At 39.1% G+C, this 144,179-nt stretch overlaps 1 protein-coding gene across 1 annotated transcript; it reads right to left on the reverse strand.

The window, feature by feature from the left end:
- Positions 1-8,037: 8,037 nt before the first annotated feature.
- Htr1e (5-hydroxytryptamine receptor 1E) lies at positions 8,038-95,079 on the reverse strand. The gene is made up of 3 exons (XM_090337715.1): positions 94,961-95,079; positions 12,243-13,562; positions 8,038-11,332 (listed from the first exon to the last, which is right to left on the reverse strand). The coding sequence occupies exon 2, from the start codon at positions 13,391-13,393 to the stop codon at positions 12,296-12,298; it is 1,098 nt and encodes a 365-aa protein (XP_090193841.1). The 5' UTR covers positions 13,394-13,562; positions 94,961-95,079; the 3' UTR covers positions 8,038-11,332; positions 12,243-12,295.
- Between the last annotated feature and the right edge of the window lie 49,100 nt (positions 95,080-144,179).

Genomic DNA, 144,179 nt, shown 5'->3' on the forward strand with positions numbered 1-144,179 from the left:
ACATATGTAACTGTAATGCCTCTGTACATTACCTTGACAATAAAATAAAATAATTAAAAAAAGAAACCTTGGGTGATTTTCTGCTGCCCACAGCATAAGATTCCATGCCTTTAGCATAACATTTGAGGCCCTCATGGAAATGACAGTCTGATCTGCCTTACATGTGTTTTAATAGTAATTTTGTTTGCATATATTACTTTCACAAAATAAGTGGTTTCACTGTTTTTTTCTCTCTATATATACATACAAAGCATTTGATCATATTTATATCCTCTATTATTCTTTGTTATCCTCTTCCTACTTCCTCCTTCCCCTGCTACTTCCCTAGTTACTCTCATGACTTTGTTTCTCTCCTTAGCTTTCACAATGAAGTGAGAACACATGATACTTATAATTGTGGGACTGGTTGTCTCACTTAACTTGGTGATTGCCAGTTCGATCCATTTTCCCAGAAAATGACATCATTTCATCTTTTTTTATGACTGAATAAAACTCCACTGTGTATATACAGAATATTTTCTTTATCCATTCATCCATCATTGGACGTCTAATCTGTTTTCACAGCTTTATTAGCCCAGCCATTATGGAACTCAGTAAGGTTATTCAAAACACTAAAAATAGAACTTGCATATGACCCAGCCATCTCACTTCTGGATAAATACCACAAAGACTCAAACTGAGCTTATTTTTGAGTTAGTTACCTGCAGGCTTGTATTTAACTGGCAAGTCTTGTTGTCCATGTTTCTCCTCCCTACCTTAGGCAATAGGTATTCAAAGTCACTTCTCATTCTCCAAATAGCATTTGTATTTTTGCCCTTGTGTCTTTGTTTATGCTGTTCATTTGAATAAGTTGTCATCCTGGGGACCTTAAATTTTATTTTTGTTAGTCCTGGGGCTTGAACTCAGGGCCTGAGCTTGTTTTTGATCATGGTTTGTGCGCTACCACAGTACCACTTCTGGCTTTTTCTGTTTTGGTGGTGCTGAGGAATTGAACCCAGGGCTTCATGCATGCTAGGCAAGCACTCTACCACTAAGCCACATTCTCAACCCTGCCTCGTGAACTTTTAAACCATGATTTAGTTCAAATATGATTATTTCAAGCTCCTATTACCCATCTCCCATAGAATGGTTTGTTTGTTTCTATGCTCACACAATATCTCACATATTTCTGTAGTGAAATGCATCATACTATTGGCACAATCACTTATTTATTTGGCTTCCTCTTCCAATAGACCATATTTTCCTTAAAAGGTTGGGACTTTGCCTTTTTCACAACATAATGTGTTGTCAAGCACAATGTGTGATGCACAGATGTTAAGGAACATTTGTTGATAGAATGAACTTTATCTTCAAATTATTCATTTGTAGACCAGATTCTGTGTGTGTGTGTGTGTGTGTGTGTGTGTGTGTGTGTGTGTGTGTGTGCACTCACGTGTGCATGCATACATGTGTGTCTCAGCCTTGAGACTCGAATTCAGGGGTTAGACATCATCCCTGAACATTCTTGCTCAAGGCTAGAGCTTTGAAACTTGACACCACTCTACTTCTACTTTTGTTGTTGTTTTGCTTTTGATTTTTGTTGGGTGTAGGGCTTGAACTCTGGTCCTGGGCACTGTCCCTGAGCTCTTCAGCTTAAGGATAGTGCTGTATCATGATAATCCACAGGGTCACTTTGGTTTTCTGATGGTTAATTGGAGATAAGGGTCTAACAGACTTCCTCAGATCTCAGCCTCCTGAGTAGCTGGGATTATAAGTGTGTGTCACTGGTGCCAGCCCATTTCTGTTTTTTTTGATAGTTTATTGGTGATAAGGGTCTCAGACTTTCCTGCCTGGCCTACCTTTGAATTGTGCTCCTTAGATCTCAGCCTTCTGAGTAATGAGGATTAGAGGCAGTAGCTGCGGGTGCCTGGCAAAATATGCCTATTTTTTGCTGAAGAATATTCAGACCCCAAACAAGATGATTGGGAGGGGGCAAAGGGAGGGAAAGTGGGAGAAAAGCATGGGAAGGGGTATCAATTTTCAAGAAGTAATGTGCCCATTACCTAATGAATGTAACTGTAATCATGCTATACATCACCCTGACAATAAAATAAAATAAAAGAATATAAAAGAATATTCAGATCCTGAAGAACACTTTCAAATTAAGGGAAGTGATCCTGCTCTAGAAGGGTTGTGACTGATCTAAGCCTGGATAAACACAGACCATGACTGTCACCAACTCTAAATGGGTCAGATGAAGTCTTGTCCACAAAGCCTTTACAGTATTCATCAATATCTTCAACTTCCTGTCTCTTTCCCATCTTGCTCTTCATTACTGATTCCCATTCCCAAGCCCAGTAAATACTAAAGGAAAAAGTGAAATAAGTTGCTTTTAGTTAACTTAGGAACCAGAATGAACAGCTACAAGAATGATAAATCCTGTGATGAATAGAAAAGAAATACATATAGTAAGAACTAAATAGTGAAATTTAGTTTCATGGAGAGAACCGAAAGATCTTAGGGACTAACAAAATCCATATACATTTCCACAATGGAGAGGCCAATGGCAATGAAAATGGAATCTGGCCAAATTACATTCATTGTCTACATTTTTTTTTTGCCAGACCCAGGGCTTGAACTCAGGGCCTGAGCACTGCCCTAGGGCTTTCTCAAGGCTAGGGCTCTACCACTTGAGTCACAGCACCAGGTCTGGCTTTTCTATGTATGTGGTACTGAGGAATCGAACTCAGGTCTTTGTGTATGCTAGGCAAGCACTCTACCACTAGGCCAAACTATCGGCCCACACCTATTGTCTACTTAGATCCCATGTGCTTCTAGGAGTGCATGGCTCAGAGACCTTGAAACAGAGTACCTTGGTTGGTAGCAAGAGAAGAATGCAGGTATCTGAAAGAGTCCAGGCTTTTCATAATGATAACTGTTGAGATAAGTGAGAAGAGAATCTCTAGACTGCATTTATAGGTAATCTCAAGGTCTTGGAGTATAGTTTGGCATTGGGAAGGACCTGGAAGAAACGTCTCTAGTGGACAAGTGAAATGGTTGGTTTCTTGGCAGCAGAACTTGAGCTTTATTCTTGTGCTTGGATGTGAGTCATCTGCTTTGCTTACCTTTTATTCATTTGATTCCAAGGACAATAGGATGTTGCTTTGTGCATTTTTAGTTCAAACTCTTGAGAGAGTAAGAATATTATCATGCAACTAATCACTTTGTGCTTGTGGAAATCTTCAGTGTAAGGTCACCTCAAAGATCCTTAGAGTTGGTGTCCTGTACCCACAATGAATCAGTTCCAGGCAGCGGGGCAGGGAGCCACATGCTGCTATCTGGTGTTTGCTACTTAAGGAACCATCTAGAATTCCTTTTGTCACCAGAAATGTGTCTGTTAACCCATTTCAAAGGAGTTTGTGGACAGAACAGGCATTCTTGGGCAAGGTAATACCTTTTCTTTTTATAATACCTTTTCAATACAGACATATTTTGGAAACTGATTATGATTTGCTTTTCATATTGCCATGGATGCTTATAACTTCATAATCTATTGCAATTTGTATAGAATCTAGCAATTATCTGAGAAATAACAAGCACATACATAGTACATTCAATGCTATCCTTATGATACTATATTTAGAATTGTACTCTCCTAACCATTCAGCCAAGAACACTTATTTATACCCAATTTATCTTTGCTTTCTTTGCTAGCGTTGAGATACTGGTGTGTGTGTTACATTAGATTTTCATTAGTGAACAAATGATAAATAAGAAGTAACTGGGGCTGAGGATATAGCTGAGTGGTAGAACACCTGTCCAGTAGATTCAAAGCCCTGGGTTTCTGGGTTTGCTACTTAAATACAAAGAAAAAATCAGGTAAAATTGTTAGGTAAAGCCTGCATGTTGCCTCAAGGTTTTATAGTGTTTGTCAACACCACTACACTTCAGTTGTCCTTATTTTTCTATCTAAAACTCTTCCCTTCCTTGCCATAGTATGGTAAATAAGAGTGGAAGAAGATGTAGCCTTCATTCTTAACTTTGTATATGGCTACTCTATACCTCTGAATACATACATACACATATACACAGATGTTTATATATACAAAATGGTGGTACTGGAGTTGAACTCAGGACATATTACCTGCTCTGGAGCTCTAACACTTGATCCATGCCTTCAGTCTTGCTTTTTTTTTTGCCAGTCCTGGGGCTTGATCTCAGGGCCTGGGGACTGTCTCTGAGCTTCTTATGCTCAAGGGTGGCACTCTACCACTGAGTCACAGCACCACTCCTGGCTTCTTCTATTTAGGGGTACTGAGGAAGTGAACCTAGGGATTCATGCATACTAGGCAAGCACTCTACCACCAAGCCGCATTCTCAGCCAAGACTTGCTTTTTGATAGTTAATTGCAGAGTCACTTGGACTTTCCTTATCAGCTAACTGTAAGTCTTTATCTTTCAATCTCACCTTCTGAGTTGTTAGGATTATAGGCATGAGCCTGCTCAGCTGAACCCATATATTATTGGCATCTTTATTGATAATTTACATAAATATTTATTATGTTACCATGTTATTTTACTTTGCTACCCAACTTCTAAGCCAGGCTTGATTGTTAAGCTGAGTAATTGATTTATTTGCCAATCTCTTGAGCTGCTTAACTATAAATAAGAAACACTTGGCATTATTGGCCTGCTTATCATCAGACTGTAAGTGTAAGTGTTTCCTCAGAGATACATTTCCAACATCCTTTCATAAAACGGCCTTCATAAATTAGATTTCTCAAATCATCACTTGATATGTGATTGTTGGATACTATACAAACTAGAAAAACTCATATGATCGCATTTCTCAGGTTTAGGTATAGAAGAATATGCATCTAGCTTATAAATTTCTTAGAAAAACTATCTTAGTTGGGTATGGTGGCTCATGTCTGTACTCCTAGCTACTCAGGAAGCTGGGATCTGAGGATCATGGCTCAAATCCAGCCTGGGTACTAAAGACTGTGAGACTCTTATTTCTAGTTAACCACAAGAAAAGAAGTGATATTGTGGCTCAAGTGGTAGGGTGGTAGCCTTGAGCTGAAGAGCTCAGGGACTACTCCCAGGCCCAGAGTTCAAGACCCACATCCAACAAAAAAAAAATCATGCAGGGCTGGGAGTTTGGCCTAGTGGTAGAGTGCTTGCCTAGCATGAGCAAAGACCTGGGTTCAATTCCTAGGTACCACATGTATAGAAAAAGCTGGAAGTGGTGCTATGACTCAAATGGTAGAGCTGTATGCTTACTGAGCACTGCAGCTCATACCTATAGTTCTTGGAGAATGAGACCTGAAGACTGCAGTTCAAAACTAGCCTGGACAGGCAAGTCTGTGAGACTCTTAGCTCCAGTTAACCACCCAAAACCTAGAAGTGGAGTTATGGCTCAAGTGGTAGAGTGCTAGCCTTGAGCATAAAAACTCAGAAACAGTACCCAGGCCCTAAGTTTAAGCTCTAGGACTGGCATACATGCACTTCCCCGAATTTATGAACAACTTAAAAACAGATGCTCACTATATAAGGTGTGTTGAAAACCTAAAAGTATGTTGAGAATCTTTTCCAACTTTTTCTCTTGCTTTCCTATCAGTTACATCACCCTGATGCCTCCTTTTCCTTTAAAAGCTTAGATATTTGATTCATCTGTTGCCCACATGAGAAGGTACCTTCTCATGTAGTCTGTTTGCAAATTTCTTGAACTCTGTAATCAGTGTGTCCATTTCAATTAAATTTAACCAACATACATATTCTTTGTAAGTATCAATACCACACTTCCAATTTTGTTTGCTCATAGACATTTTATTGTACATCCTTCTTAATTATATCAACATCATGGAACACTCATTGACATGATATTATATTTGCTAGCTTAATTTTTACTTTGATGCCACCCAAATTTAAATTTGCTTTAACCTTTGAGATGATCTAAGATGTGCAATTAAACTTCATAAGGAATACATTCACCATCTCTAGTCTTTAGGCTGTTGCATGACTCCTACCTAACATCTAAATTAAATTTAGATTTCCATTCATTCCATAATATTGCTGATAAAACTAGGTTTCTCAGCAGGATATTTTGGGTTTGTCAATTCTTTATTGAGTTGTGCTGGCTTACATATTGCAGAATTTAGTCTTTTGCATCCTACACAAAATGCCATTACTGTTCTCTGTGAAGATAGCTAAAATGCCCACATACACCCCTAAATACCTTTTCCACTATTGTGCTCAGTTTTCCATCTCATTAATCACTTTTCATTCTTCCTCACTGATTAAGCCAATATTTAGAAATAGTGTTTTTCACATTGTGCACGTGGTAGCTCCTGAAAACTGGAAAAAGATTGGATCCAATTTTCCCATGCCATGTTTATCATTTTCTATGCACCTTTAATTTAAAAAGTTTTGCCTTTATTTAATTTTCTGTTGCAGTCACACATTTCTCTTTTCAAATGCAGCATATAATGGAGAAGAATAATGTCTGAAGAAAACCTTATAGAGTAAGTAAACACAGCAAATGCCCATGGTGGATTAAAGGAGACATGATGGTTGGAATGAAAATGCCTATGTTGGTAGCCATTACAGTTAGTGGCTCTTGCTATTGAATTTACCTCATCTATAATGATCAGTGTTTGCAAACTGAAACACATGAGTTAATGATACTTATACTGTTATTCAAAGCAGTCAATTGTAGCAATGCAAATAGGGGTTCTTATTATTTCCAGTTTTAACTAAAGGAGCCGCTAGATCTTCAAAGATGGGCTTTTGCTCAAAGATTTATTTTTATTTTTATTTTTTGCCAGTCCTGGGCTTGAACTCAGGGCCTGAGCACTGTCCTTGGGCTTTCCTCAAGGCTAGAGTTCTACCACTTGAGCCTCAGCACCACTTCCAGCTTTTTTTTTTTCTATGTATATTGTGCTGAGGAATCGAACCCCGGTCTTTGTGCTTGCTAGGCAAGCACTCTACCACTAGGCCAAATCCCTGGCCATGCTCAAAGATTTTTTTTGCCAGTCATGTGGCTTGAACTCCAGGCCTGAGCACTGTCCTTGGACTTTTGTCAAGGTTAGAGCTCCACTTAAGCCATAACACCACTTCCAGCTTTTTTCTATGTATGGGATACCGAGGATTCAAACCCAGGCCTTTGTGCATGCTAGGCAAGCACTCTACCACTAGGCCAAACTCCTGGCCCTCAAAGATTTTTTTATTATTAAAGAATTTATTAACATTGATTTTTACATCATATTTCAAATGACATGTTTAACAAACAAGTGTTCAATAAGGGAATTTCATGCCTAGGCTGGCTTTGAACCACAATCCTCAGATCTCCGCTTGCTGAGTAGCTAAGATTATAGGCAGCAGACACTAGCACCTGGCTGAGATCTTATTTATTTATTGCCAATCCTAGGGCTTGAACTCAGGGACTGGACAATGTCCCTGATCTTCTTTTTGCTCAAGGCTAGCATTCTACCACTTGAGCCACAGCATCACTTCCAGCCTTTTCTGTGTATGTGGTATCGAGTAATTGAACCCAGGGCTTCATGCATGCTAGAAGAGTACTCTACCACTAGGCAACACTCTCAGCCTCAAGATCTTATTTTTAAAGAAAAGAAAAAGGAAAACCAAACTGCATATTTTAACTACTGGAGGCAGTTTATATACCACTCTGAGGTCTTACTTTAACATGCTAATTCTGCCCCTATTAGAACATACTGTAACTTCACTTAGGCTATAAAGTCTTTAATAGTCAAGAGGAGCTGGCACTAATGGTTAAATTAGCAAACCAAACAATAGATGCTTCTCAACAGGTTTGGTATATATTAGGAAATATAAGCAGCTGTTTGTTTGTTAAGGGCAGTGATAATTCTGTGAGACCTGCACTTAATTAATGAATTGAATATAACTTAGCAAAAAAGAGCAAGTGAAAAATTAGTTAGCCATCTGCTCTTTATTTAGGTTCTTAAAAATGGAAAACTCTAATAATTGCCAAAAACTTGAAAGAAGATATATGTAAGATGCTAGGAAAGCAATAGGTGTAGTTCATGTACTTTAAAAATATAATCCACATAGTAAATACTGTATGTTCAGAAAGACACAGAATCTCACTTAAGTCACCTATAATTGGAATCTCAGTGTGTTATATGTTTTGCCTATTAGCTGGACAGTCATATGACTTGTGCAGTACTGAGTTGTTATGCAGAACCAGTATCTCCTGTGGCAGAGTTTGCGCATTGTCTACTTGTTTCCACTCTCCCCTTCCTCCTTTTATTCGAAGCCCTTATTTATTTTGTTTCTTTGCACAGCTCATGACTGTGCAGGTAATTGCTCTCGCTGGCTGTCTTCTGACTTGTTGGGGTTATATGACCAATCGTCACCAAAGGAATCTAAGCAGAAGCTAAAGTGTACAATTTCTACATAATTTCCAGCAGAGGAAGCCGTGCTTACTCTATTTCTTTTTCTTCCTTCCTTCCTATGGTCAGGAACAATACTGGCCAAGCTGCAAAATGGAAGGAACTTGGGTCCCTAGTAATCCTATGGAGCCAAGTCCTGTAACCACTCAGTGTTGCCCTTTTCCTTCTTGACTAGGATGTGAGAGAAAAACCGAAGTTACGTTTTTTTTTTTAATTTTTTTTTTTTGGTCAGTCCTGGGGCTTGAACTCAGGACCCAGACAGAGCTTCTTTTTTAGAACTTTTTTTTTTTTGCCAGTCCTGGGCTTGAGCTCAGGGCCTGAGCACTGTCCTTGGACTTTCTCAAGGCTAGAGCTCTACCACTTGAGCCTCAGCACCACTTCCAGCTTTTTTCTATATGTGGTACCAAGGAATCGAACCCGGGTCTTCATGCATGCTAGGCAAGCACTTTAACCACTAGGCAAAACTCCCAGCCCCTGAAGTTACGTTTGAGGTAATTTTTCATGTCATTGCACTTGAGAGTCTCTTTCTGAGAGCAGCTCCATTGCAATCTTAGTTAAAAATTTGCTTATACTTGGTGAGAAATCCTCTCTCCTTTTTTCCATGTAGAAGACATTCCTCAGCCTTAAAAAAATAAATCTGGAACAATAGAGTTAAATTTGGGAAAAAAGGGGGTCAGCATTATGCCATGGGATTTGAGAAGTTTGATTTCCTCACTGAAAGAAGAGAGCACATGCATAATTTTTCTTCAAGGGAGTTAATTCTACTCAGATTAATAGACATTTATTGAGCACCTACTTTGCACAAATGCTGCAGGAGTCTTTAGGGCTACAGAGAGGGAGCACCCACAGTCCCTGCTCTCAAGGAACTCACAATCTACTGGGGGACACATATACAAACGAGCGCATGGGAAGGTAGGAAGCATCCGATAGTAAAGGTATGGAGGAGATTCTGTGGCCTATGGAGCAACGGAGGATTTCAAGAGGAAGCCAGAGCAGATGGGGATCTCAAGAAGACTTTACAGAAGAGATTGCATTTGAACTCTCTGTTGAAGGATTGTTGGGAGAAAGATGAGTGATAGGGCTCAGGTTCTGAAGTCATGGGGACAAATATGGTGGGATCTTAGAACAGATTCATATTCAGAATTATCTGAAGTGGAAGTGGTAACACAACTCTGGAAAGGCCACATAGTCAAGGGGCCCTGAAGACTCTACTGGGTATCTAAGTTTATCTTATACTGATGGGGAAAGAGTAGAGGATTTGGAGTATTGAAATATAAAAGCAACAATACATTCCTAGATAGTAAATCAAACTTAAGCACATACCCAAATCTCCTGGGAGGTTTGTTAAAATGGAGATCAGTGGGCTCCACTCAGGATTTCTGATTCAGTTGGTCTTGTGAAGTCATAGACTTCATGCTCTTAGTAAGTTCCCAGGTGGTGTGAATGACACTGGTCTGGAGATGCCACTTTGAGACCCCTCCTACAGAACCATGCTGTAGGAAAATGTTCTTGGCAGGTGTGAGGAGTCAAAAGCAGGTGGATCCAACAAGAAGGTGGTCAGAATATTGGAGAAGATGGCTTATAAGACACTTTTATCAAGACAAATGGACAAGACTTTAGGACTATGTGTGGCTATGGGAGACTCACATTTACCTAATGTGAATGAATAAGAAGCATCGTGATTCTATTATCTGAGTTGAGAGGGGTGAAGGAGAAGAAAATATGTGTGTGGGAACATGATCATGAGTAAGATTACAGTGGATGTGCTGGAGGTAGTGGTGGGTTATTCATAGAAAGGTACTTATAATTCAAAGAGAGGGTCTGAAGTTGGAGAAATTAATCTCACAAATGTGAGAGCTACAGACACTGAACTAGTTGTTAAATGGTAGTGATTGGGACAGAATATGAGATTAGAGCAAGTGACTGTCAAGGACATAGCTCCAGGATAAAGAATGAGGGGACAAAATAATGAGGAGGTTGGGCTGGGAGTTTGGCCTAGTGATAGCGTGCTTGCCTAGCATGCACGAAGACCCGGGTTCGATTCCTCGGTACCACATACATAGAAAAAAAGCCGAAAATTGTACTGAGGCTCAAGTGGTAGAGCTCTAGCCTTGAGAAAGTCCAAGGACAGGGCTCAGACCCTGAGCTTAAGCCCAGGACTGGCCAAAAAAAAATAACGAGGAGGTGAGACAGTAGTTGGTGAACCAGAGTAACATATCCTGGAAGGTGATGGTCAGCTGTTTTAGTTGATGAGAAAATGAAAAGCAAAAATAGAAGAAAGGCTGCTGTTTTTTTTTTTTTTATTGGTAAAGTCACTAATGACCTTTGGGAAATTAGTCTGGGGAGAAATGGTAATATAGTGAACTGCCATTGAAGAAACTCAGGTGAAGTCAGAGGAAAGTTGAAACAGGAGCTTGACATGGTAGGGTCAGAGAAAGTGGATATTAGTGTCTAAAACATTTAAGCAAAGCAATAGGTGAGAACAAAGAGTGAGAAGAAATGAAGTGGAGTAGAGGGAACCAGGAGGAAAGGAGCAAGATTACAGAAATGTTGGGACAGGATAGATTTTCAAAGGTGGAGATGGTGAGAAGGGAAACTGATGAATGTCTTCTTAGTAAATGGAATTGAAGAAAAGAGGGAGGAGGGGCTCCGGGTGAGAGGCGAACTGCAGAGGCTTGAAACAGTCACTTACTTAGGAGAACACAAGAATTTACACCTTTTCAGTCCTTCTTCCATCACTCTTGACTTTGTTATGGTGAGCTCATCCATTCAACTCCATGTCAGAGGAAGCTGTCTTGGGCCACACTTCGTGGCCTCAGGTCCCACCTGTAGCCTCCCGGTCCCAGGATGCAGTCTGGTGTGGAAGCCACAGGGATTCCGGGAGATAAAATTTCACACTCATTTCCGGATGGGTGGCCTTTGCTGTAAACATAGATTTTCAATGTTTTATTTCTTTTCAAGGGCACAGCTGGTAATTTTAATAAGTAACATTGTCCAGAAAAATTTTGCATTTGATCGCTGTACCCCATTAAGCTTCTTTAAAAAAATCTCCCCCAAACTTAGCATATATTCTTAACATGGATCCTGTTAGAAGAGAGAGTACATGGGCAGCTTTTTTTTTTTGGACTGGGAGAGGCCCAGTATATTGGTTAGCAGCATGCTGACTTTAGTAGAATTAGATGGCTCTTATTTGTTTGTAATCATAGTGAAAGTGCCAAAGGAAAGTGCCAGTCCATGCGTTGCAGGTTTGTGTTTTAGAGAACAAGGAAGCTGATTTAATCATGAGCTAGAAAAAAATGCCAGCTGTATGATTTGTGCCTGGAAAAAGTAGGCTATATAGTTACAGTACTACAGTAAGTGATTTTAGGTTGGGTCTGCAAAAAGAGTGACTGGATGCCACTTTCCTTTTATTTTTTTTATTTTTATGTGGTCATGCACTTCCCATGAGAATATGGGTGCACCTTGAGCCACAACTTCAGATTTAATCTGGCCATGTGAGGCCAAGTGATCAGGTGTTTGATGTATAAACAATAGGAAATTCTGCAAATAACGATTTTGCAAGGGCTTCTTCAGTTATAGGGTTTACTAAAATTGCTAGGGGAAAAACTATTAATAGTATTTATTATTTCACTTTATTATTTCTATATAATTGCTGCTTTTGGATGATTATGTTTATTTGAAATTTTGTACCACAGGTAAGACCAGAGGTAGAAAACAACACAAAGAACAAGACTCAAACAAAAAAGCATATAAACGCACACATGCAGGACCACACATACTTACAAACTCTCCTGAACCAAGTATGTTCAAGAATTAATAAGTCGCCCCTTACCCCGTCCACATACGAGGCTCTGGTAAAAGTCATGCCTTTCGGCTTTTGACAATCTATGTGTGCTCTCGGCACCGAATGAGTTTTTTAAAAGCCAGTTTAAAGTCTTCATTAAAACTTGTGTAGAGCAGAGGGTTGATCAGAGAATTCACATAACCCAGCCAGGTCAAAAAATCAGACACTTCAGAAGACACAGTATAGATGCTCAGACCTACAATCAGTTCTTTGATGAAAAATGGCAGCCAAGACAAGATGAATGCACCCAAAATCAGTCCCAGGATGCGAGCTGCCTTGCGTTCCCTGGTACTGGAGATCTGTTGTCGCTCTCCAGGGTGATCTAGGTCGTTGTCGAAGGGCGGGATCCTAATGGAGCTGTGGATCTTTTCAAACTCCGTGGTAGGGTCTGAGGTTGAGAAGTCAGACACACAGAAAGTCTGTGTTAGTTTGCAACTGGCAAAAGAATTCTGACTGTCTGTGCTTCTGTTGCTTAAATGCCGGCTTGATCCCCTCTTTTGGTAAAGGCTCTTGGCCGCGTGGTAAATGCGGTAATAGAGAATCAGGATCAAAGTCAAGGGGATGTAAAATGCCCCCAGTGTGGAATAGATGGTGTAGATCACGTGGTCATGCTGGATGGTGCACTGGCTGGGGGGTGGGCTGAGCTGGCGGTGGCTCCTCCAGAACAGAGGGGGCATGGAAATGAAGATGGAGATCGTCCAAACTGTGAGGATCATCAGTCCAGCTCTCTTGGCTGTCCTCTTCCTGGCATACTCAATAGCATTGGTGATGGCCCAGTACCTGTCCAGGGCAATCACACACAGATGGAGGATGGAGCAGGTGCAGCAGGTCATGTCCACACTCAGCCACACCTCACAGACGAAGTACCCAAGCTTCCAGCTCTCCATGACAATGTACATGATGCTTAGGGGCATGACCAGCACAGCCACCAGGAGGTCTGTCACAGCCAGGGAACAGATCAGGTAGTTTGCAGGCTGGTGGAGCTTCTTGGTGGTACTGATGGCCAAGATCACAGCTGTGTTCAGCAACATGGTGAGGATGGTAATGAGCACCAGAGTCATGCAAATGAGCATCTTCTCTGGGATAGTCTTAGGCCTCCCAGCAGAGCCGCCTTCTGCAGTACAGTTAGTGAGATTCATGTTTCTGCACTGCTGATGGACACCACGAGAAGCGATTGGGCCTTTCTCTTCAGCTGGAAATGATGGAGCCTCCAGTGTCTCTATACTTGTTTCAGCTTTACTGCCTCCTGGGCTCCCTTTTTGGATGGTAAAGAAGATGGCCACAGCATTTCTTCTGAATGGAGAGTCCCTGGAAAACATTAAGGCACTGATTTTTTTTTAAAGGCCTCATTTTCCTCTGGAAAATATAAGATTTTATATTCCTAAAACACCATGCAATTTACACATACTTTTCTTCTTGCTTTAGGTAATTTGAATTCATCTTTTGCAAAATCTCATGAAGAATCCTTGTTTTTGTTACTTAAATTTCCAAACTACTTTTGATGCATGACCAAATTCTAAGTCTATTGTACTACCTGAAGTAGTTTCTTATGTATATTATTTTTGATCTGTTTAATTTGGAAAGGCATAACTGAGAAGATATGTGCACATTTTTAAAGATTTTAAAGGAAATGGCACTGTGGCTCAAGAGGTAGAATACTAGCATTGAGCTGAAATGCTCAGAGACAACGTCCAGGCCCAGAGTTCAAGCTTCAGGACCAACAACAACAACTGAAAAAAGACTTTAAAAACTGTGAGACTGGGGGCTGGGAGTTTGGTCTAGTGATAGAGTGCTTGCCTAGCATGCACGAAGACCCAGGTTCCAATCCTCAGTACCACATTCATAGAAAAAAGTCGAAAGTGGTGCTGAGGCTCAAGTGGTAGAGCTCTAGCCTTGAGAAAACCCAAGAACAAAGCTCAGGCCCTGAGCCTATGTCCAGGACTGGCAAACAACAACAACAACAACAATAACAACAAAAAACTGTGAGACTGGGCCAGGAGCATGGCTTAGTGGTAGAGCGTTTGGCTAGTGTGCATGAAGCTCTGGGTTCGGTTCCTTGGTACCACATGCAAAGAAAAAAAAAGCTGGAAGTGGTGCCATAGCTCCAGTGGTAGAGTTCTAGTCTTGAGAAAGCCCAAGGACAGTGCCCAGGCTCTGAGTTCAAGCCTCAGGAGTGGCAAAAATAATTGTGACACTATGAGAAAAATAACAACAACTCTATTGTTGATTATGGGCACCAAATCAGTTCATAAAGTTTCACTGAAAAATTCTACTCCAAAGGTGTATTAGTATCATGATGGGATTTTGTATACTGACATGTTTAGTCTTAGTGCTTTTGGTAAATTATTCTTCAAGTACTGTAGTAAATCAACCATGAGAATAGTACTACCATCAAACTTAATTGTTGAGGATGAGAATGTAGGTAGCTAAGTGTAGAGCAATTGCCTTGCATGCACGAGATCCTAGATTCAATCCCTAATACTCACACAGGCACACAATCTAAAAATCTCTAGATTTTTTTGTGGAAGAGGAAGGTGGAAAAAGGTAGTCAAATATAATCAGTGTGTACTGTAGACATGTGTAGAAATATCACATGGAACCTCACTAATATGCACAGCAATATGCTAAAACAATTATAGTAAATAAAATATGCAGATGACTAAAAATTATAAAGTGTATTTAGTCTTGGCTAACATGTGTTCTGTGTATTATGAGTCTATGTCTCACACATGTGTCTATTTCTCTCAATAAAGTCCATGAGTGGGCTTTTTTTTAGCACAACAAATGCATAAATGCATTGTAGTTTATTATCATTATCAAGTAAGTCAGTGACATTTTAAAGAAAAAGTCAAATATGGATGCCTAGCTATGAGAGCTAAACAATCAAAATTTGAATATTCACAGTGAATGACTGCTGTATAGAAGTCGATTCAATTATCTGGTGCCAAGGGATTAGGTCCAGAAAGACAAATGAAAATATGAGAAAAGAAACTGGATATTTTGGCAGTTTTAGAAGTTAAATAAATTGGTGCATATCACATTAACAGACATAATCATTTTTAGCAGATGATGTGTTTTGGATACTCTTTAGCAGGGAATGAATGAGTAGAGTCCTTTAGGTAAATTTAGGCATAAAAATCTCTACCTTGCAGGAGATGTCTAGCCTTGGATTTAATTCTCCTGTTTATAGAGCAAAAACTACTACACTGTTGGGAGTATAAACTTGTTCAACCACTCTAGAAAGCAGTATGGTGGCTCCTCAAAAGACTAAATATAGAGCTCCCTTATGACCCAGCAAGTTCACTGCTGTTTCTGGACATTTACCCAAATGTCCAGAAACAAGGACATACTATAGCTACTGGCACTACCATGTTCATTGCAGCATTATTTACCATAGCTAAGATATGGACCCTACCCAGATGCTCCTCACTAGATCAAGAAAATGTGGACAATGGAATTCTATACTGTTGTTAGAATTACATCACCCCATTTGTAAGGAAATGGTCAGACTTGGAAAAATTCATACTAAGTAAAGTAAAATGGACCCAAAGAAACATAGGCTCTATTTGCAATAATTAGTATGTGTCTACAATTCTCGTAGCTGAGAACCACAATAGCTCAAAAGTTATATACATATGGCCGTAAAGGATGAGACTAAAAAATGAAACTCCAGGATAACAAGAGGTTAATCTTTGTGATTATTGTTCCTTTTTTTTTTGTCAGTCATGGGGCTTGAACTCTGGGCCTGGAAGGTATCCCCGAGCTCTTCATGTGAAGATTAGCACTCTTCCACTTGAGCCACAGTGCTACTTCCCATTTTCTGGTGATTAACTGGAGATAAGAGTCTCATGGACTTTTGTTCCCAGGCTGGCTTTGAACTGCTATCCTCAGATCTCAGCCTCTTGAGTAGCTAGGATTATAGGCATGAGCCACTGGCACCTGACTGTGATCATTGTTCTTAATGTACTATGTGAAGTTATTTCTTTTCTCTCTCTTCTTTTTTTCTCCTTATGATTCATCTCATGTTGTTATTATATCTGACTTTGGTACCTGGTATTTTGTATATAAGTTTATTTGAAATACGGAAGGTCAGGGGAAAAACAAGAAGATTGGGAGGGGTAGGGGAGGCAAATTGGGAAAAAAAATTTTGGAAGGGGTATCAATGTTCAAGAAGTAATGTACTCACTACCTGAGGAATGTAACTGTAACACTTCTATACATTGTCCTGACAATAAAATACAATTATTATTTTGAAAAATGAGGGAAATGACACTATTTATCTCCAGATGGAGAATCCAAAAGAAAATAACAGTGATTTTACCAAAGACCACATATAGGACCATTGTTTGGGTACAGTTTGTATCATTCTGCACTTAAAGTTTCTTCTTCCTTCTGTGTCTTCCACTGTCTTTGAAGGTATTTCTGGATTACTACTTCCAGATGTCTCTTGGGTTTCTCTAGTTCCACCATGAGGTTTGCTCTGCAATCCCCTTTGTTTTGTAGATGGATAGTTTTTGCCAAGCTAGTGTCTGTCTATCCTTTCATAAACATTTTTATGTCTCAGCCTATTTAATTGGTTTGGGGATCAGTCAGATCTAACTTTAAACTGTAGCTGAGCCATCTACTAGTTGTTTGGGTTATGCCGTCTACATTTTTCTCTGTGTGTCCTCTCAATAAAATGAAATAACTTGTTATTTTTTCATGTATTAATTTTTGGTTAGTGTGTGTGTGTGTGTGTGTGTGTGTGTGTGTGTGTGTTCTTGAGATTTGCAGGATAAAGCTGTGCTCAAGGTTTACTTTTTTGTTCTAATTGTAAGACTGAGACTATGGAAAGAAGCACAGAAAGGCACAGAAAAGGTTAGGGATTACAGTACAGGCAATTAAGACCAGAGCTGCTGCACACAGCAGAACTATCAATAGAACTTTATTGAGCTCCCTCACCACTTAATAGTCATTGCTTTGGGGTTGTAAGTTTCTTCCGTGTTTTGTAACGTGTGTGTGTGTGTGTGTGTGTGCGCGCGCGCGCGCGCGTGTGTGTGCAGGCTCACATGCTAGGACTTGGGGCTTTGCTGCTATTAGGCTGTTTTGCTCCAGACTTGTGCTCTACCACTTGAGCCACAGCTCCACTTCTGGATTCTTTGGTACTGGAGTTAAGTCTCATGGACTTTTCTGCGTGGCTGGCTTTGAACTGTGATCCTTAGATCTCAGCTTCCTGGGTGGCTAAGATTACAGGTGTGAGCCAGTGGTGCCTGGCTCATAACTATTTTTTACTGATCCATAAGCTACACAGTTCTGGTGGGTAGTAATTACTTCTAGTAAAGTTACATTTAAAACCACTACAGGGCTGGGAGTTTGGCCTAGTGGTAGAGTGCTTGCCTAGCATGCATGAAGACCCGGATTTGATTCCTTGGCACCACATACACAGACAAAAAAAGCCGGAAGTGGTGCTGAGGCTCAAGTGGTAGAGCTCTAGCCTTGAGAAAGTCCAAGGACAGTGCTCAGGCCCTGAGCTCGAGCCCAGGACTGGTCAAAACAAACCAAAACCCCCAAAAAACAAAAAACCATTACCAGTTCGTGTCTGGGGCAGGGGGTCCATTCTCAGTCCTTTAATGTGACTTTCTGGTTTATTTTGTTTCCAAGCCTATCTGAAAAGGGGGGTTACATTTTATATTCATGTGTTTTCATTGATTCTAAACTCTTCCATACATCCTCTTTCATCATATTTTTATTCAATAGTAGATTTTGATGTTTTTCTCCACAATAGCACAAATAACATATTCTTTTCGATAGACAAGTAGATTAGGCCTAAAAGACTTAGCTGGGAAGTGAATGTTGGAAAAGTTCTAAGATTTGGGTCCTAGAGCTCTTTACTAAAAAAATAAAAGAAGACTACTTAAAAATAAGTACCTGTGGAGCTTAGACAAAGGACAGAAAACTTTAGAAATTTCAGTTTATGGTAATGGCAGTTAAAAATGTAGTTGTTTGGAGAACCAGTCCTGGGGCTGCCAATCCTGGGGCTTGAATACTGGGCACTGTCCTTGGGCTTTCTCAAGGTTGGCATTCTACCACTTGAGCCACAGCACTACTTCTGGCTTTTTCTATGTATGTGGTACCAAGGAATTGAACTCAGGACTTTGTGCATGCTAGGTAAGCACTCTAGGCCAAACTCTACCACCCTTGATAGTTGTTTTTTTTTTTTTTTTTGGAGAAGTGATTGTCTTTCATAAGTTTATAATTGGCTTTTTACACTGTTATTTGTTATACCACTTAATAGCTTTGCGATTAGGACAGAAAACATTTTGGGGGCAAGTAAAATGTAACAGAACAATAAAAAAGCAATAAAAGTAAGCTGGTGAGAGTCAGTGGGGCCTGGGTACCAGGTAAGTAGAATTCATAAGCAATTTTAGTCCTTGGGAGGGAGACATTGAAGAGGTTGAAGATAATAGTCATGCCAAGGAAATGATACAACATCAATTGTCTTGGGTTCATTTTAACCTTTTAAGAAAATAGCACATGGTTTTATAATCACTAACAACTCTTAAGTAGACAGTATGATTTCTAATTAGAACAGTGCTGGCTAAATAGCTCCTGAAAATCTCATTCATCTCTTTAGCATTTCACATTGTGGTAGAGGATAGACCATAATAACACAGAGACCAAAATATGTTCTGTACCACTGATCCAAATGCTAATATAAGTACACTAAAGTTTTATTAGTTAAATAGAATAGGAAATTAACTGCAATAATCAAAGCAAAATAGATCCATCTAAATCGGGAGTTAATTCAGGGACTACTTGGAGATTTGTAAGCTTAATTATCACATAGAAAATAGCAATGCAGCACAAGATCACATTTGGATTTTTTTCATTAAAATTGCAAATAGGTAAGAATCATTGTAACCCAAATTGCTTAGTACATAAGGCTTCTTGTTTCTGTCTAGCAGTATTAGCTGTTAATATTTCCATGTATGTATATTACATATATTAGGGATGGAAATTGAGTGTTTATTATAAAAGAAAAAACACTCCTTAAGAATTTTAATAAAGGAATATTTTGCACTTGGAGAAAAGATACTAGGATACAAAAACATTACAAATGTTTTTAATCTTCAGTCCTGTCCCTGATTCCTGTTAAGAGTAGAGTGGAAGGGGAAAGTTAAAGAAGAGAATTCTGAAAAATTAGACTTAAGAATCTACACACTTGATTAAAATCTAAACTTGTTTTGCTTTAGAAAAATCTTTAATATACCAAAAGGCCTGTTTTAGTGGCATGCTAGTTGTAACAGAAAGCCCCCTTCCCACCCCTTGTCAGTTACAGTGTGCAGGATTACTAGTTAACACATTAATGATAAGTCCATGTGTGCCTTTTAAACCCATCACCGAGCTCTTGTGATGGATAACACTGTGAATATATCAACTCCTGAAGAAGGGTAGACAGGAACATTGTAGGTGCTAATGGAGGACTGAGAGGCCCACAGAACCAGCTTCTCCAGAACTACAGCCCTCAGCCCTACTGCAAAGGAGAGCCTCATTTTAAAACCCAACTATTTGCCTCCAATTTGGCACCCAGCAACCTGAGTAATTTTTCTCCTTCAGGAAAAAATCCCACACATGACTACCTATACCCATATATAGCATCTCTTTTTTACATTTAAATATAAAAATACTACTGTGCTTTGTGTTATCAATGGGGGACCATGCAATTGATGATCTCTTTCTAGATGGGGATGTCCTTCCACAGCTCGGATCTGAGCTTTGTGCTCAGGAGAGGGCTGTGGCCTACACCAGGGAAATTACCATAGCAACAGAGGAATGTGTTCTTCTCCCTCACCTCAGCCCCTCCCTTCTTGCCTAGCTCCCCTTTGTAATACAGTTGGTGATCCTTTGAGAAACAGCCTCTATCAAAAAGGGAAAACCTGTTATTTAACCTGAAGAAAAGTCCTTCCTTCTCTGTCCTCCTATGCCAACTACAGAAACACACCTGATGAGATTGATAGTGCCTACCCCTCATTCACTACAACATTAGAAAGCTGCAGTGACAAGAAAAATGGGGGAAGGAGAGGGGAGGGGACGGGTGTAAAGAGATTAAGAACTTGACCCCTCTACCCTGACCAAAAAAAGCAAGATTAATTGAGCATGAGGAAGAAAAAGACCTTGATCTTCTGTGCTTGAGTTACAGTAAACTAAGAGGAGGAGGAGTATTGGAGGAGGAGGAGGATGGAGAACTGGGAGTCTCTGTAGGTCCTGCTGGTTTGTGTGGAAGGGCTCGTCATTAGTTTTGTGGAGAAAACATATAGGACTATGGTTTCTGCCACTGTACAAGGATCACAATTGGTAGACAGTGACGCTCTTCCAAATATTCCAAGAACTAATCTGCTTGTGGTCAGAATTCTATTTTATAATATTTCATTAGGGATTTCTTTATCTATATTTTATGAAGGTTGCAGTGCTTCAAAGAATCAACTTTCGTTTTCCAACCTGTTCTTTTTTTAATATCATTGGCTTCTGCTCTTATATTTATCATTTCCTTCCTTATGTATGTACTTATTTATTTGTCATGGGGCTTGAACTCTAGGCCTGGGTGCTGTTTTTGAGCTTTTGAGCTCTTGAGCTCAAGGCTAATACTCTGCAATTTGTGCCACATCACCAATTCCAGTTTTTTGGTGGTAAATTGGAGATAAGAGTTTCACAGACATCTCTTTCCTGGGCTGGCTTTGAACTGTGATCCTCAGATCTCAACCTCCTGAGTAGCTAGTATTAAAGGTGGGACCCACTGGCCCCCAGCTTGATTTATTGTTTCTTTTCCTTGCAGTGCTAGAAACCGCATTTAGTTTTTTGAGGTAGGAGCTAAGATTTTTAGCTAGTCATTTTTTTAATGCAAACATGTTAAAATGTATCTTTTAGTACTACTTTAGCTGCATTCATAAATCCTTTATTTTAATTTTAATTTTGACAACATTTAAAGTTTTTCATAACTTTCTTTGGTCTATGGATTTTTCAGAACTATACTAATTGGTTGTTAAGGTTTGGCGGATTCTCCATTTATCTTTTGGCCATTGCCTTCTAATTAGGTTCCATTGTGATCAAAGTATACACCCAATCTGACTTTAGTTATTTTAAGTTTATTGAGGTCTGTTTCATGGTCCAGAGTAATGTCTATCATGGGCCCTCACATAATAGGATTAATCTGCTATTGCGTTTGGAACATTCTGTAAGTAGTCATTAATTTTTTTTTTTGCCAGTTCTGGGGCCTGAGCACTGCCCTTGGACTTTCTCAAGGCTAGAGCTCTACCACTTGAGCCAGTGTACCACTTCTGGATTTTTTTCTATGTATGTGGTACCAAGGAATTGAATCCAGGTCTTCATGCATGCTAGGCAAGCACTCTATCACTAGGCCAAACTCCTGGTCCTTAGTCATTAAATTTTGTTGTTGTAACTTCTGTAGATTTTTGACTATTTTGTTCTGTTCCATCTTGAGAGAGCTAAGTGAAGGCTTCAGTTGCAGTTATAGGTTTTTCTATTTCTCCTTTCACTTCTACTAAATGTTGCTCTACACATATGTGTATATATATTCATGCATGCTAGGTAAGCACTCTACCACTAGGCCAAACTTCCAGCCCATGGCTTGGAAATTTTTTTTTGTTTATTTAATAATTCTTTTATTGTGATTGATAGAAGGGTTACATTATATTCACCCGATAGAAGGTGCATAACTTCACAAACATTGATACCCTTTCTCATGACATGGTCCCCATTTCCCTCCCACCCTCCCCCCACTTATCTTGATTTCCCCCTTTCCTATCCAATTTCAACTAACCAATTAAACACATATAAAATATATCAGATAACAAGGTAAAATATTGTAACAATATGAGATAACCAAGGGATAGCAAAAGAGATGAGCAATAACATAGTACATTAAGGACAGCAGTCACTCATTATATGGCTTTTGTTTCCTTCTCCTGGAGGTCCTTATATTTAGTGTCATACTATTTGGCCTAATGTCTCTAGATTTTGTTTCATTGTAAATCTCTGCTAGGAGAGCTCAAGGTTTCTACTGATTATGACAAATGAGGGAGACTGTTGAGCCTATGTTCCTTTGAGTCTGGCTTACTTAATATGATTTTTTTCTGTCTTTTCATTTCCTTACAAATGGGGCAATGTTTTTCTTTCTGACAGCAGCATAGAAAAATTTTTAAGAAGTAATTTTATCTTGTCTAAATAGTATATTTGAGTTTGTTTCATTTTTTCTTTTCTTTTCTTTTCTTTTTTTTTTTTTTGCTGGCTTTGGCGCTTGAATTTAGGACTTAGGACTTTGACACTCTTCCCGATCCTTTCTGCTCAAGGCTAGCACTCTATCACTTGAGTCACAGCTTTACTTCCAGCTTTTTGGTAGCAAATTGGATATAACTCATGATGTTCTAGCTTTTTGGTAGTAAATTGGATATAACTCATGAGTAGCTAGGATTCCATGTGTGAGCCATCAGTGTCCAGTTGTTTCTTTGTAGGAATTTTTCAGTGGTTGGTCTAGATACTAAATTACATATTCATAAGTTTTCCCTGTCTATTGCTATTTTCGCGACCAAAAGAAAAACTATAGAAAACTTACACAAGTCCTAAGTATCGTTTTTCATCTGAGAATCACATTTGGCTATTATAATTTTGCTTTAACAATGCAACATATTACTAAAATATGAGGAGAGTATCTTTTTTTACTCATATTTCTTCCTATTGTCCTATCTTCTTTCCTAATAGTCCAAGATTTCTTCTTTTAACATTTATTTCTATTAACAGAGTTCTCTTGGCTAGTCTCCTAGAGTAATATTGGTGGTAATTTTCTTAGTTTTCTGTTTCCTAGAAATGTCTTGGTCAAGTTCTTGCAGGATGTTTTCCTTGCATCCTGTCTAATGGTGCTTTCCTTTCAACACATGCTGCTTCTTTGTGGTTTCTGATGAGAAATATACAAAATCTTCGAAAGGAAGTCTTTTTTCCTTATAAGCATGCTGTCGTTTCTTTCTCATTGCTGTGAGATGTTTTCATTTGCCCTTAATTTTCAGATTTTTGCTGTGTCTTGGTGTGGATTTCTTTGGGTTTATTATATCTGTTATTTGCCTAGTTCTTTGGATCTATTTTTATATCCTTTGCCCAAATCTTTTGTTATTATATCTCCAAATTTAATTTTTTTGAAAATTTTGTTTTCCTTCATCTCTTCTCTGGCAATCAATGACCTAAATGTTATGTTTTTTGTTGCATTCTCATAAATCACCAACCATTCATTTAAAAATTAACTGTAGGCTTTTATGTTAGGTTGCATAGTTTATGTTTTATGTTGTTAGCTAGTACAACTAGTAATCTATCTTTAAGTTCATAAATCGTTTCCAGAATCTGCTATTGAGTACATATCCTGATTTCTCTAATTTCAAATGTTGGATTTGCTATTTTTAAAAATGTGCTTGATTCTTCTGTATAGTCTCTGCTCATTTATCAAGTATTTGATTTGATTTGTGTGATCATTATTTTTTACTGAAGTACTTTCATATGGTTTTTTTTTTTTTGGCAAGTCCTGGACTTGAGCTCAGGGCCTCAGCCTGTCCCTGGACTTCTCTCAAGACTAGAGCTCTACCTCTTGAGCCACAGCACCACTTCCGGCTTTTTTCTATGTATGTGGTACCAAGGAATTGAACCCAGGTCTTCGTACATGCTAGGCAAGCACTCTACCACTAGGCCAAACTCCCCGCCCCACTTTCATATGGTTTTAACAAATTCCTTGTCATCAGTGAACTGCTTTTCTTATTGATATTGAAAGGTTGATATTTTCCCCTAAGTTTTAAATTGATGCATGATTGTTTTTATTTCCTTATGATGCCTGAGCATTTTAGATAGGATTATGTTGCAAGTCTCTGCACCTTATTTGAATCTAATGTTGTTGCAATCTTAAGCTGATATTGCTCTGGAACAAGGAGAGATGTTGAGTAATTACTAGTATTATTTGTCTTAAGTATTGTATCAGTGATCCCGGGTCAGTTTGGGAGCTTTGTTTCATGATTTGTAAAATGAAGATAATCATATCTATTTTATTTGTAGCTCAGAGAAAATTAGATGAGGCAGGCTTTGACAAAATGCTTCCACATATCCCAACCCCAGGAGATAGTTAATAATTTCTTTCAATGTATACTTATGTTGATGTATTAGTAAAGTTGTTATCTTGATACTGAACTAAAGAGTATTCACTTGGATTTTTATCTTTGAATTCATTCTTCAGCTGTAAAAGTGATGAAAAATGTAAACTTAATATATACTATGTAAATCTAATATATATTATGCACTTGTCTGGCTATTTCATGTAGTAACTTAGTAAACATTTAGAGTGAGGTTAGAACTTGAATTAAAGAAATGCGGTAAGCACTCATTCAATGAGTCAAGCAAACTGAATGGTTGAGGAAACAGATTTGTTTTGCATATATTTTATAGAAATGGGGACAAATACTTGTACAATGTGTTCTTGAAATTCTCATCTTTCCATGGAAGCACACAAATATGTTCAAGCAGGAACTGAAGCTTTTTGTGTTGAAAGCCAAGGATGGCCTAAGAGGGCAAAGAATTTAATATAGAGGACTTCACATCCTCTATATTACACCTACGTCCAGAGTTCAAGTCCCAGGCCTGTAATCCTACCTTACCCAGGAGGCTGAGATCTGAGGATCCTGGTTCAAAGCCAGCCCCATCAGGAAAATCCATAAGACTCTTATCGCCAATAAACTACTCAGAAAAAGCCAGAAGTGGTGCTGTAGCTCAAGTGGTAGAATGCTTGCCTTGAGCAAAAGAAGCTCAGGAACAGTGCCTAGACCCAGCTTTAAGCCCAATGACCCTCAAAAACAAAAATGAAGACAAACAAAAAATGAAGTAAAGTGATTCACTACTAGTGAATGATAGTTCAGTCACTAATTTCAGACCTTATTTTAATTTAATTCATTTTTTTCTATTCATGTTCACTGTCTGTTCAGATCTAGGATAACATGTGGTACTTAGCTATCACTTCCAGTTTCCTCCAGTCTGTGATGTTTTCTAATCTTTTGTTTTTATTTTATTTTTTATTGTCGGGGTAATGTATGGAGGGGTTACAGTTACATTCATCAAGTAGTAGGTGCATTACTTCTCATACACTGATACTCCTTTTCATGTTTCTGTCGTCATTTCCCCCCCCTTACCCCCTCCTAATCATCTTGTTTTCCTCCCCTTCCCTTTCCTTTTTCAAATAAACAATGTATATACATACGTAACAAAGTCAAGTATCTTAACATGAGATTAACCAAAAGGCAACAAAAGAGAAAAGAAATAACATAGTACAATAAGAACAACAATCACACAAGATAAAGCTCTTGTTTCCATATCCTAGAGTTCTTTTCATTTAATCTCATCCTATATGACCTTATGTACCTAGGTTTTGAGCTATTGTAATCCTCTTCTGGGAGAGTCCTAGATGTGTACTAATTATTACAAATGAGGGAAACCATTGAGTCTATGTTCCTTTGGATCTGATTAACTTAATTAATCTTTTCTTTTTAATGTATTTTCTTCTTACAAGCTTGACATATTGAGGATCCCTCTAGGATGAAGGTCACCTGATCTTATTTTCTTTCTTGTTTTTGGCCTATCTTGGGGCTTGAACTCTAGACGTGAGCGCTCTCCATGAGCTTCCCTTCCTCAAGGTGAACACTCTATCATTTGAGCCACAGCACCACTTCCTGCTTTTTTGAGTAGTTTATAAGTGTCTTACAGTTTCCTGATCTGTCTGGCTCTGAACCATGATCCTCAGATTTCAGCCTATTAAGTTTAGCTTGTGCTCTGGCACCTGGCTCTGATCTTAGTTTTGTTTGTTGCTTTTCCTATGATTACACTGAGGTTATGAATTCTTACAAATTTTTTTCTTGGTGGTGATCTGTCTTTTTTATTTAGTTAAAAGGAGCTTACCAGGATCTTCCACTATAAGATGATGTATTTTTCTCATCCTTGTGCTTTTTTCTTTTTCTGGCCAATACTCAGGCGTGGGTGCTATCCCTTGGCTTTTTTGTTCAAGGCTCTATCACTTCTAGTCATTTGAGCTCTACAACCATTTGGTGATTAATTTTGAGATCATAGTTTTTCTTATTTGCTCAGGCTGTCTTAGAACTGAGATTCACAGATATCCTCCTTGGTAGCTAGGGTTACAGGCATGAGCTGGGGGTACCTGACCCTGGCCCTATTATTCAGAAGTGAATTACGAAGTCTAGTTCACCTTCAAGAGTGAGGAATTAGTTATGTTTGTCGGAATTCTTCTACTACATGAATTCAATCATTTGTCTATACTTATGATTGTTATGTCTATATTTATGCTTTAGTATTAGATTCAGTAGTTGCTCATTTGGGGAAACATACTTTCCTAGATGTGTTGTTGGTGTCTATTTAAATTTATTTGTGTAAGTATGAACCCTTGGCTATTTATTTTATTTTGTAGGTTAGAACCCAAATCCCAGGCTATTATTTTATGGCTCAGAGTATTCCAGCTTTGGGCATTGACAACTCTTTGAATTAGTTCCCTGCTGCCAGCTTTTTTTTTTTTTTGCCAGTCCTGGGCTTGAGCTCAGGGCCTGAGCAATGTCCTTGGACTTTCTCAAGGCTAGAGCTCTACCACTTGAGCCTCAGCACCACTTCCGGCTTTTTTGTATGTATGTGGTACCAAGGAATTGAACCTGGGTCTTCATGCATGCTAGGCAAGCACTTTAACCACTAGGCCAAACTCCTGGCCCCTGCTGCCAGCTTTTTCATTAGTATTTTCCTTTGTCTTGTATCGACTGGTAACAGCATCTCTTTGAAAGCTAATGGGTAAGATGATCTGTCTTGAAAATATAAATACGGCTGCTTTTTGTCAATAAAGAATCTCTGTTGCAGGCAAATGAAGCCTTTTAATATGATGGACAACTTATAGGAATGTTATTTACTTTTCTGCTGAAAAATAACAAAAAATGAACTTCATGAAGTGCCTGTCACTTAAGCCAGCTGCTGCCTGAAGTTGTATTAACATACTTAAAAAAATGAAATGACCCTTTTTGGACCCAGATTAATACACTGCTGAAGTACTGAGTCCTCATAGAAGATCCAGGCTCCTTTCTGTGCTTTACAAACATTTCCCTTCAACTCTTTGTAGTGCAGCGTGCCTTTGTGATTGATTTGGGGATGAACAGCTAAGCTGCCTATGGAGCTAAGACTTCCTACAGGGTTTCTACCTGAGGCTTTTCTCCTCTTCCGACTTTCTCCAAGGCCAACGCCGTGTCCTACAATACTGGATGATCAGTTCATTTGACTTTCTGGTAACTGGAAAATTTTAAAGAGTTGTGTATAATTTAGAAAGCCTTAGTTTTTGACATAGAGTAATAACTTACAATGGGGAGGGATTGTCAAGAGAAAAGCCCCCAGAATGAACACCAAGCTGCATCTTAGGTGTCAGTAGGCACTTTCACTGTGGGGTTGAACTTTCTAAAGTTGTCTTTGGGATGGGCATGAGAATTTCTGTGAAGTGGTGGGTGTTATTTACTATGATATGGAGAGGGACCAAGGAGAATGTATTCTGTAGTTGTTTACTTTGCATTTGACTGGCAAATGTCCTTTGCTTTTTCTTTTCTATAGCCATATTTTTATTGTTTACAATATTTGTTTTGTCAATTTTTTCTATGTTTTTCTTTCTCAATGGTTTTTCAAGGGGCCAAGAGTACTTTATTTTGTTGCTTCTTATTTTTGGTGAACCTCTCAGCAGTTAAGCCAGGTCTCTTCTAGAATACAGTTAATTAGATTTCATTCTTTTTTTTTCCCCAGAAAATTGTTGAAATAGTCTATAGGGATTACAACACTAATCAGACTTAGAAAAGACACTTAAATCTCTGTAAATATTATAGGATTATGGCTATATTTTCTTCTTAAATGACTACAAGTAAAATATTTCAAGTTGAATTGGAATAGCACACAGCTGACCTCAAATAAACGCCAGCTCCTATCTATGATTGATGGAGTGCTGGGTTGAGTATTCAGAGATGGTGACACTGGAGGAGATTTATGGCTAATGGTCATAACTCACTAGATAGTAGCTAGGAATCAGTCACTCATAACCAGACCCAACTGGTATCTTAAATCTTTTTTTTCATTTTTCTAGAATTAAAGAAAAATCAATTTCAAATGGCAGCAACAATCTTGAGCACAATTATCTTTATTCACTCTAATTTCAATTTCACTGTGCCTAGAGAAAAGCAAATTCTTCCAGTTGCCATCCTTATGAATTCAAGCTATATGAAAAACATAGAATTGTGATGAGGTTTCTTTTTTTGTTCTTTCCTAAGCCAGCATAAATAGTAAATAATCTCCTTCAGGATAGCGGAAAGAATAAATGTATTTATTTTATAAATATGAAGAATGTATTAGATTTTTTTTCTTTCCATTCTTGGGGCTTGAACTCTTGGCCTGGGCTATCTCTTAGCCTTTATGCTCAAGTCTAGCATTCTGCCACTTGAATGGTAAGCTCTTCTACCAGCTTTTTGTTGTTAATTTGTCCTGCTTGGGCTGACATCAAATTGTGATCCTCAGATCTTAGTCTCCCGAATAACTAGGATTACAGGCATGGGCCACTGGTATCCATCTATCAATTTTATCATTTTTTTCCAGATGTTTAGAACTGATAGAATAGGTAATGGCAACTTGTGGAGGTGAAGATTATGCGTGGAAAAATCTCATCATCATACCAAGTATGAGGTAATTACATAAAAAGAAATGTATAGGCAAGAAAAGATTTGATGACATTTGTGAGAATTGTTTCAACTATTCTAATACTACATTGACAAGGACATTATGTGGCTTCTATCCTGACCCGACCTGACAAGTGGATTTTAAAGAAGGCTTAGGCTGGGAGTTTGGCCTAGTGGTAGAGTGCTTGCCTAGCATGCACGAAGACCCGGGTTCGATTCCTCGGTACCACATACATAGAAAAAAGCCAGAAATGGTGCTGAGGCTCAAGTGGTAGAGCTCTAGCCTTGAGAAAATCCAAGGACAGTGCTCAGGACCTGAGCTCAAGCCCAGGACTAGCAAAAAAAATTAAAATAAATGAATAAATAAAAAATAAATAAGGCTTAGACAGGTGTGGTGGCTTATGCCTGTATTTCTAGCTACACAGGAGGCTGAGATCTGAGGATCCCAGTTCAAAGCCAGTCCAGTTAATCACCAAAAAAGTGGCCCTGTGGCTCAAGGGGTGGGGTGGTCGCCTTGACCTGCAGAGCTCAGGGACAACACCCAGGCCAAGAATTCAAGTCTAACCACTGACAAAAAAAAAAAAGATAAGAGGGGCCGGGAGTTCGGCCTAGTGGTTAAAGTGCTTGCCTAGCATGCATGAAGACCCGGGTTCGATTCCTCGGTACCACATACATAGAAAAAAGCCGGAAGTGGTGCTGAGGCTCAAGTGGTAGAGCTCTAGCCTTGAGAAAGTCCAAGGACAGGGCTCAGGCCCTGAGCTCAAGCCCAGGACTAGCAAAAAAAAAAAAAAAAAAAGATAAGAAATGTTTAAAAGTTGTTGAGACAGAGATGTATAGAGTTTTAAAGAAGCTTAACATATTTATAAAAACAAGCACACGATTTTATTCATTTCTCCAACGCTGGGTAATTAGACACCACTGGGGCTAAAGGATGATCATGATCCCATCCTTGAGTGGCTCACAGTACAACAGGGAATATACCTCTGTGATTTAAAAAGAAAGAAAAAACTAGCTCCCAATCATGAGTTCCCAAACAGGATCATTATCTCAGCAAGAAATAAGCTTCTCCTGTGCCAAGACACTGACATTATTTAGGGTTTATTTGTTATGGTACTTAGGGTTATTTTAGACAATGAAGAATTGTAATCAAGAAAATTAGCATCTTCTTTTTCTGTTGTTGATAGAGCTCACTCCTGGACTTGTTAGGAAACAGTACTGCACTCAAGGCCTGGTGATTGCTTCTATGAAGGGCTGAGAGTTGCTCACTACCATGGTTGTGTTTCGGTTTTAAGGGAGATGGATTAATGTGAATGATAAGTTCAAATCCATTAACAGATCCTTTCTATTGTTTAAATTCTAATGGAAAGTAAAATTATATGACATTCCACCTTGGAAAATAATGTATTATTTTACATATTTTCTGAAACTACTTCCATTTTTCTTTCTTAAGGGTGAAGATGTAGCCTTTCAAAGTTAAATATGCATGCCCAGTCATAGTACTTTGGAAAATAAAGTCAATCGTGGTCAATTTTCAAAGAAAGATATCTGATTGTAAAGACTATTCCCTTGGAAGTTCTCTATATAAAAGAGGCAAATAGGACATCAGAAGTGATGGGGCAACAAGCAGAGGGAAGAGAGAACTGTAATAAATTGAGAATGTACTAGCACACAAAAGCTAAAGGGGGGGCAGAGAAAAGACCCTCTTCTAAAATTCAAGCAACCCCCAAAGGTGCAAATATTTAAATAATGGAATCTAGGCAATGTATCCCATGTCACTGAGGGATGCAGAAAATAATCTGCATTAGGGAGTAGACTGTTGCAACTTCTTGGAGGGCATGCCTGCTTACCACTAGTCTTTCAAAACTACCATGAATTTCATTTATGCTGTACTTCTTGTCTCTTGGGTCCTGAGGCTTGAACTCAGTGTCTCAGCTTCATTTTGCTCAAGGCTACCACTCTACCACTTGATCCACTTCTGCCTTCTTCGGTAGTTTATTGGAAGAAAGAGTCTCATGGACTTTCTTACCTGGTCTGACATCAAACTGCCATCCTCAGATATCAGCCTCCCAAGTAGTGTGAGCTATCAGTGCCCAGCTTTGAATTCATTCTTTAAGCCTTGGATGAGTGAGTATTTCTCACAAGTTAGGGAAAAGAGGCTTTATCTTAAAAGGAAAAGCCATTGAAGCAAAAATCATAGTAACTAACATCCAATTACTTTGCTGGAATAAGACCAAATGGAATTTCTCTCTGCTGATAAAAGCTCTTCTATGGTGCCTCTCAAAATAAATGTGAATAGAGGTTAATATAACTTAAAATTTAATCAGGAAGATTGATCAAAGAAAGTGTTAAATCATTAAGTCAAATAACTGTAGAACTATATTCATTTTAAAATAACTACCATTGTTATATTTTAAGATATGATCAATCACTTTTTTGTTTCATATATCGATTATTTTAAAAGCTAATTGCTTAGTGAGACAGATTTATTCAGTCAGAAATAGAGAAAAAATTGATTTGAAACTTTTTAAAGCAATTGAAATTCATTTCTTTGATGATTATGAAGATATTACTAAGACAATGGTTTCATTTTTATGGGCAGTGAAATTATTGTGAAGCTGTATAAATCCAATAATGGATTCAAGTACAAAATCAACTCAGCATAGTGGAAAACAAAGTTAAAGCAGGTGACCTGGGAAGATAATTTGACTCTTAAAAATGCCACTGAGGATGCATTTCATTCCCCACTACCAACATTTTTTTGTGGGTTGTTGGACTTCAACTCTGGTCCTGAGCACTGTCCCTGAGCTCTTCAGTTCAAGGCTAATGCTTTACCCCTTTGAGACACAGTGCCACTTCAAGTTTTCTGGTGGTTAATTGGAGATAAGAGTCTTACGGACTTTCTGCTGGTGCTGTCTTTGAACCACTATCCTCAGATCTCAGCCTCCTAAATAGCTAGGATGATAGGCCTGAGCCACCAGCATCCCACTCCACACTCTCACCTTATTTTAAGGTACAAAGCTGAGTGACAGCAGCTCACATTTGGAATTATATCTATCTGCAGAGACAGGTGTGGCTCAAGTCGTAGAGCACTGCCTGTGCAGGATAAAGTCCAGCAATAAGAGCATAAGGTCTGAGTACAAATTAGTACTGGCACTAAAAAAAAAAATAAGAGAAAAAAAATCTCCTCGCCAAATACAACCCAAGAAATATTTTAAGGGGTATCCATGAAATCTCTCTGTAAGTAGTAGAAGAAAAAGAGATAAACATCTTTATCTAAACTACTGGCTTATCCACATTTAAAATGATTAATTTTCTCGTAGTTTTATAAGACATATTACATGATTAAGAAGCATGACATAATTACAACAACAACAAACAAAAATAACAGTGTCCAGAATTGGTGGGCCTAGTGTATGTTCTTAATTTACAATGCACCAACACTTCAACTTCTACTGTAATCAAATATCCATCCTCTTCTTATAATTGTAATTGGTGATTTATTGCTAGGAAAATAGTCCAAGAGACCAGAGGCCATGGCCTACCTAATTCTTAATTCCTAGAGTGGAACTGTTTCATTTTTTTTTTTTTTGTCGGTCATGGGGCTTGGACTCTAGGCCTGGTCACTGCCCCTGAGCTCTTCAGCTCAAAGCTACCGCCCTACCCCTAAGCCTGGGTGCTGTCCTTGATAGTGGAAATTTTAAAATGAATCATTCAACTAATCATTCATGTCTTCTCCCCTCAGTGAATTTCAGGAAAGACCTCCCCAATTGCATTATATGCATTAGACTCTTTTGGTTCATACTGTACAGTTCAGTTTATTCATAATTTGCAGTTGTGCCTGTATGAACCATATCTAAATATTATACAAACCAGCACACACTAATTCTATGGATGTGTTTAATGTAAACTAACAAGCCTCTTTATATTGGGATATCTATTGAAGAAACACTAAAAATACAAATCAGAGAATAATGTAGCACCTGCTATATTAGACAGCTACGTCTAGCTGTCACCAAAGAAAAACATAAATGCTCTTGTTACAACTGGTGATATGGAACCAAGATTCTATCTACCTGTCATTCAAAATAATGACTAATCATAGAATAATAGGAATACATCAAAGTTAATCCAAATATTAAATATATTAATATGAGATTAGGTAAAATAATCTTCAAAATTTTTTTTCTCATTTCATCATTTAGCTTGATTTAGAAAAAAATATCTTAACTATTTTCAGAGCACGTGATAATAAATTATCAGCAAAAGGAAAATGGTCACTACATGGAACTATGTAAGAGCATGTAAGAATTTTGATTCCGAATGTGTGTCTTCAACTTTCACAGAATTTGTCTGAGTTGAAATTTTGCAGCATCCTATGGTGTGTACATTGTACACATTCTGCCATCGCAGCCCTGGGTCAAGGGCTGGCTTTGCTGCTTGTGACTTTGTGAAAACTAGTGAACCTGTCGGATCCTCAGATTCTTTCACTGGTTGTTAAAGCTGTTCCAGCAGAGTTTTCTTCCCTGTAGTTTCTCATACAGGCACAGAGACATCTGTTTTACTTCCTAAGAGACAACAGGAACATTTTTAGAACTATTTTTCACCCACTGCAAAGGCCTGTGAGAGATAGGTAAGCGTGGGGAATGCCTGAGACTCATTCTAGGCCAGGTGAGAGTGAAGTGTTAATGCCCTTTGGTATGGGGTACTACATCTTCACATGTGACACACTCAGGCCTCAATTCTCTCTGCTCTAGCTTCATTGCATGACCACTGGTGGAAAAGTCAGTGTAGTCATCCCTTGCTTGACTGGGAAAAATGTCCAATTTTTGCCTTAAGTGTAGTCGAGTTTAATTAAAGCAACTTTGGCAATGCAGATGCCCCAAGCCCTACTTGAAAATCTGTCACTTTTGTGAGGAATAAATGAGTTAACAGATGTAAAGCATGCAAATAGATCCTGGCATGTGAAAATGTGCTATTTAAGTGTTAGCTATGATGATGATTTTTATTTGTTATTGTTTTTCAGTTGGTTAGATTTTTTCCCCCCATTTCTGGGGCTTGAACTCAGAGCCTGGATGCTATCTCTGAGCTTTCTTTAAAAAATTTTTTTTGCCAGTCTTAGGGCTTGAACTCAGGGCCTGGGCACTGTCTTTAGGCTTTCTCTTGGCTAGCACTCTACCACTGAGTCACAGCACCCCTTCTGGGTTTTTCTATGTATGTGGTATGGAGGAATTGAACCCAGGGCTTTGTGCATGCTAGGCAAGCCCTCTACCACTAGGCCACACTCTGGCCTCTCTTTGAGTTTTTTTTTTGCCCAAGACTAGTGCCCTACCACTTGACCCACAGCTCTCTTCTGGGTTTTTGTTAGTTAACCGAAGAATCTTATAGAATCTCTTGCGTAGGCTGACTTTGACGTTTGATCCTTAAATCTCAGTCTCCTGATTAGTTAAGATTATGGACAGGAGCTAACAGCTCTCTGCTCTACTAATTCTCTTCTAAGACAAAATGAATGTCTATGGAAATTTCTTGTTATTTTTTATTGTTGTGATAATATATAGGGGGGTTACAGTTATAATCGTCAGGTAGTAGGTAAATTACTTCTCACATATTGATACCACTTCTTGTGTTTTTGTCCCCATTTCCCACCTTCACCCCTCCCAATCATCTTGTTTTCCCCCTCTTCCCTTTCCTATTTCAAACAAACAAATGAACATATATGCAATATACCATGTAACAAAGTCAGATACAGTAACAAATGAGATTAACCACAAGGGCAAAAAAAAAAAAGAAAGAGAAATAACATAGTACATTAAGAACAACAATCACACAAGATAAAGCATTTGTTCCCATATCCTAGAGTTCATTTCACTTAGTCCTACATGACTTTATGTACCTAGGTTTTGAGTTATTGTAATCCTCTTCTGGGAGAGTCCTAGATGTGTACTAATTATTACAAATGAGGGAAACCATTATGTTACTTTGGGTCTGGCTACTTCATTTAATATGATTTTTTCCAAGTCTTTCCGTTTCCTTACAAATTGGCAATGTCATTCTTTCTGATGGCAGCATAGAATTCCATTGTGTATAAGTACCATATCTTCTTAATCCAATCATCTACTGAGGGGCATCTGGGTTGGTTCCATATCTTCGCTATGGTAAATTATGCTGCAATGAACATTTGTTGTGCTAGTGGCTTTAGTATGTCCTTGGGAATTTTCTTGTTCTTATTCTTTTATTTTATTGAGACTCTTTTTTTTTTTGCCAGTCCTGGGCCTTGAGCTCAGGGCCTGAGAACTGTCCTTGGTCTTCTCAAGGCTAGAACTCTATCACTTGAGCCATAGCACCACTTCTGGCTTTTTTCTATATATGTGGTATTGAGGAATTGAACCTGGGCCTTTGTGCATGCTAGGCAAGCACTCTACTACTAGGCCAAACTCCCAGCCCCTTGTTCTTATTTTGTCCTCATTTGTTTATTCAACAGTATTCATTAGAAATTAGTATTGTGCTTTGTAATATTCCAGTTGTTGGGAATATGGTATAAATAAAACAGATGAGATAAACTTACCTTCTACAAAATTATATCATATTCACAGAGTAAGTTGTTCCATAGTGACCCCTTTAGGAACAGGATTTAAAGTGAATTTTGTGTACTTTCTCAGGCAGTATAAAAATGAGATATCTCAGATAATAAATGATACCTCTTACCTACTGCTTACCTCGGTGCTTAGTTGGATTGCCAGCTGTGGAAGAAAAGTCAATGAAACCTTATCTCCAATTAACTACCACACCAGCAGCTCAAGTGCTAGAGTGACTAGCCTGTAGTGAAAAATGGTTAGGGGCAACACACTCAGGCCCTGAGTTCAAGCCCCAGTACCACCAGCACACACACACACACACACACACACACACACACACACACACACACACACACACACACACACATTCTTTATTCTCTAGAAATACTCCCCTAAATTCAAGGTTGATTGAGTTATTATTTGATCAGATTAACTTTAAAGTATTACTTATGTGTTTATTATCATAACTGTATGAAGTATAAGTAATTGCTTTCCAAATAGATAATACAATTTAACACCTTTAATCCAGAACTTTTCATTTTCCTCAAAGTTTGACTGTCACGAAATCCTCCTTAGCCTAGAACTTGAGGTATTTTTCCTGAAAGAATCCTTCAAGTTTGGCCAGATGACTCTGGCAATAGAGATATGTATGTTTCTAATTTGTCAGCCCTTAAATAATTCTTAAAGAATGTACTATTTTTGTTTTAGTTTAAATTTTATTATCAGGGTGATGTATAGACGGTTTACAGTTACATTCATAAACTAGTGAGTATATTACTTCTTTTTTTTTGTCAGTCATTGGACTTGAATTCTGGGCCTGGGTGTTGTCCTTGAGCTCTTTAGGGCAAGGATACTGCCTTGCCCCTTGAGTCACAGGGCCACTTCTGGTTTTCTGGCGGTTAATGGAGATAAAATCTCATGCACTTTAGTGCCCAGGCTGCCTTTGAACCATAATCCTCAGATTTCAGCCTCCTGAGTAGCTAGGATTACAGGTGTGAGACATCGTGCCCTGCTACATTACTTCTTCAACATTGTCACCCCTTCCTGTCTTTTCCACCCCAACTTTCCTTCCTCCCACATCCTCCCAAGTTGCAAAGCTCATTTCCAACATATTGTCTTGTGGATATAGCTGTTACTCTGGTTCACCTTTTGGCAGTTGTCTCATCATTTTGTTTTTTCCCTTCCCTTCCCTGATTCAAATACACAAAGAAATGTGTATACAACAAGTACCAAAGTCAGATACAGTGGTATTAGAGGATAAACCTTAAAGGGGGGGGGGGGAGAAAAAATGTTCATGTAGTACATTAAAGATAATAACCACAAGAATAAATCTCATTTCCCCTTAGCCTCATCCTTTATGGCCATATATTCATAGCTTTTGAGCTATTGCACTCCTCTGCTAGGAAAATCCTAGATGCATGCTAATTATTACAAATGAGGGAAGCCTGGAGCCTATGTTATGTTGGGTCTGGCTTGCTTCACTTAATATGATTTTTTCCAAGTCTTTCCATTTTCTTGCAAATGGAGCAATGCAACTCTTTCTGATGGCAGCATAGAATTCCACTGTGTATATATAGAATATCTTCTTGTTCCATTCATCTACTGAGGGGCATCTGAGTTGGTTCCATATCTTCACCATGGTAAATAATGCTGCAGTGAATAACATTGTGCTGGTAGGTTTAGTATGTCCTTGTTTCTGGATATTTGGGTAAATACCCAGGAGTGAGATTGCTGGGTCATAGAGGAGCTCAATGTCCAGTCTTTTGAGGAATTGCCAGACTGCTTTCCAGAGTTCCTGAACAAGTTCCCACTCCTATCAACAGTGCACTAGTATTCCCTTTTGGCCACATCCCCACCAGCATCTTTTGATATTAGATTTCTTGATAATGGCTATTCTAAATGGGGTGAGATGGAATCTCAAGTTGTTTTGATTTGCATTTCTTTTCTGGTCAGCCATATTGAGCATTTCTTCGTGTCTATTGGCCATTCTTACTTCCTCCTCAGAGAACTCTCTCTTGAAGTCTTTAGCCCAATTTTTAATGAGATGGTTCTTTCATTGAGGATTTGTTTTTGAGAGATTCAATGTTTTGAGCTGTAGGTATATTTTAGATATGAGACCCTTCTCTGTTGTAGGGCTAGTGAAGAACTTCACCTACTCTGGAGTGCCAGCTGTATCCTTTGCCATGCAGAAGCTCTGCAGTTTAATGCAGTCCCATTTGTCCAACCTTTCTTTGATTAGTTGTATTTCTGACCCTTGACTGAGAAAGTTTTGACCTGTGCCAAGGAGCCCTAGTGAACCTTTAGTGAAGGTTTTCTTTTTGTGATTTATTAAATTCAGTTGACATAATTGAGTTAATCATTAAGTTAGGTTTCAAAAACAATTCTTGATGTTGTGAACTGTAAATGTTCAAGTAAAGAATGCTTCTACCCTTTTATTAATTACAATAAAATATATATATATATATATATATAAAAGAGTGCTTCTAGTAATAGTTTAAATCAGGCTTAATAAAACAATGAGTTTACATCATTTCTTTTACATCTTACTCATGTTTCTTGATTCATATGCATTCTGAATCCTTTAAATGCCACTTTTGCATGAGCTGCAAAACTCAGATCAGATGGATTTCATATTAGATGGGATGATTTAGGATGTAAAAATGTCTGGTAATGGAATGTAGTTAAATTATGTGGTATCCATAAGATACATTGGATATAAATTGCACATAGATTTGCCTGCCTTTCACTTAAATTACCCAGTTTCATTTTATTATGTCTAGAACTTTCTTATTTTATAATCTTTCTCTGTCCCATTTAGTTTCCGTAGAGGGCTAGGATTGTGAAATTCTGGATTGTCAGATTCCAGATTGTCTTTAGAAACTTAGAAATGTTTTATTTTTGTGGGTCATGGGACTTGAACTCAGCCTGGGCACTGTCCCTGAGCCCTTCAGCTCAAGGCTACTTCCCTACCCCTGGGCCTGGGCATTGTCCCTAAGCTCTTCAACTCAAGGCAACCACCCTACCCTTGAGCCAAGCCCCACTTCCCGTTTTCTAGAGTTTAATTGGAGATAAGCCTGGGCTGGCTTTGAACCTTGATCTTCAGATCTCAGCCTCCTGAGTAGGTAGAATCACAGGAATGAGCCGCTGCTCCTGGCCTAGAAATCTTTTGTGTGGAAGAGAAAACCAGTGATGAAGCTGAGGGCAGGTGAACTAAGGTCTGTAGCCTAAGCTGGTGTGATGCATACTGTGATACTGGCCCCCATAACCCTGTTCAGTGCTCACTTATCCCAGGCATATCCCATCTCCCTCAACTCCTTGCAGGTGTACCTCCTGAGAACACACCCCAACCAACCTTCTGCACAATTTTTTTTTTTTTTTGCTAGTCCTGGGGTTTTAACTCAAGGCCTGGGCACTATACTTGGACTTTTCTCAAGGCTATGCTCTTGAGCCACAGCACCATTTCTGGGTTTGCTGTGTATGTTCTACTGAGGAATCAAACTCAGGGCTTCTATCAGCACTCTACCACTAGGCCATGCTCCCGGTCCCTGCACACAATTCTTTATCACAGAGACAGTGCACTAAAGAAGTGCCTTCCATTTTTTTCTTCATTTCTCAAGCACTGGTAAAGATGTAGACTTTTCTAATGCACACTTATAAGGGGTATGGTCTGTAGAGAGAATTGAGGTAAATAGCTAGTTATTCAGATAGTTACATAATTAGGGTGAAAGAAGGTAGAATGTAGACTTGGGGAAATGTGATCAATAATTAGAAATAGACAATTTGAGATAAAAGTCTCATGGACTTGCCTGCCCCAGCTGGCTTTGAACCATGATCCCAAGATCTCTGCCTCCTAAATAGGATTACAGATGTTAACTACTGGCTCCTGGCAAGAGACAGAGCTTTTGATGCTTAGACAAAGCCTACACAAACTGAATGGATCTGTTACTTGCTTCTGTTATGGAGCTGGAGAATAATGATATTTGGGGCCAGGCTAAGTCCCTCTGATTCACATTCCCAAGGGTGTGTCATATCATATATATTAACAGGTTTATATATGTATATACATATATATAAAACACCTCACTCTTTCCCTTTTGTTATTTATGTTCATGCAAAACCACATGCAGAATTTCACCAGGATGCATATCTTCTTTTGTAAAAAAATCAATTTTATTGTTACTATTAAAAGTGTTGTACAGAGGGGTTACCTTTTCATAAGACATATAATGAGTTCTTTTTTTCATTTTCTTTTCTTTTTGGACAATGTTACCCTTTCCTTTTCTTTTTCTCTCTTTTCCCTAGGGAATGTGGCAGGGTTTGCTAGAGATGTGGAGACCCTTAAGAGTCCAGAGATGTTATTCAAAGAAAAAAATCAAAGTTAAGTGAAAAGCTTTATTTTCTAGGAAAGATAGGAATTCAACATTTGAGATCTAGTAGATATGTCTGACTGGAGTCACTGGAAATTCTGTGATAGCAAAGATGGAGACATGGACTTTAGTCTTTGGTTTAAATCTTAGTTCATGTTGTCTTTGGTTAAGATGCTTGACTTCTCTCAGACAAGCAAGTTGAAGATGATATCAATGGTTGTGAGGCCCAAATAATGTCTTCTATACATTATATACCATCTAGTAGGCACTAAACATATAAGGTAATTATTTGTATGATACAGGGATGTTACAAGATATCAGTGTGGTTGCTTCTGTGAAATACAGTAGCCTTAGCAGTGTCTGAATAGCTTTCCCCCATTCAAAAACTCTAAAGAAGATATTAAAGAAAGCTTCTTCAGTGGAACTGAATAGCAAAGTACAGATATACCTTAAGGTATATGTTATCCTCATTTCCCATCTTTGTGGAGTCATTACTCAGGAATGTAAATATTTACCTAGGAAATGGTAAGCTTAATTTATGCAATACTGGGAAATGTCAAGGTTCATGTGAGGTTATGATTGTTGGACTGACAAAAAGTAACCAAGGATTTGCTATGTTTTAATGTCATCTGCTGGCTTCTTTATCTAAAAATCAAATTTAAAATAGAGTATTCCATATTTGCTTTATCAGTTTTTAAAAGCCTCTTTTAAATGAAAGCCATGGGTAAACCGCCAATCATGACTCTCTGAAGGTATGCTAATCAGACAGTGGTCTAGAGAGCACATGTACTTTTAAGTTAAGAACTGGAAGTGACTCCAGCACCTGTTTTGTTTTAACCCTTATTCCATGAAGAACAGCTGGGAGTGGGAGAGAAAGGACTGGCTTCCAGACCAAAAATCTAGCACTGTACAAGACAACCAACACTTGCTGTACAAGACAACACTACAAGACAGTACAAGACAACCATTGCCATCTGTTCCTGAGAAGACACAGACAGGACTGACAAGTTGTGGCCAGAGCAAGGCCATGTACTGATGGTCTTCAACTAAACAGGGGCTGTTGGACAATGAGAACTAACTGGTCTCAGTCATTTAGGATAGGAGAGAGAATATGCAAACAATCAGTCTTCAGTGAGAAAAGGAGATGTTGGGGAAGTAATGATCCCTGCTGATATATTCAGTAGCACATAAATAGTACCTGAAGGGAACATATAGAGAGATTTAATTCTGCTAAAAATGTTTCTGATAAAACCAAACTATCAAATAAATCTTCATCAAGTTGTTCTAAGAATGGATATTCTTTGTCATTAAGAGAAGGAGACAGATTTGCTTTGGTTCTATTGTGTACAAAGTTTCTTTTTATTTTGGAAATTCAGGAAGCTTAAGACTAATTTGGAATTTCTTTTATTCTTTTTTGGTCTAAAATTGTTAAAAGGAAATGTCTTACTAAACTGTCACTGACAAGATCTGAGCACCAGACAAAGACTTCTTTTAGGATGGTTCCTGGAGACTTGAGTCAGACACACCGATGTCATGAGTCATGTGATGTATGGTTTCTTTATTAATGTAGGAAAATCCGACATGATACTGAATATCACAGGTATTCAATTTATACAAATTATTTTATTAGTTTTCTGGACTAAGGCTTTGACTAAATATTCTGACATTTTGAAGATATTGATACCTAAGTAGCTTCCCAAAGTAGCTCTCAAGACAGCAATTACTTAAACATGCAAGTAAGCTAATATTATTTCACTGCTGTTTATGATTTATTTTATGGGTCATGGGGCTTGAACTCAGGGCCTGAATTGTCCCTGAGATTTTCTTCTCAAGGCTAGTGTTCTATCACTTTGAGCCACAGCTTCACTTCCAGATTTCTGGTAGTTAACTGAATATAACAGTCTCCTGGACTTTTCTCCCGGGCTGGTTTTGAACTGCCATCCTCAGATCTCAGCCTCCTAAGTAGCTATGATTACAGATATGAGTCACTAGGTGCCCTATACACACTTTCTATCTATTGCTGTATCTCACACACGTACACACACACACAGAGCTACTACTATGGTTCTGATATTATTGCCTCCTCGTCCTCCTCTTCCTCTTCCTTCTATTTTCTCCCATTCTCCTTTTTTCGTTGTTTTTCTGAAACAGGCCCTCTAGGCTGAGATCATCCTGGCTTTGCCTTCCAAGTCCTAGGACTAGCTAACACACACACACACACACACACACACACACACACACACACACACACACACACACACACACACACACAGAGCTACTGCTGTGGTTCTGACATTCTTATCTCCTTCTCCTTCTTGTCTTTCCCCTCCTCCTACCCCCATCCTTCTCCCCCTCCCCTTCCTCTTCCTCTTCCTCCTCTTTCTGTTCCTCTTTCCCCTCCCTCCATTCTCCTTTTTGATGTTGTTTTATTGAGACAGGTCCTCAAAGTTGAGAGCCTCCTGGTCTTACTTTTCAGGTGCTAGGCCTAACTAAGGTATGTGTCACTATTCCCTGACTCTGAATTATTATTTTTTGTCCATATCATTTTTTTTACCAGTCCTGGGAACTGAACTCAGGGCCTGAGCACTGCCCTTGGGCTTTCCTCAAGGCTAGTGCTCTACCACTTGAGCCATACACCACTTCTGGCTTTTTCTGTGTATGTGGTACTGAGGAACTGAACCCAGGTCTTTGTGAATGCTAGGCAAGCACTCTACTACTAGGCCAAACTCCTAGCCTCTTGTTCATATAAGTTTAACAGTTTTTTTTTGCCCTCCCCCACCACATGCAACCTACTGAGAGCAGAGGATTTAAGAGGAGAAGCTGGAAATTGTAATGAAGGCTTTCTCCCTTAGGAAAATACATCCTTCTAACTTTGCCAGAGTAATTCTGTATCACAGACCAAGCTACAAAGTAGAACTGTGATAAAGAACTAGCTAATTAGAAATAGCAACTGTAAAACAAGCTCTTGACTTCAAGGCTGTTTTTAGAAACTGCCTTGTAGAAAAAGAGCTGTTTACCTAATCTAATCTACTTCCTCTGGGAACTAGGATCTAGCTTTAAATAAAACTCATGCTAATAAAGTTATACAGGTTTATTACAAAAATTCACAATGCAAAGCAAGAATTATCTAATACCCTACAACCTCAAAACTCACTAGCAAATTTTCTTCCTCGGTAACTCCTTTTATATGTAATTACATAAGTATCTGGGTGTAATGCTTTGGATTTTTTTTTTCATTTTGTCACAGGTCATCTTGCCTTTTTAAATTTAAGTTGTATTTTATTGCTTGGGTAACATATAGAGGGATTACAGTTACATTTATCAGGTAGTGGGTATATTACTTCTTGAACATTGATACCCCTTCTCATGCTTTTTGTCCCAATATCCCTCCCCCCAGGGTTTGTTTTTTTTTAACTGGAGAAGGGATGCTGGGAATTGAAAGCTAGTCCTTACATATGCAAGGTAAGCACTCTACCACTAAATTATTATTTTGTTTGATTATGAACAGTCTTCGGGAAATTAATTTTTTTAAACATGAATATATCAGTATATTTAGAAATTATATAACACATATATAGTACTGAAATGAAATACTATTAAAGTCTATTAAAAAAGATATAGAGGGCTGGGAATGTGACTTAGTGGTAGAGTGCTTGCCTAGCATGCATAAAGCCCTGGATTTTGAATCCTCAATACCACATAAACAGAATAAACTGGAAGTGGCACGATAGCTCAAGTGATAGAGTACTAGCCTTTGGCAAAAAAAGCTCAGGGATAGTGCCCAGGCCCTGAGTTGAAGCCCCAGGACTTGTACTTAAAAAAAAGATATAAAACTAGCTGGGTGCTGGTGGCTCATACCTGTAATCCTAGATACTCTGGAGGTTGAGATATGAAGATCACAGATTGAAGCCAGCTCAGGTAGGAAAGTCCATGATCTTTTTTTTTTTTTTTTTTTTTTTTGCCAGTCCTGGCCTTTAGCTCAGGGCCTGAGCATTGGCCTTGGACTTTCTCAAGGCTAGAGCTCTACCACTTGAGCCTCATCACCCCTTCTGGCTTTTTTTTTTATATATATGGTACCGAGGAATCGAATCTGGATCATCGTGCATGCTAGGCAAGCACTCTACCACTAGGCCAAACTCCCGGCCCTCCATGATCTTATCTCCAGTTAACTAACAAAAAACTGGAAATGGCACTGTGGTTCAAGTGTTAGAGCACTAGCCATGAGAAAAAAAAGGCAGGGACAGTACTCAGGCCTTGAATTCAAGCCCTAGGATTGGCAAGCGCGCGCGCGCGCACACACACACACACACACACACACACACACACACACACACACACACACACATCTACATATGCTTTATGACATATTTTTTTGCTATGGTATGTATCTATTTTAAAAAAAGGTAATTTCTCTGAGTCAAATAGGGATTATTATAATAATTGAAAAAGCATCCTTCCAGAAATAGTTTATCAATACTTACAATCACCAAGTACAGTGAAAAGGGGACCAAAACATTGTAAAAGTTAGTTATGTCAATTGGTTTAGGTAACTTAATTTTTCTACAAGTGATCACATTTTTAGATATGCTAAGTGGACTTTAAACTTCATATTACTACGAATACTGAGGCAAAAATGTATAAAGAATTTATTTTACATTTTGCTAACAGAATTTAAATAGCATTAACTTAAAAACAGAATGAGTAATGCTACTGCCATTATTTGCACCATCTTAAGATAGTAATTCAATTGGGTGCTGAAGGCTCACTCTTATAATCCTTGCTACTACTCAGAAGGTTAACACTTGGATGATAACAGTTTAAAGCCAGCCTGGGCACACAAATCCTTGAGACACCAGTTCCAATTAACTAGCAAAAAGTGGGACAGGAGGCATGGCTCAAGTAGAAGAGAGCCAGTGGTGAAGAAGCAGATTGAGAGAGTATAGGCCCTGAGTTCAAACCCTAGTAAAATGGCAATTGAAATATGAGAATATTTAAGCAAAATCTCAATGAAACAATAAAGAAACATTTTTCCACACTGTTGACATTTGTCACTCATGTACCTGTGGTGTGGCCTATCTTCTTTGTGAACTGCAAGAAGCACCTTTGCAAGTACTTTAAAATGCTTTCAGGTTCTGTGTCCAACCAACATATGTAAAGATATCTCACACTCATTATCATGTCACTGGAGACAAGATGCAACCAGGAAGGAAAATTTGCTGTCGAATCCATCATAGAATAAGGTCCCCAAACATATATTCATGACTCTTAGTTATCCATTATTTTGTATTCTTTATTTAGAAGAGACAATTGCAACTGAATAAAAACTTTTTAAAATTATAGCCATCAAAATGATGGCTATATCAATTTATGAAGCCTTTTCTTCTAGAATGTAGAGATTTCCATATAGTTATTGTGTGTTTAGTGGGATTTGAACTTAGGGAATGAGCACTGTCATTGAGCTGTTTTGCTCAAGGCTAATGTTCTACTACTTGAGCCTCATATCAGCTTTCAGCTTTTTGCTGGTTAACTGAGATGAGTATCTTGGACATTCCTGTCTGGGCTGGGTTTAAACTCCACTCCTCAGATCTCAGCCTCCTGAGTAATTAGGATAACGGGCATAAGCCACCTGTTCCAGGTCATATAGTTTTTAATAGTCCTAAAGAACCATGAAAAAGGATAAAACAATTAATTTGAGCAGAGCAAAGGCATTTAAAATGTGCATCTCTCCTTAGCGTTCTGTCAAATCTCCAGGTAAGTACCATCATTGTTGCCATTTTCTTGGTGTAGATTTCTCAGGCTATCCTAGATTTGAATCCAGAGGGATCCATGAAGGATGGGATAACAGTGTTTAAAAATGAATGTACTGGGGGCTGGGAATGTGGCTCCATGGGAGAGTGCTTGCCTAGCATGTAGGAAGCCCTGGGTTTGATTCCTCAGTACCACATACACACACACAGAAAAAAAATCTGCAAGTGGCACTATGGCTTAAGTGGGAGAGCACTAGCCTTGAAAAAAAAGAAGCTCAGGGACAGTGCCAGGTCCTGAGTTCAAGCCCTAGGACTGGCAAAAAAGCAAGCACAATGAATGTACTGCTGGGTGCCAATGGCTCACGCCTGCAATCCTAGCTACTCAGGAGGCTGAGATCTTAGGATTGCAGTTCAAAGCAAGCATGGGCACAAAAATCAGTGAGATTTTTGAGGCAGGGAGTTTGGCCTAGTGGTAGAGTGCTTGCCTAGCATGCATGAAGACTGGGGTTCGATTCCTTGGTACCACATACATAGAAAAAGGTAGAAGTGGTTCTGTGACTCAAGTAGTAGAGCTCTAGCCTTGAGAAAGCTGAAGAACCGTGCTCAGGCCCTGAGTTCAAGTCTTAGGACTGGCAAAAAATAAGATTAATATGTCCAATTAACCACCAGAAAACAGGTAGTAGTGCTAAGGCTCAAAGTGGAGGGCTCTAGCCTTGAGCTAAAGAGCTCAAGGACAGTGCCCATGACAGAGATGAAGCCCCACCACTGACAAAAATAAAAAAGTAAAAAAAATTGTACTTACTATCTTATGTTCATCACCTTCACATAAAGATATTGAATTTAAAAAAATATGAGGGAAACCATGGAGCTTATCTTTCATAGGTTCTCACTAACTCACCATGATTTTTCCAAGTCTTTCCATTTCCATATGAATGGGGGGCAATGTCATTCTGTCTGATAGAAGCATAGAATTCCATTGTATAAATATACAATATATATTTATATAAGAATATATTATTAATATATTCATCTACAGAGGGGCATCTGTGTTGATTCCATATGTCAGCTATAGTAAATAATGCTGCAGTAAGTAAATATACCATATATTCTTAATATATTCATCTACAGAGGGGCATCTGTGTTGATTTCATATGTCAACTATAGTAAATAATGCTGCAGTAAGTAAATATACCATATATTCTTAATATATTCATCTACAGAGGGGTATCTGCATTGATTTCATATGTGAGCTATGGTAAATAATACTGCAGTGAACATGGTTGTGCTGGTAGCTTCAGTCAGTATGGTCTTTGTAGTCATTTGGATAAATTCCCAGGAGTGCGATTTCTGGGACACCATAGTGGAGGTCTATGTTTAGTTATTTTAGTTTACTTTATTTTATTGTAAGGGTAATGTATAGAGGGGTTACAGTTACATTTGTCAGGTATTGGGCAAATTACTTCTAGAACACTGATACCCCTTTTCTTATATTTGTCCTTATTTCCATCCCCCACCCCCTCTCAATTGACTTTTCCCCTTCCCTCCCTTCTCCCTTCTTTCTTTTTTTTTATTGTAATTAGTAAAAGGGTTACATGATATTTGCCAGATAGAAGGTGCATTAATTCACATACATTGATACCCTTTCACATGTCTTGGTACCCATTTCCCTCCCCCCCACCCCCCCCACCTGTCTTGGTTTTCCCTCCTTCCCTATCAAATTTCAAATATCCAAATACAAATAAATTCAATATATCAGATAACAAAGTGAGATACTATACCAATATGAGATAACCAAGGGACAGCAAAGGAGATGAGAGACAACATAGTACATTAAGGACAACAATCAATATCCTGGAGGTCCTTTCGATTAGCTTCACATTATATGGCCTTATGTATCAAGATTTTGCTCTATTGCAAATCTCTGCTAGTAGAGCCCAAGGTTTCTACTGATTATGATGAATGAGGGAAACCATTGAGCCTAAGTTCCTTTGAGTCTGGCTTACTTCACTTAATATGATTTTTTCTAAGTCTTTCCATTTCCTAACAAATGGGGCGATGTCATTCTTTCTGATAGCAGCATAGAATTCCATTGTGTACAAATACCACAACTTGTTGATCCACTCATCAACTGAGGGACATCTAGGTTGGTTCCATATCTTTGCTATGGTGAATAGTGCTGCAATGAACATTGTTGTGCTAGTGGGTTTAGTATGTCCTTGTTTCTGGATGGTTGGGTAAATGCCAAGTAGTGGAATTGCTGGGTCATAGGGGAGTTCTATGTTTAGCCTTTTGAGGCACTGCCACACTGCTTTCCATAGTGGTTGAACAAGTGTGCACTCCCATCAACAGTGTAGTAGTGATCCCTCCTGGCCACATCCCCTCCAGCATCTGTTGTCATTTGTTTTCCTGATCCTGGCTATTCTAACTGGAGTGTCCCTCCCTTCTTTCAAATAAACAAATAAACATCTATACAATACACCAGGTAACAAAGTCAGAGTAACCACAAGGGATTAACAATAAGGGGAAAAAAAAGACAAAAGAAGTAACTTCACATAGTACATCAAGAACAACAATCACACAAGATAAACCTCTTGTTTCCATATCCTAGAGTTCATTTTGTGTAGTCTCATCCTGTATGGCCATATATACCATAGCTTTGGAGCTATTGTGATCCTCTGCTAGGAGAATCCTAGATGTGTATTAATTTTACAAATAAAGGGAAGTTCCTTTGGGTCTGGCTTAGTTCACTTAATATGATTGTTTTCCCAAATCTTTCCCTTTCTTTATAAATGGGGCAAGGTCATTCTTTCTGACTGCAGCGTAGAATTTCATCGTGTATAGTATCACATCTTGATCTATTCATCTACTGAGAGGCATCTGAGTTGGTTCTGTATCTTAGCTGTGGTAAATAATGCTGCAATGAACATTGTTGTGCTAGTAAGTTTAATATGGTCTTGTTTCTGGACCTTCCGGTAAATGCCGAGGAGTGGGACTGCTGGGTCATAGGGAAGCTCTATGTTTAGTCTTCTGAGGAACTGCCATACTGCTTTCCAGAGTGGTTGAACAAGTTTCCACTCCCACCAGCAGTGTAGTAGCATACTCTTCTGGCCTCATCCCCGCCAGCATCTGTTATTATTAGAGTTCTTGATAATGGCTATTCTAACCAGAGTGAGGTGAAGGGAGGTGACCTTCAGAAATATCCAGTAAGGCCAGGTGCCAGGGCTCATCCTTGCAATCCTAGCTACTCAAAGGCTGAGATTTGATTGCAGTTCAAAGACAGCCAGGGCAGAATAGTCCATGAGGCTTTTGCTCTCTAACTACATAAAAGCTGAAGTGGAAGTATGGCTCAAGGGGTACAGTACCAGCCTTGAGTGAAAAAACTAAGTGATGCACTCAGGCCCCGAGTTCAAGCCCACTACTGGCACACAAACACAAAAAATATCCTGAGGGCAGGTAGAGAGCTGCAATGTATTCAGAATATGCTCTCACAGCTCTGGAAGTTAGTAAGGCATGTTTGGATACAGACTTAAAGTGTATATTTGTCTTCTAATAATGATAAAGGTTTACTCCCTGGAACTTAAGCACATATTCCAGATTCCCTATATTGTACTAAAGACAATATGAGGAATTTGGGAAAGGGTATTTAACTGTTGTTTCCATGTATCCTGCTTTATGTTTCTCTGTTTTGCTATTGTGTGTGTTTTGCTTTAGGACCCTGGGTTTGTAAGGTTTGATATAGTCAGGTATGAAAGAGGCTAACTCAGCAAACATAATGTCCTCTTTTTTTTTTTTGCTTCCTATCTAATCTTGGGCTTTTTTGTTTGGTTTGTTTGCTTTTGTTTTTGGTGCTAATACTGGAACATAAACCCAAGGCTTAGGCATTGTCTCTTAGCTTTTCTCCTGAAGGCTGGTGCTCTACCAGTTGAACCACAGCTCCAGTTCTGGCTTAAAATTTTATTTTTTTTGCCAGTCCTGGGGCTTGAACCTAGGGCCTGAGCACTGTTCTTGGACCCTTTTTGCTCAAAGCTAGTGCTCTGCCACCTGAGCCACAGTGTCATTCCTGGCTTTTTCTGTATATGTGGAACCAATGGATCGAACTCATGCATGCTAGGTAAGCACTCTACCACTAGGCTATGCTCCAGGCCCCATTTCTGGTTTTTGAGGGGTTAATTGAGGATAAGAGTCTCACAGACTTTTCTGCCTGGGTGATGTCACATTGTGATTCTCATATCTTAGCCTCCTGATTAGCTAGGATAGCAGGCATGAGCCACTGGGTGTCTGGCATTCTTTTGGCACTTTTATTTTCTTTGAAAAGAAAAGTACAAAGCCAGGTGCTAGGGGATCATGCCTATAATCCCAGCTGGTCAGAAGGCTAAAAATCTGAAGAGCATGGTTTGAAATCAGCCTGTGCAGGAAAGTCTGTGAGACTCTTGTCTCCACTAAACGACTGCAAAAGCTTAAAAGGAGAGCCTTGGCACAAGTGGTAGAGTGCTAACTTTGACCAAAAGAAACTCAGAGACAGTGCTCAGACCCTGAGTTCAAGCCCCAGGACCAGTGTGCGAGTGCACACACACACACACACACACACACACACACACACACACACACACACACAACCAGAGAGATAAAGTCAATGGTCTCCAGATCTTGGCTAGGTAAGTTCTTCTAGTTCTTTAATCTTGCCTGAATGAGGTATTCAAGATTTGGGGATTTTATTAGGACCATAAAAGGATTGGTTCAGAAATATATAAACCCACAAGATGAAATGTACTTATGCATAGTTAATGTAAGCATAAATACATAGAGCAAATCACTTAAAAAGCACTAGCCTAAGATGGTTTTGGGTCAAGTCTGAAACACTTACTGCTCTGCTGAGCTATGGTCAAAGTTAGAGATGAAGTGAGCAGTCTGTCTTGGCCTTGCTCGCATGGCTCTTGTTCCACGTGTCTGCTCAAAGGTGGACAGATACTTTTATCTACATCATGTTTGTTTTCCAAGCTTGCTCTCTTTGGATCTTTAGCCCTCTTCCACTTACTAATGGAGTGGTTGTTTCTTTAAGGATTTATTTTTGGGGATTTTTGAGCTCTGAGTATATTTTAGATATGAGACCCTTGCCAGCTATATAGCTAGTGAAGATTTTCTCCCAATTTGGGGCCTTTCTATTTAACTTGATAGCTATGTCCTTTGCCATGCAGAAGCTCTGCAGTTTAATGGAATCCCATTTGTCCAGCTTTTATGTGATTTGTCGTGTTTCTGGATCTTTAGTTAGGAACTTTCAACATGTTCCAAGGCCCTATTCCTGCCTGTCATATTTTCAGATATCTGCTTTTACTGTCAGGTCTTTGATCCATTTGAAATTGATTCCGGGGAAGGATGGTAAATAAGGATCGAACTTCAATTTTCTGTATGTGTATAGCCAATTTTCTCAGTGATCTTTTACAAGTAGATGCCATGATTAAAGAGATGGTGGAGAATGGTGAAAGGGGTGACACTGATGCACTTTACTCATTGACTGACATGTTGAACTGAAATCTCTATGCAAGATAATAAAATAATAAAAATAAAATACCTTTGTAACTTATTTTTTCCTCTTATATTTTTATTGCATGCTGTTGTGTTCTTGTCCTGGAGCTCTGGAAGAAAACAGCAATAAGGTTCTGTTTCTGCCCTTAAGAAACTTAGTCTTGGGCCGGGAGGTTAGCGTAATGGTAGGGTGCTTGCCTGGGTTCTATTGCTCGATACCACATATATAGAAAAAAGCTAGAAGTGGTGCTGTAGCTCAAGTGGTAGAGCTCTAGCCTTGAGAAAGTCCAACGACAGTGCTCAGGCCTTGATTTCAAGGCCCAGGACTAGCAAAAAAAGAAACTTAATCTTGAGGAAGTTCTGAAGAAGTTTCAGCAGGGATTGAAAGAAAACTCAATTTAAAATCATTTGTGGAAACCAGGCATGCTGCCCACACTTGTAGTCCTTGCTACTCAGGAGACTGAGATCTGAGGATCTCTAGGATCTCAGTTCAAAGCCAGCCTGGGCATGAAAGACTGTGAGACTCTTATCTCCAATTAACCATTAGAAAACCGGAATAGCTTAAGGGGTAGGGTAGTATCCTTGATCTGAAGAGCTCAGGGACATTGCCCAGGCCCAGAGTTCAAGCCCCATGACCAACAAAAAAAATATCATTTGAGGAAAAATAGAGGAGGTATTAGCTTATATAATAAAATTCCTGATTTCCGTTATGGCCTGGGACTTCAGTTTTTCTTCGGTTTTTCCAGTTCTTGTCCCTACTTGGCTCGTGTTTGAATCTGTAGGTTCTTGAATTTTTACCAAAGTCTTTAGGCTCCCTAGCTCAGTGGTTCTTCTTGGCCATATCCCCTCCCCAGCCAATCAGTGGGACTTTTCCTAAGTTATATATGGGACTCTTGTGCTGGGGTGAAGTCAATGCTACCAAAAGCACAGGACTTAGCATAAGAGAAGGAGCAGATGTGTAGAGAGGAATTTAAGCAGTAGAAGCAGAGGATTAGAAGCTGGGTGTGAAGTGCAACGCCCAAAACAGATGTGAGAACATGAAGGGAGTAGATGAATGTCTTAAAGTATATGGTGCTGGGCCATCAGAGGAATATTTGATGCACTGTTTGACAGGTCAGGGTTGTAGAACTGAGGAAATTCTTTTTGAGCAGAAATCTGAAAATAATTGGATCCTTCCACTGGGATAGAGAGGAAGGAAGAGACAAGTCATGGACGTTGCCATGCAGCTTCTCCCTTTCCCTGACACATTAAAGAATTAGTTTGGAGGTCTCCTTTATGTTTTACTCCACGGCTTTTTCACTATTTGTATTGGTTATCTCAATTCTATTCCCTTATGTTACCTTTTCTGATTTCCCGGCTGCACAAAAATCAACATTGGAGCCTGGTGTGGTATCTGATGCTTATAATTCAAACGTGGTTTGAAACTAGATTAGGAAAAAAGTTAGTGAGAACTTTACTGGTATACGTTTATCATTCCAGCTATGTGGGAAGCATAAATAGTATGGTCAATTCACAGGCTAACCCAGGCAAAAATACAAGATGCTACGGGTAAAACAAAACAAAACAAAACAGGAAGCAAAAGGGGCTTTGGATGTAGTTGTGTTAAAGCATTGTCTAGCAAGTGCAAGGCAATGAATTCAAACAAACCAACAAATAAAGTGGTTGTGTTGAATTCCTAAATCTCTAAACTGAATAATAATAACTTCAACAAAGAACTATTTCCTACAGGAAATTTAAGATAGTTTTCCGTATTTGTGAGTTCTGCATATATGAATCCAACCAACTGCAAATGAAAAATATGAAGAAAAATATTGTATCTGCCCTGGATATATACAAATTGTTTTTCTTATTATTCTGTAAAATACAGCACAACAATTATTATGTTAGGTATCATAAGTAATCTAGAAATGATTTCATGTTTTCAGGAGGATGTGCATAGGTTATATGTAAACACTGTCAACTTTGAACCTGAGCATCTGCCGATTTTCTGTTTCTATCCTTTATACCCAATTTTTGAATACTGAGAGGACAAATGTATATGTAAGGTGAATTACTCATGATTAGATTTGGACCATAGAATAGTAAAAAAATGAGAACTGTACATGACACTAAATAAATTACCAAAAGATAAACAATTTACATAAAGTTTGTCACCATAGATGATGATTTGGGGGTTAACTTTCTAAGATGTGTGTTGGTGACTCACATCTGTAACCCTAGCTACTCATGAGGCTGAGATCTGAAGATTGCTGCTTGAAGCCAGCCTGGGCAGGAAAGTCCATGAGATTCTTAACTCCAACAACCTATCAAAAAATAGCCTGGGGGCTGGGAGTTTGGCCTAGTGGTAGAGTGCTTGCCTAGCATGCACGAAGACCCAGGTTCGATTCCTCAGGACCACATACATAGAAAAAAGCTGGAAGTGGTATTGAGGCTCAAGTGGTAGAGCCCTAGCCTTGAGAAAGCCCAAGGACAGTGCTTAGACCCTGAGCCCAAGCCCAGGACTGGCAAAAAAAAAATAGCCTGAAGTAGAGGTGTGGCTCAAGTAGTAGAGGGCTAGCCTTAAGCAAACCAAAGCTCAGAGACAATGCCCAGACCCTGAGTTCAACACCAAGGGCTGGCATATCCTCACATCCACAGATATATACACAGATACATGTGTTCACAAAGACGCACACAAATACAAATGATCTGATATTGAGAATCACCATCGTAACTATGAAACAAAGTAGAAGGCACAAAGAGAAGACTGATATGCTAATGTATTAAAACTAGATAATTCTGTAAAATAAAATAATATTAAACCCCAAATACAATGGTGTTCTTCCATAAGAAGATGAACACTGAAATTCAATTTATTTACTTCAGATTGATTTCATTAATATTAAAAAATTCTCCAAAACCAACCAGGAAAAAAAAGGAAAACCCACAAGAAAATATGATGCAGAAAAGAAATACTCATTTAAAATTATGACTGCTTATTTCAAAATATAAATGCTTATTTTAAACTATGAATAAGTGTCCAAGCAATCTCATAATTAGAAGGAATGGAAATGATATGCCCATAAGAGCCTATATTTTCACTTATCAGATTATCAAATACCCTAATTTTGTTTGTGTTTGTGTTAGTTCTGGTGCTGAACTCAGGGCCTGTGTGCCATTTGTGCTCAAGGTCAGGGCTCTACCACTTGAACAACCGCTTTACTTCTGGCTTTTTGGTGGCTAATTGGAGATTAGTGTTTGAGGAGCTGGCTTTGAACCATGATCCTGAGATCTCAGTCTCTTAGTTGCTAGAATTACAGATATGTGCCATTGGCATCTGGCCTCTGGCTTCAAATACCTCAAACTTGTGCAACACAGTGCTTTGTTAAATAATGTGGGGATATAGGCACTCATATATTTCCTGCTGGAAATTTCAATTAATAATTCTTTCTGGAGGGAACTTGGCCACAGCTATCAATATGAATTTGTCTATTGAATTAATATTCTTTGCAGAAAGAAATAAAAAATTAATCCTTTAAATATCGCTTAGAAAGGTGCTAGTTTAATAAATTATAATATACTTCTATGTGGCATACAATGCAACCATTAACATAATAAGTATAAAATAATATTCAAATAAGTAGAGATCAGAAAAGTGCATATCTTTCAGTGCTACATGCCTAAGCTGTGTGTGAATTTTCTTATTTGATACCTCTGGGATGACACAGACAGAGGTAGGAAGGGACAATGTTTTGTGCATCTATTGCCTATTCAAAAAAGTCTGGGAAGTCAGCTGCCTCACATGATATGCCAAGTTATCTAATGAGTAAGCTTATAAAGTCACTTATAAAATAAGCAATATGAAACACAAGTAAGAAATAACTTATCAGTACTAACCTAATATCCTGAATTAGGCTGATTTGACAAGTAAAAGAAAGGTTGGAGTAGGAAGATAAAGTTCCTTGATCCTAAGCAGACTGAAGCTTTCCTCCATCCTGAGGATGAATTTTTCTATGTCATATCTTTCCAAAGTTTAGTACAAAGCTTAGCTCATTGTGGGTGTTTAGTGAGTGTTAAATAATAATAATAGCTATTTATGGATCACTGCACTATTTGATAATTCTTTCTCTTCATTGAATCACACCTTTTAGCAAGCCATTTTTAAAATGCATTCCTAACTAAATTAAGGTGCAATAACTCCCAGCAAGAATTGATATTTATATATAAAAGAGAACTGGCACAAAACCCAATGTTTTAAACTACAACTTTCCAATTCCCGCTTGGTGGCATTAATAATGGTGCCCTTTGCAAATGTCTTTTCTTCCTTCAAATATGCTGTTATAATTGTGATGGGCTAGCTGGAAGGCGTAGTCTTCCCATTTGTGTTTTTTCTAATTCTCTTCTTTTTGCTTTTATATTTTGTGGTATGCTGTGGGAAGAAGGGGTTTAAAGGGAATAATAAGTTAATTTTAATCTTTAATTGCCCTTACTATTAGTTGGTACATGAGTGCATGGAGGTTGATTGCTGAGGTCTCTTAGAGGCTGATATTCATCTATGTGCCTTGCTACCTTTCTCCTTTTGGTGCCAGACCTGAGGCTTGAACTCAGGGCCCAAGTGCCCAAGTGTCCCAGTGTCCCCTAAGCTTTTTTTTTTTTTTGCTCAAGGCTAGTACTCTGCCATTTGAGCCACTTCTGACTTTTTGGAAGTTCATTGGAGATATGACTTTCATAGATTTTCCTGCCTAAGCTTGTTTGAACCATGATCCTCAAATCTCAGTCTCCTGAATAGCAAACCCCCACTGAATGTTTGCAGTTCCAATTCCCATATATACTTCGTACCCTTACCCAGAAAGCTCTTTTTCTGTGCCAGGTAAACCCCATGTCAGCATTCCAAGCTGACCTCCTGGCTGCGTCTTCCCGGAGCAAAGCAGAGTGGAAGATCTGCCTCCCCCATCCCGCAGAGCAGCAGGGATTGTCCTGCGCTCTGGACAGCTCTGCTTCTGGGAATGTATCTCCCATTAGAATCTGAGCTGTTTTTCAGCAAGCATGTTTAATATTGATCTTGAATCCCCAGTGATTGGACTATAGCAGGCGCTCAATAAGTATTTCCTGAAGCAATGTGTGAATAATCAGTTTTGAGTTTTCGTCTTAGCTCTGCTAATAGTAACTGTGAGTACAAGACATTGAATAACTTTTCCAGATTCCAGTTTTCTTAAGTAAAAAATGAATGGGTGTGTTAAAGCCCTCTCAGGTCTGCTTGATAAGTGTGTGTGTGTGTGTGTGTGTGTGTGTGTGTGTGTGTGTGTGTTCTGGGGCTAAAAAGGGCCAGGGTTCTCTCCCTGAGCTTTCTTTTTCTTTTTTCTTTTTTTTTTGCCAGTCCTGGTGCTTGAACTCAGGGCCTGAGCACTATCCTTGTGATTTCTCAAGGCTTGAGCTCTACCACTTGAGCCACAGCACCACTTCTGGCTGTTTTCCATGTATATGGTACAGAGGAATCGAACCTGGGTCTTTGTGCATGCTAAGTAAGCACTCTACCACTAGGCAAAACTCCCAGCTCTCCTTGAACTTTCTTGCTCAAAGCTAGTGCTGTAACACTTGAGTAAGCCCTCCACTTCTAGTCTTTTGGTTAATAATTGGAGATGAGGGTCTCATGTTCTTTCCTGACTGGGCCGGCTTTGAAATGAAATCTTTAGATCTCAGCTTCTACTATATTTCTAGATAGAATTACAGTAGAGAGAAACGGATAACAGTGGCCATTCTCTCTCAGCTCTCTCTCTCTCTCTCTCTCTCTCTCTCTCTCTCTCTCTCTCTCTCTCTCTCTCTCTCTCTCTCTCTCTCTCTCTCTCTCTCTCTCTCCCGCCTTTTGTGCTGGTTCTGAGGCTTGAACTCAGGGACAGGGCACTATTCCTGTACTTCCTTGGCTCAAGGCTAGTGCTTTACCTCTTGAGCTACAGCACTCAGCCTTTTCTGAGTAGTTTATTGGAGATAAGAGTCTCAGGGATTTTTTCTGCCTGGGCTGGCTTTGAACTGGGACCCTTAGATTTTGGCCTCCTAAGTAACTAGCAGTATAGGTGTGAGCTACCAGTGCTTAGCCGTTTTTGACCTCTTCTTCTTTTCAGCATTGGGTTGTGAGTGGTTCCATGCTTTCTAGGCAGATGCTCTACCAATTCAGTAACATCTACAGTTCTTGTTGCTTTAGTGATTTTTCAAGCAAGATCTTCTTTCTTGGGCTGGCTTTAAACTGTGCTTCCCCAGTTTCTTAATCCTCCTGAGTAGTTGGGGTGACAGGTACAGGCCACTATGTTCTCTCTTTTCCCCCTAGAAGATGGGGAGTCTCCCTAACATTTTTACTGCCTGGTCGACCTGAAATCATGTTCCTTCTGATCTCCATCACTTGGGTAGCTAGGGTTCTCGATGCGAATCACCGCCCCTAGCTTGATTTTCTTATTTATGTGGCTCAGATGAGGAGGATCCTGTTGGTATATTTTTAGATGATTGTCTTGTTATTAAATAAGAAAATTTCCTCACTGTGCAAACAAAAATGCCACCTGCATAATGCCCCTCTGTTTCTTTGGCCCATTCTCTGTGAACAAATAAAACGTACATAAAAATGCTTTCCGTAAGGCAATTTGTTCTTGCTTAGAAAACTAGCCTTGGGAATGAGACGGAAAACAGGGTATGGGTTGTTATTTATTCTTTCTGCATGAATGAATGCTGAATACTAGTGTTGGTGATAAGCCTCTTTCCCATGGATGTGTGACTTTACTATGGCTCTTGAATTTTTCTGGAAACCTGAAACACTGGTATAATCTTTATTCTTGGCAGTGAGAGCTTTCATGTTCATGAATACTGAGCCATTCTCCCACACAGTTTCCAGTATCAGCACACACACAGTAAATATAGTTCACAAAATGAAGTTTAGGGAAGGAGTAAGTGAACCTACCGAGAATGTCCCAGGAATATTCTCCATGCTTTAGTAGTTACATATACATTGTTTTGGACTTAATTGTCTGCACTCTTAATTACAACTTCCATCATCCACCATGCTTTAATTTTTTTTTTAAAGCAAATCGAACATTTCCCTGTACTCCAGTCAAGAACATGATCCTGGGCCATAGGTTCATGTGTTTGTTATTTATTGACTCTCCTGTGGATGTCAGGCTGTGCCTCTGCTGGGACAGGAGAGCCAGGTAAGTAATAAGTGCTAAAAGAATCAGGAATCACTGGAGGACATGGATTTAAGACAGGTTATCTAGGTGAAGTTCTGCAGTATTGCAGCTCTTCAAAGGAGTTGGACTTGGACTAGGTTAAAAATAGGGAAATTGTCTCTGATCTTTACTTCCTCTTCATATATATCCATATAACTATGCAGATGTCTTCCTTCCTTCCTTCCTTCCTTCCTTCCTTTCTTTCTTTCTTTCTTTCTTTCTTTCTTTCTTTCTTTCTTTCTTTCTTTCTTTCTTTCTCCCTCCCTCCCTCCCTCCCTCCCTCCTTCCCCCCCTCTCTCTCTTTCTTTCTTTCTTTCTTTCTTTCTTTCTTTCTTTCTTTCTTTCTTTCTTTCTTTCTTTCTTTCTTTCTTTCTTTCTCATGTCTTTCTTTCTTTCCTTCTTTGAATGGAACCCAGGGCCTCATGCTTACAAGGCTGTGTGGCCACACCTCCAGCTCCCTTTTACATTGTTATTTTCTAGGTAAGGTCTTCCTCTCACAAATTTATATTATAGCTAGCTTCCAACCAGGACCGTGATCTCTGCCTCCCAAGGACCTAGGATTGCAGGTTTAAACTACTGTGCCCAGCTCTGTGCTTTACTTTCTGCCTTTAAAATAATGATAGCAAGGACAGAGTTACATAGTACCATTATATTACAGGCACTATTTCAAGACCCTTCCTTCCTTCCTTCCTTCCTTCCTTCCTTCCTTCCTTCCTTCCTTCCTTCCTTCCTGCCTTTCTTTTCTTCTTTCTTTTTGTTACATTGTTTTGTCAGTCAAGAAGCTTGAACTCAGGGCCTGGGCTCTGTTCCTGAGCTTCTTTGCTCAAGACTTGTATACCACTTTGAACCACAGCTCCACTTCTGGATTTGAGTGGTTAATTAGAGATATGAATCTCTCGGGGACTATTCTGCCTTGTCTGCCTTGGCTGGCTGTGAGACATGTGATCCTCAAGGTCTTAGCCTCCTGAGTAGCTAGGATTACAGGAGTGAGCCACTTGAGTCCAGTGCAATGTTTCTATGTATGTGCACTACAAAACCAACAGAGTAGTGACAGTAGCGTCTCAGAGGCATGATACAAATCCTCTGCTGCTTAGCATAATGCCTGTTTCTTTGTCTAGAGACATAGCTTCTTAATAGCCATGGAGACACGTCAGGCTAACAATGCCAGACTGACGCACTTGGCAAGAGACAAGTGTGTAAGTGAATCATTAAGTCTACTGATAAGAAGAAGAAAATTAATTAGAATAACCAGATTCTCAAGAAAGGAGTAATAAAGCCTTCACCCCAAGTTTGGGCAAATTAAACTCATAGAATTGAATCTAGTCACATTATAGCTATATTCAAATGGAATGTGAAAGAATGAGAAAGAGTTCAAGTCTAGTCACAGAATAACTTTAGGAGAAAAAAAATGTTAACCTTTCATTTAATACATGAGCTCAGGTTCAGTAACTTAGCATTACAATTAAGTATGACTTTTAATTGTAAAGGCATGAAGAGACAATTTTAAAACAGAGGAGAGAAACTCATTTGACTTCCATAGCAACAAGAGGGTTTTCTGAATCAGCTGAGAAGTGAGAAAATTAACAAAAAAGAAAATCTGACTCTCCAAATATTGAAAGTTGATTTGAAATCAAAATGTGAATGCATTTAATAGTACTTAGAAACAGGACTTGCTCTTGTTATTTCCTAGTTCCCTTCCTATCACTGGCACAGGATTAGATGAACATATAGTGTCTGTGGAAAGCATTTCAGATCCTGTATTTTACTCATCATTAGGGAGGAAAGAAATCTAGACATGAGATTTCTTTTCCTTAAGTGATATTAATTGCAAACCCTGGCTGTAATTGATTTTTGAAGGCACATAAAGTATTCACTTATATTAACTAAGCATCAGGAGAGATGTGTGAGACCATTCTGGAAGCAGAGTGTCTGAGAGTAGAAATCTCATGAAATTACAAAGGTGGGCAGAATCAGAGAGGAAACTGAAGCTTGGAGTTATAGGACTTGCTCCCAACTGCCATGATACCTTTTTCAGTTGACTAGAATTTGAGATCTCTGAAACCTGTTTCAACTTTTCTTCCATCAAACCTCACTTCCCAAGTGACCCATGTCTCTTGCACCAGAACTTGACCAGAATGTATGAAGGCAGAACCTCTGTCTGATTGAAGACTCAGAATCAAATGGGCAGGGCCAATAATCCGAGGAGTGTTTGGGTGGGATAACCAGCCTTTTCCACTAATGATTAAATATGAATTTTGATTTCATTCTGATTTAGATGTTCTGAGTTCACCATTGACCTCAGTCTGGGATGAGTTCAGCTCCATATCCCTTTGGGCCTTGTCAGTCTCATTTAGTAAAGTAGAGACCATGGTTTCAGTCCTTTTACTGAATGTGGGTCCAAATTACAAGCTTTTCAAACTTACTGCTGTTCTAATTAGAATGTTTTAGGAGCTTCATCTTCAATGCAGCTGAGTTGGGACGAGGGTGGGCAAATGGAAAAGTCTGTATGAATAGATTAATGCTTCTACAAATTGGGCTTGTGGGAGTGGCTTTCCCCTCCTCTTCTACCATATGGAAATGTAGCAGGATGGCCCTCACTGCTCACCCTCTTCTTAGAGACTACTCAGTAGTGTGACAGCGGAAAGTGCTCATGTCTCAGATGGAAATGAAAAACTGGCACCTTGGTTTTGCACGTCCTAGGCTCCCTAAAAATAATAAATAAATTTATGTTCCTAATAAATTACCCAGCCTGTGGTATTCTGTTATAGTAGCACAAAACATATACCTGACTCGTGTATCCTGAGTCAGCTGGACAACTTTTTGAGTATGTCTCTGAAGTTTGTTCATTTAGATGGCTTGCATTTCAGTGTGTTTAGCTATAAATTGGGCAGAATTGGTGGCCTCCTTATTTGTACTCGGGACTAAATTGTCAGGAAGAGACAGTACTATTACTGGCAAACCTGGAGATTCAGAGCTATCCCATCTCTACCAATTGCTTTTCTTCTTTAGTACTGGGGTTTGAACTCAGGCCCTTGCACTTGCTAGACAAATACTCTTACCACTTGAGCCACAAGCTTTTTTCTACTGTAGTTATTTTTCTTTTTCTTTTTTTTTTGTGGGTCATGGGGCTTGAACTTGTCTTGGGCACTGTCCCTGAGCTCTTCAACTCAAGGCTATTGCCCTACCCTTGAGCCCAGCCCCACTTCCCATTTTCCAGAGGTTAATTGGAGTCTCAGGCCCTTTTGTGCCTGGGCTGGCTTTGATCCTCAGATCTCAGCCTCCTGAGTAGCTAGGATTTCAGGCATGAGCCACGGCACCCAGCCTGTAGTTATTTTTCTAATAGGGTTTTGCTTTTGTGCCTGGCCTGAGCTAGGTGTATAACATCTTTTAACTAACTGAGATGAAGTCTCACCAACTTTTTTCTCAGGCCTCTCATGTGACTAAATTACAGATGTGAGCTACCACACTTGGCTTTCCAGAAGCTTCATCTAGACTTGCTGTGATGGGACTTGAAAGGAAGGGCCCCATTGCTGAACTTGGCCCTATCTTCTGATTCTCTTTTCATCCTATCATTCTAGCAATTAGAATGAACAGATTTTTAAATTTGTTGAGGAGTTTCATAAAATTTGCTCTCCCTTTTCCAATAGACACTATTTCTGATCTTTTAACCACAGATCTTCCCCTTTAGCCATATGAGCTCCATTATCTGGTTATTCTGTGTGTCAGGTTGGCTCAGCCACGGGGCACAGATATTGGCCCCATACTAGATGTTACCTATTTTTTTGTTAGATGAGATGAACACATAAGTGAGAGTACATACTGGGTAAAGCACACCACCCTCTATCATATGGTGGGACTCATTCAAATCAGCTGAAAGCTTTAATAAGCAAAGATATATTGAAGTCTCCAAGGATGAGGGCATTCTACCTTCAGATTTAAGCTGCAATATCAGTGTTTCCTAGATTTCCAGCTTGCTGGCCTACTCTGCAGGTTTTAGATATACCAGCTCTATAATTGATGAACCAAATCCTTAAAATCTGTCTTGTACACACACACACACTTTTTTTTTTGGTCTAGAGACTCCTGATTAACCCAAAGTAATATTCTGGAGCTACGTTTACAGGTAGTCAACAGCTACTTTCTTTTCAAAATCTGTGTCTGCTAGAATCCTCCACTTGGTAAGTTTCTCTAATGCTCTTTGCAACAAAGAAAGCAAAGGTATTCAGGAAGTCAATGTTTGGATGAACGGCTATATTTTTTTTTCTAGCAGCCTTTGCTCCATTGAAGTGTATAGTTTAAAACAATTGCACAAAGGCATTTAGTTTTATTCATTCATATATTTATTGTGATCTTGATAATGAAGCTCTGCTTCATGCGGGGATTTCTTTTAGATAGTAGGGAATCAAAACTGAAAAAGATAATGCAATTTCTGCATCACAAGGCCTGTATTCCATTTGCATGAGTATCCAGTAAGCATTTAAACAAGTTAGCTGTGGATTATTGATAGTATTATGAGCAAATTATGAGAGATGGGGCAGATTGGAGGAAGAATGTATTTTAAACAGATAGGACAAGATCATGGTAAAGAGGCCTTATATAATTTTGGGCTTTCTTCATGACTTGCAAAGAAAAATGCCCCTATTTGTCAACAACTGCATGTTCCTGGCTGGCAGTGGTTCATATCTGTAATTCCAGCTTCTCAGGAGGTAGGAAAGTCTATGAATCTTTTTTTTTCTCCAATTAAGCACCAAAATGCTGAAAGCAAAGCTGTGGCTCAAGTGTTAGAGTGCCAGCTTTGAGCAATCAAATCTTACAGACAGCATCCAGGTCCTGAGTTCAAGCCCCAGGACTGGCAACCCCTCCTCCAAAAAAAAACCAAAAACAAACAAACAAACACAAAACAAGAAAGAAAATGATAAAACAGGTGCTTGTGGCTCCCACTGATAATCTTAGCTACTCAGGATTTTCATCTTGGATACTCAGGGTCTGAAGTCTCCCTGGGCAGAAAAGTTTGTGAAACTTTTATTTCTAGTTAGTAAACAAAAATGCAGAAGAAGAGGTATGATTCAAATGGCAAAGCACCAGCCTTGAGCGGGGAAAAGCCAAGTGAGAGTCAAAGTCCTAAAGTCTATGTCTAATGCTGGCACTAAGCATTAATGGGTTAATATAGCCTAAATGTAAAATATATTTTTAAATTTTTCAGTGTATGGAACAGTGTGTGTGTGTGCGTGTGTGTGTGTTAGCTTCCCTTCACATTCCACTCACTAAGGACCATTCCATGGACCTTTGGTGTTGGCATTCTCTGTACATCTTACCTCATGTATTTTCATATATATATATGGGGTCTTGCTTTGCCTTTCATTACCTGCTCTTTCTCCCCATTACCAATATGTCTAAAATCTTTCTATGCAAGTGCAGATGCATTTTTGTTTGATTTTCCACTAGGAAACAATTAAGTGAGAAATCAAAAGTAGCCAAACAAATGGAAGTAGGTATATTGACTCAGGGGAGGCGCTCCCCTGAGTTTTCTCTCTAGGCATAAATGACGAGATGGTGGCCTTGGGTGTCTGAGGAGAGCTCCTTAAATGCTAAGAGGAAGGGAACAAGTGACAATATCAGGGGAAAATCCTCCCACATTCTGAAATTTAATTCCAACAACATTTTACAAGCCCACAGATGATCTCGGTAAGCTTCTACAATAATGAGAAATCCCCAAATGTTCTAAGTAGAGGTTGCTCTAGGTAATCATTGAAAAGGAAACATTCTTCTTAGATTTTGATTATTTGAAAGATGTTGAGTGGTCACCTTTGAAGGCAGGAAATAATTAGACGAGACAATTTTGATTGTTTATTCTCTCAAAATGTCCGTTCATGCTAGCTCTCCTTCAGCAAAATTCCCCCTGAGCTGGTGGAATTCCTTAGGACATATGCTGCCAAGACTTTTTACATTTTGGAAGGTAGGTTTTACTAGGCTACCTTGGAGCTATATAGGTTTTGGGGTTTCTGGAACCTGACTGTTTCAAATTCCCACACTGTTTATACACAGAGCAACCAGGCTGGCATAAAATAGAATTCAACCAGTGAACTCAATAATATCCAATAAAAAGTAAACAAATGAGCAGAAATGAGCTTTATAGTCTAGTAGCATGGCCAAAATAATATGCGAAGAGTGTTCAAATACTTCATCATTCTAAGAATCAGAAGTTTGCTGTTTTTGATTTAAAAAAAAAGAAAAGAAAAAAGAAGCTTAGCCACTCAGGAGGCTGCAATCTGAGGGTTGTGGTTCACAGCCAGCCTGGGCATGAAAGCTTGAGAGAGTCTTATCTCCAATTAACCACCAGAAAACCAAAAGTGGTACTGTTGCTCGAGTGGTAGAGCACTTAGCCTTGAGCTGAAGAGCTCAGGGACAGCGCTCAGGCCCAAATTTCAAGCCCCATGATCAACCCCCCAAAACTAAAAAATAAAAATAAAATGAACCAAAACCAATTTCACCTTCACTACCACCACCACCCAGGCCCTGAGTTCAAGACCCAGAAGCAGCACCAAACAAACAAACAAGTAAGCAATACTAACAAAAATAAAAATGAGGGCTTGGAGTTTGGCCTAGGGGTAGAGTGCTTGCCTAGCATGCATGAAGACCGGGGTTTGATTCCTCTGTACCATATACATAGAAAAGGCTAGTGGTGCTGTGGCTCAGGTGGTCGAGCTCTACCCTTGAGAAAGCCCAAGGACAATGATCCGTTCGAACTCTAGCCCCAGGACTGGCCAAAAATAATAATTAAAAAAAGACGAGAGCCCATAATCAACGTCCAAGCATGCAGCATCCCAGTTTTTTCTGACTTAAAAAATATGCTTCAGAATGTATTTCAGTTTTCAGTAACTTTCATTTTTAACACATTCTGTCACATTCTTTCACTTGAGCCCACACACATTTATACATACTCAATCTTATTATTTAAAAGATTATTTTGGGTTCAAGATTAAACATTGCATTGATTGTCTATTGCTGTGTAGCAAATGCCCATAGATTCAGCAGCTAAAACAACAGACATTTGTTTTCTTTCTCTCTTTGCCAATCCTGGGGCTTGAACTCTGTGCCTGGGTACGTCCCTGGCTTTTCTTGCTCAAGGCAAGAGCTTGAACAACATGTTTATTTATTTATTTTTATTTGTCTGTTCATTTGAGTAGTTTATTGGAGATAAGAATCTTACGGACTTTCCTGCCAGGGCTGGCTTTGAACGTTGATTTTCAGATCTCAGCCTCCTGAGCATCTAGGATTGTAGGTATGAGTCACTAGCACCTGGCACACACATTTCTTATGTCCCAGACAGTGTTTAACAAGGTGGCAGCCTTGATATTCTCCATGTGGCCAATTACTTTTTGGGCTGAGATTTTGCAGGTATACCAGGATACTGGCCATTTATTGACCTGTGCCTTTCTATTTCTATCCTTGCTGAGTGTGTGTGAGAAAAAGGTCTGGTTTATCAGTGAGTGCTGGGCAGTCTACTATTCTCCAGGTGTTAGCATACGCAGATACAGTCTCACTTGGTCTTGATAACACACATGGAGTAGCAGTCAGATCAAGTATTCGAAGTCTGAATTTGGCAGGACATCAGTTCCCAAAGAGGCATACCAGTTTGGTCTGCAGATGGCAGAGTACAGAAAAGAATAATAAACATGAGACCCTCTCTCCCCCCCAACCCCATCATTCTTTTGAGAACAGTAGTGCCAGCAAAAATGCTTGTTTTTCATGATGAGGCTGGCAGGGACACTGAGTCTTCACTGGCTCTTCAGGAAGTGGGATAAAGTGTGATGAAATCATGAGACACAGTACCAGTGAAGACACAGAATGCTGAAAATGGACCCACAGAGCAGACAGTCTATTAGCGCTGATTTACACCCCATATTTTCCTAGAGCTAGCCTGTAAAGCCCTCTGGAGTACTTCATTAAGGCATGTCTGAAGATAAAGGTGGGGGGCAAATGAAAAACAAATCTGCTGCAGACCAAATTTGATTTTCACTAAACATCTGCTTGTGAAACTTCTCAAAGAACAAGCAGTGTTTATGGACTCAGAAGGAATAAAAGAAAATGGCAAGCTTGTTTCTAATTTTCCATAGTACTAATTTTACTTAGTAGTGAGTTGGGAGTAAACACATTTTATTTCATATAAAGAGTTTCCATGGCACATAGGCTTTGTTGCTACACATTTTTATAGAGTATCTTAGGTTCCTCTTCATTTATTTATTTATTTATTAATTAATTTGCCAGTCCTGAGCTTGAGCACAGGGCCTGAGTCCTGTCCTTGGACTCTCTCAAGGCTAGAGCTCTACCACTTGAGCCTCAGCACCATTTCCAGCTTTTTTTCTATGTATGTTGTACCGAGGAATCAAACCTGGGTCTTCGTGCATGCTAGGCAAGCACTCTACCACTAGGCCAAACTCCCGGCCCCTTCCTCTTCTTTTAGATTCTAGAAGTCTAGGAAACCTTTTTATTTCCCTACATAAGCCATGAGGATATTTATTAGCAGGCCACATAAAGTTATCAATATAGGCAGATATACATAGGTAGCCAATGAGAAGCACAGGAGAAATATCCATGTCTATCCTGTCATGCACTAAATGCCATTTTGGGCTTTTTGTGAGCTAGATGGTCTAGATACTTGTACTCTTTTCCACTGGGAGAGCTCCAGGAATCCAAACATAGTACAAATGGGGCAAACTGATGCTCTAAAGATGAAGCGAGAAGAGCCTTTGTTCTGGGAGTTTGGAATTAGTGCTGGTGGGCCACTTGAACTGAAGCCATGTGTATGGGGAATTGTGAGACAATCTTCTCTGGTGTTGTGCACAAGCACACCAAAGAAAATCATAGAACGCAGTTAGTTGTCTTAGTGAGAGAGGCAGAAGAGGCTGTATGAAAAGTGCACAGCCATATATTTGGCTCTGCCAGCATTCCAGTTTGCACATCCAGCTCCTTGTGTTTTCTGGTTATTACCATACCTTTGAATGATTCAAAAATATCCCTTACTGTCAGCTATGATAATGCCTGTGGGAATTGGCAGAACATGACATCAAGAGGAGGGAGGTTCCTTCTTCCTTGAATCAGGCTGACTTGTGAGTTATTATTTTTTATCAACAAAACATGGTAGGATGGAATTGTGTGAGTTTTAAGTCTAGATCTCAAGATTCAGACTTTCTTAGGAGAAATGTGAGCACCATACAAGGATGTCTAGTCTAGGATGCCTGGCCTAGCATCCTAGATCTGGGTGGTCTAGCATCCTTGCACTCTATGGTCAATTCCTTTCGCTATTGACTTCCTTGGTTTGTACTATCCAACAGTGGTAACTTAAGGAAGTGTAATTAATCCGGGATCAGTGGCTCACACCTGTAATCCTAGCTACTCAGGAGGCTGAGATTTGAGGATCATAGTCAAAGCTAGCCTGGCACTAAAGTCTGTGAGACTCTTTTTCTTTTCTCTCTCTGTCTCTCTCTGTCTCTCTCTCTCTGTCTCTCTCTCTCTGTCTCTCTCTCTCTCTCTCTCTCTCTTCTCTCTCTCTCTCTCTCTCTCTCTCTCTCTCTCTCTCTCTCTCTCTCTCTCCCTCCCTCCCTCCCTCCCTCCCTCTCTCTCTGTCTCTCTCTCTGTCTCTGTCTCTCTGTCTCTGTCTCTGTCTCTCTCTCTCTCTCTCTCTGTGGGTCATGGGGCTTGAACTCTGCCTAGGCGCTATCCCTGAGCTCTTCAGCTGAAGGCTACCAACCTACCCCATGGGCCTGGGCATTGTCCTTGAGTGCTTCAGCTCAAGGCTATCACCCTACCCTTGAGCCAAGCCCCACTTCCTGTTTTCTAGAGGTTAATTGGAGATAAGAGTCTCAGGTCCTTTTGTGCCAGGGCTGGCTTTGAACCTTGATCCTCAGATCTCAGCCTCCTGAGTAGCTAGGATTACAGGTTTGAGCCACCGTGTCCAGTGAGACTCTTATCCCCAATTATACGCTAAGAAACTGGAAGTGGTGCTATGGCTCCAGGGGTAGGGTAGTAGCCTTGAGCTGAAGAGCTCAGGGACAGCACCCAGGCCCATAGTTCAAGCCCCAGGACCAACACACACACACACACACACACACACACACACACACACACACACACACGTACACACTAGATGATCTGGCTTGTCACTGACAGCTTTGGGAGATGCATGAACAAGCTCAGTGAAGCCCAGATGAGTTGGATCAGGCAAGGACATCTATCCAGACAATCTTTAACATTGAGTCCCAGAATGGGCACTGTTTTGTGCCATTAAGTTTTAGATTTATCTGTTACAAAGTAAAAGCTAACTTATGTCTCTGTGCTCTCCCAATAAAATCTTCTCAATCCATCTTCTCTTGAAGCTAATTTGAAGCACGTGGTTCATGCTTTGAATGTGTTTACTTGTAATTAAAAGTAATTTGACTAGGAAAAAAATACGTCGAGAGAGAGAGAGAGAGAGAGAGAGAGAGAGAGAGAGAGAGAGAGAGAGAGAGAGAGAGAGAGAAAGAGAGAGAGCTAGCAACAATGACTTGAGCTAGGAGAAAATAGGGAATTGGTTCACTGAGTCAGGTGACATGCAAATAGGCTAACCTTATTTGAATAATGTTAGCATGAAGCAATGAATTAAGCAAATAATTCACCCCAATATCAATGGACACCTTAAAGCATGCTTATCCTTGCCCTGGAAATGCTTGCTCTGTGTGTGGGTATAATCTGTTTTCTGGTCTAGTAGTCAAGGTATAGTGTTGTAATACAGAATTTTGTTTCTTTCATCTTTGTTTGAACGATAGTGTTTGTGGTTTACTAGTTTTGCAGTCAATTTGTTGAAGCATATGAAAGGAAGGAAATGGTGGCTAATCTCCAGGAAAATTTGGAAACGTCTAGTAATCATTACATTTGAGAAGAGGGGTTCAATGATGACATTTTTTTGGATTCAATTGCTGGAAATGGCTGACTGAGTTATCTCCATTTAAGAAGAGGGTGAGAAAAATGTGGTTCAATGTAAGATGTTTAAATCATGCCTGGCAGGGAAGCATATGCATGTGTGCATGCATGTATGCATGCATGTACTCTATGGTACTGGAGTTTGAACTGAGGGCCTCATGCTTGCTAAGCAGGTACTTTACCATTGAACTATGTACCCAGCCTAATAGGTAAATATTTTAATAAATGAAAGGATAGTGTGTGTGTGTGTGTGTGTGTGTGTGTGTGTGTGTGTGTGTGTGTACCAAAAGGAAGAACTGAAATTAGGAGGAGTATTTATCTTTACAACACTATTTCTGCTTTTTCTTCATATTGTTCCTCTTGTGAGGAGGCGAGCATTCATTGACTTTGTAGTATATAACTCCCTCCTGGACTTTGTTGTTGGTCCTCAGGCAGATACTCTAACTGGGCTAACTGAAATTTAGAACTGAGAGTGAAAGATGCTTCTTGATTTTCCCTGTGAGTTGTTTAAATCTGGACACATGAACTAAGAAAATGTGGGACTCCTACATTTGACCATATGCACATGTGCATGGAGAAACACTGAAAACAATTCTTTATTCTGTGTCTATACTGAGGCTTGAACTCAGGCCTACCCCTTAATCTTTTGTTTTGTTTTGCTTTTTTTGTTCAAAGCTGGTGATCTAATTGGAGCCACAGCTCAAATTCCCAGAAAACCAGTCTTGAGACAGAAATAAAGAAGAAAAGAGCCAGTTCAGGTACAAAAGGACCTGAGACTCTTAGCCCCAATTAACCTCTAGAAAATGGGAAGTGGGGCTTAGCTCAAGGGTAGGGTGGTAGCCTAGAGCTGAAGAGCTCAGGGACAGCACCCAGGCCAAGTTCAAGCCCCATGACCCACAAAAAAAAATAAAAGTAGACCCTCCCTATGATCCAGCCATACTACTTCAGGGCATCTATTCTGAGCATCATAACCCAGGATATAATAAGGACACTTGCACAGCCATGTTCATCACTGCACTATTCACAATAGCCAAGCAATGCAAGCAACCCAGATGCCCCACTATAGATGAATGGAGTATATATATAAATATATATATATATATATATATATACACACAATGGAATTCTACATAGCCAACAGACAAGATAAAATAATGGCATTCTCTGGGAAGTGGATGAAACTAGAGCAAATCATGTTGAGTGAGCTAAGTTAAGACCAAAGGAACAAAAGATGTATGGTCTTCTTGATATATGGATATTAGATCCAAATGCTATAAGAGTGATGACTCAATATTTGGGCCCAAGGTCATTGACATGGTCTTGGAAATATAACCACATAGGCATAAAAATCTATGATGGAATATATACTCTATAGACATAATGTTATATAGATTGATATGCTTCAATGACATACTCTCAGTTTAATTTTAATTATTTTCTAAAATCTATGTGCCAGTGATTGTATATAGAGATTCCTTTCTTGAATACTTGTTTGCTAGACATGACATTTGAAATATGATGTAAAAATCAGTGTTAATAAAATCTTAAAAAAAACCCTGGCATCTTCTAATAAATAGATTCCTTTCATGACTAAGCTAATTTGAAGTTGGAATCTGTAGGTTGTAATCAAGAGACTTTTAACAACAACAACAACAACAGAAAAGCCCACATCAAATAAAGGAAGTAGCCACTAGAAGTTGTTTAAATCAATAATATTAAAGGATAATTTTCCATGTTAATTATATAATACCCAGTTTCTAATGTATTTCATTGTATTGATGGTAGGGTTCAATATTTCTGGGGACCAAAAATGTTGTGTGTCAATAAAAACTCAGGTGACATTCTTATTTGTATTATACAGCAAAAACATTTTCTAGTTTTTCAAGTGGTGTGTGTGTGTGTGTGTGTGTGTGTGTGTGTGTGTGCATGCACTTGTGTGCATATGCTCGTGGGTACTGGGGCTCATTGAGCTCAGGATCTGAACACAGTTCCTGAGCTTTTTTGCTCAAAACTAGTGCTTTACCACTTGAGACGCAGCTCCACTTTCAGTTTTTAGGTAGTCTAAAGGAGAAAATGTCCATGGACTTTCCTTCCCTGTCTGGCTTCAAATCTCACATTCCGAGTAGCTAGAATTACAGGCACAAGCCATAGGTGCTTGAATTCTCAGAGCATGCTTCAGTAGACATACTCATTGTACTTTTTTTCTTAACAGTGCATTGAACTTTGAACATTTTCTTCTTTAATTTATACTTTATTCTAAAAATGAATATAAATATCAGTTAATACAAATGTGTAACAATAAGAGCACTATTGTCAGCTTAAATATCTTAGAACGTCTGTTCTATCTTTTTCTCTATTGGTATTCCTCCTGAAATCTGTAGAGCCAAAATTATTCACATAAGAACTGGAAAAGCTATATTTTCAAGGAAAAAAATGATCAATTTAGATTTAATGGGGCTTTCAGAAGTCTAACTTAGAAACTAAATGCTACTTAGGTTATTACATTAGAATCTAGGCAAAACATTTTAGAATTTCTCATGAAAAGGAAAAAAAAACCAAATTCATGAAATTTCATGTTGGTTAAGTATATGGCTAATGGTTGAAAAGTTTTTTTGGTTCTCTTGATCAGCAGATGCAACTCCAAAATGCAGCCAAACAAATAATGCGTTTTTATACCTAACAACTTGGAAGTGATAATTTATAGCCAAGATCTCTTTTAAGTAAGGTAATTCCTGAGTTGTTTTTGTCTGTTATTCATATTATAAGCTCTTTGATTATGAAAAGATTCATAAGACAGTGAATGAATGACAAGAATATTAAAATTGTCATGGTAAGGAAGGTTCTACAAAGAAACATTGAATTTTCCTCCTTGAAAAAGTGAAAATCTGAGCCCTGGATGGACAAAAGGAAATGAACAAATGAACCTTGCTGAGGAGATGCTCACCTGAGACAATGGATTCCACTTTTTTCTTTTAAAAAATTGCTTGATGCTAGCATTCTGTAACAGTTCCACTTCTTTGCTGATTAATTGGAGATAAGAGTGTCACGAGCTATTCTGCCCAGGTTGGCTTCAACTTGGGACCCTCAGATTTCAGCCTTCTGAGTAGCTAGAATTACAGGTGTGAGACACTGGTGCCTGGCAGCTGCCATGCATTTTCAATGAATGAAAAGTAAGGTGGGAAAACCCAAGTTTGACTGTGTTGTAGAAGTTTTTAAAAAATCTATCTTACCCCTATAGGCATTGTCAGAGCATTTCAAACCTGAAAGACACTTCATATTGTTTACTTTTCTCAGTGAGAAGATAGCAAAATGTTTGATGATTTGCCTAGGGTACAAGTTAATGTGAAAAAAAATCTAAAACCCCTTAGAGCCAATAATCTAGCAGATCCTATTATTCAGGTGCTTACTGCATAGCTGGTGCAGAGAGCTAAGAAAGAACACTGTACACATCTTCTCATTGGATTCTGGCAGTTCTATAACATATGTATTGTCATCAGGCAATATTATTATTATTATTATTAGGCCAATGAATAAATAAAGGCAGGCAGTAGTTAAGAACCTTGCTCAGTGCTTCAAAGCTCAGAAGGGAGAAGACAATCCTTGCACCCTGATGTGATTGTTGCAAAGCCCAGGTCTGCACCTACTCCTTCTTGATCCAGACTTTGTAAGACCTTGCACATAAATAAGTTGTCTAGCCAATGAATAGTTGGTACTTTTGCAACAGACAGTATGGTTAGCTATCTGAAGATACTCTTCACCAATAAGGTCATGCCTGAACATAAACGGTATGGTATTAAAGACTAGGTAAGATTTTCTGGTAGAATATTATCATTCAAAATTAGGGCATGACTCTTAATAGTTAACAGTGGCCCTGCACTTGAATATTTGGAATATTCTTACTTTGAATGTTTTATTTAGTGTGCACTTAGGTATGGAGTCTAATTCTCAATGGAAAAATTCACCAGGCAGCTGTGTATTTGTTTACCATATGCCACACTTTCTTGCAGCCAGACATGATAAAATCTGATTTACATTAGGAGTGACCAGCTGCCTCCTCCAGCAAATTCATCCTCTCAGCACCAGTACATCTAGTGGGAACCTGATGACTGAGCGTATTCTGCAAAAAGCAACTGGTTTAGTAGGAAAGCATTTTTTTTAAAAAAAGCATTGTGAAAGTAACAAGGATTTATGTTCAGTTATTTGCCAAAATATAAATTATGATTGATTATATTTTAAGGTTAATTAACATATTAGTTAAAATAGGCGGAAAACCGCATTCTGTTTTTATCATGCAGTTCCCTAAATGTTATTATCTAACATTAGCTGCGACCATTTATGAAATTAAGACAGTCACATGAGGACACTGCAATGACACTGAAAACTTTCTCCAGATTTCACTAGTTTCTCCATAAATACCCTTTCTCCATTTGTAGATATAAGCAGGATTTCATACTGCATTGGTTTCCTCTCCTCTACTCTCTGACAGTTTCAGTCTATTTTTCTTGACGTTGATCATTTTGAGACCTTGTCAAGGATGTTCCTCAGTTTGGGTTTGTTTGATACTTCTGTCAAGATTCGATTGGAATTATGGGTTTGTAGAGGAAGGTCACAGACTATATGGAACAACAGCATAACCATTGATGCTAACCATAATCACTTGGTTAGGGTGGCGGCTACCATATACCAAGGCATTGTGTTTTCTTTCCATATTCTCTTCTGTGGAATCATTAAGTGTAGTACCCAGTGTCAGGGATGTTATACTCTACTTCCTGAGGAGGAAATATCTGTCTAAATTACTCAATTTGTTCTGCAAGGGAGATCTGTCAAATTTTCTCCATTTATTTAGCCATTCAAATGTTCATATTAATATGAACTCATGATTATTGCCTTATTCTGTTTAGGTGGCTTTAAAAGAATACGATAAGTTGGATTGATGATAAACAATAAAGATTTATTTCTCACGCACACACACACACAAAAATAGGTGGACATGGCGGGCACTGGTGGCTTGTGACTATAATCCTAGATACTTAGGAGGATGAGCTCTGAGGATCACGATTCAAAGCCAGCTTGGACACAAAAGTCTCTGACAATTTTATCTCCAATTAACCCTAGAAAACTGGAAGTGCCGCTGTAGCTCAAGGGGTAGAATGCTTAGCTTTGAGCTGAAGAGCTCAGGGACAGAGCTCAGGCTCAGGGTTCAAGTCCCACGATGGACAAAAAGGAAAAAAAATAGCTGGGCATGGTGGCACGTGCCTATAAAACCAGCTACACTGCAGGTGGAGATTGGGAGGACTGAAGTTCAAGGCAAGGCTGGGCAAAAAGTTATTGAGACCTACATTTCAACAAATAAGCCAGGTGTGGTGGCATCAGACTGTAAATACAGCTATACAGGAAGTAGAAGTCGGATGACTGAGATTGGACACTGGCCATGGGAAAAAAAATGTAAGACCCCACCTGAAAAATAAAGCATAAAGGATAGAGTGCATGATTCAAGAGGTAGAATCCCTGTGTTGTATTCATTAGTTCTTGTGCTCAAACCCCAGAAGTTCTCAAAAATTAGTTATAATAAATTTAACAGCATTTATCATAATAAAAATTATATATATTTGGTCACAAGTTATAATAACCTATAGTCCTAACAAGAAGATTATTGCTAGTCAAGTAAATCTATTTTGTGTACTCTGTATCTTTCTTTAAACCTTGTTAGAAATATTCAGCAGTGCTGGATGCTGATGGCTCACACTTGTAATCCTAGCTACTGAGGTGGCTGAGGTCTGAGGATCATGGTTTGAAGCCAGCCCAGGCAGGAAAGGTTGTGAAACTCTTATCTCTAATTAACCATTCAAGAATAAAAAAGTCTGGAAGTGGAGCTGTGGTTCAAATAGTAGAGCAATAGCCTTAAGGAAAAAAGCTTAGGAAAGGCATTCAAGCCCTGAGTTAGGCCCTGGATTGGCATTGCAAAAGAAAAGAAACAGAATAGAAACCTCTCAAAAGCTTAGTGCTTAAATTTCTCTCATAAAGATGGTGATAGGCAAAATACTGAGACACAATACTGGGAAGAAAGAACACCTGTCTGAATTTTAGCTTCGCAAAGAAAGTTTTTGCATGAGAGAAGCAGATCATTTCCATTCCTGTGTTTTATCTTTTCCTTTCCTCTCTTTCTCCTCCCTCACCCCCTCTCTCTCCCTCCTCCCCCCTCCCTCTCACTCTCTAGATCACCCTAGCCTGCCTGCCTGCCTGCCTCCCTGCCTTCCTTCCTTCCTTCCTTCCTTCCTTCCTTCCTTCCTTCCTTCCTTCCTTCCTTCCTTCCTTCCTTCCTTCCTTCTTTCCTTCCCCTTTTCCTTCTTTGAATGGAACTTAGAGCCTCATGCTTACAAGGCTCTTTGGACACCCCTCCAGCTCCCTTTTACATAGTTATTTTCTAGGTAAGGTCTCCCTTTATGTCTGGGTGGACCTGGGCTGAGAACTTCCACTTGTGCTTCTCTGTATCACTGGGGATGTCAGACTTATGCCCAGCTGTTGTGTTTCTCCCATAGCTGGTACACAGGTGTGTGTACCACTGTGCTCAAATATTGAATAAGAGTATCACAAATTTATATTATAGCTAGCTTCCAACCAGGACTGTGATCTCTGCCTTCCAAGTATCTAGGATTGCAGCCCTATTTCAAGACCTTTCATGGAATAATTTATTTAACTCTTCATCAAAAACCTTCTGTGCTAAGTATTAATAATAGTATCTTCATATAGGTAAGAAGTCTTGCTCAAATATTCATAACTTCCCCTCAGTGACACTGTGAGCACAGGATTCAGAGCCAGAATTTGCCTGAACAACAGATAATAAAGTTATAAAATATGTATTTATTCTGTATATATTTACCTACTACTCATTTTCATCAGTTGCGGGTATAGAATCTCTGAATCAGTAAGGACATTCTCAAAGACAAATGATAGAAATGTTCTTGAATTCACTTAAATAAGAAAGGGCCTTCTCTTAACTCTTCCATCTTCTTTGAAGGATTTTATTTATTTTCTTAGCAGGCTTCCTTTTATACTGGGCCTAGCAATACCAGCTACCTATTTCCAAGTCTCTAAAGTCCATATACTGTAAATGACAGAGCCTGTTAACTTCAGAATGGAGTCTCACTGATTGGCCTGTTTCTCAACCAATCACAGTGGTCAAGAGAATAAGATGTTCTGATTGGTTGGGTCATACATAACTCTTCACTGGCCTGAACTATACGAATAAAGCAATGAGATTCCTGAAAGAAAATCAGGGCACTATTTCTGGAGAAGAGGGATGGAAGTGGGGCAGTCAAAAAAAACAACAACCCCCAAACAAAAAACAACAGATGGCCACCCCAATTAGATTGTGAGTTCAGTGATTTCCAGCACTAAAATCCTATAAATTTTTGCCAGCAGAGGGTGGGAGGATGTGTTAGGGAGGGGGAAGAGAAGACTATGGGGTGTGTATAAATCCTGCCCATGCTTGAATTACCAAACCTCATTTCCTCCTAGGGACTTCAAGGATTCCTTTGCTAGAGAACTTTCACTGAGATCACTAGAACAATAAAGTACAATGCTTACATTAAAAAAGTTCTTTTCTGCCCAGAGCTGGTGGCTCACACCTGTAATCTTAGCTACTCAAGAAGTTGAGATCTGAGGATCATGGTTCAAAGCCAGTCAGGGCAGAAAAATCCAGGAGACTCTTGTCTCCAGTAAGCTACTCAGAAAAAGCTGGAAGAGGTGTTGTGGCTCAAGTAGTAGAACACTAGCCTTGAGCAAAAGAAGCTCCTAGGGCCCGCCCCTGGGTCCTGAGTTCAAGACCCAGGACCAGCACACAAGCACAAAGTTCTTTCCATACTATCACTTTACAGTCTTGCAAATACTAGTAACAACCTCAAAACTAATATTAGTGATTATTTAAATAAATTATGGTATATCTGTATAAATCAGTATATACAGTTAAAGTTTTCAAAGCATCTTTAACTGGAGAGGGTTAAGGATGTAATGCTAGTTGAAAAGCTAAGGTATGACAAAACACATTGTCCCCATGTTAGTGAAAAAAGAAATACATGTTTTCTGCATATATAGAGGAAACGCACTGGACAGAGAAACAAAAATTACTAATAGTAGATTTCCCTTTGTGATTGCAACATGAATAATGTCAACTCAACAACATGAGTAATGTTTATAGTGCTCTGCATTCACAAATTTTTTATAATGAATATGTGATATATCTGCAAGACAAGAAAATCCCTTAAGAAGGTAAATAAAGTTTGGACTTGACCTGCTTCATTTCTGCAAAGTTTGTGTCAATTTATAGTGGGAGAAGAAATGTAGATAGCATGAGAATCACACACAAAAAGCACTGTTTGAAATAACCAAGAGTTAGTTATAATTGCCTACTTCAAAGAACTGTTTTGTGAGCTTTTTCTTTTATATAGCTGTAAGATTTTATTATGTACTATAAGCATATTTATACAGGTGTGTCTAATTTAAGAACACTTGATATAATATGAGAGAATTCCAGCTAATAAAATAAAGATACTTATTTCTGTTAGGAAAAAACAATTACATTTCAATGGCACATTGTGCATATAAAATTCTATAGATTCATGGAAACAGTGTGAATGTTAGGTATGACTTGATTTCCAAATAAGGATATTTGCATTCTACTTTTAGGAAAGCCTATCTACTATGCCAGGCAAAATAAGATTAAACTATATAAAATTATTATAAAATTAGGAGTGTTCAGGTTGGGTACATACACTTAAACCATAATCAATAAATGGTGCCATCTGTTCAGTTCAATTGTCAACAATAGACCAAGGAGAAATAGCTGAAATAATTTATCATTGTCATTGTCATCATCTGACTTCTTAAGATTTTAGGATGAATAAATATATATAAGTTCTCACTTTATCCTTAATTTTATCTGTAATTGTCTCTTTGAGAAGAATAGGAATAAAATAAAGCAGTGTTTCTTTTCCCAGGGTTACGCACATAGCAAGGTGTAGACATAGGAAGATGCTCTTCTGATCTACCTACAATATAGGACTATATTCTCAACATTACTAAAAAGCAGTAACACTTCAATTTTATATAAAGCTTTACATTTCACAAATTCTTATAGACGATCTATTAATATGAAATTATAAGGCCACCACCTGGTACTGAATTGAGTCTATCAAACAGCTTGTCACATATATTATTGTGGTAGATAGACTCCAAGATGGCCACCTTGGTCTGTTCCCTTTTGGCATTTGTGTCCTTGTGTTACCCCAGCCCTTGTGTGCAGGCTGGAAATTGTGACTTGTCTGAAATGGTTAGAATACAGCAGACAAGACAGGGGCTCAATTATGAGGTTAGTTTATGGGGGCTTTGATTTTAGATTTGCTTTCAGCTCTTGCTCTAGGGAGAAAACCACATTATCTGCAGAAGCAAGCTGTGTTAGGAGTCCTGTAGATAAAGAAAGCCATGTGGCTATGAATAGATGTTTCAGCAATCAGGACCTAAAACATGGAAACAACCACGGCAGTCACCTTTAAAACTTATCTTTCTCCAGTTGACTCTTGAGATGTTTTCAGGCACTGACATTGTGAGATACCTGTGTCAGAGGACCTACTTTACCCAGGCTCAGATCTCCAATCTATAGAGTTCTTGATATAATGAAAACCCTTCTTTGAAGCTATTAGGTTTGGAGGTAATTTGTTGTGTGGCAGGAAGTAACTAATCTGCATGATGACTCCACAAGACAGCCCTATGAATTGGTACTGTCATGCCAGCCCTGTAACACATAAGACAACTGAGGTTTAGATAAACACAGAAGTGTGCTATGATCCAGGAATAGCATTCTTAGGCATGTATCCAAAAGATAAGTCAGGATTGAGCAAAAGCACTTGTTATAACCATTTCCACTGGGTCACTGTTTACCACAGCTATGTCAAGACAACAGCCCAGATGCCTTTCAAGGGATGAAAGCACCGAGGAATACTATATACATGAGCATACATGTACACACACACACACACACACACACACACACACATATAGTTCCCGTGTACACAAATGTATTAACTAAAATATGGCATATGCAGGTAAGAATTCTAATGGTGCAACTCCTTTGAAAAACGAATCAGATGAATAGCAGGAAGCTTGTACTTGAGTATCAGGAGGGGGTAGGGCCAAGGGGAGGATAAGAATAGATGAATGAAGACAGGAAAGGTGGGAGAATTGGAGCATAATATTCAATTCCCACATGTAAAAATGGAACTAGCGAAACTGAGGGGATAAATGGAGTTGGGATAGATGGGGTAAAATAATAAAAATGGGTGACACTGATCAACATTCATTATCCTTATAGACTGACATGTTGAACTGAAACCCATTTGTACAACTACTTAAAGACAACAAAATTATAATAAAAGTGATTAAAAAAGAGGAAAGAAAAATTGAGGTTTAGAGAGTGAAGTAACTTTTCCCAAAGCAAGCAATTAACAAGTGGCAGAGCTGGGGTATGTGCCAGGCTCACTGGCTGTGCTGTGTTACCCAGGAGAATAGGGCATTTGCTCTAAACAGGTAATAGTGAATTCCAACAGCTCAGCCGGATTTGAGGAGCTTCTCTATAAGGAGGCCAAGGTAGGCAACACAGACCACAGAGCTCACGGTGGGGCATTAATCCAGGACCTTTACTGTAAACGTGTATTCCATGACTCCTTCAGTTAAGTTTGGACTTATTTTGGAAAATAAGCAGAAATTAATTATATAGATGCCATATATTTAATATAACAATAATGCATAGCAATCATAATGGCAAAAATATATGATCATCAATTATTAATTAAATGCATAGTAATATATATGGTAATTCTATCTATCTATCTATCTATCTATCTATCTATCTATCTATCTACCTACCTACCTATCTATCTGCCTGAGAAAGAGATCCTTATTCCACTCAATGTAAGGGTAGGAGTTTATCCAAGCCAGTGAACACTTGTTTGGAATAAAGGTGTAATTTACCATGGATGGGCTGGAGAAAATTGCTCCATCAGCAAGACTGGGGCATTGTTTCTGCCACCAAGTTGAAAACTAATAAAGTCTTGTGAGCTTTGGGACTTGAGCTTCCTCTAAAATCATTTTATCCTCCCTTCCTTATAAGATACTTCATTTCTATGTAGGTCACCAAACATTGTGGGCAGTGCATTTTGATTGTTTAACATCTTGGGCATAAAGTTTTTGTGGTCTTAGGAGTAGGATTTTGTTGCAGAAAGGGGGATGAGCTGTCATTCACTTACCATTTATAATCTAGGAAATGAAATTTGCCAGCCAATATGAACGTATCTTGCAAATGAGTTATTTGCTAATGACAAATTAAATGGCATATTCAACACGTGATCTTTAAAAAGGTTTTTTGTGGAACTTGATCTCTGGGCCTGGGTGTTGGCCCTGAGCTCTTCAGCTCAAGGCTACTGACCTATGCCCATGAGCCACAGCGCCACTTCCGGTTTTCTGGTAATTAATTGGAGATAAGAGTCTCATGGGCTTTAGTGCCTGGACTGCCTTTGAACCATTGTCCTCAGATCTCAGTCTCATGAGTAGCTAAGATAACAGGCTTGAGCCACAGTGCCCAGTAATACTTGATTTCTTAAAAAGAGCATCTGTATAAGAAGCTGAATAAAGTTTAGAAGGAAAGAATGGGGGACAGGACAATCAGAACATGAAAAGTTTCAACAGAAGCATGGATGAAGAGGCGCGGCTTCATTCCTGGTGTTTGCTTAAATTATGCTGAACTCTGGTACATAATTTTTATGGATCACTCAACAACAAATTCTCATGCAAGGTAAAAATATTTCCTTGAGTAGGGCAGAGCTGAGTATTAGAACCTGTAAAATGTAATGAAGATTAAGATGGAAGCTACTTAAGTATATAAACATATAATTATTTTTCATCTATCATAATACAGGAAATAATTAATCACAATGATGCATGATGCTGTGAATCATGGAAGGATGAATATTAGCAACAAGTTTTGGGACATGGAATCCTTTTCTCAGGGTTTCTTTAGATATTATGAATGTTCACTAACTACTTTTCTTAGGCTCTGCCAGCATCTTTTTTCACCTCTTAGGTTATACTTTCTGCTTAATATTTTTGAGCTTAATATTAATCCTACAACTGTTTTGCAGCTAGCCAGACAAACTACTGAATTTTCAACATTTTGAAGCTAGCCATCTTAATAACTTCCCTTATTCTTTCTAATTCTGAGTGTCAAATGCTGGGACTCACACATATCAGGCAAATGATCTACCTCTGAGCTGGATCCTCAGTGCCTGCATGCTAAGATTTGTAAGGCATCACTACAGAGAAATCATGTGACTTTCTAGTATAATGGCACTCCTAGGGCCTGTTGTCTTCTCTCTCATAGCTTGCCTGCCTGCCTTCCTTCCTTCCTTCCTTCCTTCCTTCCTTCCTTCCTTCCTTCCTTCCTTCCTTCCATCCTTCCATCCTTCCCTTTCTTTCTTTTGTCCATGGTTTCTTTAATACTTTTCTTATCATCTTTAAGCAGTTGTACAAGGGAGATACCATATAACAAAGCAGTTTGTGAATACAATGCATCTTGATCGGTGCCACCTCCTTCAACATTCTTACCCTTCTTCAATCTATCCTTCCCTTACTTTTCTTAATTTTGTGGCATATACAATCAATTGTTGACTGCATTCTCCCTCCTTCCCCCCTTCATTCCCTCTCCTTTGGCCCTACCCCTTCTTGGATGTACCCATTTCCTGGTGTTTATTTTGTTAGGCTTGGACCTAGTCTTTCTAAAAGATTGTATTATTTGAGCCCTCCATAGGGTATATTTCTTTCTTGTATACAAAGAAAAGGTTTTTATTTGTTTGGTTTTTCAGTTGATTCAAAGTTGGCCATAGCATGTTGGATTAGTGTTTTATCTAGGACTTGAGGCTAGGATGAAGAATTAAAAGAGAACGAGTTTTATTTTTTTATTTTTGTTGATTTATTTTTTCTTTTGCCAGCCCTGGAGCTTGAACACAGGGCCTGAACACTGGTTTTGCGTTTTCCTCAAAGCTAGAACTCTACCACTTGAGCCACAGCACCACTTCTAGCTTTTTCTAGGTATGTGGGTATGTGATACCGTAGAATCAAACCTAGGTCTTCATGCATCCTAGGCAAGCACTTTAACATTAGGCAAAATTCCCGGCCTGAGAGAGGACAAGTTTCAAACAACAGAGTTAGAGGAAGTGGAACTCATTTCCATTTGTGTCCTGCAAAGTCAGCGCCACACACTTCACCTACATTTAGACCACTCATAGAAATAATGATGAAGATAATTGTAGTGATGCCTTCCGCTTCTCCACAGCCTGCTTACCGCATCCTTCCTTTACTCCCAACAGGGTCCTAAGGAAGGAATTGTTATTCCAATGTAGAGATGGTACAGCTGATGCACAGGGTGGTTAAAGAACATATTTCAGGATATAAGAACAAGCTTAGGAGACACATACAATTCCATCAAAAGAAACAAATTGGAGAATTATGGTAAGAATGTTAAAGAAGAGGATCACAACGGGAGTACATACCCAAGTTTACATTCTTAAAAGTGAATGGGAGAAGCTGGGCGTGGTGGCTCATGCCTGTAATCCTACTTTCTCAGGAGGCTGAGAACTGAGGATTGAAGTTCAAAGCAGGCCCAGGCAGGCACTAAAGTCCGTTAGACTTGTATCTCCAAGTAACCACCACAAAAGCAGAAGTCTCATTATGGCTCAAGGGTTGGGGTGGTAGCCTTGAGTTAAAGAGCTCAGGGACAATGCCCAGGCTGAGATCAAGCCCTGTGACTGACATTAAAAAACAAACAAACAAACAAAATACCTTTGTGAAGGGTCTTTTAGTAGAGATTCACTAAACATAATTGGTGGAAAGCCAAGAGCAGCAATGCCAAAGTTGAAAGCAAAGACAGAATGAATGGAGAGGTCAGAAATTTCATGTCCAGCCAATGGGATGCAGAGTTTGATGGAAGGAAGTGTCAGAAAGCAAAAGGCCAAGGTTCCACAGTCCTCTTTGAGAGCAGGCACCCAGTAACCTAAAGGTTTCCCACTAGGCCCCACCTCCTAAAGATTCCATCACATCCTAATAGCACCACCGCAGAGACTTTTTCCTCACATCAACAGGTATCATTCATTTCAAAAGTGCTCAGAGCATAAAATCTCTGTGCAGGGAAAAGCTAAAGCCATTCCCTCTAAAATCAAGGATGAGACAAGGATGCCTGCTCTCTCCACTCCTCTTTAACATAGTATTAGAATTCCTAGCCAGAGCCATAAGGCAAGAAGCAAGCACAAAGGGGATCCAAATAGGGAAAGGAAGTGAAACTTTCCTTCTTTGCAGATGTATGATTCTGTATTTAAAGAACCCTATAGACTCCACTCCCAAGCTCCTTGAGCTGATTCAAAACTTTGGCAAGGTAGCAGGATATAAAATTAACTCTCAAAAATCAATTGCCTTCCTATATGCCAACAATGAGAGGAACGAGGCAACAATCAGGAAAGCAACTCCTTTTGCATTAGCCTCAAAGAAAATAAAGTACCTAGGAATTAGCTTAACTAAGAATGTAAAGGACCTTTTTGATGAAAACTTTAAAACTCTGAAAAAGGAAATTAAAGCAGAACTGAGGAAATGGAAAAACCTCCCATACTCCTGGATTGGAAGAATTAACATCGTGAAAATGGCAATCTTGCCAAGGGCTATCTACAAATTCAATGCAATACCTATCAATATCCCAGTGTCATTCTTTAAAGAAATAGAAGAGGCAATCCAAAATTTCATATGGAATAATAAAAGACCCCGTATAGCAAAAACACTTCTTAGCAGAAAGAACAGTGCAGGAGGAATTTCAATACCAAACTTTAGACTCTATTACAGAGCTATAATGACCAAAACAGCTTGGTACTGGCACAAGAACAGGCCTGAAGACCAATGGAATAGAACTGAGGACCCAGATATTAACTCACAGACTTATGACCACCTAATCTTCGATAAGGGAGCTAAAAAAATAGAATGGAAGAAAGACAGCCTCTTCAACAAGTGGTGCTGGCAGAACTGGTTAAGCACCTGCAGAAAATTAAAGTTGGATCTTTCTTTGTCCCACTGCACCAGGATTAACTCCAAATGGATCAAAGACCTTGAGGTAAAAGCCAACACACTGAAAACTTTACAAGAAGGAATAGGAGATACACTAGGTCTCCTTGCCCCAGGTAGAAACTTTCCTAATAAGGACCCAGAAACACAACAAATCAGAGAAAATCTGGATGAGTGGGACTGCATTAGACTGCAGAGCTTCTGTATGGCAAAGAACATAGCTAGCAAATTAACCAGAAAGCTTACAGAGTGGGAGAAGATCTTCTCTAACCATACAACAGACAAAGGCCTCATATCCAAAATATATCAACAGGTAAAAAATTGAATCACTCCAAAACTAATCTCCAAAGAAACAACCATCCCATTAAAAGATGGGCTAAAGACTTAGAGTCTTCTTTGAAGAAGAAATAAGAATGGCCTATGGGCACATGAAGAAATGCAAATCAAAACAACTCTAAGATTCCACCTCACACCTCACTCCAGTTAGAATGGCCATGATTAAGAAATCTAACAACAGATGCTGGAGGGGATGTGGCCAGGAGGGATCACTACTACACTGTTGGTGGGAGTGCAAACTTGTTCAACCACTATGGAAAGCAGTATGGCAGTTCCTCAAAAGACTAAACATAGAACTCCCCTATGACCCAGCAATTCCACTACTTGGCATTTATGCAATCGTCCAGAAACGGACATACTAAATCCATTAGCCCAATGATGTTCTTTGCAGCACTATTTACCGTAGCAAAATATGGAACCAACTCAGATGCCCCTCAGTTGATGAGTGGATCAACAAGATGCGGTATTTATACATAGTGGAATTCTATGCTGCTGTCAGAAAGAACAACATTGCCCCACTTGTAAGGAAATGGAAAGACTTAGAAAAAGTCATATTAAGTGAAGTAAGCCAGATTCAGCAGAACATAGGCTCAATGGTTTCCCTTATTTGTCATAATCAGTAGAAACCTTGGGCTCTCCTATCAGAGATTTACAACAGAACAAAACCTCGATACATGAGGCCACATAGTATGGTGCTAAATGAAAGGACTTCCAGGATATAGAAACAAAAGCCATATAATGAGTGATTGTTGTCCTTAATGTACTATGTTATCTCTCATCTCTTTTGCTGTCCCTTGGTTATCTCATATTGTTACACTGGTTATCTGTTATATTGTATATATGCATATTTGGTTATTTGAAATTGGATAGGGAAGGGGGGAAAATAAGATGAGGGGTGGGGGTGGTAGGAGGGAAATGGGGACCAAGACATGAGAAAGGGTATCAATGTTTGTGAAGTAATGCACCCTCTATCTGGTGAATATAATGTAACCCTTCTATTAATTACAATAAAACTATATGAAAAAAAAATCTCTGTTCAGGACACTTTGTTGTAGAGATAGAGATAGTAAGGGAGGATTTTCATGACCAGCGTTTCTATGTCAATTGTTGCACAAGTCTAGGAAAAAAGATTAGTTACAGTAAAGCATCTTTCAAGGATTAGATAATAAGCATACAAGTACTCATGTGCCTGTGCACATGTGTGTGCATGGTCCTCAGTCATATAGTTAATATTTCTTCAATGATTTGCTAAAAGTTCTCGCTAAGAAAGTTGCATCCTTCCCTTCCTGTGGTATGGTTTCCAAAGCCATTGGCTCACAAACTTTCCCCCTTCACACATAAAGCCCATCTCACAAAGTCTGTTTGGGAGAAACCAGTCTGCCACATGCTCCAAAATATTCCTCCGCCATTACTTCTTAGGGATGCATAATGCACCCTTCATAGGCAGTTGAGTTGCATGTTCAGAAAATGTTAAGGAATTTTGCCATGTTAGAGGCAGACTTGGCACATTTTGTTCCCTAGTTCTAGCCACTGAACCACTGAGATTATGACTGGGCTCTTTTCATTCTACTTCTGTCTCCATTCACTTGCCCTGAATTCTGCTTGTCATCTAAAAGATAAAACAAAGTTTTAGCTGATTCATCACCATCTCCTGATTCTGCTAATTGTGCTTCTGAAAGTAGATATAATTGAAGAGAAAAGAAAATGATTCATGGGGCAACAACAGTTCAGCAATTATGGGATGGTTCTTTTGGAAGTACTGAGGTTTGAACTCAGGTCTTGACACTTGCTGGACGACAGGACCTCTATCACTTGAACTACACTCTAGTATTTTTTTCTTTTTTATGAGTCCTGGGGGCTTGAATTCTGGGCCTTGGCACTGCCCTTCGGCTTTCTCAAGGCTAGTGCTCTACCACATGAGCCACAGTACCACTTCTGGCCTTTTCTGTGTATGTGGTACTGAGGAATCGAACCCAGGTCTTCATGCATGCCAGGCAAACTGACTACTCCTAAGCCATGCTCCCAGTCCTGCTTTAGTCATTTTTGAGATAGGATTTCACATATATGTATAGGAAGCTTAGAACCTGCCTAGTTATGCTTACTATGTAGCTTGGATGATTGGTGTGTATCACTACTCCTGCTTTCATTGAGATGGGTCTTCAGAATGTTTTGCTTTGGCTAGCCTTGAACGACAGACCTGCTGGCATGTGCTACCCAAGAAGCTAGAATTATAGGTAATTTAGGCAATTCTGAGTCCTTTTCTTTTTTGGTTGGTTGTAGGGTTTGAACTCCTGAGCTCTCTTCAGCCACAGCACCACTTCCATCCTTTTTAGGTGACTACAAATTATCATTTGAGTTAGAGAGTACTCTATTATAGGAGGAAGGAGTAGAGTGGGAGCTGGGGAAGAAAAAAAAAACCAGTGTCCTCTTGAGAATTATCTTGGACAATTCTTTTAAACTTTCTGAGAGTCAATAAATACGTTCTTCGGCCCTCTCCTGTGTTCTCAGTTCTTGGTGAGAGGAAATCTCATGTGCTGGGGTTGGAAGCCTTGGAGACGTCCTGCATTCTGGGCTTTCTGACACTTGTCACATCCATTTAATCTCTACTCATTTCTATTTCCCTCTTCTCCTACTGCTTGAACTAGACTAGTTCCTGCTCCATATCTCCTGTTACAGCCTTGATCTCGGGTCTCCCCACCCCCATGCCTTTTACCCCCTTTAGAACGTCTTCTGGCCGGAGCCATTGAGCTCTTGAGAAAACAAACTAATGGTTGGCTGAAAAGATTGTAATGAAGCATCATGAACAATCAGAAAAACCTGGAAGCAACCCCACTGTCCATCAATATTAAAGTGGATAAGGTATTAAATTGTGGCATACTCATACAATGGAATGCTATACCCAAAACAACAAAATTAAACAAGTGAATCCCCTGAGTATCACAACTGAGCCGAATTTTAAAAAATCTATTATTATATGATACTTTACTAACATTTTTTTTGTCCATTGTATTTTATTGTGGAGGTGATAAATAGAGGGGCTGCAGTTACCTTTGTCAGAGATTTACTAATATTTTATGTTGGAAGGCAGAGAGTCAGATATTCAGGTAGGAGAGGGAAGTGTGGAAGAAAGTCCATCCGCACAGGAGGACTGGAGAGTTAGTTACATGGACACTTTGAGAAGTTACTGAGTTCAACACCTAGGATTGTTTTATGCATATCATTCTTCATAAGCATTCAAACATGTTCCGAATGGTTCTTTCAGGCTTATAGGTAGGAGAAAGACACAAGAGGGTAGGAACTGTTCCAGGGCTTGCATACATACTTCTTGCATCTTCTCTGTTGTTACTCCCCGATTCTGTGCTCATTTTACCCACTCTCAATTTCTTGCACTTCTCTGAAGAGGACATGAGGTGAGACGGTTTTATGATAAATGTAGTTTTATTTTTCTGCCTCGTCTCTCCCTCTCTCCTTCTTTCATTTCATCACTCTTTTATCCTTTTCCCTTCTCCTCTCCCCTCCCTCCCCCTCTCCTCTCCTCTCCTTCCCTGTTATTCCTCTGCCTTTCCCTCTCCCCCCTCTCTCCTTATTTCTCATTTCATGCCCCTCTTTCTTTCTTTCTTTCTTTCTTTCTTTCCTTCTTTCTTTCTTTCTTCCTTCCTTCCTTTCTTTCTTTCTTTCTTTCTTTCTTTCTTTCTTTCTTTCTTTCTTTCTTTCTTCCTCTCTCGCTCTCTGTTTGGTAAGCAAGATGCATTGTACCCATAAACTGCTCTGTCAAATGGCAAAAATAACCTAAAATTAAGTAAGAGGATGGAGTGTGTGAAATTAATGAAGATACACTGTATTCATAAACTTCTTTGGTAAATAGCAACCCCTTTGACAATTATTTAGAGATAATAAAGGGCTTAGTGGTAGAGTTCTTGCCTAGCATACATGAAGCCCTGGGATTGATTCTTCAGTACCACATAAACAGAAAAAGCCAGAAGTGGCACAGTGACTCAAGTGGTAGAGTGCTAGCCTTGAGCAAAAGAAGCTCAGGGACAGTGCCTAGGCCCTGAGTTAGCCCCAGAACTGGCCCAAAACACAAAAAAGATACTAGAAAATAAAATAAAATATTCTCCCAAACAAATTGCTTGCAAAAATATATTAAGAATCATTGTCACACTGAATTATCTCTTGTAAATATTGCTGTAGTTTTAAAAATCAGACTGAACAATGTCTGTTATAGTGTACCATTCAAATCAACATTACAGAATAAGTAATAGAGCGTGGATTAACAATAAAAAAGAACATGTGTTCAGCTTTTAGTCATTTCTGAAAAATAGCAGCCACTCACACATAATACCTTCCTTCTCTTTTTTTTTCTCTCTGCCAGTGTAGATGAATGCATTTAAAGCTTTGAGTATTATTAGATAGGATCACGCCATCACTTTGGTATTGTGCATCAACCTCCATCACTTTGGTATTGTGCATCAACCTCAGTGCCCCAGAGGTAGGATCTAAAGAGACATTGCATCTTGTCTTTGATTCTTAAAGATTGTCAATCTTGTTGAAAGTTCAACTTTCCTGGGTGAGTTGTGCTAGCAATACCCATGCTTTAAAGTTCCAAATGGGTATATCAGCATATACCCATTGTCTGATAAAGGAATGTAGAACAAATGCATCTAAGGAAGGCATTTCATAGGGTCTTTTTTTTTTTTGAAGTTTAGGTACTTAAAGTAGATAGGGTCATTAGAAGGATCTGAATTTTAGAAGTACAAGCTGTTGCTGCTGGCTGGTACTGTTATAAAAATTCTTCCTTCTTATGCTAGATTTCATAAAGACCTCCCATCTGGTCAGTAATGATATAATCATGAGATGCTTGTTCCTCTTTTACATTGTAGTTTAAAATGATCCAGATCAAGAAAGATTGGATTTTGCAGTCTCTTCCCAAGGACTTGGTCTTCTTAATCTGATCACAGCACATGTAGACAGTTAACTAAGCAGCAGGAGAAAGCTTAAACAATGAACCTATTAAAGATCCAATGGTTCTATATTGTGTGTGTGTGTGTGTGTGTGTGTGTGTGTGTGTGTGTGTGTGTGTGTGTCCAGGATCTTTAACTCAGGCCCTACTGTTTTTGATATATATATATATATATATATATATATATATTTTGCTCAAGGCTAGTGCACTTGAGCCACAGTGCCACATCTGAGAGTCTCAGATCTTACTCTCCCAAGACATAGGATTATGGGTGTGGGTCACCAGAACTGGGCTGGTCCTGTGAGTTTTTTATTGCCTGTATTTTAGAGAAATGTAATCATGAAATAAAGGCACTAAAATCTGACTAGAACCACAGTGAAGCAGATAATCCACAGTGAGAGAGACAAAAGAAGGCAACTAAAATTGAGGAATTCTATTGCAGCAACATTTCTTCATCCCAGGTTTGCCTTCCCTGAGTGCAGCTGTGGTAAACCATGATATAAAAAAGTATCAAAAGGATAATAGACTTGGTGCAGTGGTATGCGCTTGTTGCCTCAGCTTCAGAAGGAAGAGGAAATGTCTAGGGCAGTCTCTGCAAAATATGAGATTCTATCTTAAAAGTAATCAGAGCAGGAAGGGTTAGAAGTGTGGTTCAAGTGGTAGAATATCTCCATAACAAGTACAGAGCTCAGAGTTCAAACCCCATCACCACCAAAAAACCCTCCAAACGACAAAAAGAAAAGGAAAATTGGAAGAATTAATATGTTTTAAATTTTGCATTACACTAAATGGTGTGATGAAATTTTGTGGCTTCTGCTCTATTATGGAGTATGAATCCCATCATTTGTCTTAGTAATTGTCTTCATCATTGGTTCAACTGTTGTGGCACTGAAGTTTGTGCTTATCTATTATTTTAGTAATGGAGCCAAGTATAAGAATAGTGATGTACCTGTAATTAAGGGAAAGGGTGGGTTGGGAGGGTTGGGTGAGAATGTTGACAAGGATGCCATTGATCAAGATGCACACACCGTATTCATAAACTGCTTTGGTGAATGGCAACACCTTTGTACTATTACTTAAAGATAATAGAAATACCTTTTTAAAAAGACAATCAGGCTGGGGGCTGGTGGCTCATGCCTATAATCCTAGCTACTCAGGAGGCTGAGATCTGAGGATCCGAGTCCGTGAGAAACTTATTTCCTATTAACCACCAGAGAGCTGGAAGTGGCACTGTGGCTCAAGGTTGGCAGAGTGGTAGCCTAGTACAGAAGAGCTCAGGAACAATGCCCATGACTGGAGAGAGAGAGAGAGAGAGAGAGAGAGAGAGAGAGAGAGAGAGAGAGAGAGAGAGAGAGAGAGAGAGAGAGAGAGAGAGAGACAGAGACAGAGAGAGAGAGAGAGAGACAGAGAGAGGAGAGAGAGAGAGAGAGAGAGGAGAGAGAGAGAGAGAGAGAGAGAGAGGAGAGAGAGAGAGACAGAGACAGAGACAGAGACAGGGAGAGAAGAGAGAGAGAGGAGAGAGAGAGGAGAGAGGAGAGAGGAGAGAGGAGAAACCATGGAGGGACATGTTGGTTCTACATGGTGATATTGTAGAGCCTGTTGGAGGAAACACAGTCCACATATGGTGTGGTACTGTCTGCAGTTTTAAGCATCCACGCGGGGTCTTAGAACATGCAAAGGGAGACTAGAATCAAACTATCTCAGAAATCTTGAAGATTTTAGGCTTTATTTTCTTTTTCTTTTTTGGTGAGCCAGGGCTATGCCAGTTTTGTATCAGTTTCTTCATCCACAAATAAAGGAAGGAGAACCAAATTATGAAATGTAGAAAGGAGAGACCTGAAGTCCTGATAGACATTGGTAAGATGGCTGCCTTAGGTACCCAAGTTTTAGAGACTACAATGGTAATTCTAGAAGATGAATTAGGGAGGGGAAAAGAAAACAAACAAGGGAGAACCAGGTACTCTAATGGCTGCTTCATTCCAAACCAAAGGACCCCTTGTTCTCCCTTTCCTGTTCATGTATCTGCCTGACAGCAGGCTCTTAGTGCCTCCATGAAGTTCAGGTCCATATAATTCCACACATATGGAAAGTATGGTAAGCGGAGAAGGGAGGATTGTGAAGTTTAAGAGGCCATCTTTGTCTCTGCCCTGGAATGTCCTGAAGACCATATGGTCTAAACAATAAGTTTTTGTTTTGGTTGAAATTCTGTTTTTGAGCAGTCTCAAGCTTATTTTCTCATGACAACAAGCTTGCAGAAATGAAAGGAAGGCTTCCATATATTGAAAGGTTAGAGACACAATTCCAAAAAAGTGATAATATGAGAAAATGACCCATGGGGAAAGGCTAGGGGTAAGGGTTGAGAGAGATGTGACAGTCTAGAAGCTGACAGTCTGAGGCTTTTTGGCAAAAGAATTCACCTTCTACTTGACCCCTGTAATCTCAGCTACTTAGGAGGCTGAGATCTGAGGATTTCTAGCCTAGGCAGGAAAGTTCATGAGACTCTTATCTCCAATAAACTCTCACAAAAAGCTGGAAGTGGCACTATGGTTCAAGTGGTAGAGAGCTACCCTTGAGCATAAAGAGGCTCAGGGACAGCACCCAGGTCCTGAGTTCAAGGTCCCCCAACAATGGCAAAAAAAACCCCCAACAACTGTGAACTGTACAGCTTTGAATAACCATCCAAAGGGATATTTTATTATGCATATACCCAAGACCCAACCCTGACTACATTTCTTTTATCTTTCTTTGGTGCTGATCCTGGAGCTTAAACTCAGGGCCTGTGCACTGTCTCATACTTACTTTGCTCAAGTGCTCTACCATTTGAGCTCCAGCTCCACTTCTAGCTATGTGTTAGTTAATTGGAGATAAGAATCTCATGAGCTTTTCTGCCTAGGCAGGCCTTCAAATCATTATCCGGAGATCTCAGCCTTCTGAGTAGCTGGGATTGCAGGCGTGAACCATCTCAGGGCCAAGGTGCTTTTCTATAGTTTTTTTTTTTTAAATGGATCAGGGCTTGCTTTCTACCACTTGAATCACAGTTCCATTTCTGGCTTTTTGATGGGTAAGCTATAAAAGCTGTAGATTTTTCCTGCCTGAGCTAGCTTTGAACTCCAATCCTTAGATCGTAGCCCCCTGAACATCTAGGATTACAGGCATGAGTTATCACTGCCTGGCTATGGCTACAATTTTTTTATTGTTGCAAGTCCTGGGCTTTAACTTAGGGCCTGAGCACTATCCTTGGATTTTCTTGAGGCTAGAGCTTTACCATTTGAGCTTCAGCATCACTTCCAGTTTTTTTTTCTATAGTACCCAGGAATCGAACCCCGGTATTTGTACATGCTAGGCAAACACTCTACCACTAGGCCAAACTTCCGGCCCTATGGCTGCATTTTTAAAAGCTTTTTCCTAGTGCTGTCATTCCAAGTCCCAACTTATAAAGAGACCTTTAACAGTCCTTGGGGCTTCTACACCCAGATCAGGCGATGATGACATAATACTACAGTTCTATCCACAGTGATGAATCAAGATTTCAATGTCTTTAAAGTTCTCTCCACGATGAAATAAATCCTGTGCAGAAGTTGTCTCTCACTTCTATGCAGCAAAAGGGTTAGCTGCAAGGTGCTAAGCCATTTTAGAAATCAGCCACACACATTTTTTTTTTTTAATAGGCTACAGGAACTGCCTATTTTAGAGGTCTGCTTCATCATGGAGGCTGTAGGTTGGAGGCTCAAGTTCTGGAGTAGGGTTGGGGAGAATGGAAGTAGACAGGCTTACCCAGTGCATTTGCTAAGTGGGCCTCAAACACCTCTGTATTCATTCGTTAGAGACAGGGTCACTTATTTAATTCAATAGGAAAACAAGTCCCCCAGCAGGAGAAGACAGCCTAGCTCATAATCTCTTTGCATTTCAAATAGATGTTTCAAAAACATTCTAAATATCCTCTCCCCTGGAAGAAGCTGACCCACACCCAGACTCTAGATTTCCCTTCAAGCACAGGGTGATACCAGAGAAGCTTTTAATCTGTAAGTCCAGCCTGGGTGTTTTTAGGTGATGCACTTTGCATGTGACCATGGCAAATATATATTCTGAAGCAGTGCCAGGTTCAGACCAGGAGCATGCAACTGCTTGACAGTTTGAGGGAAGACACAGGCAGAATGGTAAAAAGAACCTTGAATTATTATGGGGGAGGGAGAAGGGGAGAGGGACATATCCTTCCCCCAAACCATTTGATCATCTATTCTTCCCTGAGACCTCCTCTCCCACGCCATCCCCCTCCTCCCCCCCAGAGATCTGGTGCAGGAGGGCAGGGAGGACAAGGAGGAAGGTAGGAAGCCACGTTCCTTCTAGCTTGTCCTCCTAATTCAAGGACAGATATGGGCATGAATTACCAGCTCCTTCTGGAAACGGGGCACAGACAGAAACATACCAATGTATATCTGCATACACAGTGCACAAAGCAGGTAGGATCTTAGGAGAGGAGCAGCAGCCACTTCTCAGGCGGCCCCTCACCTTTACAATATTGCTGCAAATAGCTCAAAACCAAACTTAATCATTCACTGGCACTTCAGCACCCATCTCGTCGGTATTTGATGTATCAGATCGAATACATCATCATCTTTTTTTTTCCCCCTGAGGACTGAAGCAAACCGTGCAATCCTTTTGAGTCTAGGGGTGTGTGTGTGTGTGTGTGTGTGTGTGTGTGTGTGTGTGTGTGTGTGTGTGTGTGTGTGTGTGTGTGTTCCCTCCTGGCAGCACTGGTTCTGAAATCACCTTGTCCTCTGTCCTCTCTGGATCCCCAGAACGACCATCTCCTTGTGGGGCCAGTCAAGTTTCCACCCTCCTGGCATCCCCTTCCAGACACCCTGTGCAAGGGAGTTGGGCAAAATTCTAAAGCCACACACTGTTGCAAACTCAAGTCTGGTTAGAATGAGAAATGCATTCCGTATACCAAGAAGTGCAGCGGTTCAGACAGTTCTCAGGGGACCCCCCCTTCCTGCCCCAGGTGCCCCAACTCCAGCCACCTTTACACCCCAGAAGAGGCAAATCCCCTAAACTCACAGGTTCGACCCTTGTCCCGGGAAGGGGAGGAGGTGTGGAATTGAGAGGGAAGTCCCCCAGAACGCGTGCGCCCCTCACCTGGTAGCCTGCGCGTGCAGCCACGTCGCTCGGGGCCAGCCGGGGCGTCCTGCCGGCTCCACAAGTCTCACTCGCAGCCCGCTCCGTCCTCTTTTTCTCTTGCTTCCTCCCGAGCTTTCTCAAAGCATTGCTTTTCCAGCGTCCCGCCCGGGGGTCTGCAGAGCCTCGGGCGCGCTCTCCTCCCGGCGTCCTTGCCCGCGCGGGTGTCTGGGGGCTGTGGCCACACGGAGTCCGAGAGCGCGGCGCGCGGCGGGCGCGCGGGGCAGGAGGCGGGCGCTGCGCTGCGCGGCCCCTGGGAGCCAGGGCTGAAGGGGGGCGGGGGGGGGGGTGAGAGCCGGGAAGGAGGGAGGAGGGGGGAGGAGGGGGAGGAGGACAGGGCGATCTGTGGAATGAGAGCGCAGGTGGCAGCCTCCGAGGATCCCCCACGCACCGAGAAGCGGGTGGGAAGGCTGGGGAGGGGGAGCCGCGGTCCCGGCGCCGCGAGGAGGAGCAGGAATTCCTGCTATGGGTTGAGCTCGGGCTTGCCAAGGCTGGGAAGAATTCGGGAGCCCAAGGCGCCCTCGGGGCTCCCGGTTACCAACGCTAGAGGGCAGCGCCGTCCACGCTATGCACTTGGCCTTTGTGGTGGGAGCTGGACAAGGGTAACACTCACCTCAGGTGCCATTTGCTGCCGAGAAGGGGTCAGTTGGTGCATCTTGGGGCAGGCCCCGCCCTTGGCTCTTCAGGAAAAGGGGATCAAAGAGGTTGGATAGCTGCCCCCTCTACCTCAGCCTCCACCAAGCCAGCCTTGGAATTTGCTTGAATTCAGGGAATTCAGGGGGAGATTACAGTAGACATTGACAGAAAGCATCCAGGAGAGGATTGAGATGAAGAAGAGAATGGAGGAACCAGAGGTGGGAGACAGTGGAAGGGGACAGAGAGTAGGGACAGCAGAGGAAAGGAGAGGGGGTGGCAGAAGCTGAAAGAGCTGCAAGCCACTTTTCTGGAGGGAACACCCTCAAGTCAGTCCATTTCAGATTGGGGGGCTCTCAGCACTGCTTGCAGTCCAGGAGCTTCGGGCTTCTGTAGTAAGGCCTGAGAAGCTAGCTTCAAAGGGGCTTACAGAATTCTGGAACACCGAAGAAGGCTTCTTTGGGGGGCAGGGTAGTTCTTTCTGTGGGGAACATGGGTTCCTGAAAAGCCTTGAAGCTGTACATAAACCGATGTCCTGGCATGCTGAACAAAAAGTCAGATTACTGTCACCAGAGCTCTGGCAGGTGAGAAATAATAAAGTACACTTGATCAAATTATGTAAAGGAACGCAGGTGCCTGTGGCTCATGACTATAATCCTGGCCACCGAGGAGGCTGAGAGTCTAGGATCACAGTTAAAAGCCGACCCAGGCAAGGAAGTGTGTGCGACTTTTATCTCCCATTAACCAAAAAAAGTTCAAAACAGTGACAAGAACTGTGGCCCAAATGGTAGAGCACCAGCTTTGGGTGAAAAAAAGCGGAGGGAGAAGACCCTGGCCCTGAGTTCAGGCCTCAGTATTGGCAGGCACGCGCGCATGCACACACACACACACACACACACACACACACTCTCTCTCTCTCTCTCTCTCTCTAAGCAGCCTGCTGTAACCTTAGGGCTGAAAGGTCCTGGAACCCAGTGAGATAGGACATGTAACTTCATGAAGCACCTGCCCTACAACTGCTTTCCTAATGTGGCCAGGAGAATATTTTAAATTTATTATTTATTTATTTATTTATTTATTTATTTATTTATTTATTTATGTTGCCATTAATGAGGTTAGAACTCAGAGCCTGAGCACTGTCCTTGGGCTTTCTCTAGCTCTACCACTTGAGCCACAGCACCACTTCCAGCTTTCTTTATGTATGTGGTATTGAGGAATTGAACCCGAATCTTCATGCTAGGCAAGAACTCTACCATTAGGCCAAACTCCTGGCCCCTGTTTTTGTTTTTAATTTAATATTTTGAAGGTTATATTATTATTTGCAGCTTGAAGTTTCCAAATGAAACCCTTCTTCAGTTCAGAAAAGTAAACCCACATGCCCTTCTTCCAGGTTTCTAAAGTACCTTAATTTCAGCAGGGGTTGAGTGGAGGGTGTGAGGGAATTTCATGGCTATAGCAAAAGACTGGCAAACTAGTCTGGAATTGTAAATTGTAATCCCACTAAAGCAACAAAACTGGTTATATACACTAAAACTCCACAGGAGAGTTAGGCAGAAAGATGTTTATCCATAAAAAAGGATGATACGTCTTGAAATTTATTTCATTAATAAAGGTACTATGTAAGAATAAACAGAATATGAACCATTCCTCATTAAAAAAATCTCAAAGGACTGAAGATTTTTAAATATTTTGGGAGTATGTATTACTGGATACATTACTGCATGCATGGCTTTGGAGTCCTTCCAAACGATGAAGGAAAGTTGAGTTCATTATGTTCTATTTTTAGGAAATTAGCTTACCTATTCTGTGGCTATTACAATGTAAGCAGCTATGGAAATGTGTGTTAGACATTTGGAAACTATCCTGAACTTGGCTCAGAATACCCATTTTAGGCAGATTTCACAGCTTCAGGAAGTTCAAGGTTATTCTTAAGCTGCTAATTAACTTCTGAAGTATATATTTTTTCATTTTCATAAAAGTTAACACCTACTTAATCAGGAGCTGACAGTTCAGTTTGTAGGTTACACATTTGATAAGTTGGACTCACATGAGTGCTTTCCAATTGTAGGTAAATCCCATTTGCATTTCACAGTGGAGAATTCCTTGTCAGTTATATACCTATGCTTAAGAATCAAGTGGATCCAGGGGCATTTGGCATAACAAATTCAATTAATTTATAAAATTAATTGATCAGAAATGTTGCTAGGTTCATGTTTAGGTATAGACCAGCTTCCAGGAATATAATGAAGAAGAGTTTCTGGTTGCCTAGGTCCTAAAGTTTAGTACAAAAATCTGTTTGAGAGCAATCCTTTGAATTAAGGAAGTATAATGGACATGGAGGAAAATCCAATCCCCTCATTTCCTTTTGGACCGCAGAGTAAATAGCTGGAGGGGAGATGTGAATGTGTTATAAGAAGAGAGACTGTTGGTAGTTATGAGAAGTGGAAAACAAAATGAGCCATAGGTCACTGCATCCTCAAGATGCATTCTAACCATATTTGTTCTCCTTCTACTTAGATGTGAAAGCCTGTTACCATGCAAGGAAGCCTGCATGCACATGCATGTGGTGAACTTTGGGAGGTGGGGATCCTGTATGACTTTTTCTTTGCACCTACATAGAGAGGAGTCAAGGCCCTAGTTGACATTGTCCAGTGTTTCCTGTCTCCATGTGGAAGAAGAAATAAACAAGGAAAGGAAGGAATTAAGGTGGGTGGGAGTACATTTTTTTGTGCCCACACTATCCTAGGTACTGTTCATACAGCCTCTCACCCAGCAATCCCAATAATCCTGTGACATAGCTCTCTCCTTTTACTGTTGAATTCAAAGATTCAGCTTCAACTTATGTTCCATGTGTGTAATATGACAAAGGCTAGCAGAAGAGTATGAGACCTATCTATATGAGACCTATGTACTAAGTAGGTTTCTGTATTCATCAGCTTTTGATAAGATACACTGTAGTAACAAAGTATACCCTTACATCTCAGTGGCTTCCTACAGCATTCAGATACATATTACCTGTACAACTTCAATCCGGAACCTAGATTATTCTCACAGTAGAAGGAAGAGTTATGGAAAAATCACAGTGGCTTTTCACTTTTATAATCAAGCTCCTGCTTGATTATAAAGTAATTCCATTTACTAAGTTAAATCATAGGCCTGGCCTTGATGTTAAATGAATAAAAAGCAGGCTTCCTTCAGCGAGGGGAACTCAAGGGAAGAGTTTGGGAGAATTGGGAATGACAAAATATTGTGAACAACTTGTTGTGTGCATGTGTGTATCAGTCCAGGAGCTTGAACTCAGGGCCTGGATGTTGTTCCTAAGCTCCTTTTGCTCAAGACTAGTGCTCTACCTCTTGAGCCACAGCTCTACTTCTGGCTCTTTTAGTAGTTCATTAGAGATAAGAGTCCTGGACCTTCCTACCCAGGCTGGCTTTGAACTATGATCCTTAGACCTTAGCCTCATGAATAGCTAGGATTACAAGTGTGAGCCACCGGTGTCCAGCATGAACCAGTTATTTAATTGACAATTGTTGCTAGCAATGCTTGTGAATGAAGGCTTTTCCTCTTTCTTTGTTTGACTCTATTCGCTGTGTTCACCAACTTCAGTGCATGAAGAGCAAAATAGTAATTCTAGCTTGATTAGCTTAATTGCTTAGACTACATCATCGAGGTCCAAATTGTACAGGCAACAACTGGCAAGTTGACCTTCCCACTGAAAAAAAAAATTCAGTTGCTGGTCAGGAATTGGTTCTTCTTGCAGGTTGGCATGTGTTAATCTTTGTTCCTCTGAGGAAAGAAGTAAGGCAGAGCAGACAGGATGAAACCTCCCATTCTGATGACATTTGACAGTAGCTCACGATCAACACTTGTTCTTCCATGGAAACTAAGAAGTGCACTTATTGATGAGTAGAAAATGCAGACATGTTTCCTATAAAGTCTTTGTCTCCAATTCAGAAGTTTGAATGAGATTCTAGGATCTGGAACAAACTCCTGCCCTCAAGAAACCCTATATTGAAGGTAAGTGAAGCATTGCCATGGATTACTACCTCAACTTGCTGAAGGAGCTGAGAAGCTAGATTTGAAGAGATGTGTAGACTCTAAGTAGGACTTCTTGTGCAGGTGTAAGCATTTTGTTTTCCTGCCATTGAGGCTAGCTTCTTTTTGCTAAGGCAGTACCAGTGGAAGGTGGGGATCCTGTATGACTTGTTTTTTGCACGTACATAGAGAAGAGTCAAGGCTCTAGTTGACCATTGCCCAGTGTTTCCTGTCTTCATGTAGAAGTAGAAATAAACCAGGAAAGGAAGGAGTCAAGGTGGGTGAGAGTACACGTTTATTGTGCCCACACTAGGTGCTGTTTGTACAGCCTCTCACCCCACAACCCCAACAATCCTGTGACATAGCTCTCTCCTTTTACTGTTGAATTCAAAGATTCATGTGTACAAACCAGCCTGATTTTTTTTAGATGAACAGCGCAGAAACCACATGCTAGGATGGTGTGTTCTATGTAGTGATGTTCCTTGTCCCTGCATATTAAACAGTGAATAAGAGGAATCTCTGTGGCTTCTGAATCCCTGTTTGGTGTTTAGATTGAGTCTTCAAAGCTGATAAGCAGGCTAGAGGTCTCCCTGTAAAAGGAATTTGCATATTTGTGTGTAGGTCATTGGGCTGTGAATCCTTATGATGGAGAATTCATTTCTGTTTACCACTCCTGAGTCCCCAAGATGGAACTGTTAGTCTTTGTGCTGTGTGCGGGAGGACTTTGGTGATTTGGGAGATGATTTAACCATGGTGCACATGTTTTTTCCTTCACCATCCTATCTGGCAACACTTAGGTGGATTGTCAAGCGTTCTCACTCAATTTCACCATTCCCATTCCAGTCCCATGGCTTATCACTTTTTATATTGAACTTGCTTCAGTTTGTGTCTGTCTAGAATGGAGATGGTAACATATTTATGAGACAGGTATGAATGTTTCTCCCATGAGTTGATGTGTGTGTGGTAATGTACTTATAAGATTGATATGAATATTTCTCCTATTAGCTATTATTATCATCTGCTTTCATTTCTTCACTAAGAGGGAGGTAAATTTATTACCTTAATTTAAGTGGCTGTACTCTTGGGATGGCTTCTTTCTTTCAGCCTACTAGAAGTTTCTTCCCTGGCCTAAATACTCCTTACAACTGACTCCTGTTTCTCTCCTTTCCCTTGAAAATCTATCTCTGTCTCTCTGATACTAGCTGTCTGTTTCTCTGAATTTCTGTCTCTCAGTCTGGCTGTTTTGCTGTCGGTCCCTGTCCCTCTTTCTCACACACGTATGTGTATGTGTTAACCTTTGTTTATTGTCACTGTTAGTATCATAGGAAGACAATCCATGCCCAGCATTTCTTATTCTCCATCTCCTGTTAATTTCTCCCTTAACTGGATCTAGCTTCTGACTTTGATTATTCTTCTAACATTTCCCCTTGGAAAGCCATCAAGGCTTTTTAATCAGTTACAAAGGGCTGCTTTGCCATGTTTATCTCCTTTGACAGTTTCAGCATTATTGACCACAGTCTTCCCTAAACCTTCTCTGCCCTTGGCCTTCAGAACACAGCTCTGTGCTATTTCTATTTTGAAATTGCCTTCCTTAACTTTCCTTTCTTTGAATGTCCTTTACATCCTTCTATTTAGACTTAAAACCTCTAATACCAAAACTTATGTAGGCTCAACTGATGCTATTCAAAGGTAAAAGCAATCTTGCATGATATAAATATAAATGTATTAATTTATGTATATGACTAAATACTAAAATATTCTTTTAAAAGTGAACATAATTAATGAATATGATTGATACTAGTGGGGTTTGCTTTCAGCGTTTGCTTGCTAGGCACACTTTTGTGTCTCAACTGAATAGCTTTTTTACCTTTAGTTATTTTTCAGGAAGAATCCTGTACTTTTGCCCAGACTGATCTTGGGCTACAGTTTCCATACCTCTGCTTCTCATATAAGTAGACTTAAAAGCATGTACCACCATGCTTGGTTTGCTTTTTTGAGACAGGGTCTTATTATTTGTTTTGGCTTGGGCTTGTCCCATACTGCACAATCCTCTGATGCTGCCCTTTGTGTGTTACAATTTAGAAGGATCGTATACCTGACATAGTCTCAGACTTCTTTTCATTTTATATTATTTTATTTAATGAGGAGATTTTTCACAGAGTAGTATAAAGAAAACTGAAAAACACTAATCTAACTGGAGAATATTTGGAGAAAAATGTGTATGGTAGATTTAGTGTACCAATTGTAAAGCTAAAATACCTTTTAATTATACTTATATATAATAGATAATGGTATATAATATATAATAACATGTGTGTACATAAATCTGACACAATGTAAACATATTCCCACATTGGCAAAGAAAAATAATTACTAGATTAAAAATATGGGGAACCTCAACCCATTAGTAGGACTGAAAAAATAAAATAATTCAAAATCATCACATCATATTGCAAGTCCAAATAATTTTCAAAGTGTTAAATGTAAATAATTCAAGGCACTAAAAGAGAAACAACTTGGTATATATTTTCTGATAATTAAAGCAGGAATTGTAAGCATTAAGTTTAGTGCTTAAGGGCATTTGAACTAATAATTATCTTCTGCGGTCACACTGAATCACACCATTTTAACCATATTCATCCTGATGTCAAACACAAACACACTTCCTCCAAAGCCCTGTGTAGTTGTACTGGCAGCTTTATCTCCTCAAAAAGCCAGGACAGGAAATGTTCTATTTATGTTCTTTCTATCCTTCTCCTCTCCCCCTTCCCCACCTCTGTCTCTTGCCAGTCCTGGGGCTTAAACTCAGGGCCTATGCACTGCCCTTGGGCTTTCTCAAGGCTAGAGCTCTACCACTTGAGCCACTGCACCTCTTCCAGGTTTTTCTATGTATGTGGTACCCAGGAATCAAACCTGGTTCTTCATGTATGCTAGGCAAGCCAAACTCCTGGTCCCACATCCTCTCTTTTCTGGATTTTCATCCTGGAGTTTCTTCTTCTTAGTCACTGCACTGTCAATATATGTACTGTTTTCCACCTATAAATTCTGAATCCATACATGTCAGCATACCCCATTAAGCTATATCCTTCACTACTCAGGAGACTGCTTGATATATAGCAGATGCTCAATAAATATATTTGAAAATCTATTCATTGTTATTGAAAGTAATGTACAGAGGAGTTACTATTACCTAAGTCAAATAAAGAGTACATTTCTTTATGTCACACCTTCCCTTTCTCTCCCAGTTTTCCTTCTTATCCCCACTCCCCCACAAGCTGTATACTCCATTTTCAACATAGTGTCTGGTATGACTGCTGCATTCCTTCACCTTTCTCCCACCATTTGTGTGTCCCTTTTACCCCCCCAAAGACAGATAAAGTTGTAAAGTTAATTTCCAACATATTATCTTGTGAAAATCGCTATTACACTGGTTCATCCTTTGTCCTTTGTTTCATCATCTTGTTCTTCCCCTTCCCTTCCCTGATTCAAACAAACAAATAAATGTGCATACAATATAACAGGTACCATAATCAGATACAGCAGCAACAGAGGATAAACCAAAAAGGAGAAAAAAAAGGAAAAAAGAGAAAGAAAAGAATAAATAAGTACACATGATACATTAAAAAACAATAACCACAAGCCATACCCAAAGGAATTTAGGCTCTGTGGTTTCCCTTATTTGTGACAATCAGTATGTGTCTAAGATTTTCCTAGCACAGGAGAGCAATAGCTCAAAAGCTATGTGCATATGGCCATACAGGATGAGGCTAAGCAAAATTAATCCCAGGATGAGGAAACAAGAGATTTATTCTTGTAGTTCCTTATTTTCTTCATGAAATATTGGAGAGATGAATTACAATAGTGGTAGTAGCCAGGTGGCTCATGCCTATAATCCTAGCTACTAGGAGGTTGAAATCTGAGCAATGAGATTTGAAGTCAGCTTAGTCAAGAAAGTTCATGAGACTCTTATCTCCAATTAACCAGGCAAAGACTGGAACTGGAAGTGGTAGAGCACCAGCCTTCGTGGAAAAGCTGAAGGGACAGTGCTCTGGCTCCTGAGTTCAAGTCCCAGTCCCTAGTACCTGTGAATGTGTTCTCATTCAGAAAGAAGATCTTTATAGATGTTATCCATTTAAGACAAAGTCATTAAACTGGTCAATAATCCATTAAGACTATTATTCTTATTAAAAAAGAAAAACAGTTCCCCACCCTCAAAAAGAAAGGAAGGAAGGAAGAAAGGAAGGAAGAGAAAAAGAAAAAGCACTCCTATGGAAAGCAGTATGGCGGTTCCTCAAAAGACTAAACATAGAGCTCCCCTATGACCCAGCAATTCCATTCCTTGGCATTTACCCAATCGTCCAGAAACAAGGACATACTAAACTCACTAGCACAACGATGTTCACTGTAGCACTATTTACCAGAACAAAGATATGAAACCAACCCAGATGCCCCTCAGTAAATGATTGGATCAACAAGATATGGTATTTATTTTTAATATGTTTTTATTGTAATTAATAGAAGGATTATATTATATTTGCCAGATAGAAGGTGGATTACTTCACAAACATTGCTACCATTTCTCATGTTTTTATCCCCATTTCCCTCCCCCATCCCTTCCCCTCATCTTGTTTCCTCCCTTCCCTATCCTATTTCAAATAAACATATATATAATATATATAATATATCAGATAATAAGGTAAGATACTGTAACAATATGAGATAATTAATTGACAACAAAAAAGAGGAGAAATAACATAGTACATTAACAACAATCACACATTATATCAATAGGGAAAAGCCTAAATACATGAGGCAAGCTGTGATATTTATACACAATGGAATTCTATGCTGCCATCACAAAGAATGTCATCGAGCCAGGCACTGTGGCTCATGCCTGTAATCCTAGCTACTTGGGAGGCTGAGATCTGAGGATCAAGGTTCAAAGGCAGCCAGGGCACAAAAGGACCTGAGACTCTTATCTCCAATTACCCTCTAGAAAATGAGAAGTGGCCCTTGGCTCAAGGGTAGGGCAGTAGCCTTAAGCTGAATAGCTCAGGAACAGCGTCCAGGCCCAATTCAAGTCCTATGACCCACAAAAAGAAAGAAAGAAAGAAAGAAAGAAAGAAAGAAAGAAAGAAAGAAAGAAAGAAAGAAAGAAGACATGGCTCCATTTGTAAGGAAATGGAAAGATTTGGAAAAAATCATATTAAGTGAAGTAAGCTAGACCCAAAGGGACATAGGCTCAATGGTTTCCCTCATTTGTAATAATTAGTACAAACCTTGGACTCTCATAGCAGAGGATCACAATAGCTCAAAACCTAGATATGTAAGGCCATATAGGATGAGGCTAAATGAAAGGACCTCCAGGATATGGGAACAAGAGTTGTTCTTAATGTACTATGTTATTTCTCATCTCTTTTGCTGTCCCTTTGTTATTCTTATATTGTTACAATATCTTACCTTGTTATCTGGTATATTGTATATATGATTATTTGTTTATTTGAAATAGGAAAGAGAAGGGGGAAAGACAACATGAGGGGAGGGGGTAGAGGGAAGGGAAGGAAATGGGGACCATGACATGAGAAAGGGTATCAATGTGTGTGAAGTAATGCACCTCCTATCTGGTGAATATAATGTAACCCTTCTATTAATTACATTTGAAAAAAAAAAGAAAAAGAAAAAGCTGGGTATAGTGGCTCATGCCTGGAACCCAACCTACTTGAGAGGCTAAACCCAAAAGGAATATAGTTTGAGGCCAGCCCAGGCAAACACTGTAGATTCTTTCTCAGCCTCCAGGTGGACACAGTGGTATTCATCAATCATCCCAGGTCAGATCCACAGAATTGTGAGCCAGAAAACTACATGAGACTATCTCAGTGGACAAATCCAAACCTGGTGCCATGTGCCTATCTATCATTCCAGTTATCTTAGGAAATGTAAAATAAGAGGACTGTAGTCCAGGTTAAGGTCCAGGAAAAAAAAGTCAGTCTCTCTTTCAAAAGAACTAGTGCAATAAAGAGTTGGAAATAAGTCTTAGAGATAGAGGACTTGCTTAGCAAGTGTGAGACTCAAGTTCAAGTACGAAAGGTATCAAAAGAAGGGAAGGCAAGCAAGCAGGCAGGCAGGCAGGCAGGAAAGGAGGAAGGGAGGAAGGGAGGAAGGGAGAAAGGGAGGAAGGGAAGGGAGGGGGAGGCAGGGATGGAGGCAGGAGTAAGGAAGGAAGGGGGGAGAGAAATAAAGAAAGAAAAAGGAAGAAAGGAAGGAAGGAAGGATAGCTAAGACATTGCATGTTTTACAAATAAATAAAGTATGTAGAATTTTTAAGTCAAAAGAAGTAGTCCACTATTCCACACTGTTAGGATTACATGACAAACAATGCACAGTTTGATTCATAATATCTGGCAAACCAGTGAGAGCTCTTAGGGTTCCATATCACAAAACCGTCTTTGTGTCTGCTTTCATGCAGTGCTATTCAACTGAGGAAATTGTTCCGTGATTTAGACAATATTGTTAACAGGATCCTAAACTAAAAACAAATATCTAAGAAATGGAGATGTGGCTCAAGTAGTGGAGCACTAGACTTGAGCAAAAAAGCTAAGGGGCAGCACCCAGGTCCTGAGTTCAAGCCCCAGTATGGAGAGAGAGAGAGGGGGGTGCCCAAACCCCAAACCAAACACAAAACAAAACAAAAATAGTTTTTGCTTGATGACCATGAATTCCTTTTTGGAACAGAAAGTATTAACATAATCTCTTCTTTTCCATGATTCTATTTTTGGATGTTTTAGTTCCATGTACTGAACCATGTTCTGAAAAACTTAAATGGTCAGTGCAAAAACATAAGTTTTAAATTATGCACCTTTACGAGTATTGTGACACAATCCAAAGCTGTCAAGTTTTCATCCCTCTTGGGAGTTTGGTCATGTGCAAAGTATCTGTGTGTGTGTGTTTTTTATGTGGGTGCTGATATTGGGGCTTGAACGCAGGGCCTGGGTGCTGTCCCTTAGCTTTTTCCCTCCAGGCTTGTGCTTTACCATTTGGGCCACACCTCCACTTATGTCTTTTTTGTTGCTTCTTTGGAGATAGGACTTTCATGAACTTTCCTTCCAGGGCTAGCTTTGAATTTCAATCTTTACATATCTGCCTATGAGTAGTTACGATTATAAGGGCTCACTGGCACCTGACTATCATGACCATTTTGGCTATTGCAGTATTTCTACAGTTTTTTATTATCTACAGTTTTAGGAATCCATTCAAGTCCTGAACATAATCTCTGCATATAAGCAGGGACTACTGTATTTTAAGGAAAAAGAAAATCAGAATTCACATCATCTTTATAAACAAGAGTCCATATTGCTTAATTGCCTGAATTCAGAAGGCCTTTTCTATATTTATGGGAATCCAAATGCTGGGAAGATACTTTAAAAATTTTGTTCTCAGTATAAACTTGGATATCAATCTTGATGGCATCACTGAAAGTTGATTTCTTCTTTGCTTTAAAGAAGTCACTGTGGTGTGCAAGGGTTCCAACAGAACAAATGAGATACTGTCCATCTTCAAATGACATTCACCCTTGTTTGTTCGTCCAGAGGTAGAAGTGTTCCAACACAAATTGTTTTTGCTCTTGGCAAGACATAATTTAAAAGGATGTGCTTCACCAAAAAGAAGTAAAAGATACAGAGAATGAAAGGGAAAGGAAGATAAACCTAAAAGATAGCAACATTCCAGTTTCATTCATGGCAGAATTAATTCTGTAGCTGAGAAATGGATAATACTTGCTTGATTTCATTACTTTTTTGGTGCCAGTCCTGGGGTTTGAACTCGGCCCTATGCTCTGTCCATGATCTTTTTTGCTCAAGGCTGGTGATCTACCAGTTGATTCACAGATCCACTTCCAGCCTTTTGGTGACTAGTTGGAGAGGAGAGTATCACAGACTTTCCTGTCTGGTCTGGCTTTGAACTCTGATCCTCAGATTTCAACCTCTTTAGTAGCTAGAATTACAGGTGTGAGCCATTGATGTGCAGCAATCTCACTACTTTTTAATACTCTTCTATACTTAATTCTATTTTTTGTTTGGAAACCCTAGTCACAGAAAAGTTCTGACAATTACTCTTTGACATAGCACCATGAACTAGAAGATCAAATTTATATTCTGAAGTTGATGGTTGAAGACTGAGATTGTTGTACTGATAGGGATACAATGGTTGCTGAGTCACCTGGGATTATAGAACATTTCAGGGTCACACTGGCCTAAATTTAGAGAGAAGTCTTTGTACATTCCCAGGATGATACCACAGTCTGTTATAAATTAGATGAGCAACAATGTTTTATGTCCTGTCTCTGTTAAGGCTTACAGAGAATAGACAAACTGATACAAAATATGTAGTGTTACTTTATAAGCTTAGAAAAGCTCATGCCTTTGTATTGTTTGGGTATTTCTAGCACATTCATAGTTACGTAACTATGAACATAAACACATTTCAATCTAGATTGATGAGAAAAGGGCAAGATTTAAAAACTTTCAAGTGGTAAGGATAATATATCATGTATTATCTATGCCCTCAAATTGGTGTTAGACTAGTTTTGTAGAGATATAGATGGAAGAGTTTCCCTCTGTAAACAGAGTTGACCCTGTTGTAACCTTGCTATTACTGGTCACTGGGTGTTTACTGAACAGGCTTGGTAGAGTAACTTCAATTTAGTCCATTTTGCTGTTCTTAGTACTCTTTTCTTAGTTTTTTTTCCTTTTCTTTTTCTTTCCTTTTTTCCTTTTAAAAATTTTTTTGCCAGTCCTGCAGCTTGAACTCAGGGCCTGGGCACTGTCCTTGGACACATTTTGCTCAAGGCTAGAGCTCTGCCACTTGAGCCACCATGCCACTTTCAGCCATTTTTGTGTATATGGTACCAAGGAATTGGATCTACAGCTTCATGCATGCTAGGTGAGCATTCTACCAACAGGCTATGCTCCAGGCCACCTTAGTGCTCTTTTCTTTTGGTCCCTTGTTGACTCCAGGGGTAAATTTTGGCCATTGTATAGAGCTCTTACTACAGCCTTTTTTTTTTTTTTTGCAAACACCATCTGTTGTTTTCCAAGAGTTTAAATTCTGTATAGGACACAGTCTAAATGCGTTAGCTGTATACTCAAGGCCCTTCCCATGCGTTCCTTCATCCGTACCTGAAGCTGCTGCCAGCCAGTCTATGGTTACCTTTCCCTTCCCTCCTACTCCCACTCCCATCAACCCTTGGTGTATGTTTATTCTGAAATTTGAAATTTTACCTATCCTTCGAGGTTACTCTCTTTCATGTGGTCTGCAAGGGTTTGGCTTTGTGATGTTCTATTTATTTGAAAAAAAAAGGTGAAGAAGATTTTAGGATTGGAATAGATATCATCTTTTTCAGATTTCTTTCTGCTCTTGAAAGGAGTTAAAGACTAGCATACTAATCTTTTTTTCCCACAAAAATATCAGAGATGGTGGGACCCCACCGTACTGGTCAGCAGGCTCTGATGGACAAATGTTCTGATTGAAGGAACTTGCTACAACTTCCTTCCAGCAAATAGTAGATAGATCTCAGAGGAAGAAGCCAATTATAGATCTCCATCCCCGAAGCACTTCTAATTGAACTTCTTTAATGTAAACATTTTAACCTTAGTGAGAAGCTTGTTTTCCCTCTGTAAGACAAGATCAGAGTCCTGAGGTGTTACAGCAATATTCTATACATTTCAGTAAAGATGACACTGTTTTGGCTTTCCTAAAGCCTGAGTCTCATTTTTTAATTTTAATTTTATTTTGAATTATTTTAAGTGTGATGTACAGAGGGGTTATAGTTATAAGTCTCATTTTTTTTCAAGTTTTGGCTTTAGCATTCTCTTCAACATTTTCTTTTATATTTAAGGCTAACATTCTGAGATAATCTAAAACGATGATTCCACTGGGGGGATAAATTACACTGTCAGTTGTAATTGCCAGCCAGTTCACCTTTCCTCTTAAATCTTGAACCTGCAGGGTTACAGGCAGCCACTTCTTGCTACTACTTCGGTTACAATTGTAAAGGCAGTGGTTGTTCTTGTAGTTTGGGGGAGTCTGAGTGGGTTTCTCATTCAACTTCTATTGCTGATCTTGGGCAGAGAACATTATCACAGTGGTGTTCCTTTTCATCTCAGTTGCAAACTTGACAGCTCTGGTTTCAGTTTATGTTGTCCCTGTAGGTTTCTCTGAAAGTGACAAGGGACCCTCTTAGAAATAATCGTAAATATTTCAACCATTTTCCTAGCACTGAAACCTCAGTTTGCACATGGACATTCATCCAGAGCACAGAGGCAACTATCTGCCCAGTGTGTTGCTACCATGTGGTAAAGCCAGCAGCCTTCCAGCTTGCCTGCATCTGATGAGCCACAATGCATGGTAGCACTCTACTTTATGCTACCAGTTTCTGTATCAGCTGAGAATTGATTTGACTATTAATAAGAAAAGTTGAAATTACAATGTGTTTCCCTTCCATGTAAGGGTAGTCTACAGGTAGGCAATTTTACGTCAAAACTTGGTTTCCTACTTATTTCCTATGCTAATTTTTTCTATTTCATTTATAATAGACACCTAAAAGCTGCTTTTGCTGGACAACTTGAACTTTTTATAGGGACCCAGGAATTAACGAATAGCAAGGCAAAAGCTAGACATCCCAGTCTCCATTTTATGCCTGTGTTCTCTGGTGTGAGTGGTTCCCTTCTGTAGTCACTTGGCAGTAATTTTGGAATTGTGAAGGGACCAGATGGGAAATCAAGACTATTAGCTAGGTGTCACTGGCTCTTCTTGTAAGAAGGCTTCACCTGACCAAAGCTGAAGCAATGAATTGCCAGGCCACCTGTGGCTCTCACCACTACTTACGCCCATTAGAACATACCCAGGAATGGCTCTAGCTTAATAATTTTGCATACCTCTTACTCTGCCCCCAAATTTTCCTCCTATTTAAACCTAAAGTAGATGTCTGTTTGAGGAAGCTGCTTTATTGGGTGACTTCCTGTAACAAGATTCCAGCTCTTAGAATGACTCATGGTTCAAAATGGCAGCTGGAGTTCCAGATATTTTGTCCAGATTTTTTTTTATAGAAAACATGTACAAGTATGTCTTTTTTTAATGATAAAAGATTGCAGAATTCAGAGGAGAAAGGATGTTTGCCTTACACAAACTACCTTCTTAATGTTTTGCAGAGAATATGGTTTCCAGCTGCTATTCTGAAACATAATGAAATCAGGATTCTGTTCGCAGGTCCAAAAGAAACTGGATATTAGAAAACTATCACACTCTTGTAAGCATTTCTCTAATGTTCATGTAGCTTTATTTCAAATATTAAAACATTTTTCTGGGCACTGGTGGCTCATATTTATAATCTAGCTACTCAATAGGCTTGAGATCTGAGGATTGTGGTTTGAAGCCAGCCAGGACAAGGAAGTTGTGAGACAATATCTACATTAAGAAGGACCATGATTAAATCCCTTTGTATAGTTAATATACCCTAATTTAAAAAATTAAAGCTCTTGGATTTCCCAGGTTTAGCTTTGAAAGTTTTACGCGTCCATCCCAGATAAACCACCTAACTGGCATCCTTATGTTCCTGAAAGGACATAGACTTCCTTGGTAAAGAAGAAGAGTGGTGTGTGTGTGTGTGTGCCCCAGTCCTGGGGCTTGAACTCAGAGCCTGGGCACTGTTCCTGAGCTTCTATGTCCAAAGCTAGTATTCTACCACTTGAGTCACAGCTCTACTTCTGGTTTTCTGCTATTCAGTATTTTTTTGGTAGCTATCAATTCACATAATAGCTACAGAAATTACATTCCCACCTCCTGCATAATCACCAGCATTTGTTGTCATTTGTTTTCTTGATGATGCCCATTCTGAATACCTGAGAAAAAAAATTCAGTATCATTTCGAGTTTGTATTTCCTTTATGGCCATCAATGTTAAACATTTCTTCATATTGTATTATTATTATTATAATTATTTTGATACAAATACTGGGCTTTTTTCTTTTCTTTCTTTTTTTTTTTGCTCACTTTGCCACTTGAGCCACACCTTCTTACTGTACTTCTTTTGGAAATTTTCTGTCTTATCAGCTGGATTGTTGGTTATTTTGGAATTTAGTTTTTGAACTTCTTATATTTTCTGGTTATAAATCCTTGGTCAGATGAATAGCTGACCAAAACATTCTCTCATTCTTTATACCATCTGTTCATTTTACTGTTTCCTTCACTGTTCTGAAGGTTTTTTTAAAAATTGATTTAGTCTTATTGCCAAATTCATGCCCTTATTTGCTGCATTATTGGAGTTCTATTCAGGAAGTTGCCTGTACTTCAAGTGCTCCACTATATTTTCCTGTGATATTTTAAAAGTGTTATATTAATCTCTTACACTAAGATCTTTAATGGGCTTTTAATTGATTTTTATTGTAAGGTCTAGGAAAGTATCTAGATTCGGTCTTACTCATGTGACTCTCTAGTTTCCCAGCACCATTTGTTGAAAAGACTATCTTTTCTCTAATATATATTTTAGGTACCTCTGTAAGCAATCATATTACTCTAACTGTAGACTTATTTTATCCCAGCTAAATATCTGCTATTAAATCAAAATAACGCTAAGATTCCACCTCACTCCAGTTAGAATGGCCAGGAACAGGAAAACTAATAACAACAGATGCTGGAGGGGATGTGGCCAGGAGGGATCACTACTACACTGTTGATGGGAGTGCAAATTCGTTCAACCACTATGGAAAGCAGTATGGCAGTGCCTCAAAAGGCTAAACATAGAGCTCCCCTATGACCCAGCAGTTCCACTACTTGGCATTTACCCAACCATCCAGAAACTAGGGCATACTAAATCCACTAGCACAACAATGTACATTGCAGCATTATTCACCATAGCAAAGATATGGAACCAACCTAGATGTCCCTCAGTTGATGAGTGGATAAACAAGATGTGGTATTAGTACACAATGGAATTCTACGCTGCTGTCAGAAAAAAATGACATCGACCCATTTGTTAGGAAATGGAAAGACTTAGAAAAAATCATATTAAGTGAAGTAAGCCAGACTCAAAGGAACTTAGGCTCAATGGTTTCCCTCATTTGTCATAATCAGTAGAAACCTTGGGCTCTCCTATCAGAGATTTGCAATAGAGCAACCTTGATACATAAGGCCATATAGTATGAAGCTAATTGAAAGGACCTCCAGGATATTGAAACAAAAGCCATATAATGAGTGATTGTTGTTCTTAATGTACTATGTTATCTCTCATCTCTTTTGCTGTCCCTTGGTTATATCATATTGTTACAGTATCTCACTTTGTTATCTGATATATTGGGTATATTTGTATTTGGTTATTTGAAATTGGATAGGGAAGGGGGGAAAACAAGATGAGAGGTGGGGGTGGGGGGTAGGGTAATGGGTACCAAGATATGTGAAAGGGTATCAATGTATGTGAATTAATGCACCTTCTATCTGGCAAATATCATGTAACCCTTTTATTAATTACAATACAAATATAAAAAATCTGCTATTTATTTATCTCAGAATGCTTTTTATTATGTACTTTTTTGTAGTACTGGAGATTGAACTCAGGACCTTGCATTTGTCAGGAAAGAATTCTAGCACTTGAGCCATACCACAAGTGTCTTTTGTCATGGGTTATTTTTGAGGCAGGGTGTTGCTTTATGCATGGGATGGTAGGGAATGTAATCCACTTCCATGTGCTTTCCACATCACCGGGGACAGGAGGGGCATGCCAGTGCATCAAGTCAGTGTTTGAGATGAAGTATTTTTGCCCACGTTGGCCTTGGGTTTTGATTCCTTGATATCTACTTCCCAAGTTGCTAGGATTATAGGCATGCCACATCTAGACCTTTTAATTTTTAATAATACCTTTAACTATTATATTAGCAAATATTAATTGCAAGGGGAAGCAATTCATTCATGCATTGTGATAATTCCTTGCATGCACAGTCTCCCTGACTCAGCTTTATCCGGTCCTTCATCTTCTATTCTTAAAATGATTTCAACTGCTTTCATTCTTCCATATATCCTCATAAGGTACTTTAACCCAGGTACTCACAGACTCACAGAACACCCCCCCACACACACAAATACATCATGAGAGTAATTGTCGGACTGATTGTGGATGAGAGATGGGGAGAGAATGAAGGATGGTGAGTACTATTGAAATTCATTTTGTTTTTGTGTATGAAGATGTCACAAGAAATTTCATTGAAAGCTATTGAAAAATAGAGGGGAAATGGAGGACATGAAAAGACAGAAAAGTAGAAGGGTTAATCTGATTACAGTACTGAATTTGCATGGAAATAGCATGACTAAATCTCTATTTTAATACATGCTAAAGAAAATAAATAGTAAGAAAATATAATAGGTTCTCTTCGGAGATAGTCCTTACTGGAAGAGAGAGGATAAATAGAAAGGCTGAATATGTGTTTTTGTGTCATTACCATCACACTGCATTTTTAATTATCATCTGTAAGTAGTTGTACAAAAGGATTTCAATCAATATGTTTATGAGTATAAATGCGTCTTGATCAATGCAAAAATGGAGAGTATGACTTTTTTATTTAAATGTCATTGGAAAGGTGATATATAGAGAGGTTACAGTCATATAAGTAAGATAATGAGTACATTTTCTTTTTGAACAATGTATAGAGTCCTTCACATGTTTGGTTTATTTCTAGATATTTTATTTGTTTTGAGGCTATTATAAAAGGAGTTGATTTCTTGATTTCAGTCTTGCTATTCTCATTGTTCGTATATAGAAAAGCTACTGATTATGTGGGTTAATTTTATACCCTGCTACTTTGCCAAAGTTTGGGGTCAGCTCAATTAACTTGGGATAGGAACCTGCGGAGTTCTATAAATAAGATCATGTCATCTGCAAAGAGGGAGAGTCTTACTTCTTTCCCTATTTGGGTCCTCTTTATGTTTGACTATTGTCTTATTGCTCTAGCTAGGAATTTCAATAGTATATTGACGAGGAGTGGAGAAAGTGGACATGCTTGTTTTATTCCTGATTTTAGAAGAAATGGTTTAAGTTTTCACCATTAAGTACAGCTGGCTGTGGGTTTGTTATATACAGCTTTTTTTTTTTTTTGGTCTAGACCAGACTAGAACTCTGGGCCTAGGTATTGTCTCTGAGCTCTTCAGCTCAAGGCTACTGCCCTACCACTTAAGCCACAGTGCCACTTCCGATTTTCTGGTGGTTAATTGGAAATAAGAGCCTCATGGGCTTTCATGCCCAGGCTGGGTTTGAACTGTGATCCTCAGATCTCAGCCTCCCGAGTAGCTAGGATTACAGGCATGAGCCACTATTGCCTGGATTACAGCTTTTATTATACTGAGGAATGTTCCTCGGATTTTTAGCTTCTCCAGATCTTGCATGATAAAGGGGTGTTGGATCTTGTCAAATGTGTTTTCTGCATCTATTAAGGTGGTCATATGGTTCTTGTTCTTGCTCCTATTGATGTGTTGAACTATATTAATTGACTTGTGAATATTGAACCAACTTTGCATCCCTGGAATGAATCCCTTTTGGCCATAGTGTATGAGATTTTAAAATTAATGTTGAAGTCAGTTTTCCAGAACTTTATTGAGAAGTTTTGCATTGATGTTCATTAAAGAAATAGGTTTATAGTTCTCTTTCTTTGGTAGGTTCCTACCTGCTTTTGGCATGAGGGTTATTCTGGCCTCATAAAACAAGTTTAGTAGTAATCTTTTGCTTTCATTTCATTGGAAAGTTTGGGGACTGTCAGAGTGAGTTCTCCTTTGAGGACCATATACAAACTGGCTGTGAGTCCATCTGGTCCTGGGCTTTTATTGCCATTTCTATTTCAATACTTGATATGGGTCTATTTAGTTGGTTTAAATCTTCTTGGCATTTGCTAGAAATTTTTCCATTTCTTTCAGATTCTTAGTTTTGGTTTACTTTATATGAATGTTTGCGAGAAAAGTTTCCATTTCTTCCCGATTCTCAGATTTGTTAGCGTGAAGTTTTGGCTTACCTTGTAACCATATTTTTAGCTTCTGCTCCCCATTTAGAGGGGAGCTGGGGCTGGACTTGTGGATTTTGCTTGCTTTTCTGCTGTCTTTGTCTTCACTGTGCTTTTTTTCTTTCTTTTTTTTTTTGCGGTCCTGTTCTTTCATGATTCTCAAAAGTCTGCTTTCCCTTCCTCCTAGATGCTGTCTCTTCTGAGCTACATGACTTTTCCCAATCATGAAGTAAAAATGGTTGATGCTACTCATCTGGCATTGTGGCCCGCACTGTCAGATCAGATTTTTTAAGAAACACAAAATGAAGGGCCGGGAGTTTGGCCTAGTGGTAGAGTGCTTGCCTAGCATGCACGAAAACCTGGGTTCTATTCCTCGGTACAGCATACATAGAAAAAAAACCCAGAAGTAGTGCTGTGGTTCAAGTAGTAGAGCTCTAGCCTTGAGAAAGTCCAAGGACAATACTCAGACCCTGAGGTCAAGCCGAAACTCACACATAAAAAAAACCCAAAATAAAACAAAAAAAAATCACAAAATGAAATCTCCTAATTATGAGGGAAAAGAATAATATTTTTATTACCATTTATATCTTTTCTGAAAGAAATTCAAAGGGCCTAGCATTCTGGGATAGCGTTCTAAAATTCTGTTAGTACACATTGGGAAATCTTTTCTGCAGTCCTTGTTTTCCACAATGGCTGTACTGATTTACATTCTCACCAACAGTGTGAAACTGTTGACTTTCCTCCACCTCCTCCTGTACTACAATCTTTTGTCTTTTTTAATCTTAGCCATCTAGCAGGCACAAAGTGATAACTCTTGAGAATGTTGATTTGCATTTCCCTGATGATATACTGATATTTAACATCTTTTCTATAGCTGCTGGCTATTGTATGTTTTCTTTTGAGATGTCTTTTTCAGGTCTTTTAAACAATTTTTAATAGCACTCAGTTTTGCTATTGAGTTGGTGGAGTTCATTATAATCTGGGTTTACACAATGCTAATTCAATCAAGTAAGTTTGGTCAAAAAGGAAGAAAGTTAGTTATATAGTATGGTTTAAAATATTACCAACTCTGTTTTGTGTATGTTTCGTTTTATTTCTTTTTGTTTTTTTCTTATATTTATTTACATTGATTTGTATTGTATTGTTTTTAGGATAATGTATAGAGGGTTTACAGTTACATTTAATGGGTACATTACTTCTTGGACCTTGATACCCCTTCTCATGTTTTTGTCCCCCTTTCTCTCCCCTCACTCCTCCCAATCATCTTGTTTCCCCCCTTACCTTCCCTGTTTCAAACAAACAAATAAACGTATATACAATATACCAGGTAACAAAGTAAGATACAATAACCATATGAGATTAACCATAATTGAAATAAAAGAGGAAAACAGGATCACAACAGCAAAAGCTTTGTATACAGGGTCATACAGGATGAGACTAAATGAAATAAACTCTAGATTATGGAAACAAAAGCTTTATCTTTGTGATTATTGTTCTTAATGTACTATGTTTCATTTTATATATTGTTATCTATTATCTTACAGATTGTATATGTGTATATGTCATAGACTATTTTACAGTTTTTCATTCTCAAAACTATATCCTGGGGCTAGGAGTTTAGCCTAGTGGTAGAGTGCTTGCCTAGCATGCACGAAGACCCGGGTTTGATTCTTTGGTACCAAAAGCTGGAAGTGGTGCTGAGGCTCAAGTGGTAGAGCTCTAGCCTTGAGAAAGTTCAAGGACAGTGCTGTGGCCCTGAGCTCAAGCCCAGACTCGCAAAAACAAAACAAAAACCACCCTATATCCTGCATAATACAGGTAACCTTTACCTAAAATGACTTTCATTTATGCTTTAGAACCTGTAACTTTGCTGTAGTAGAATTCAGGTCTATTTCTAATTTAAAGGAATAGTCAAATGGCCCTTCATATGTAATTCTCATCCTAAGGTTGTAAATATCTTCAGAAAGAAATTGTTTGCATCTGTTTACCTCCTTGATTTAGATAACCTTGACTGTAACTGTCAATTCAGATTCATCCATTCGATATTACACTAATACTGTAGGAATAAAATAAAGCCAATATTCAACGTACTTATTTGAAAATGAGAACAGGTAGAGGGGATGGATGAGGTTGTGAGAGATGGAGGAGAATGATGGAAGGGCTCACATTGGTCAAGCTCCATTATAGTCATTATATTCAATATTCATTGAATTCATGTTGAATTCAAGCCTCTTTGTATGACTACTTAAATACAATAAAAAATGTAGTCAGAGAAAATAATACTAGTGGAGGAAAGGGATGTCTGAGAAATCTATCACATGACAGAGAAATAACATGAAGCGTAGGCAATTCCGTGCATCAACCCTGTATCATCATTGGACAAATTGGTTATGCATGTGATTAAGGATCAGTACTGATTCTTGGATGCACTTTGAACGCCTAATCATTACCTTTCCAGGATTACAAGTCCCTTTGTTTTGGTATTGAGACTTGAACTGAAAACCTTGAGGTTGTTATGCAGGTGCTTTACCAGTTCAGCCACTCCACCTCTTTTATTGTGGCGCTTATCTTTGAGGTGGGTTTTGTTTTATGCCTAGTCTGGGCTGTGAATCTTCTACCTGTGCTTTCCTGAACACCAAGGATTAGAGGTGCGTGGTGCATTACTGCACCAGCCACTGAGTTTCTCCCACAGCTGGAATAACAGGCACATGCCATTGGACCCAGCCATTGGCTGAAATGGGAACTTCCTAACTTATAACTGGGTTAATTTAATAATTAATAATTTAATGATTCCCCCCATCTCTGCCTCCAAAGCAGATACTATTACAGACAAGTCAATGTGCTCAGTTTACAACCTATTTTTTTGGAATTTGTTTAGTAATATATTTTCAAGGATCATGTCTCAGAAAAATGGCAAATATTCATACATTGTATATTAAATAAGTCTCCTATTGTACTTTAATTAAAAACAACACTTAATTTGAATATTTCCTGAAGAGTATAGTGAGAAGAATCAGAGAAATGATTGTTTTCTAGAAATTTGGAAACAAAGTAGATGTGGGCAAAAGCTGAAGAAAGTGTCTTCCTCTCTTGAAGTACACTCAGTGGCATGGTGCCTAGGAGTCATAGTAAACTGTTTTTGTTTTGTTTGTTTTTTGTCAGTTGTGGGGATTGAACTCTGGGCCTGGGAACTGTCCCTGAGCTCTTCAGCTAAGCCACAGCACCACTTCTGGTTTTCTGGTGGTTAATTGGAGATAAGAGTCTCACGGACTTTTGTTCCCAGGCTGGCTTTGAACCATGATCCTCAGATCTCAGTCTCTTGAGTAGCTAGGATTACAGGCATGAGTCACCAGCACCTGACTAATAAACTGCTCATATTATAATTTACTTTCTTTTTGTTTTGGTGCCACTCCTAGGGCTAGAATGCAGGGCCTAGGCACTATCCTTAACCTATTTTTCTCAAGGCTAGTACATTCCCATGAGCCACAGCTCCACTTCTGGGTTTTCACTCTTTAATTGCATATAAGAGTTCATAGATTTCCCTTCTTGGGCTGGGATCCTTAGCAATCAGCCTCTTGAGTAGCTAGGATTGTAGGTTTGATCCACTGGAGCAATACAGAAGTTTTATATGACATTCTTTTTGTCTTTACTTTTTATTTCGGAATCTGCAGTTAATATTGTTAGCTTTTTTTCTTTCTGAGCTGATGGTTACAAGTGGTGATCAATGACTGTAGCCAAGGAGATGACAGCAAGAGTTCTGAAAGAATATTTAAAGGGAATTCTCTTCCTCCTCCATTATTTTAAAGTAGTTGAGGTTTTAATTCAATATGTAAATTTATGAGTACAATGTATCTTGATCAATGTCACCCTTTTATCACTCTTCTCCAATCTTTCCCATCTCCACTTTTCCCCACAAGGTACAGGATTCAATCTCGAACATGTGCATTGAATACTTTTAGTGCAACAATTTTATTCATATTTATATTTTGCTATTATGAAAGTTATGTACAGAGGAGTTATAGTTACATGTCAAGTACTTGATGCATTAATACATTTCTTCTTTTTCTTTTTAGTTGGTTGTGTTGGTTAAACCTTGGGCCTGGTCACTGTTCTTGAGCCCTTCAGCTCAAGGCTACCCCGCCCTACCCTTGAGCCACAGTGCCATTTCTGGGTTTCTAGTGGTTAATTGGAGATAAGAGTCTCATGGACTTTAGTGCCTAGGTTGGCTTTGAACCATGATCCTCAGATCTCAGCCTCCTGAGTAGCTAGGATAACAGGCGTGAGCTACTGTACCAGCTTCATTTTGGATAATGTCACTCTTTCCCTCACTCTCTCCCAGTTTTTCCCTCCTGTCCCCACCCACAACTTATATAGTTCACTTTCAACATAGTGTCTAGAGTGAGTACCACAGCTAAATTTGTTCATTCTTTGTCCCTCCATTTATGTGCCTCCTTGCTCTTCCAAAAGCAGATAAATGGAAAAAAAATAAGACAAAAAACCCCAGAAAACAAAAACAAAGAAAAAAGCCATTGGTTCTATTTCCTGAAGTTCATTCTGATAATTATTACATGATCAGAGGCACATAGGCATTCTGCCTTTGTGTTTCTTCCTTAGTATATCCTCGTTTGGTTTCACTGTGTGTGAATGCCTAGAGTCCTGTATCATTTATCAAATCTCTGCATTTGAGACCTAGCCTCCACACAGGAGAGAAAACACACACTGTTTGTCTCTCTGATCTTGGCTTACCTTCCTTAACATGATTTGTTTCCACATCCTTGCTGATTACATGTTATTCTTTCTAATGGCTGTATAAGACTCCATTGTGTCTAGGCAACAGATTGTTTTCGATCCATTCATCTATTTCAGGGCATCTGAACCCTAAATTCACAATAAGCAAGTTTCTATAACTTGGTTATTGTGAATAGTGCAGCAATGAACATGAATGTGCAAGTGTCTTTATGGTGTCCTGGCTTGTGATGTTCTGGGAGTATATGGCTGAGTTGGAGAGATGATCTATGTCAAAAAAACTGCTGTCCAGTTTACATTTCCACCAACAGTGCAATAGGGTTCCTTTCCCTCCATATCCTCTTCAACTTTTTCTTGCTTGAATTTATGATGTTGGTTAGTCTAACTGAGGTGAAATAGAATCTCAAAGACATAATGATTTGCATTTTCTTGATTTCCAGGAATGTGGAGCATTTCATCATCTGTTTCACATAACTCTTTTCTTATGTCCTTTGCCCATTTAGTGATTGGTTTAATAGTTTGGGGAAGGGTTCTTGAGCTCCCTGTATAGCTTGGATATTAGGCCTTTGTTGGGCCTTTGCTGGTAAAGATCTTCTCCCAGTCTGCTGGTTGTAACTATGTCCTTTGTTGTACAGAAACTCTATTTTTATACAATCCTATTTGTCAAGTTTCTTTCCTATCTGTGCTTCTGTGACTCTTTTCAAAAACTTTCTGCTTATGCCTATGAGTTCTAGCATTTCTCCTGGTCCCTCTTGCAGCAATTTCCAAGTTTCAAGTCTGATCTTGAGGTCTTTGATACTAGTTGATAGTAGTGTGTGGTGACAAACACGGATCCTGCGAGCACCCTAGGGATGCTCAGCTTTCCCAACACCAATTATTGAAGAAGCTATCTTTTCCTACTGGATGTCTTCGTTCCCTTCTTAAGTATCACAAAGCAACATATCAAGTTTTATTTCTGGGTCTTTTAAACTGTTCCATTTATGTTGAGGTCTACTTTTGTGACAATACCAAGTTATTTTTGTTATTATGGCTCTATAGTAGAGTTTGAGGGCTGGATTTGGGTTCCACCAACATTGTTGTTTTTTTTTTAATTTTTATTGTAAAAGTGATGTACAGAGAGGTTACAATTACATAAGTCAGGTAATGAATAGAATTCTTTGTGAACAGTGTCTTCTCTTCCCTCATTTTCTCCCAGTTTTCCCCTCCTGGCTCCCACAAGTATAATTCATTTTCAATGTAGTGTGGAATAAATATCACTGCTGTGTTTGTTCACCATTTGTCTTACCATTTCTGTGTTCCACCTTACTCTCCCCCAAACAGATAAGCTTACATATAAGACAAAAGGTAGGTTGGGAGCATAGAGGTACAGTGCTCGTCTAGCATGCAGGAAGCCCTGGGCTCGATTCCTCAGTACCACATATTCAGAAAAAACTGGAAAGGGTGCTATGGTTCAAGTGGCAGGGCACTAGCCTTGAGCAAAAAGTGTTCAAATGAGTTCAATCCCCGGGCCTGCCCCAAAAAAGAAGAAAAAAAAGCCCAAAACTCAGGGATAGTGCCCAGGCCCTGAGGTCAAGCCTCAGGATCACCAGCACCAATTAAAAAAGAAAAGAAAAGAAAAGATACAATAAACAAAAACACCCACAAAGGAAAAAAAAACAAAATGTTCCATTTCTTGGAGTTCGTTTTGATATACATTTTATATGATTATATGCACATAACTTTTGAGCCTTTATGACCTTACTTAAGAATATCCTCCTTTGGTGTCACTGTGTGAATGTCTAGAGTCCTGTATTCCTGCTCTTTTTTTGATCCCATGAATTTTTTGGTAAAATTCTATATGGGTAAAGAGTTCATTAAGGTTTTGGAGGGGGATTACATTAAATCTGTAGATCTTTTTTTTGTCACATTGGCCATTTTTATATTAATTCTATCTGTCTATGAACATGGAAAGCCTTTCCATTTCCTAATGTCTTCTTTGCTTTCTTTCTTACAGTTTTTGCTATAAAAGTCTTTTGCTTCCTTGACAGAGTTTATCTCCGGATATTTTTTTATAAGGCTATGGAAATGGATGTGTTTTCTTGTTTTCCTCTCTGCTTGCACATTGCTAGTGTACAGAGAGGCTACTGATTTTTGTAGGTTAATTTTGTATCCTGCTACATTGCCAAAATAATTGGTCAACTGTAGGAGCATAAGGATAGAGTCTTTTGGATCCTTCAGAAATAATATCATGTCATCTGCAAATAGGGATAATTTGACTTCTTCGTTGCCTATATGGATCAATTTTACGTCTTTTTCTTGCTTTATTGCTCTGGTTAGGAATTCCAGAACTATATTAAAAAGAGTGGACATCTTGTTTTTGATTCTGTGGTTTATTTATTGATTTATATATGTTATACTACTCTTGCATCTCTAGGCTAAAAACCACTCGATTATAATGTATTTTTTTAAATCAGTTGCTGAATTTTATCAAAGAGCTTTGTGTCTGTGTTGATCAATGAGATTGATCTATAGTTGTACATTGAATATTATGTCTGTATCTCACACTCTTCCTCTCTCCATTTGTCTGTCTCCTCTGAAAGGGATTCTCCAGATAATAACTGACCCTCATGCACCAGATAGTCTTACCACAGCAGAGTCTCTCCCTTGTGAGGCTTTCAGTAGCTGAAATGATTTTTAAAGGAAAGTCATTTCAGAAATAAGGATATGAATGGTCTCAGTTTACTGAGACCAATAGAGATTTTTATCTTTATTTCTAGTATAGCTATAGTACTTGAATCCTTGCAAATAACATTTTAGTCTTCCATTGTTATACAACAGTCTTGTATGCTCTTTGAAAATACTCTTTCAAGCCAGACACTAGTGGTTCATACCTATAATGCTAGCTATTCAGAAGGATGAGATCTGAGGATCACTGTTCAAAGGCAGCCTGAGAAGAAAAGTCTGTAAGGCTCTTATCTCTGATTAACCAGCACAAGGCCAAAAGTGGGAACTTTGCCTCAAGAGGCAGAGTATTAGCCCTAGCAAAAAAGCTCAGGAAAAGTGCCACGGTCCTTAGTATAAGCCCAAAGACACACACACACACACACACACACACACACACACACACACACACCTCTTTTGTAAAATTAGATTCAAGCAAGTAGTCAAAGGTACCTTTTGATTAGAGGCACAGCTTGGCTCCAGTTACTCTGTCCTAATCATTCCTTCTTCCCTGCCATAGACTATTTCATAATAAGGGGTTTGTACCCAAAAGCTAATGCAGGGAACATTATAGGAACTCATTGCTGCTTTATGTAGATGGAATTTCAAAGTCCTTATGAATAATAGTGAATTCATAGTACAAAGAGTGTGTATAAAAGGCAGCATTAAAATAATATCCTATTATTTTAAATATTTAAATTTAAAACTATAGTTTCAAGAAAATATGTGAAACACTTCAAAAGGCATAGAGAGCTAAAGATTTCTTTTCTGTTCTTTGTCTCATTTCTTTCTTTCTTTCTTTCTCTTCCCTTCCCTCCCTCCCTCCCACCCTCTCTCCCTCCCTCCCTTTCTTCCTTCCTTGCTTCCTTCCTTCCTTCCATTTTCCTTTCCCTCCCTTCTTCCTTCCTTCTTTCTCTTCCTTTCCTTCCCTCCCTCCCTTCTCTTTCTTTCCCTCTTTCCTCACAACTTCCTTCCTTCTCTTCCTTTCCCTCCCTTCTTCCCTCCCTCCCTCTCTTCCTTTACCTCCCTCCCTCCATCCCTTTTTCCTTCTCTTTCTTTCCATCCCTCCCTCCCTCCCTCCTCCCTCCCTCCCTTCCTTTCTTTCTTCTCTTCCTTTCCATCCATCCCTCCCTCCTCCCTTCATTCCTCCCTTTCTTCTCTCCTTCCTTCCTTGCTTCTTTCATCTTTCCTTCATTCCCTTCTTTGCCAGTCCAAGGGCATGAGGTCAGATTCCTGACCTTAAAGCTAGTGCTCTATCACTTGAGCTAAGGCTCCATTTCTGGCTTTTGGGTAGCTAATTGGAAATAAGAGACTCGTGGCCTTTTCTGCCCATTACAGATATGAGCCAGTAGTGCCTGACTTTCAAGGACATATCTAATATCTAATGTAAGCTCCAACACAAATATCTGTATTAGTAGTCCTCTTCAAGTCCCTGTGCTATATAAACATCTACCTTTCTTTCAAGTACAAGAACATGTTATGTGTACTGCACATAGTGATCTTTATTGTCTACTTCTTCATAAGATTGCTTATGTAGCCATAGTTGTTTGAATTGAGATCCATATTTTAGTAATCCCTGTTCTGTCCTTGTTCTGATATATTTTGCAAAAGACAAGGCCCACAGATTTTCTGTGAAGGGCAAAGAATAGAAAATCTTAGGCTTATAGACCATGTAGTCTCTGTCTCAACCCTTCAGCTTTTCCTTTTGAATGTGAAAAAAATCCCTAGAAAATATGTTAATGATACATTTGATTAAATTCCAATAAAAACAGTGGACATGTTGGGTTTCACTGAGGGGTGATTTACTGACCCTTGATGAAGAACATCTAATCACTGAATCTTCAGAGAGGAACTGTATCAATAATTTTAGAAAGTACTGTAAATCCAATTTTTCCTTTCTCTTTACTTATTATGGACCACTTCTCCTTGTTTCTATTTCACAATCCCCTCCCACTGCACACAAATTTCTCAGGTGCTCCTGAACAGTTGGTTGAATCATGCATCTCAAGCAAGGGCAGTGTAGCAGATTGGAAGCTGTGTATGCAAGTAGAGGTCATGCTTGTAGAGACATTTCATCAGGAAATATGGCATGGAGTCTTTAATGTTGTCTCCTGGGTTGAACAGATTTCTCAGAGAAGGATTTTCTAAACTCTTTAATGAAAGAGTAAGCATAGCTGTCAGAGTTCTGAGAAGTTGGAGGGAATAGGACAGGCTATCCCAGCATCTGTTCACTTACTTGTTCTCTTTTAGTCCTCTTAGATCCTAAGCCTGCACCTGGAGTTCTACCAGGTCATGGCAACTTCTGTCAGGAACTCAACAAGGTCTTCTCATGGGTTAGACTAGACTAGCCTATTTTTTAAATTTCTCCTTCAAGCTAGTTAGTCTTGAATATACTTTAGACCGTTAGATTCAAAGCCCAGATACCTTCTCTCTCTTTTACCACAGTACTGTTTCTTTCTAAAGATAATACCTATTACTGACTGAGAGAAGTGGTGTAATTAAGCACAAAGAGGAAGCTTTTGGCAAGTCTCAGACTATGTGGACTACTTATTTATTTGCTTTATCATGACACTGTGCCCCTTTCCTGGTTATGACACCATTGCATAGCAAGGCACTCAGCACAGAGCAATTAACCAGCGTTTGCTGAATAACTGGAGAGAATGAAGCTGGGAGACTTGTGGCTATAAAGACTAGGAGTTCAGTAAGTTCTGAGGCTGAAGAAGCAGACCTTTATGTAGAATTCCCATCTTAAGAATTTAAGTATACAAAATGTTGCTTGTATCTACTTACCTGTTTGACCCAGAAAACATTCATTGCAATCATTACTCCAGTGATTTGCTTCTGGTCATATGAATTCATTGTTTCTTTGATGCCTGGGCATTAAAAATGTATACATTGACTTTCTAATGCTATCATTTTATACTTCTTTCTTAGACTGAAAATGAATCTGTAGTTCCTTATATGTTTATCTTCTTGTACAGAGTGCCAGAAAAAGATACCAAGTCTATGAAAATGAATAGAAAAATATTATTATTTTGTGAAATTCTGCTTTATATTTATTCTTCCATATTTTTTCTAGTACTGATCTTGTCTAGAATATCTTATCACTTGGAATTAATTTACGTTTTATTTATTCAGATTCCTATTATTAAAGATTAGTTAATCCAGTTACATTTTAAGTAGTAAATCCAATGATAACCTAGCAACCTAATTTAGCATTTAGTAGACATAGACAATAATATTGCCCATGGAGACTGTATCTCCAAATTTCTTGAAATAATAATTGTGTCATTTCTTACCTGCACCAATCAAACAGCCGTTACCACATTTGTTGAAAGCTTTTGCAGCTCTCATTATTTCGAGAACGAAACCCCAAATTTCTTAGCAGGAACTGTGAGGCTACATCTGGCCTGTCTTCTTGTCGCCTTTTCTAGTTAATATCTCCCACACTTTCTGAAGCAGTAGGATCAGACCACTTGTGACTTCCTGAAACTACCTTGCTGCTCTGAGCCCTGCACACATTTGTCTGCAGACATTAGTCTGAAAATCCCCTATACCTCCTATGCAACTCCTGGTTGGACCAGTTATTTTGGGTAAGGATAAGGTACAGGTCAGCATCTTTCTTTCTCCTTTGCTGAATTCTGTACATCCTTCATCCTTAAAATGGCAATTAATATGCTACCTTATAGCAATTTTCAGCATGATAGCAATATTGAAAATATCTGTGATTATTTGTGTGCTGATGCTGATTTCTTTGCAATGTGATGACTGAGTGGTTCTAGGAAAATGGTGTAGGAAGCAATTAGAACTTTTTGTGTTATTTTAATAAAAGCATGATGTCTTAGATGGTAGACATATGGCATTCTATATCCATACATCCAGATTAGAAAACACAAAAATCACAATATGGTCTATAAATGAGGAATTATTTTAGCTCTTAGAGGCAGCGTTACTTGGTGATAATCATGCTAATCTAAGCAAACTATTATGGTGGCTTAAAATGTAACTATATGTTTTTATGTGAGAAAACTGATAGATATTAAAATAAGAATAATTTCATAACAGACAATTTGTGCTGAGATATGTGGAAATCAAAAAACTTGATCATCAATTTGTGTAGAAAATGTTGAATTGGTAGAGTACCAGCCTTGGGTAAAAGAACCAAGCAAGAGCTCAAGGTCTTGAGTTCAAGCTCCAGTTCTTTTTTTGTTTTTGAAAGATTTTATTCACGCTGATTTTTACATCATTTTTCAAATGTCATGTTTAACAAACAAGTATTCAAGAAAGGAATCTCCATGTGCAATCACTGGCACAAAGATTTTGGAACATAATTAAATTTAAGCTGAGGATTCAAGTTCCAGTTCTTATACAAAGTACAAAAAAAAGGAAAATGTTATACTACTTTAGTCTTGGAATTACATTTATATGACATTTAATGGAAATGATAGATATGATTTTGTTGAATAGAGTTGCCACAAATATATTTAACATGATATTTTGTGCAGATTAATGTTCAATTAAATTGGCTAGAGATAAAATAATAATTTTGGAAGGTTAGTGAATGCAAAAGAGCAGTCAAAATTATCATTAGATAGTTTTATTTCTAGGCTTATAAAACAAGAAGTAGAATACTTAATTTCAAATGAATTACGTAATTTTTTTGCCAGTCCTAGAGCTTGAATTCAGGGCCTGAGCACTGTCCTTGGGCTTTCTCAAGGCTAGAGCTCCAGCACTTGAGCCACAGCACCATTTCTGGCTTTTTCTATGTATGTGGTACCAAGGAATAGAACCCAGGTCTTGGTGCATGCTAGGCAAGCAGTTTTACCACTAGGTCAAACTCACCGCTCCATTCTTTTCTTTTCATATATTTTTATTGTAATTATTAGAAGGGTTACATTATATTCAGCAGACAGAACTTCACAAACATTGATACCTTTTCTCATGTCTTGGTCCCCATTTCCCTTCCCCACCTTCACTCCTCATCTTGTTTCCCTGCCCCTTTCCTATCCTATTTCAAATAACCAAATAAGCATATATACAATATGTCAGATAATAAGGTAAAATACTGTAACAATATGAGATAACCAAGGGACAGCAAAAGAGATGAGAGATAACATAGTACATTAAGGACAACAATCACTCATTATATGGCTTTTGTTTCTATATCCTGGAGGTCCTTTCATTTAGTGTCATTCTATATGGCCTTATGTATCTAGGTTTTGCTCTATTGTAAATCTCTGCTAGGAGAGCCCAAGGTTTCTACTGACTATGACAAATGAGGGAAACCATTGAGCCTATGTTCCTTTGAGTCTGGCTTACTTCACTTAACATGATTTTTTCTAAGTCTTTCCATTTCCTCACAAATGGGCCAGTGTCATTCTTTCTGACAGCAGCATAGGATTCCATTTTATATAAATACCACATCTTGCTGATCCACTCATCAACTGAGGGGCATCTGGGTTGGTTCCATATCTTTGTTATGGTAAATAGTGCTGCAATGAACATCGTTGTGCTAGTACCACTCCAATTCTTTAAGATGCGAAATAACTTATACCTACTAAAAGTATATTAAAATTTCCAATAAAGTAACAATAGACTGTTCTTGAAATTTTAAGCTATTTATTTCAATTGTATATATGTGTGGAAATTCTTCATTATTTATACTTACAAATAGTAACACACATATATATATATATATATACTGGTAATTTTCAAATGCTGTCATTTCTCTTACACTTATTGTAAGAAATTCAGAAATTACACAACACATCTTTGGCGTGCAGGGTTCAGATGAAAGACTTTCCTTATCAACCACTTGGAGAATCCAAGAATGTGTGCAAGATTATGCTTTTCATTTAATATCACTGTGTAAAGATATCCTGGCTGGGTGCCAGTAGCTTACACCTCAATCCTTACTACTCAAGAAGTTGAAAGCTGAGGATCACAGTTTGAAGCCTGCCCAGGAAGCAAAGTCCATGAAACTCATCTTTAATTAACCATCAAAATCCCTACAAAATAAAACAAAACAAAAACTGTTAGAGGAGGCTGTAGCCCAAGTGGTAGAGCACCAGCCTAGTACTAAACAGCCCAGAGTCAGTGCCTAGGCCCTAAGTTCAAGCCACACACACGCACACACACACACACACACACACACACACACACACACACACACGATATTTTGGATGACATCAGCATTGTTGAAGCCTGATTTCTGTGCTATTTTGTTCCTCAGGCAAGACAATACTGTAGGCCAAACAATGTTGAATTCAAAATTCTTTGGGTCTCAGACAGTGTCCCAGGTATCCACCCATATCAGTAACATTGTCTAGTAAGTGCTGTGAAGTTGAATCACTGAACTCATTCAACCAGTATTCAAAGCTACAATAAGTCTATGCAAATTGTACTATTTATATCAAGTATTTGAGCCACTTGTTGAAGCAAGACTGACTCTAGCTGGACACTCAGAGTTTTGAAAAGACTTTAATGTTCTACCTGTTACTTTGAAAATTGCTGTGGAATTCTCATCACAGTGCATAAATGGCATTTGGGAGAAAGTCTTGAATTTATCAGTGAATACATTCAAAAGGCTTTAACAAGCATGCTGTAGCTGATTAAATTCTAGATAGCAAGATACTGGTGTCTGGGAGAAGAGCTAGAATTGGTCAGTGATGAAAAAAGCTATTCATAAGGTTGTTGACTTAGTGAGGAGCCCTCCAATGAAGACAGAAGAAAGGAAATTGGTTGAGGCAGAGGCAGAAATTATAATTGAGATGCCAAAGAAGTTGATGGCAAATAAACTGGCAAAGGCTTTTCACCTAGGTGCAGTGGCCTCTAATGTTAGGAGCAATGGATGTCAATGATGACAGACTTACAGAGCTGGCAGGATACAGATATAGGATGTTATTACTTGTTAGAGAAACATAATAAAAAGAAAATGAACGGTAAGAATTTGTTCTCTTTCTGGAGAATATGCATCCATCATCCATCAACGAGGCTGATGTCTCAAGTGTCCTAGGATAGCTATTTTTCAGTATCAACTAATGACCCTGTCACCACAGCATCCTTATTATCCGGCAGTCAATTTTAGTTCAGTGTTTCAAACGTTCTAGAAGCCTGGTACGCCTCCAGCCCTGTGTATCAATGGTGACTACCCATTTAACTATTCTGTTTTTCACTTTCAGATTACTATTCAATAAATTACTTGGCATTTTTAAAACTTCATTTATAAAATAGGTTTTAGGTTAAGTAATTTTTGTCCAACTGCAGATTAATGTAACTGTTCTGAGTATGTTTAAAGTAGGATAGGCGAGGCTGTGATGTTTGGTAGAGTAGATGTAGTAAATTCATTTTTAACATATAATCTTTTTCAATTTCCAGTAAGGTTATATATATATGTACTCATTCTACAAATCAGGAATCTCTCTGTCTCTGTCTCTCTCTGCTCTCTCCCCTCCAATGCTTAATTTTATTCAGGTAACCAACTCAGGAAAAAAGCTTTATGTCCACCTTGTCCTGTTTGTGTTTATTAGAATTAGGACTCAAAAATAAAAGTTTTGCTATGAAGCACATACTCTCATTATTGCTTGGATTGAAAAAGTAATGCCAGGCTTTTTATGGTGCATAAAACGTCTGATTTGAGTAACTGTTTGGCTTTGAAATCTGGCTTTTACAGTGAGATTTGTGTAGAAGATAGGTATCATAAATTATAAGTCTAAATGTATTTTAAAATCACATCTTTGTAACTATGACATTTGAAGTAAGAATTTAGATGTCAGGTTAAAAATGAGGCATCTTTTTTTCAAAATTATGGTGTCCCTTAAATTGAAATTTTTTATGTATGCTATAAAGTAAAGCTTTGAAATCAATGTCTGATAATAATTTTAAAGTAACAAAATTACGCTTTAAATGTTAGGGCTTTGAACACTTGAAAGGATCAGAGATAACTCTTCATCTTAATGATGAGAAAACTGGGAGTCAGTGCCCAGCCTCTGCTCTAAGAACTGGCTCCACCTATATTGCCTAATTTGTTAGAACACTGTTTCTTCTAGTTCTAAAAAGCCCATGAAATTGTCATTGACATTCTGCAATCTTTGACTGCACAAAGGGGCATGGTATATAGTACCTGAAGTACACGTGCATAAATTTGACTTAATGACAAAACAATACATACAATAAACATCTGATACTTCATTAATAACAGTTTTTGTTAGCATTTTAGAAGGGTTTATGGCAGTTTTATGATATAGGTCTTTTAAAATGTCATCCGGGGAACTATGAATTGATTTTCCTTCTCCTCTTAATAATTTTCCCTTCAAGAAATAAAAGCTGTCTCAAAAATGGCTTACTGATTAGCCATCACAACACCTTGTGAAAGTACATGTGCCCCAGGGAAAACGAGGCCTGTTCTTTAGTTCCAGATGCCCTCCTCATTTCTCGTGTGACCTTGGTCCTGTGTGTGTGTGTGTGTGTGTGTGTGTGTGTGTGTGTGTGTGTGTGTGTGTAATTGTAAGGGTGTTAAATTAGTTTCACTCTGATAAGCAATTGTAATTAGTAAGAGTTTCCTGGGAGGTTGCTAATATTAAGAATGATTCTAATGCTGCCTTGGGCATTTCAGGGAAAAGGTTCTTTGCTCACTGAAATATCTTTGATAGGATTAGATGTAAAAATGTTGCTTATTTATCAACTCATATCGCATGAAGAATTATGTTGTCAAATCTGGGAGCTATGGCTGGCTAAAGACTGTAATCCTAGCTGTTTAGGAGGCAGGGATTAGAGAATTACAGTTTGAAGCTAGCATGGGCATAAAGTTTCATGAGACTAAACCTGAACCAATGGCTTGGAATAGTGGTGGTACACACCTATCATCCCAGCTTTGGAGGAAGTGTAATGGTGGAATGAAGTGCTGTGCCTTAGTCATCCCCAGTGACATAGGAAAGCACATGCAGAAGATTGCAGCCCAAACTGATCTAGGCATCCAGATCCTGTGTCAAAACTAACCAATACAGAAAGTGGATAGAGACAGGGATCAAGGGGTAAAGCACCTGACTGGCAAGAATAAAGCACTGAGTTCATCCTCAGTACTACAAAAATGTAGTTGTCAGTGCTTAGTCTTCTATACATGTATATATGTATGCATGTATGTGTGTATGTATGTGTATGTGTGTATGTCTTTCCTACTTCTAAACAAGGATCCATGAAAGAAAATAAGACATGAGCAATGATATTTTTAATTAGTATGAGATGAGTGATTGCCATTTGTAAATTAAAAAAATAATTGCTATGATCACAATTCCTCCAGAAAAAAACAGCTTATAAAAGACTCAAGTGATGAGAACTAGAGATGCATGTATACAGTTTAAAGGAAGGCCAGCGACTGACGGAAGGAGGCAATTCTACTGTACATAGAGCTTCTTGAAAAAAAATAATCTGAATGGGAAGGATAATTCCATGAACAAATGTGACATGATCAAAATGGATACAGATACAGTCTTGCTCAATGACAAACAACTAGGGATCAATGGACTAAAGGAAACAAAGGAGTGGACCAGAAATAAAGGAACACAGGTTGAGGTGACATTAGTAGAAAGATTAAGAGATACGATGAAAAATAGAAGGAAAAGAAAGTAAGAGTAGAAGAATGTAGAGGAGGAAAGGAACTGAAGGAAAACAGAATACAAGAAAAAAAGAAGAAAAAATAGAGGATAAAAAAATAAAAATTGCATATGTATAAAGTAAGAATACCAAAATTGAAAATACTAAGACTGAGAAATAGAAAACTGAGTAATGAAAACATAGTCTGAACTAAGTATGCAGACATTTAAGGAGGAAGCTTAGTAATCACTGAAGGCTGTGCATCTAGGAACAAACAACAGCAATGAACATGAAAAAAATGGGATTACAAAAGGGAAAGAAAGAGAAGAAGTAAAAATAGAAAAAATAAAAATTAAATTTAGAAAAAGAAAAACCTCTTCAATTTATTTGCAGGATCTTTTGACTCCCCTATATCCACTATCCAGTCTCTTGATAGAGCCTTTGATTTCCTCAAAGTGGTCAGCTGTCCTTGTGGCTTAGTTTCTCAAATCAATTTGTTTGAGTGGGCAGGAAAAAAATTCTGCCTTCTAAACTTGGAGTCTTTGTGCTCCTCCTCTCAGACTAACTAAGTGGGAGGCAGGATTTGCTTTGTGTGTTGTGCAGGAAGTAGGTGGCTGTTTTCTGGTTTTTGTAGCTTGGACTCTATGCAAGTGAGCTTGAGGGTAGGTGGGGTTGTAGGTGGGTCTGAAATTACTGTGAGGTACCAGCAAACCCCAGACTCAATTTAAGATGATGACCCCCCTCAAACTAACCCTGGCCTTATGTGCTTATTAAACAGTTTTAAGTTATAAGCTTGTTATAAGCTGCTTGCTAAACCTTTCACAGGAGGCAGAAAAGGACAAAAATAGGGAAGAATAGCCAGGCAAGCAAACCCCTGTTCCTGTTTGGTCTGGCAGCTGTTTGTGGTTTTTGCCATTAAAAAGATTGTGTAAACCCTGACCAATACTTCCTCCCTGCCTCGCTGTGCCGAGTGTCTGTGGATGAGCTCCCTGCCTGGCTTGTATCCTTCAATAAACCTTTGCTATTGCATTTTGGATGCCTCAATCTCGGTGGTCTTCATTGGGGGACCCCTCCTCTGGGCACAACAACTGTCTGTCCCAGAGAGCCTATCTCCTAAGACTTCCTTCCTTTTCCTTCCTGGAGTTGCTCTTAGTTTTTATGGTCTATCCGTTTTTTTTTTTTCCCCTTTAATTTCTGAAGCTAAGTTGTAGGTTTAGCTGCTCTATACCTGGAATGCCTATCTATGTTTGCTACAGAGTGGTGACCCTGCCTCTCCCTGCCTTCCTGGGTGTGGCAACATTCTCCTGGGCAGAGCTGCCTCTCACTAGTCAGATTCCTTTGCCCTGCTGAAAAATGGTACTGCAATCAGTGCTTCTCTGGCCCACATTATCTGCTATGGAGCTGTGGCTCAAAGTGATAAAGTAATACCCTTGAGTAGAAAGCTCAGGGACAGTGCCCAGGCCCTGAGTTTATGCCTCACCACTGACAAAAAATTTCCTTGTCCCAATAACCCATTTTTCTTTTGTTAATAATTGCAAGTGGTGAGCATTGAAGCAACCTTATTAAATAGAGGTTACTCTAACTTGCCTTATTTATATCTAGATTGTTCTGGGACAGAGTAAGAAATACTTAGCATATTCAAGATACTATATTTTGGTTTTGCTTTGTTCGAGGTACATTTTGCAATAGGCTTTTTCTATAGCTCTTTCTCAGTTAACTTTAGGTTTGCTCTTGATAGGAAAAACAAAATGGATTTTTGTTGGGAGTCAGAGTGGAATCAAACTGTACCTTGATTTGCATCAGACAATGGGTTTATTGTCTTATTGTTTTCTGGCCTTATTCTATGTAAATGACCTGAGATTTACCATATGAATGTAACACCTGGAAGTTCCCTGGGTCTCGAGAAGGGAAGAGGCTGGAGTGGAAAATAAACGGGGCAGTCTTTACCTGGACTGCAGACATCCCGGACCCGGTGTGTCTGTCTCTCTTCTATTTCTTCCTAGTCCTTGCCCCCTATTTCAGGAACCCCAATCTGCGAACCCTGGTTTGCTGCCGGCTGGCCCCGGCAGATTTTGGGCTATCTCTTCTTTTCAAAAAATTTGTTATTTTATTATTTTATGTTTTAAACAATATGAGGGTTCATTGTGATATTTTCATGCATGCAGACAGTGAACTTTGAACAAATTCTCTTTTCCCCCTGTAGTTCACTTCTTCCCTTGCTCCTCCATTCCATCCCAAAGTGTTCGGTGGGTTTCATTTTAGTGTGTGTGTGTGTGTGTGTGTGTGTGTGTGTGTGTGTGTGTGTGTGTGTGTGTAGAAGAGTGTGGGGACTCCTAGTGGCGTAGGAGCCCAGGCTGCTTGCCACCTGTGCTTCTGTGACTCTGTGCTGGACACTCAGTGACACAAGCAGTCCAGAGCCAGAGGGCTCCTGGCCCCTCCCGCCTCCAGCAGGGGCTGGGGCGTTTCTCAGGACACCATTGACTGACAGTCGCATTCAGGAAAGACCCAACAACTGCTACCGCTGGATCTGTATTTTAGTGGGCACGTTTTCTAAAATAAATTTAGATCTGCACCAAGAGTCTGGTCTCTGGAACACAGGGGCCTGTGTTCCCGGGATTATTCGTGGGCTCTATCGCCATTTTGTCCCCTTTGTAGACCTCTGAGAGGGACCCTAACAGAAGAGGATATTGGATATTGGTGGGCAAAGATTTTCAAATAATATATAATACTTTTGTATCCTTATTCACCCCTTTAGTATATCCTCTGTTTACCCTTCCTTCATAACTTTTACAAATCCCTCCTATCTAATCCTCTTTTTTTTGTATTTATGCTGTGACTAATTCTCTCATTTTCTTTCATTTTAATTCTACACTTAACAAATGAGGGAAATGATGATATTTTCTAAAAGGAAACATACTCTTTTACTGACTTATGTAACTGTAACCCTTCTTTTAATAAAGACTGAAAAAAGATTAGTGAGATTTCCTATACCTTGCTGACATTAAATATATTTATAAATATCAACTAAATTCAGATAATTCTGATGATTCTCTGATAGTATTCCAAAATTGACCAGGTTTAGTTTCCTCAAGTTTCATTGTAATGTTGAATCTTACATCATGTTAATGATTTGTACAATCTTTGCTACGTAATATTCCAGATATGTAAGTACTATATTCACTCATCAGTTGTTGGGTAATTCAGCTGCCTCTCATTGAACTATAATGGGACGGAAGCTACAGGATGTTTCTCCCATGCTCTGGGACGTCAAGGTTCAGTGAGGACTCTCCCTAGAGTTCTAGCTATTGCATTTGTTTTGAGGAAAGATAAATGTGAAGTCATGTGGCTTTCCCAAATTTGGTTATTTTTTGCTCACTTTTCTTTTTTTTCCTGATAATATTAAATAAATGTATTCACATAACTTGTTAATTTTTCTTCTTTTTTTTGGCAGTCATAGGTTTTGAACTCAGGGCCTGGTAACATCCCTGAGTTTTTTATACTCAAGGCTAGCACTGTACCACTTGGGCAAAAGTGACACTTCCAGCTTTTTCTGTTGATGTAGTACTGAAGAATCAAACCCAGGACTTCATGCATGCTAGGTAAGTACTTTACCACTGAGCCATGTTCCCAGCCCCAACTTTTTAATTTTTATGGAGCTGGCGACCTTTTTGTGCAATTCCAGGACATGTTTATATGATTGGAGTCACTTTTTACATTCTTGGAGAACTCCATTGTATTAACCTGAATTAAACAATTAGTGTAAGGTTACCTTTAATGAATAAGTGTATGGAGTAAAATTCACTAAATAATGAATACTGTGTGTTTTACAATACAAATGAGAGAGTACAGTCAGCTAATTGAATTCACTAAGTAAATATCAATGTTTTGAAAAAATAACTTTCTTGCACATGCATTTAATGACCCATTCATGAGTACATGTGTGTGTGTGTGTGTGTGTGTGTGTGTGTGAGAGAGAGAGAAAGAGAGAGAGAGAGAGAGAGAGAGAGAGAGAGAAAGAGAAAGAGAGAGAGATTTTAATCTACCATTTCAATATTTTCAAAAATTTAGTGAGACAAAGATAGCATACCTTCCTTATTAAATGATTGAGGAGATTTGTATTATACACATGGAGAATTTTCTTGTAAAAAAAGTACTTGCTTGTAAGTAAGATGCAGGTTATGGGATAAAGAGTTTTGTATTCACTAACTCACTGATATATCCATCTGTACTGATGGAATTTGGTTTCACAGTACCATAACAAACGAATTAATAACATTTGTAAGACTCAGCCTAAGAAGATATTGTAAAGCTGAGCTCCAGGATATCAAAATAACAAGGCAATTATTGTTATGTTCTTATAGAGGAGCTACAGTAAAAATGGACTTTGAAATGCTGAAATAAAGATGTTTCTCTTGGTGTCAAGGAACATCCGGCTTCAATAAGCAATTTCTTGGATTTATACTTGCATTGCCTATTTACAACACCAGGCTATTGAAATATTTTCTACAATGTTTTCTCTTTAGAATGACCATGATTATATCTGAGTAGTATTGAAAACTGGCCATTAGGTTGCAATTGCATTGGGTGGAGTACCCTGTCCAACCTCTCCTCTCTTTCTCTTTGATGAAGAGAGGAAGATATTTATATGATGGCTGATGGGTACTCAAACCAAACTGACAGGTATTAGTGTTCACTTAAACTTTTACTTTTAGGTTTACAAATACTATATGTTAGTTCACCAAGAACTTGTCAAGACACTAAGGGCTTAGTATGTATTTGAGTCTGGCACATGTTGCTTTTATATATAAGAATCTATTCTCTCTAGCCATATAATAGACAGGGTCCTCATATCTAAAATACATCTACAGCTAAAAAATTGAATCTCTCCAAAACAAATCTCCAAAAAAGCAACCATCCCATTAAAAGATGGACCAAAGACAGAAGAAATAAGAATAACATATAGACACATGAAGAAATGCTCAATATCTCTGGCCATAAAAGAAATGCAAATCAAAACAACTCTGAGATTCTTCCTCACTCCAGTTAGAATGCCCGTTATCAAAAAAATCTACTAACAACAGATGCTGCAGGGGATGTGGCCAGGAGGGATCACTACTACACTGCTGGTGGGAGTGTAAACTCATTCAACCACTATGGAAAGCAGTATGGCGGTTTCTCAAAAGACTGAACAGAGCTCCCATATGACCCAGCAATCCGCATTTTAGGGAAATTATGGAGAAGTGCTTAGCATCCTTTGACAATATTTATTTTTATTTCTGAGTTTGTTTCTCTTTTTCCCCCTTTGTGTTTACTGGTTTATAGATGATAGCTTCTTGATGGGAGTTCTTGCTTATTTAATATTTATTGTACTGCTGGTTTAGTGTTTCTCCCTCAAATGTAAATGCTAGTTTCACTGGATATATCAGTCTGGGTTGGAAGTTGTTGGTCTTCAGGACATGAATGATATTTTTGCAAGCTTTTCTTGTATTTAGGGTTTGCATGAGAGATCTGCAGTGATTCTAATTTTTTTCCATTGCAAATATAGTTCTTTCTTTGATTTTGCAGCATTAAGGATCAATTCCTTTATATTCATGTCTAATGTTTTTACTATGATGATGTGTCTGGAGAAGTTCCTTCTGGGTTCAGGGCTTATTGGGGGTTCTGAAGGCCTCCAGAATGGGAGTGGGATTTTTCCCTTTTGAGGTTGGGGAAGTTCTCTGCTGTAATCTTGGCGAATAATTGTTGCATTCCTTTTGTTTGAAACTCCTCCCCTTCATCAATTCCAATTATTCAAAGAATTGATTTCTTGGCTGGTTCTGCCAATTCTTTGACTTCTCTTTGGTGAATTCTGACTGATTTCTCCAGACTGATGACTCTCTGTTCCAGCTCTTGTGTTTTCTCTTCCATTCCTGATGTCCTGTTCTCCATCTCAGTCAATCTGTTGCTTAGTGCTTCCATTTTAGTTTGCATTGTGGACATTGAGCATCTGATCATGTCTGCCCTGAGGGTATTCATCTTTCCATTTAAGGAAGTATAAGCTTTGTCTATTTTTGTCTCCACTTCTCTTTTAAAATTGAGGAACTCCTTGATGATTTCTTGCTTATGGTCTTGGAATTGTTTTTGGAATTCTGCTTTAATCTCTTTAATAGAGAGATTTAATCTCCTTGAATAGAGTCATGTCTTGAGTCTCTTCAGGTGTCATTTTTTTGGATAGTGACTTCTGTCATCCCTTCACTCTTGTTTCCTTTTGATTTGTGTGGGACTTTGATTATTTATATATTTCATGATTGTCTCTGTGATTTCCACATTGGAGGAGCTGAGGGCTTGCACTATTGTTGTAGTATTGTTGTTGCTCTTTGGTCAACAGGCAGTGGTCTTTACTTGGTTTGGGTTTGGTGGTTATGTGTATCTGTGTGTGTGTTTGTTTCTTAGCCCAATTAATTCCATTGCTGACTGGCTCTGATAATGCAGACTTTGCTGATATGTTCACAAGATCCCAAAGGCTGTGCGCAGCTGAGCACCTAGGTCCCAACTAGCCCAACCGCTTGTTTTCTGGCCCTCTTCCCAGGGGCAGGGCCTAGCTGGGTATGTGAGCTCTGGGAGTTTCTACAATAGGGCAGAGCTGCGCTTTTCTGGTTCTCAGAGCATGAGCTTGGCCCTTGCAGACATGTTTAAGGGTTGCTATCCCCGCTCTTTCTGTTTTTCCATACTAGGGCAGAGCGTACCTCTGATTTCTGCCAGAAGAAAAGGGCTGCTTGTGGTTGTCTTTCTGTGACTCTGCTGCCCCCCACTCAGGTGCTGGCTTGCCACAGGCTTCCAGTAGGAGGGTGCCTCACTTATGTTTGGGTCAGTCAGATCAGTCAAATGCTGGCTGGCAAACTCACACACACCCCCACCTGCTGTTGGAAGTCAGGGTCTCAGCAACCCTCAGTCTCCAGTTTCAGTGGCCTGGGAGAGGAGGCTGTTGGCAGGTGGGAGCAGGGACACCTCTGCCCCCTTTGGTGGGGTGCTGGGTCTTCGCCTGCCCGCCTACCTATCAGTCTCCAGTCAATGTCCTGGGGGAGGGGGTTGTTGGGGGAAGGGACAGGATTCTGAATTCCTTGCCCCTCCTGCACTTGCCAGTCTTTCTTGGGCAGGGTGGAGGGGTATGGGTTATAAGTTCTGTAGCTCGCCACCAGCTCTGCTTTCCCGATGGGTTTGGGGGAACCTGCTGGACTACTTACTCTCGGGGTTTGATGTGAGCTGCTCTGTGGTGTTGGACGGTCCTCTGCTGCATCTGTGCTGCCAGCGCCTGGTCTGTTTGGGACTCCTGCATCTGGATTCCACCGCTTGCTGGAGTTGCAGAAGTTCTGGGCATCCCGGGCCGGTGCTCTCTGCCGTGGCTTTCCTGGCTTAGAGCCAGCAGCGAGGGGTGAGGGAGCAGTCCTCACGTTTCAGGTTCTTTGAGAACATTAGATATAAGCTTTATCTGGGTTTCTTTTCTAGTTTGTATACTTCTCCGTTGCTTCTTAAATTTGCAGTTGTTGATTTCTTAAGATAGCTGGCACCTGGGATTCCCTGATTGTCTTTTTGCTGGAGAGAGCTAGGCTGGGTCCCTATTGTTTCGGTGCCATCTTGCTTCGCTCTGGAATTTATTTTTTATGTGAGTCTATGATTCCTAGAAGAAAGAGAAATGTTCATTGGTGCATTTAAAACAAGGGCTCTTGTGATTTGTTAGGGCAGTGTCAGAGGAGCCAGTGAATAGAAAAGAGGAAATTAAAAAAAACCAAAAAACAAAAAAAACCAACTTTGTTTTGAATTACATGTACTTCATCGAGGGTTCAAGAGTGTAATTCATTTATTCTCTCAGCAAACTCGTTTTTAAAATCCACTTATAAATTATTAATATCCTATGGATATTGAAAATATTTGATCTATCCTTTCTGTTTGCATGTTATTGTTTATGTTTGTATGTCCTTACTGCCTCAAGGCACATCGCCTCTCATATGATTAAATCCTCCAAAAGAAAAAAAATCTTTTGTGCAATAAAGAGAATAGTCACTTTATCCTACAAATAAAGCAGCAGAGACTCAGTGTTATGAAGCAAGTTACCAAGAACATGGAGTTGATCAATGGTGACAATATTTTATTTTGGAGTCTGGTAAGGAGCTTCACACAGTTAAGATGAAAAGAGGTTGGATCGAGACCTTACCTTTGTGGCTTTCTCTCTCCTTATTTGATACTGACTGGACCCAAGCAAACAAACAAACATAAAAAGGTAAACAAAAATCTCTCAGCATGTTAAATTTATATTAAATAATGTCTGGATACTATGTTAGCATCTCTGGAACAGAGCCAGATTTCTGTCTTCAGAAATCTGAAGACAGAACATGTGATCTGTCTTATATCCCAGGGGGATGAATCATTGACTTCTCAGGTGACTACTCATTTTTCACCAAGTATCTCAATGTGTGTATTTGTACATGCGTGTGCCTGTATGTGTGTGTGCGTGTGTGAAGTTGATTGAATTCCTGCACATAACAGAAGGATATACGTCATATGAAAAGCATGGAGATACCCCAAAATAGATATCAATTCAATAAGCTTTTGGTAAATGTTGAAGCTGAAGAATTAATGCTGATCTTTGAATCATGAAGCCTGGGAATTCAGCAAGGAAATACACAGTTGTAATGCAATTTGTAGATTAGTAAGGTAGTGTTCAAGAAATCACCTTTCTGGGAAGACTGAAGTTTTGATGACACTTTTGTCAGATTTAGTTGATCACTTCTGTGTTTAGTCTTAGAAACACAGTGTGCAGATAGGCTGGGCCAGCTAATGTTAGTACATTGGCTCTTTCAGAACTGCATAATAGAATCATATGATACAAAGAGGGTCTGATTTCACTTGTTACGGATTGACACATCTAGTTTTCGTGACTGCCTTATGATTTAATTTCAGCAAATGAATTTATGGTCTTGTTTGCTTACAGGGGTAAATGACACAACTTGCTGTACCAAACTGGACTCACAAAATTAATGAACATGAAAGACTTGCATGTTATAATAACTGTATAAAAAATATGAATTCTATCAAGTATATTTATAGAAAGACTTTGTCTATATGTTCTGTCTGGACAAATATTTCTGTGATGTCTAACTGCAATTTGAGAGCTTTTGGTCAGTTTTGGTTACCCCTGGGTGTAGATTGTATGAAATCCATTCTTGCAGATATGGAAAGGGTACAAGCAAAGCATCTGTGGAAAGGATAGCAAGGGGAATATATGTCCAAATGTACAGGGTCAGAGTGGAAGGAGTGATGAGCAAGTTTGCACATGAGGGGAAAAGTTAAGATGAGAAGAATAGCACCAGAAAGAAGTATTTAGGGCTGGGAGTTTGGCTTGGTGTTAAGAGTGCCTGCCTAGGAAGAAGTATCCATTACTTCTGAGAACTGTCAGTTCAATTCCTTTGTACATTTTGAAATGGCATTACTGTTAGTGTTAATTTTTTGAACTCTATAGTCTGGATATTCTTTATCGTTTGAGTAGTTAGCAGAGATTTTTCAACTGTAGGTTCTCTCTCTCTCTCTCTCTCTGTGTGTGTTTTTTCTCTCTCTATCTCTCTGTTTCTCTCTCTCTGTTTCTCTCTCTCTCTGTTTCTCTCTCTCTCTCTCTCTCTCTCTCTCTCTCTCTCTCTCTCTCTCTCTCTCTCTCTCTCTCTCATTCTTTTTGGGTAGGTCATGGGCTTGAATTCAGGTTCTGGGTGCTGTCTCTCAGCACCCAGAGGTTACTGCTCTACCACTTTGAGTCGCAGGTCCACTTCTGGTTTTCTGGTGGTTAATTGGTGATAAAAGTCTCATAACCTTTCTTGCTTGAGCTGCCTTTGAACTGAGATCCTCAGATCTCAGCATATTGAGTAGTTATGATTAAAGTATGGGACTTTTGGTCCTTACTCTGTTTTTTGGCTGGGCTTTGCAGTGTTAGAATGCAGAACGGACTTTCAAAGGGCTTTGGAGAACTATTGGTACATTGACCCATACATGGGTCAAAGCAATTGCTTTGAGAAACTGAAAGAGCCTCTGTGCATAAGGCAGCCTTTGTGATAAGTTAAGAGAAAATATCTTTCCCAAGATAATACTCTGCCTCTCCACACATTGCCAATAGTTGATGTGGTTGCTTAGTCATAGCTACAGAAATTCCTCTAATTAGGGATTCACTTATGTTAACCAGAATCCTTTTTAAGATGCAATTACTTCAAGATGGCAATTACTAATTCACAAGTTCATGCAAATTTTCTTAATCAGATTGCTTTCTCCTTAACACTTAGCTGAGACTGGTCTCTCAGCAGGAAACAGAAGGAGAATTTGGAATGTGCTGGTATTGAGGGCTGAACATGGGCAGAGACAAGACATGAATGGCAATTAAAATATGCTTTTTTTTCCCCCCAAAAGTCCTTCATGTAATTCATCAGGACCAAGATCTGCAAGTAGGTTACTTTTGTCAGGTATGTGATGGGGCATTGCTCTACTCTGATGTATATATGTATATATAATATAAGATAATATATTACATATATTAATATAATATACTTATATTATAAAACATATAATATATGATATATATATTAGAAGGGAAATAACCAGTGTTTACAATAGAAAATTTTGTTACTGTTGCAATTGAATTTGTAGATGTAAAGATTTTTATAGCATAGGAAACAGTAACTATCAGCTCCTTTGAAGAATTTATCAAACTAAAACCTAAGAATTTCTTAAAGCTCTATAACATATTTCAGACATTTGTACCATAACATGGTCATAATTAAAATATTTCCCTATTTTGAATTTAACATGAAAGTACACATAGAAGTCAGGTGCCAGTGGCTCATTCCTATAATCCTAGGTATTCAGAGGCTGAGATCTGAGGATAAAAGTTCAAAGCCAGCTTGAAAAGGTAAGTTCATATGACTCTTATTTCCAATTAACTATTTAAAAAATCCAAAAGTACAACTATAGTTCAAGCGGTAGAAGCCTAGCCTTGAGATTTTTTTGGAAAAAGCTCAGAGACTGTGTCAGGCCACAAAACAGATGTGCATTTCTACAGTCACAGTAGGAGAGTTTTTAGCTGGAGATTCAGTACAATTAAAGATACAGAAAGAAATGAATGAGGATTCTTCAGAAGGTGAAAAGCTGGGAGAACTTGGGCTTGATTTCAGAGGAGCAAGAACATTTACTCCTTAGGTATTAATAGTGGATTACGTTACAGATGAATTTAAAAAGAACAGTTGGGGGTTGGTTGCAATAATGCAGGGTATAAATGTCTCAAAGGCCTGAACTATTTATATGAGAATAATTAGAATGCTATGGGTATGACAGACCAAATAGAGAAAAACTGACAATATTTGTTTCCTAATTAGATAAGGTACTGTTGGACTAAGAGAAAAGAGATAAAAATGACTATAAGAATTCTAGAAA

This window comes from Megascapheus bottae, chromosome 8 (genome assembly GCF_031878675.1).
Source record: "Megascapheus bottae isolate mThoBot1 chromosome 8, mThoBot2.hap1, whole genome shotgun sequence".
Taxonomy (NCBI): Eukaryota; Metazoa; Chordata; class Mammalia; order Rodentia; family Geomyidae; genus Megascapheus; species Megascapheus bottae.

Excerpts from the sequence above, each read along its gene's own strand:
- Htr1e (XM_090337715.1), bottom strand. The coding sequence starts at position 13,393 with ATGAATCTCACTAACTGTACTGCAGAAGGCGGCTCTGCTGGGAGGCCT.